The sequence below is a fragment of the Pinus tabuliformis genome, chromosome 8 (genome assembly GCF_031772625.1).
Source record: "Pinus tabuliformis cultivar Carrire ecotype Pingquan chromosome 8, CPIR1, whole genome shotgun sequence".
NCBI classification, from domain to species: Eukaryota; Viridiplantae; Streptophyta; class Pinopsida; order Pinales; family Pinaceae; genus Pinus; species Pinus tabuliformis.
Window position 1 is genome coordinate 1,511,983,510 of NC_142294.1, and position 144,179 is coordinate 1,512,127,688.

The 144,179-nt window shown below is 35.4% G+C and overlaps 1 pseudogene; it reads right to left on the reverse strand.

Annotated features, from left to right (window-relative positions):
• Nucleotides 1–5,042: 5,042 nt before the first annotated feature.
• On the reverse strand, nt 5,043–78,805 carry LOC149241627 (F-box protein PP2-B11-like; annotated as a pseudogene).
• Between the last annotated feature and the right edge of the window lie 65,374 nt (nt 78,806–144,179).

Below are 144,179 nucleotides of genomic sequence, written 5' to 3' on the forward strand. Positions count from 1 at the left end.
TGCCATTGTATTAAAAGCATTTCCATTGTAGATGAAATTCATAATATGGATACTTGAATCTCCAAATTTTTTGGTATTGTGCATTATGACAGTTGGATGACAATGCTCTCAACGACGTCATGAAAAACCTGTTAAGAAATTACAAACAGTAGTGCAAATATGAAGTCGCAAAAGTAGCCTCTAGTAATATCCTCTGATATGACCATGTTCTTACTAATTTACTATAATTGTCATTTTGTTGCATAATTATATGATAACAAACATATTGTTGTGGCAGTATTTTTGGGGTTTACTCTTCGAATATACTTGAAAGATTAGTTTTCTGGTTTTGTCAAATACAGGTTGCCCCCAATACCATATGATGTGCAACAACGTAAAACTATATATATGCGACTCTTTCTTCTTATTTCAGGAGAAGCCATGAATCTATTGTTTATGCCAGAATGCCTCTGTTATTTTCTATTCGTGTGGACTTTCGAGATCTGTAATTCATACCAAAGGATTGAATTTCATCCACACATGGAGGGAGAGGAGACTGATAAATTTGATGTTTTTTAGGCCCACAAAAATTTATGATTCAATTATTTTGAGAACTTAATGTAAGGTTCTCCAAGACAAAGGGTTTAAAGTGAAGTACTTAAAATACCATCTATTTGGAAAAGTATTCGGCAGATTAAACAAAAATGTTAACTGGAAACTCTTACCCCTTACCTTCCCCTCATAGGGTCGCCGAAGCTGGTCGATGGACCTGACCGACTAACGCCAGTCATGGACCTATAGTTTGACTATTTTTTTTATTTTATTTAGTATACCAAGCAGTAGGACGACGAAGAACTAGGGAGACAGGCGTTTAGGTAGATGTGGTTTGATCTACCCAGGTTGGGGTTCACTCAATGTACTATTAACAAATAACAATAATTACCATATATCAAAATACTGTCACCTAGTATAGCAAAATTCCCAACCACTCCACTAGATAGGTTATTTGGTTATCTCATCTACGATTTAATTATCGACCACCCTGACAGGATTATGTACCATATGCAAAAAATTACTGATCTCTAATGGCATGAATTAGTAGCATGCAAAATTTCCAATAATAGACAATCTGCTAAGGGGCTGAAATCCTGGAGAAATTAATGGGGAGGATTTCTATTCTCCTGAATTTAATTATGTTAATTGGTACTCATTGCCAACCGGAAATCCTCAAAACCACTTGTTCGATTGAAAATGAACCCATTCTTATAGATATCTTAGAGACACGGGCCGATTTACAAATATTGCCAGCCATTACGGTACTCAGAAAACTACATTGAAGAGAACAAGAACAATTTCTAACCTCTGTGATGATGGTTGTGAGATGCCACAAGCAAAACAGCTTCTAGAACATTGTTCAAATGCATTTCACTATATGAATATGTTCAAGGAAAATTGAAAAGTTTATGTGGCAGCAAAGATAGTTTTCCCTTATTAGAGACATCGACAGCAAAATGGAATTCTCTAAACATCTTTGGATCTTTTCTGAAACGCTGAGTTTCGTTGCTCCAAGAGCCAATAACATGGTAGATTTTACCGACTAGAATCGCCAAAATCTTCGTTGCTCCAATACCCAATAACATGGTATATTTTACCCACCAGAATCGCCAAAACCGTTATCTCACAAGTAGAACCCATAATTTCTCCAATCTTGCAAGTGAACTACCCCGCTTAAACCCCAAAAATTTCTCCACAAGCTTCTGGAATAACTGTGGTCCTTCCTGAAACACCTTAATATTTTGGAATGAAGAGTGGATGAACAATCTGTCTCCAATGGAATGGAGAGGGTCAAGAGGGGGAAGGGGGGTAAGCAGGGCAGTGGAATGAAGTGACATGGAAGGAGGGTGGTGGAATGGAGTGATATGGAATGAAGAGAGATGGCAACAGCTGTAAACTCAACTGTGACAAGTGTAAGTTGGATAAGTTTGAAAATCTTTGCATAAAATAACTTGCCCGATGCATAAAATCATTTGCTCCACCTTTATTTTGAAAACCTTTGGATAAAATAACTTACGCTCACTAAAATCAAATTGGGCCCATAGACACTTGACAAACTTTGCATAAAATCACTTGCTCCGTCTTTGTTTTGAAAACCTTAGAATAAAATAACTTGCCCTCACTAAAATCACATCGGGGCAAGAGAGGATTACAATAAGAGGGTAAATGCTAAAGTTTGGTTAAAATTTTTTCAGTGAAATTGTGGACAATAAACTTTGGTTAAGGACTAAAAATTTACAGATAGCAAGTCAACATTGTAGCGAACGCTATAGTCCCTGCAGTGTCGTAGGCAAGAACTAATAATGTGATTATTAATGTGGCTAAGAGAGATAATTGTGGTTACAACAACTCCATCTTAATAATACTATCTTTTTAAATTTTCCATATTTAGATAGAAGAGGATAACTCTGGGGAGGGTGGGGAGGGTAGGCAGGGAGTGATATTAGGAAATAATTATGGTATTGCTTAAATGTGAGGGTATAAAGGGTATTTCTAAACAATGGGGATGAGGGAATATTTTTATATATATAGCTGCACAAAAATTGGATATTTATTATATGTTTTATTATAGGTAATTTTTATTTTGACTAGAAATTTTAGTAATATTTTGAAATTTGAAGGACAAGAAGAAAGTCAAATTATTGAATATTTCAAGAAGCTACAATTAAATTAATTTTAGCTATTAAATTATGGTGTAGATATAAATTTCTATAATAAATATGGTGTAATTATTCTCCATATAAAATAGTAAGAAGAATGTTTTGAAGATGTGGATTTTTTTACTGTAAAAAGGAGCAAACATATAAAAAAGTGTAAGTAGGACTATTATAATAAATAATGATAAAATTAATCATGTTTATAGGCATGTATATTTTGGAATAGTAGGGATTTTAAAATTTCAATTTAATTATCAATAATTATTAGGTGGTTTGTTTTTAGTGAGACTTTTTCGAAGCTTTTCCGGTGGGTTTTTCCAATCTAATTTCTCGGCAAGAATTTATTGAAATCACAAGTTTGATGGATAAATCCCGCAAAATCGAAGTGGCCTAGGTGTTTTTCAAGGTGTTGAATCCATATATACAATCAAAAAACCAGTTTAAATAACACAAATCAAGATTTCATATAAGAAAAATTCTGCAAGATTTCGGCACCAGAAAGTCCAAAAAGTCGCACTAAATACAACTCCATTATTAGGTAGATCTTAAATATTTAACCTCCATAGAATATTCTATAATATTCTTAATAAATCAAAGATCTATATTTATTTTAAAATTAATTATGCCACTTTTTTACCATTTTAATTAAATTGATTAATTAAAAAAAATGTCAAATGAATAAGTGTCATGAAATTTGTTATGGTTTCTTCGACCTGTCCTATTCATAACCCATGGTGTTGACTTATGGTACTGTTACAAAGTCCATATACACATTAAGAATCTCCATGATAAAGTGGGGATGAATCTTGATGGTTAAGGATCTTGAATAAAAAGTTTTTAAAATGTATGTACATTTAGGTTGTATATTTTTTTTATAAATAATAATAATAATAAAACTCAATATAAACATATTAAAATCAATATAAATATAAATATAAACATAAACATATAAACATATTTTCCAGACTTGAAAATAAGTATTTTCAAGTTTATAATGGATTATAAGGTTGTGCTCTTTAAGTTGAAATTAATGGATAACCCTGCATAACTAAACTCAATATAAACATATTTTTTACGAGTTAAAATATGTTAACCTTGAAAATAATGCTGTCTTTGCAATTGAATAAAAAATATTTGTTAATAAAATCTAATATTTAAAATATCAATAACTACTAGAAATCTAAATAATGGTAACACCAACAAAACAAACTTTATCCTTTCCTCATCTAGATAATCCTTTATAAAATCATAATCTGTAACAAAAACAACAAATCAAATATATATACTACAACAATAATACAACTATAATAACACACCATAAACTCAATATAAACATATTTTCCATTGATTATAACATATTAAACTTGAATAATTTTTCCTTTATAATTCAATAAAATTTTTTTGTTAATAAAATGTAATATTTAAAATATCACTAACTTTTAAAAATCTAAAAATTGTGAATACCAACCAAAAAAAAACTTTATCCTCTCCTCAATTCATCTAGATAATTCTTTATAAAATCAAAATCTCTAACAAAAACAACAATTCAAAAATATATATAACAACAATAATACCACTATAATAACACAAATTACAGATTATTAAAGAATCATAAAAAATTAAAAAATTAAAAGCCTCTAGACACATTATCCTCTCATATAATAAATATTAAGTTAAAATAAATCCATACTGATTTAGGTTGAATCCTTACCAAATAAATTGTTAACAAGTGTTTCCAATAAAACTCGCACGAATTCAAACAGGTCACCAGCAGCTGCCCATTCTTTGAAAATCTCAGTTTTAAATTTAAGGCTGCAAATTCCATATTAAATAATTAGTATCATTAACTGGTTTTTAATTTATTGGATCGAGTTCTTGCGATTCCATTGAATTTTTCTCGAGTTGTATTTCATTGGGTGGTGTCATGGTTTGATTGAATATCGGCACCACCCCACCCATATTCAAAATTTCAAAAAAAAAAAAAACGGTTTTGCAAATTTCTTGTACTTGACGGACAAATCATTAATTTTCTCACAAAATTCCATCCCTTGGCCAACAAATCATTAATTTTCTCACAAAATTCCATCCCTTGATACTGGCCAAGTACCAAGTATCAAATGAAAAATCAAACTGATGACAAAGATCTGAACAAACCTGATGGTTTTGAGGCCATCGCCCAAAAAAAATTGTCATTAACACTTTAAGATAATGAAGCTAAGTACCAAGTATCAAATGAAAAATCAAATTGATGACAAAGATCTGAACAAACCTGATGGTTTTGATGCCATCGCCAAAAAAAAATTCTCATTAACACTTTAAGATAATGAAACTAAAGAGACTGAAACTCTGTCATTAAACACCAACACTACTATTTACTGGTTCAATCCCGACTCCATCTAAAAATAGCCCAGATTTCTGATTTTTCGACTCCACTTCTCTCATACTAACTTTAAACTGCATGTCAGAAGGACCATCTTCTCCTTCACTTGTTTTCACCATGAATTCGCCTGCCACTACTTCTATCCATTCACCATCATCATAAAAAAATATAATCAACACCACAATCATAATCATAATTATCATCGGAATTTTCTTTCTTCTTCACTTGGATTCTTATGAGCCTTTTTCCTTTTCATGAATACGCAGCTCGATTCCCTTTCCTGTCCATCTGGTCCTGGAACTGAAAACATAATTGGTAGTGCACTCCAGCCATAGGAATGCTTTGCAAATTTAAGCACAAAAACCACTTTGTACTCGGTATCCACAGGCAAAAGCCTGCAGTCGAATCGGCCAGAGACATCGAACCACCAAACCATCATTAACTCTGCAACCACCCTGAATCTGAACCCACAACAAAAGCATGAACAACTTTCATGTTAAACATACAATTTAATTAAATATACAATTTAATTCTAATTCTAATTAGAGCAACTATGAAATATATATCACAAAATACATCTCGCATTCGTTAGAAATTGTAATTATTCTAGCATGTCAAAGTAATTGTGATTATTCTAGCATGCCAGAGTAATAGTTATTTCATTTATATTTCAATGTTATTATTTTTATTTTGAAACATGAATAACTTTCATGTTAAACATACAATTTAATTAAATATACAATTGAATTAGAGCAACTATGAAATATATATCCCAAAATACATTTCACATTCGTTAGAAATTGTAATTATTCTAGCATGTCAGAGTAATAGTTATTTCATTTATATTTCAATGTTATTATTTTTATTTTGAAAGATTGTTTAGTTTTTACACAAAATGTATCTAAAATTTTGTCAAATGCAAAGTGTCAAATTGTTTGCTGATTTTGAATTAGAAATATCACGAGGATTCTGCAACATGCACAGCAGACAGAAAGACTTTAAGCGTTGTAGTGGGATATTGAAATTTTTGTTGTACCTCTTAATGCTTTTGGATAGTAAATGTTTCATGGGACTTTTGGAATTAATTTTGATGCAACTGATTTTGGGAAAATATATTTTTCATGCAAATGTTTGATGTAAGTTAATTCAATAGAAAACATATTAAATGTCAAAGGGGTTTGTAGTTTTGGTTTCATTGTGTTTGTCTTCTATTATTTTTCTTCCAGTGAAAACCAAGATAAAAATCAACTATGAAGTTAATGCTTACAGTTCAAGCAATTCATTTTCTTGGTTTTTCTAATTAATCTCATAATATATACTATTTGTAAATTATATTTTACTATAAAAGTTTTATTTTACAAGTGCACGACGACCTCAGTGATTTCTCACAAATGAGCTTAAGATTGAATGTCTTAGATCCTATGGCTTACTTAACCCTTTGTTGGTAAACGTATTTCCATTGATATCATAGTGATTCTCACAAACGAGCTTAAGATTGAATGTCTTAGATCCTATGGCTTACTTAACCCTTTGTTGGTAAAGGTATTTCCATTGATATCATAACAGATCATGTGGTATGAGACATAGATTTTATAAATTGATGGTAATTATACTTTTCTTTAAAGTTTTAGTTCCATAATGATGCATTAATATATGTTATTTCCACATGAGATTTTAAGATTGTATAAAACTAAGTATAAAAACTACAATCTCACATTCAAAAGTATAAAACTAAGTCTAAAACTAACCATAACTTTAGGGCAAGTACATATCCTCCCTGGAGCATATCAAATATCGCATCCCTACTCTCTGTAGTTTAATTACATCTCCTATACAATACATACAATCATCGCATATTCCCTAAGCCTAGACACAGAAGGGAAAACAAACCTTTTTTTTCAATCGAATAAATTACGCATAAAGCAACTCTGAGGCTTACATAGTTTTGCGTAGGGAATTAAGAAAGCTAAATGATTACATAGATACTTGAGCCGAGTGAAGAGTTTTATTGTCTCCTGAATCCATTAAACGTTGAGGAGTTATGCTTCCAAGTTCAGTTTGACATTCGATAGGATGACCTACCTATTAATTTATATGTGACCTAGACATATGTTGGTGGTTAGATTCTGATGTTTTTCCTTGCTTTGATTTCAGGACTGTGAGGAAGTTGCACTTCCTCCCGTGGACAAAAAAATGGTCGTTTCTTCTTAGATTTCCAGAAGATTTCGAATATGTCCATGCATCCACCGAAACCAAGCTAGGTTACAATTGTTGAGGCGAAGTTGGTTCCAGATGACTTGAATTTGATAGATTGCAAATTTATGAATATTTATGAATATATGTGTATCATCTAAGCCTCAAGGTTATAACCGGTATGAAGGTATTTGACACTGTCCAACAGAGACTGCTAACTTAATTCAAGAAGAACCAACCCTATATGGGTTGTAGTGTAGAACCAAACTTAAATTTACAGTAACAAATAAATACTAACCAACACTAGCAATTGTATGTCAAACTACAAGACTTAAAACTATTGTATACAACCCTAGTCGGTCCACAGAAATCATGTAGTAGTTCATGAATACCTAGTAAAAACCATAGCCATACTAAAACTAAGAAAGTTTCAACCAACAGGGTTCCTCCAATGCATCTTGAAGGAAATCCCTAAAAAACACTAGGTCGAGAAAAGGAAGACTCTCAAATATTGTGCACCTTTCTTAGGAGATAGAAGCCGAGAGAAACCCCTTCAAACTTTTCCAGTAATCCTTCCATCAAATTGTAATTGCATATTGCTTGGCTTCAACGATTCCAACAACCCACGCAATAAGAAATGCATGCATCCACGAAGCACTGCTTTGCTTATAATAGATGGAGTGGTGATGGATAACATGTAAAATAAATATTTAATGACAATTTGAGGCGCTCATCCACGAAACCTTGCCCGTATTCCTCCATGTGTACAATCCTAGATGGAGTGGCAGAGTAATAAAGCATAAAACATAATATTTAGTGACATGGTAATGAATAACAAGTACAATAAATATTTAATGACAATGTGAAACGATCAACCAAGAAACCTTGCTCTTATTCCTCCACATTGCCATATATTACTCCATGTTTTAGCATGCAAAACATGGCAAAATGAACCATAATAGGTACAATAAATATTAGTATTGAAAATAGGTACAATAAAATAACCACCTTGCCACTCAAAGCATAAGGATTTCATAAATTTAATTTCAAGAAATATGTATTACATTTGTTATTTTCTCTCAAAATGATCTGTTTTTTATAAATTTATATATTCCCTTTCATTCAATAAGAACTAACAATCTATTACCAAAATTCTTTATATATTTTAGATTACAAAATCATTTTATATAATAATTTGAACTAATCCCTAGCTTTTTAAATTGTACACAATGAGAAAAGGATATATGTACACCAAATCAAGCCCTAGAGTGATGACCTTATGAAAATGGATCTCAGATATCATATAGAACATATGCATTTAAACAATTGATTAAAATATTATTCGAATCATCACAAATGTTATAATAATAAATCAAAAATAAAAATATAAACAGATATGTGGGTCACTAACATGTTAATGTAAACGATGAACAGATTAAGAACTTTTATTATTATATGAAAATATATGAAATATATGAGGTCTTATATCATTTATGAAATTGATGGACAGGTTAATGAAACTACAGATACCTGTTATTTGGAATTGGACACATGTTATCAATGTTTTGAAATGGATAATCACCTTATTTTGAAATACACCTTTCCACTACTATGACAAATGTATGTGTAAGGTTTTGTAACCCTCCTACTCTTGTTATGGTAGGTGTGTGTAATGTTTTGTAGTCTTCCCATTCTCGTTAATCTTGATAGGTGTCAATTAACAAATAGCATGGTAAACTTTTAATCAACCTTTGTAAAATTTAAATTCAAACAAGGTTAATCATGTGATTTATATATACATGGAAGTTAGTGGTGTGAATTCCATACATTGATATTGTGGAAACAACGAGAATATACTGGCATCTTTAAATTTAAACTCTCCAATGAATTTTTTTAATTAGTAAAATTATTAAAGTTCCCAATTCCAATAGGGGGGACAACCACATTTACCAATGTGGTTGATATACTTCGATAAGTGTACATGAAGCATATATACAACCACATTTTTCAATGTGATTGATATACGCTAATAGGATTATATCAACCACATTAATAATTATTATGTGTATTTTTTTAAACAACAACAACTTATGATTATTAATAACTATATAAATAATAACAACCATATTCTTATATATTTATATATATTATTATATGATTATTATATTAATATTAATATAAAATTATAAGAATACTAATAACAATTATATAGTATTATTATTTTTTTTGTAAACATTGTAGAGCTCTCTATATTTACTCTTTTAAGAAAATTTTACAAACATGTTCCCCTGCTAGTCACCTGCCCGAAGGAAACCAAGTGACCACTAGTCAGCATTATACCCACTCCAAAATTTGAATAAGTTCATCAAAAACCACCTGCTTCTCAAGATCGTATCCTTATTGTCTTTAAATAGCATAACAAAATTACTTATTTTCTGCATCTAAAAACATTCAAAGACAAAACACAGATTTCAAACCAAGAACTAATCCTCATCAGAGGATGCTATCTATATTGAAGCCTTCGCATAAGAACTTCGCACCTTCACCCCAGGGCTTGGAAACTCACGTCCCTGTGACAGTTTCCACTTTATCTCTAATAGAGTCTTCTCAATCCGACCCAATGCAAGATTATTCCTGTAGGTTTGGATCTATATTGTCGCAAGGTTTTTCAGTTTTTCCGCCCATACGGGATCTGGCTCCTTGCTCCTTTCCTACTTGTCCAGAACTTCCCCTTCCATGTGTTCCTGGTGAAGAGTCATGGCTCAAGATACGACGTGTTTCATGATCCAATATTGTTGCAGAGTCTTTTTGAAAAGCGATTGTCTGCTGCTTGTAGTTCCCGGGTCCTATAGTATTCCTTCCCATTCATCCATCGGTATGTCTCTACACCTGAGGTTATTTCTCAAATCTCTCTCCCAACTCCAGATTTGATCTCTAACCTCCTTTAGGTTGCCCTCCATGTATGAGTCTATGATTTTCTTCATTTTCTCTCCATCAGGTATCCTGCCCCTTTTCTTCCCTGCGCTTCTGATGCCTGCTTCTTTTTTAACCGTCCTCTTGTTGTGCCTCGGAGCCATTCTTCTTTTCTTCTGATTCTTAGCTCTCTTTGCCTATAGCTTTTCGTTCTGGTTTGCAGTTGCACCCTGTTCTAGGGCAAGACCTATCACAGAATAAGCACAATTGTCAGTGTTATAAATTATGTTTGCATTTTTATCCAGGGAATTTTTGCCCCCCCTCTTCTTGATCCCACTCCTACATTTTCCCACCCTCTAAAATTCTTCCCTTTGGTTTCCTTCCCTTTTAGGCAATACTATGGCCTCTCTGATACTTTTGGTTTCAGGATACCCTTGTTTACCCCGACTTGTGCTATGCATGCTAAAATCCCTTTCCTGAGTCGTGTGCTTAGTATTTCTCAAGAGTTCACTCCTCACGCTAATAGGGTTACATGCCCCTTTCCCAGTTTTGGTTTTCTTAGTACTATTAGTCAGATTATGGTTGTTTGTAGTTCCGCCCCTCACTATGAGGTGCCACTCATTCCTCCCTCATTTTTTGGTTTTCCCATCCCCTCTGTCATTGTTCAACATGACATGCAAACTTCCTAGATTGTTATTTACCAAGACGTCAATTCTACTGTGGGGGTCCAGTGAATTTGGGCTCTGCGAGCCTCTCCCTCACCTTACCCTTATTTTTATCTTTCTTTCCAGCCTTGGCCCCCAAGGACTCTTTACCGTAAAATTCTTTTTTATCTCTACAATTTCTACCGTAATTTCTATTATCAACCCTAATCTACATAACATTCTTCATCCCTACTCTATATTTCAAGCTGGTTATTTCTTCATAGGGTGGGAGAGGGAGTGGCACATACCCTTTTACCATCCTTCACTTTGATGCCACCTTCGACTCCTACTTAATGTCTGCTCTTTTGATCTCACCACCTTTCTCCTTACTCATCTGCATGCCAAGTGCCTATTTTACCTTTTCCTTAGGCTTTATCCCTTTGTCATTTTCCCTTTGTAATTTTACCACCAACTGTCCTCCCTTCAATCCTTCCTTGGCACACCTCCCTTCCCACCTACCTTGGGATGCTGCCCACCTATCATGTCTGTCGTCGTTCATTTATTACTTTCCTCTCTGAGCTACTCTTGCCATCCAATTTCTGACTCCACTCTGCCACTTGGTGCTAGTTTGATGCCCATCCTCCAACTTGCTGTCCTGCCCTCTCCTCTTCCATTCCTTTCCATCTCTGTCCCCGATCTCTCCGAGCCTGTCCTTCTTTGGCCCCCCTCCGTCATCCTACTCAGCTTCGTCCTTGTGTCTATCCTTTTTTGTTCCATTTCTAACCTATTCTGTCCCGCTTGCATCTGCCCTTGTCCTTCATCACTCCCATCAACTCTGAGCGAATTCTCTATATGATCGCTTTGGCACCTGTCTTTTTCTACTGCCTGAATCAGTTGTCGCATTTCCTCTTTCTGGAAAACCTCTTCCATGCTCACGTCCAATTGTTGCTCTCTGTTCCAGCATCCCCAGTTCACAAGGAGGTCTGCCAAAGCATTTCCTTTTCACTTCACATGGGACGGTGTGGTGTATGCTACCTTCCTCAATTGTTGGCTTATTTCGGTTATTACCCATGCCGTCCACCAACTTTTACTCAGTTTTTTGGCTGGTACTCCTTGCTAGAGTTGTTTAATTGTTTCTATCACTAGCATCGAGTCGCCTTTAATCTGCAGGCTTCGGTATCCTTCCCTGGCTGCTATTTCTAATCCCCTGTTCAAATGCGTGGAATTCTACCTCGTTGTTGGTGGCGATTCCATAGTCCATTACATAGACCCATTTGATCTCCCCTCCATCATCTCTGAATATCCCTCCCATTCCAGCCTCCCCTACGTTGCCTTTTTTCGCGCCATCCAAGTTTAGCTCAGTGAATCCCTGTGGTGGGTTCCTATAGCATTCTTCGGCTCTTGCATTTCCAACCTTGTGTTCCCTTCCTGTCATGTTTGTGTTTTTTACTTTGATTTGTAGGCAGTTCATAATGCAGGTCTCCGTTTCTTCCTTCTTCCAGTCTGCCTTGTTCCAGTTTTCAAGGATTACTATTTCTCTTATGATTTTCATGGTTTGGCTCCATATTTCCTCTTTGCCTTTTTCATCTTCCCTGAATATCACCCGCTTTCTTGCCTTCCATAGGTTCCATAGGAGGAAACCGATGGATAGATTTGAAGCTCGATTCAATATTTTGTTGCAGTACGTCTTGCTGCTCCATTTCTCTATTGTTGTTCTTATGCTACCTGTGTTTTTGTCATGAATCTCAAAGAGCTGATGGTGGTTTTGCCACAAGTTGTTGCTAACGCTACAGGAATTTGCAACGTGCTCCATGGTTTCTTTTTGGTTCTGGCACAGGGCGCAGTGCGAGGGTCCATGCGTCCCCTTTCTTCTCAGTTGGTCCTAGGTTAAGGCATGCCCGTGCAGCAATATGCAGGTAAAAAGCGCCATTTTTGGCCACGTTTTTAACTGCCATATTCTATCCCATTTTTTGTGTCTAGTTTTCTGGTTCTTCCAACCTTTATATGATATCCTTCTGAGATAGTAAACATACCTTTTATGTGTTTACCCCATCTTATTATATCTAGTCCTTCTTTGATTGCAATTTTTCTTGTTTCCATTTCATTTTAGTAATTTATCCATTGTTCTATTTCTGGTGCTTCGTGCCAGTGATTCTTCATTTTCCATTTTCTCCAGTAGTTGTCCTGTTCCGGTAACCAGTAATTTTTGACTGCATCTTCCTCCATTTGGGTGGTGTACTATTGAATGTCTTGGAGTTGAGGTTCCTGATTGAGGGTTCCTCTCTATTGCCACGCCTCCTACCAAAAGTTTACTTTGTCGCCTTCCCTAATTTCCCAGAAACCATGCTCTCTTATCAGGTCGTTGTTTAGACTTGCAAGGTTCCAGATGGATGAACCTTTCTTTTTTGATTGATTTCGAAGTTTGCCTTCAGGTGACCTTGCCATTTCGTATTTCTTTTCCCATAATGATTTCCATAGATCTTCCCCTCCTTGAATCCACCTCCACCATAATTTTTCACCCATGACTTGGTTTAATATGTAAGGGTCTCTTAGACCTAAGCCCCCTTCTGTGACAGATTTGCTTAGCCATGTCCAAGAGAGCAAATCCCACTTTTTTGTTTTGCTTGTTCCTTGCCATAGAAATTTTTTGAAAATTTCCACCATTTTCTGACATATGGTTTTAGGAATCGCTTGACTCGCCATTTGATAAATTGGTATAGCTTGGAGTTTAGACTTCAGGAGGATGAGGTGACTCGATATATTTAGTGTTCTAAACATCCAATTGTCCATTCTTTTTCAAAATTTTCCTATCAAGCCTTTCCAATTCTATATTCTATTTTACTTGTCGTTGAACTGTACTCCTAGGTATTTAGTTGGGAGCTTTCCAATTCTGAACCCCATTGTTCTGGATAAGAATGCTTGAGCCAACATTGGGGTATTAAAGAAGAATATTTCTATTTTTTCCTTATTTACCTCTGTTCTTGATGCGTTTGTGAATTCTTCAAGGATTTCGACTAGTTTCTTTGCTTCCTTCAGATTCGCTTGACTATACATCATTACGTCATCTACAAATTCTTGATGTGTAATGGTTAATTCTTCCCCCCATAATCTAAGATCTTTAATTTCTCCAATTCTTACTCTTGCTTTTATTAATCTACCTAAACCATCCACTGCTATTATAAATAGGAATGATGACAGTGGGTCTCCCTGTCTGAGCCCATGGGATGGCTTGAAGGTTTCTGTTGGTGTTCCATTCAGCAGTATGGACATTCTTGGAGTGGATATCATTGAAATTATCCATTCAATCCATCTGTCATCAAACCCATATGCTTTTAGGATTATTTGGAGGTATTCCTGGCAGAGTTTGTCGTAGGATTTTGCTAAGTCGAGTTTGATCATCATTCCTTTGTTTCTCAACTTCTTCAATGAATGTATCACCTCTTGAGTGACTATGATCCCATCCACTATCTGTCTCCCTTTCACAAACCCTGTTTGTTCTTTTGCTATCAGTTCCGAAAGTATTGGTTGTAATCTTTTTACCATGATGGTGGCTAGAATTTTATAAATTATATTTCAAAGGGCTATTGGTCTAAAGCCATGAGGTTCATCAGCGTTTTCTACCTTTGGTATTAATGCTAGAAAAGTTTCATTCCATGTTGGGTGTATTCTTTTATTACATCTTGATTCTTCCACTGCATTTACAATGTCTTGTTTCATAAAGCTCCATGTTGCTTGGAAGAACTCTGTTGTAAATCCATCTGAGCCTGGGGCTTTATTCCTGGCCATAGTCTTCACTGTATCCTCTACCTCTTTCTCAGTGATTACCCTTAGGAGGGCCATGTTTTGCTCCATGTTTACCTTTTTAGGAATGTATTGACTTATTTTCTTATCTCCTCTTCTCTATTGCTTTGTGTCTCTGTCAATATGGCTTCGAAGTGTTGTATCAATAGTTTTTCTATTTCCTCTTTCTGATTTTACTTTTGCCTTGGGTATTTTTTAGGGAGAAAAATCTATTCTGCTACCTGTGTTGCTGCATGGCTCTGTGGAAGAATTTTGTGTTCCTTTCCCCCTCTTTTAGCCATTGTACTCTTGTCTCCATAGAATTTCCTCCTGTTTTCTTCTCTTCTCCAATTTGGTTAGCACCCCTTCTTCTTCCTGCGCTAGCTCCTCTGGTCTCCCTTCTTCTATTATTTTTTGTTATATCCTTTTCATGTATGTTTGCAGCTTTCCTTAGTCCTTTTGAATGTTACCAAATTATTCTCTGTTCCATTTCCTAATTTTGCCTTTTAACTCCTTTAATCTTAATTGGAGTGTGTGTATCTTGTTCTTTCCTTTTATTTACTCTTCACTACTCTGCCACCAGTTTTCCATTTTTTCTATGAGGGTTGGGTCTCGCAGCCAAAAGGCTTCAAACCTAAATGGTCTATTCTGGTTTTGTTTATTCATGGAAATTTCAAGTTTTTTCGGCCATTGGTCTAATTCGTGGCATGGTAGGATAGTTGCTTCATAGGATATATCTTTCCCAAGAAAGTGTGTCGTTCCTATGAACCTATCCAATCTGAAGGCTATATGCCTGCTACCTCCTCTTCTATTATTACAAGTATATTTTCCATTAATGGTGTTTATATCAATCATTTTTAGGGCTACCTGGGTTTCCCTGAATCTTTCCATGTCTTCATCCTCCCGTTGCAGTCCTCCCTTCTTTTCCTCGGTAGAGGTGATCATATTGAAATCTCCCGCTATCACCCATAGTTTTTTTGTGTGCAATTTTCCTAATCATTGCAGATGTCTTAGGAATGCCTTTCTTTCCACCGATATATGAGGCCCATAAACCGTCGATACTAAGAACTACTCTTTATGTCCTATCATTCTGAATCTCCCTGAGAGGATCCTCTTAATTCCTATCCAATGGTCTACAATAACTTCTGTAGGGTTCCATAAGATTGCAAAACCCCCTGCACTCCCTTTTGCATCAAGTGTCATGCATTCATAAGTGGGCTTGATTTTTTAAGAATCTCCTCCATCCCCCCCCCCCCCAACATTATTTTTGTTTCTTGAAGCAACATGATTTTGGGTTTTTCACCTTTAATCCTTTTTTCCAAGTACCTTTGCTTACCCTTGTTTTTAAGCCCCCTAATATTCCATGATGTAATTATCATTGAGAAGGTGGGGTGGTTTGGTGAAAGACCGCTGAGAGTAGTACTACTCTTCCTGTATTAACTAGCATTTCTCCCATTACTTGTATTGACTCCTGGAGATTCTTTCTTCCTATTTTTTCCCCTCCTCTTCCTTTACTTTGTTGCTCTTGGCTGTTGTCAAGTTGTATTCCTAACTACTCATTCATTCCTATGGTTCCTTGCTCCTGTTTTTATTTATATTTTTGGAATATTTCCTTGTATAATGTTTTATCCTCTTCTAGGATAAACTTCTCATCCATATTCCTCCACTTGTCCAGTAGTTTCCTCAGAATTTATTCTTCTATTATTGGGTCTTCCCCTTTACTGATATCTATTTTAATTACTTAATTTTCCTATTTATCCTTCTTTTATTTTCTTCCCTTTTCCCCTATTTCTCTTTGGGTTTTCTATTTAGTGTTGTTTGTTTCTTGATTTATTCTGCCTTCATGTTCTTTTTCCTCTTGGTAGTCCATGAATCAGGTTTCTTCGTCTTCTTCTTCTACCTGCAAGATTTCAAACGTGTTCACCTCATTTGCTTTAGCTGGTTATTCTTTTCTTCCTTCCTTAGGGGTTTCCTTTGCAGGACTTTTCCTGGCTTTGATCTCTTCAAGTCCTTCATTGTCTTCTGCGTTTTTCCTCTGTTTCTTAGTCTTTCTTTCTTCCTCCTTGGCATTTAAGGGGCATTCCTTGTAAAGGTGCCCATATTCATGGAATTTTATGCATCTAAACGTTATGTGTTCGTAATCCAAAGCCTGTTACCACACCTCTTCATGGTATTCTAGTTCTACTGCTCCTAGTATGGGGTTCACAATGTTCATGTATACGCAGATTCTTGCATAGGAGGTATATATTTCTTTCTTAGTTGATTCCGCTATTTTAACAAAGCTACCTATGGTGTTCCCTATTCCTTCCAGGATCTTTGGGTCCCAAAAATCCATGGGTAGTCCAAACAGTCTGACCCATATGGGTGCTGCTAGGAATTTCTCTTTATCTGGGTTGTAGCATTCCTCCCAATACCTCATAAATAAACCTGCATTACTATGGAAATATGGGCCATTTTCAAATACGTTTTCTTTGTCTTGCAGGTTTGAGAAGATTACCGTAAAGAATCTGTGTGCGCCTAGCTTCAGCTCTATGTGACCACATGGCTGCCATTTCTTCTAGATCCATCTTGTCAGGTCTTTCTCAAATGGCCAGACATCAATAAACTTGCATATTAATGCATGGTCTTTCATGTAACTTTGGTAACCCTTGAGTTTGTTCATAAGGATAACAAATCTCAGTCTTTCTATTGCACATGGCAGGCATTTTCCTTTGCTCCTTGCCCACCATCTTGCTCCAAGGACTGGTTCTGGTGTCCTTTCCTCATCCTCCAGTTTGCTATTACTTGTTCCCTCGCCCGCTGTTACATCTCTGTAGGAGGGGATCTCTCCCCTCCTGGCCTCCTCTCTCCTTTTTGTGCCTCTTGTCCGCTTTTGTTTTCCATGCCTATCTACTTGTTTTTGAGGTTTTCTGCACGGCCTACCTCATGGCCACGAGGTCATTAGGGTTGTAGAGCTCCGAGAATCCCTCATCTGATTTTTTGACTTTATATAATTATATTGTATTATTATTATAATAATATAATATATTTATTATTATATTATAATAATAATAATATTATAATTATAATTATGAAAATAATATTAATCATAATAATAACTAGCTCAAATAAGAAAACTAATATAGTGAAGATTAGAATGAACTCTCATGGGCTCCATAGTGAAATAGGTCGTTGGGCAGTTCCTAAAACACCATGGATGGAAAGGATCTACCATCTCTGTGAGAATAGGAACATCAAGGATGAAAACCACTTCCTCTTAGAGTGCCCTGCGTACAACCACATTAGATCTCAGTTTCATAATCTTTGTTGCAATACTGACCTTCCTAGCCTTTTACGATGTCAAAATTATAGTGAGCTCGGGAGGCTTCTCTCCAAGCTCTTTGAGCATAGGAATAAAATCTTAAATCAAACTAAATAATTTGTTTCTTTAGGTCTGATAGACCAAAGTTTGGTCTCAGTGGACGTTAACCATCATCATCATCATCATCATCAATAATATAATAATATAATAATTATTATATTATTATAATAATAATATAAAATAATAATAATAATAATAATAACAATTTTGTTGAATTATTATTATAATAATATAATATATTTATTATAATAATAATATTAACTCATAATAGTAATATTAATTAATAATAATAATAACGGATAATAATATTATATTATATAATAATATAACAATATAATTCTTTTTTTGTTTCTTGTGTAAGCTTTCTAGTTCCTTTTTCTATTAATATTTCCTGAAAATAAGTATATCTTTAACAAAAATTGCAGGTGGCTTCAACCTACTTGCAAGAAACCAGCTTTGTTGGCCACCTATCTGCATTGAATGATATCCAAAATTTAAAAAGAGTTTTCGTTACCATCTGAGCTACATTGACAACTTTATCTACTATAAACTTCATATTAAAATAGTAAATGCTAACCCTCATATAAACAAAATTCTACTTAAAGACCTACTTCATTCATCTGATGAGTCCATCGGGGCTGGGGCTTTCACGCTAGAGCCCGGGATTTCGCTTCTTTTCATATCCTAAATGCTCTATTCAATCTTATTTACTGTGAGGTTATTTCGGTACAGTTGCATTGGATAGATTGGATCTCCCTTTGCAAATCCTTCATGCTTGGCTCAACTGATCTGGCATCCTCTGGTTCCTCTCTTTCCTTATAAGTTGTCATTGCTCAGGCTAAGATATTCTTCATGACCCAGTACTATTGATTTATTTGGCAGAACAGCGTTTGAAATCCTATGGTATTCCCGGAGTCTTTAACCATTGTTTCTCATTGTTATATCCCCACCCCGATTTCTACCCCAATTACTGCCTTTCATCCCATGGCCTTCGACAAGGTCTAGGCTCGGCTCAGGTTGGAGAATAAGTAGCCTTGCCGCTAGATCAAATAAGGCATATGACCCTCCACACCTAACTATGACTCCTTCCTTCCCAGGCCACAGACTCCACCATAACAGTTTGATAAGTTTGATTCTACCACCATTGTGGAAACGTCAAAGGACATCCTAGTGGGCCACAATACCTCGAGACCTATCTACCCTAAGACCAATACTAGTGTTCCCAAACCCCCTTTCCCCAGTGGCATTCCAGAAGAATTTTCTTTAGGTTAATAGGTTATAACCCCAAGAGCAACAGAAGGTCTCTACTATGTCTGCTTCCTAGGGTATCATTTCCATTAACCAACATTCCTCTTTTAAAATCATATTTTCCAAATAGTTGAGAATGGGAGCGAGAGAACATACTAGTTCTTGCAGACAAAAATTGGTTTCAGCTTGACGTCCTCTAGCCCACCACTTCCACCACCTTCAGCATCACGTCCTGACTTCTCACTCTGCATGCAAATGCCTCCTAGCCTAATTGTCCTACCTTTTAGTTTCCCTAGCTAGCTGCCCCGCCTGTCTTCCGAACAACTCCACGTGCCTTCATTCTCGTTTCACCACCCATTCCCTCATTTTATTTTCTCGAGATGGGGTTCCCCTGACATCTCCATAATTTCCCTTCATAACTCCTCTCTTACTGTTGGCTGCTCCATCCACATTGCCATTTGCCAACTGTCATTTCCTACCCACTACCACACTTGACACTTGGCCTCCTTCTCTCCCCTCGGCCCTCATCTACATTTGCCTCTGCCCTGCACTGCCTACTGCCCCACTAACCTTCACCTGCTCTCATGGCCTGATGACGTCTGCTTCTCCCTTTTCCCTTCGAGCCAACTGGGTGAATGATCCCCCCTTGGCCCCCCACGTCCTATGTCCCTCCTCACCTTCCTTTAATGCATCCTACTTTCACATGTCGATCCTGCCCCGATCGGGGGTCATAATATAATAATATAATTATTATTATAATAATAATATAATAGTTATAATAATAATAATAATAATAATAATAATTGTTATTATTATTATTATTATTATTATATATTATAATTATTAATATATTATAATAATAATAATAACAATTATATTGTATTATTATTATAATAATATCATATTATTATTACCCAAGGGATTATGAACCCCATAGAATAATATTAAACAAAAGGCCTAATATCATAAATCAAAGGTATACAAACCCTAAGATAAATATTAAAATTACTAAAATAAACATGGTTAAATTAATAAAGCCTAAGAATTAATATTTTAAAATCAAGGGAATAATAAACCAAAGGAATTATTAATATTATAAACACAAGTAACTAATAAACCCAACCGTTTAATATTATAAACCCAAGAAATTAGTGAAACCAAGGGATAATTATTAAAAACCTAAGGGATCAAGAAGTGCAAGGGATCGATATTACAAACACAAGAGATTATTAAATTTGACCATGATTGATATTATAAACCCAAGTTAGTAATAAACCCAAAGGATTAATACTAAAACCCCAAGGGATTATGAACCCAAGGAAATAATATTAAACCCAAGGCACTAATACTATAAACCCAACATTGGTAAACACTAATATAAATATTAGAAACACTAAAATAAACATAGTTTATTTTCATGGTGAGACAATCCTTGTCAAAATGCGACATTCAACCATGGTTGATCATGGTTTGCTATGATTTACAATGGTTGGCTATTATTGACAATGGTTGATCATGATTGATATTATAAACATAAGGGAATAATAAACCCAATGGATTTATATTATAAACACAAAGGAATAATAAACCCGAGAAATTAATACTAAAACCCCAAAGGATTATGAACCCAAGGGAATAATATTAAACCCAAGGAACTAATATTATAAACCCAATGTATATAAAACATAAGATAAATATTAGAAAAACTAAAATAAACATGTTTGACCATAGTTTATTTTCATATTGAGACAATCCTTATCACAATTCCATGCTCGACCATGGTTGACTTCATAATAAACCATGGTTGACCGTGGAATAATAAACCCAAGTGGTTCATATTATAAACCCAAAGGAACAATAAACCCAATGGATTAACACTAAAACCCCAAGGGATTATCAACCTAAGGGAATAATATTAAACCCAAGGGGCTAATATTATTAACCCAAGGTATATAAACCCAAAGTGGAGACAATTTGTTTCATAATGTGCGACCAGACCATGATTGACCACAATTGACCATGGTTGGTTATGGTTGACCATGATTGATATTATAAACAAAGTTTATAATAAACCCAACGGAATAATATTAAACCCAAGGGACTAATATTAAAAACCCAACATTGGTAAAACCAAATATAAATATTACAAACACTAAAATAAACATGCTTTATTTTCATGGTGAGACAATCTTTGTCACAATTCGACATTCAACCATGGTTGACCATGGTTGGCTATGATTGATAATGGTTTACCATCATTGATATTATAAATTTAAGGGAATAATAAACACAACGGATTGATATTATAAACCAAAAGTTACAATAAAACCAAGGGATTAATACTAAAACCCCAAGGGATTATGAACCCAAGGGAATAATATTAAACCCAAAGGACTAATATTATAAACCCAAATATAAATACTACAAATGCTAAAATAAACATGTTTTATTTTCATGATGAGACAATCCTTGTCACAATGCAACATTCAAACATCGTTAACCATGGTTGGCTATGATTGACAATAGTTTACCATAATTGATATTATAAATCTAAGGGAATAATAAACCCAAGGGATTGATATTATACACCCAAAGGAATAATAAACCTGAGGGATTATGAACCCAAGGGAATAATATTAAACCCAAGGGACTAATATTATAAACCCAACATTGGTAAACCCAAATATAAATATTAAAAACACTAAAATAAACATGGTTTATGTTCATGGTCGGACAATCCTTGTCAAAATGCGACATTCAACCATGGTTGACCATGGTTGGCTATGATTGACAATGGTTGACCATGATTGATATTATAAACCTAAGGGAATAATAAACCAAGGTATTGATATCAGAAACCCAAAAGAATAATAAACCCAACAGATTACTACTAAAACCCCAAGAGATTATGAACCCAAGGGAATAATATTAAACATAAGGGACTAATATTATAATCCCAACGTATATAAAACCTAAGATAGATATAATAAACACTAAAATAAATGTGATTGACCATCGTTGATTTTCATATTGAGACCATCCTTATCACAATTCCATGTTGGACCATGCTTGACATGATAATAAACCATGGTTAACTCAGGAATAATAAACCCAAGAAATTGATATTATAAACCCAAATAACAATAAACCCAAGGGATTAATACTAAAACCCCAAGGGATTATGAACCTAAGGGAATAATATTAAACGAAAGGGACTAATATTATAAGCTTAGGGTATACAAACCCTAAGATAAATATTAAAAATACTAAAAAAACATGGTTCATTAATAAACCCTAAGAATTAATATTTTAAACTCAAATGATTAATAAACCAAAGCGATTATTAATATTATAAACCCAAGGAAAAATAAACCCAAGGGATCAATACAAAAACCTGAAGGGATTATGAATGTAAGGGAATAATATTGAAGACAAGGGACTAATATTAAACACAAGGTATATAAACCCTAAGTGGAGACAATTTTTTTCATAATGTAAGATCGGACCATGATTGACCATGGTTGGTTATAGTTGAACATGATTGATATTATAAACCCAAGTTAATAATAAACCCAAGGGATTGATATTATGAACCCAAGGGAAACATACACCCAAGGGATTATGAACCCAAGGGAATAATATTAAACAGAAGGGAATAATATTAAACCCAAGGGACTACTATTAAAAACCCAGCATTGGTAAACACAAATATAAGTGTTACTAACACTAAAATAAACATGGTTTATTTTCATGGTGAGACAATCCTTGTCACAATGCGACATTCAAACATGGTTGAACATGGTTTGATATGATTGAAAATGGTTGACCATCATTGATATTACAAACCTAAGGGAATAATACACCTAAGAGATTGATATTATAAACCCAAAGCAGTAATAAACCCAAGGGAATAATACTAAAACCCCAAGGGATTACAAACCCAAGGGAATAATATTTAACCCAAGGGCCTAATATTTTTTACCCAACACTGATAAACCCAAATATAAATACTACAAACACTAAAATAAACATGGTTTATTTTGAACATTAAGCTAGCCGACAAGAGAGAGAGAGAGGAAAACCTCTAAGATTTTTTACGAAGGACGAACCCGGGATCGAACCTGCGGCACTCATGGCCATATACAAATTGCTTCAATCTTCTCCGGCCGCAGACCCTTCGTCTGCCGCCTCCGTTCACCTCTGCGGAACCAGTGAAGGCAAGGTATTGCTCGGGCCAATGGCATCTCAGGCAGATCCGAAGGTGAAGCTCGCGGTGCCCAGCGTAAGGAATACGTGGCATCAGCCATCCCCTCTGCCAGAACATGGGATCGAGAAGGCCGAGCCCAAGAAGGAGACCGAATGGTGTTTGAATCTCAATCAGATACAGAGATCTGAAAGGAATGAATGGCTTAAGCAATGCTTAAATGTAGCCGGTCGAATCGAACTTAGGATGGCTAGGGCTTCAATCATCAGCGCCGCCGACACAGGGCACACCACCGAAGGAGCAGAAATCGCAGGGAGTTCTTGCACGAATCCACGCAACAGAATAGCTGAATCGATTTCATTGTCATGGATCTGGTTTCCCTATGCGACCGATCGGTTCTCGGTGGCAGATCGACTCTCCTCCAGGTCACGAACGAGCCCCCAACATCTGCTCCAGGGGTTTGTACACAGTGAGTCGTTTTCATTTCATACAACAGGGGATGGCATGGTCGACGCAACTCACCATTGCCCAGATCTGCAAACAAACACACAGTACCAAATCGTTTTTGAATTGTTAATTCAGCATAAAGGCCTGAAAGATGCGATCTGGCCGGAAGCAATCGCGGGTAAAGGAGGGGTATCAACTCGCCTCTGAACAGATCGGGAAACCCAACTTGTTTCGGTCATGCTTCAAGATAAAGACCACAGGAGCGAACCACAACGCAGGGATACAGATCTGGCTCAACAAAGAATCCACAGCACCGATCTAACCCATGCAGATGCAGATCTGATTCAGATCTTCATCAAATTGCTTGAAGGAAAACACTACTGCATGCGGCTGAGGAAGGCAACAAGCATCCAGGAGTTAAAAAATGAAATACAGGGCCGCCATGGAATCCCAGAACGATTACAAAACCTCATTTATTCAGGGTACAATCTGCAAGATAACAAAACCCCGCAGCATTATGGCATAGCAAATGATTCAACCATTAATCTAACCCTCCGACTGCGTGGCGGAAGCTCTGGAACCAACTCTAAAAATACAGGTTCCTTTCGGGATGCAATAAAAGGAAAGGAAGAAAAAAGGGGAAGCAAAGCAGCACCAACAACAGAATTGCCAGGACCCTACATCATCGAGCAAAAGCCAGAATCACCAACTCTTCAGGTATCTATACCAGAGGTAAATAACCTATATAATGATTTATCAAATACTGCAGTCATATGTAGATTCAATGGATTCTGGCCAAAATCAAATGCCCTGCATCAATGGATCTACACAACATGGACATCTAACTGCGAAATTTACCTCTGCCCTAAGGGGTTTTTCATAGTTAGTTTTGATACAGAACAGGAAAGAGACAGTATTATTAAACAGGGGCCATGGTTCTGGGGCAGTGCTGCCCTCTTCACAACCCCCTGGTTCTCGGGATTTGATGCTAATACAATGAAAGTCTCAACCATGCCTGTATGGGTGAGGCTTCACGGGCTCCCACTGCATTTCTGGGATCATAAAGTGCTAACCGCCATTGGGAATACTCTAGGGAAATTCCTAAAAATGGATGAAGACAGAGCAGTCAGGGGTATCTTCACTTTCGCCAGAATATGCGTAGAAGTGGATCTGAGTCAAGGGCTACCAGACCACATCACGCTAAATTTCAACAATACCCAATGGATACAACAGCTCGACTACGAAAACACAGCATTCCGGTGCAGGAACTGTTTGCAGACAGGGCATCTCCAAAATGAGTGTCCAGCAGCTCGAAAGGACACTAGGAAAACTAAGAAACAACAAAAAAAACCCAAAGGCTGGCAAAACACAGAGCCATTGGAAGAAGAGGACATCAAGGAGGACCCTCCAGAGAACCACATGGAACCAGAACCACAAATGGGACAGAAGCAAACACAGGAAGCAAAAAACCTTTCTACTCATACGGGGCTGATCATTACAGATCTACATCAAGAGCTGCAAATGGAAGTTAGTGGCATAAAGAGAACCCATAGCTCGGTGGGCTCAGAATCAGACAAAGAACAACAAATGATCACCATGGGAAACCAGCTAGCTACAACTACACCCACAGCTGATTCGGGAGGATGGCACCGGGTAGAGAAGAAGAAGGGAAGAAAAGAATAGGTTTGCTGGAACTTTTTTTATTTTTTCTGTTACTCTGTTGGATCCTGTCCTTATAGGATTATTCACCTGCTATTCAGTGTTATTTTCCTTGTTATGCTGCATGTTATTACAGGATCAACCATCTGCATATGCCTATGGCATCTACAAAATGTAATTTTATCAATTTATGAATAAAATTACGATTTTTTCCTAGGGGAAAAAAAAAACATGGTTTATTTTCATGGTGAGACAATCCTTGTCACAATGCAACATTCAACCATGGTTGGTTATGACTAACAATGGTTGACCATGATTGATACTATAAACCTAAGTGAATAATAAACCCAAGGGATTGATAATATAAAACCAAAGGGATAATAAACCTAAGGGATTAATATTAAAACCCTAAGGGATTATGAACCCAAGGGAATAATATTAAACCCAAAGGAGTAATATTATAAACATAACATTAGTAAACGCAGATATAAATATTACAGAAACTAAAATAAACATGGTTTATTTTCATGGTGAGGCAATCCTATCACAATGTGACATTCAACCGTGGTTGACCATGGTTGGCTATGATTGAAAATGGCTAACCATGTTTGATATTATAAACCTAAGGGAATAATAAACCCAAGGGATTGATATCAGAAACCCAAAGGAATAATAAACCCAAGGGATTAATACTAAAACCCCAAGGGATTATGAACCTGAGGGAATGATATTAAACCCAAGGGACTAATATTATAAACCCAATGTATGTAAACCCTAAGATAAATATTATAAACACTAAGGTAAACATGATCAACCATCGTTGATTTTCATATTGAGACAATCCTTATCACAATTCCATGTTGGACCATGGTTGGCATCATAATAAACCTTGGTTGACTCAGGAATAATAAACCCAAGTGATTGATATTATAAACAAAAAGGAACAATAAACCTAAAGGATTAATACTAAAACCCTAAGGGATTATGAACCTAAGGGAATAATATTAAACAAAAGGGACTAATATTGTAAACCCAAGGTATACAAACCCTAAGATAAATATTAAAAATACTAAAATAAACATGGTTGAATTAATAAACCCTAAGAATTAATACTTTAAACTCAAGGGATTAATAAACCAAATGGATTATTAATATAATACACCCAAGGAACTAGTAAACCCAACCATTTAATATTCAAAACCTAATGAATTAGTGAACCCAAGGGATAAATATTAAAAACCTAAGGGATCATGAAGTGCGAGGGATCGATATTAAAAACACAAGAGATTAATAAAGTTGACCATGATTGATATTATAAACCCAACCTAATAATAAACCCAAGGGATTAATACTAAAACCCCAAGGGATTATGAACCCAAGGGAATAATATTAAACCCAAGAGACTAATATTATAAACCCAACATTGGTAAACCCTAATATAGATATTACAAACACTAAAATAAACATGGTTTATTTTCATGGTGAGACAATCCTTGTCACAATGCGACATTCAACCATGGTTGACCATGGTTGGCTATGATTGACAATGGTTGACCATGATTGATATTGTAAACCTAAGGGAATAATAAACCCAAGGGATTGATATTATAAACCTAAAGGAATAATAAACCCAAGGGATTAACACTAAAACCCCAAGATATTACGAACCCAAGGGACTAATATTATAAACCCAACTTATATAAACCTTAAGAGAAATATTATAAATACTAAAATAAACATGATTGACCATCATTTTTTTCATATTGAGACAATCCTTATCACAATTTCATGTTGGACCATGGTTGACATCATAATAAACCATCATTGACTGAGGAATAATAAACCCAAGTGATTGATATTATAAACCCAAAGGATCAACAATAAACCCAAGGGATTAATACTAAAACCCCAAGGGATTATGAGCATAAGGGAATAATATTAAACCCAAGGGACAAATATTAAACCCAAGGGACTAATATTATAAACTCAAGCTATATAAACCCTAAGTGGAGACAATTTTTGTCATAATGCGACATGAGACCATGATGTCATGCGGAAAGATTCGTTAGTGCGGACACAACCGACCTTCCTAGAAGCCTAAGACTTTCTAATGACAAACAAGACAAATAAGAGCAATCCTTCCCTAAATATGCTTTTACAATATGAGAAATCAAGTGTTTAGATCCTACCTGTAATCCAACGCTGTTGTAGTAGTCCAGCTTCATTGATCCGGATGAGCTCCTCCTTCCCTTCGAAACCTGCATTCACTAACAATTAAACGATTAAATAGCACCTGAATATCACATAAAATAAAACATATTTAACATATAGACCAAGGAGTATATGAAACAACTCATAAATAAAAAATTGTTGAGAAGAATGGACTAATTTGTATTAAAAGGTAGCAAAAGGAACCATTACAACCTGAGCCTTGGTGTTGTGCAAGCTCCTCCCAGGGTCCACAAGAGTTCTCCCTTACTCTGATCAGCTCACCCACCTCCCAATGGAAACAAGCAAAGATGGTAATCTCTCCTCACAAGCTTCTACAAGGAAGTCCTAATTCCAGCAGCATCTACCCTTAGGAATGTTCAACTTTCAACCTCTCCTCCCTTTGGCCCAATGCCTATATTTATAGTGCTCTAGAGGAAGTTATTCAGGTCCACCATCAATGGGATAAGCCCCTCTTTGGATGGGATAGCTCCCCTCTTGATGGGATAAGTTCCTCTTTGGTAGGGATACATGAACCATCTGGAGGCGCTTCATACACGTCAAACAAGCTTCTAGAAGACTCTAGAAATGACCACAAGTAACTTTTTTGGAGTGAAACTTGCACCTTTTGACCTTTACAGGAGTATGCACCTACCCCTTTACATACAGAGCGTACAAGTACGCAGGTATTGTGAACTTGGGTTGCGTACACGCAGGTAAGGCTAAGAGAAACTGCGTACCCAGAGATATATAGATTTTTAATGACTTTCTCTCTTTCTTGAAGTTTGACATGAAGAGCAGAGGCATGAGACTTGCCAAGGAGGACAGTATGACAGTGGATGGAGCCATACTAACTGCAAATAGTCATGGTGACATTTTTTAGTGTAACAGATTGCCCCCTAAAGTGCGAAGCCTGTAGTAGATTAGGGTTTTATATGATCTAGGAAGGGTGAAGTACTTTATCATTTCAAGGAGTATCTTGCGGAGGACCCAGTCAGAACCTGCAAATATTCAACACAAAATACATATATAAGATGATATCATCGCTGAGGTAGGCATTCCCATACTCAGATTGAAAACTTTAACTAACATTCTAACTACTGCTCTGATACAAGAATGATTTTGCAGTACATCACAATCATAGACTTTTGTAGACACAGTATGGATGCAACCATCTGTTTATGATTAGTCTACTATATAATGAATACAAAACTCCTCGCAGCCTGGATGGTGGAAACTAGATCCAGGGTCTTCATCTCTACTTCCTGAATTGGTACGATTCTATCCATGCGAATAAATGAGTTGATGTCGAACATGGTAGAAACCACTTTATTACCAGTCGATGATGTAAACTGTTAACAAGTGTGAGAGAGACCACCAGTAATGTCAATGGTTCTCAAAGTACCCAGTACAATCCATGAAATGTGAATGAATGAGTTGATGTCGAACACATCACGGAATCCTTTGATCGAAAGTCAATGATGTAAACTGTCGTCAAAGGCGAGAAACCTGCCATTGATGCATGCAGACTTCAAGGTACTGATGATTTCTAAGTCATATTTCTAGATAATGTGCTGATGTCGATAGAAAGTGACCCGTTGCAGGCAAGCCCACAACACGAAATCATTATTCAAGTTGAAGAAATGTTGCTGTAAGGACTGACTCAGGGATGGTCAAATGGATGACAAGTATTTTGCATATGAATGGTTTATTTGTAGAGACCTCTTGAACACATAACGACACGACAGATGGCTTGGTGACGATTGACCCAAAGTTAATACACGGAAACGGTTGAAGACTTTCAAAGTGGTTTGATCAACTTTAAGGCAAAGGATTTCCCAACCCAGGTGAATGAAAAGTGTCGTGTTCCAGAGCGGTGATAAGTTTCTTCTATAACAAAGGATGACAAATAGGTTCATTCTTCTCTCTTTTCCCCCACCATTTCTGGCAAGTACCTCTTTATTTTTTACAAGCTTGAGGAGGATAACATATGCTTGATTATAAGCTCATCCTTCGGATGAGTCCAACTTAGTTTAGATTCAGACCCTAAGAAGGAGTGGTCCGTTCCTGTTTGTAATCGAACAGGTCCTTTACTGTGAAATTTTAACGAGTCCAGTATAGGAGAAACTCGGCGTTTTTCAATTTTAGAGAGTCTGAAAAAACTAAAGAAGACTCCAAGGTGAAATTTTTTGTAAATTTGTGTCTCTCAAGCCCGAAAAAGTATAAAATAATACCTGAGAGAACCGCTTGATCTTACGACCAAGGAGTACTTTCATAATTAATGCCTTTGACCTGAACAGTAAAAAGAGATTAGAGGCATGTTGTTTTATTTCCAGTATCGAATTTGAAACGACAAAAATCCAGCAATCTTTTCTTGTTTTTACAGTCAGAAAAGGGCTGTAAGAGGACCGTCTTTTAATTCCGTTTTAACGAGTGTAAAAGAAACGCTCGGCAATCTTTTCATATTTTAGGAGTCAGAATAGGGCTTAAAAGATGACTCTGATGTCTTGGTTCATAAAAAATGATGATTTCACCCTAAAGTCCTTTTGTCCTGCACAAAAACAACACATTACTCATACCTGTTTAAGATGGGCAAAAATACATTGAAAAATATCTTTTCATGGTAAAAAATAAACAAACTTAGCATTCATTCATCCAAAAAACCTATAAAAAGACTTTTTACCATGTCATTTTTACCATTTTACTGTTGAGGTCGAGAAAAGGGCTTTTGACAAGAAACTTCCCGTGGACTTTGCGGAGAATCCGACCGTCAGAATCGAGTGTCGTCTCTTTCAGGTATTTCACAACATCCTCTTCTTCAATTTCATCCGTTTAGAATTTCATTTCAAGTCTTAGTTTGATTTTTTAGAGGGTTTTGGGTTTTAGGGTCCGCTTCTTGGGGGACGCAGGTGCCCCATGGGCGACCTGCGTACCCCGACTTTTTCGTATATGGGAAAAAGGTCGGAGTACACAGCCCACCTTCAGAACAGCTGCGTCCCGCCACTCTGTTTTCTGAACGCGGGGTGCGTACTCCGCGCAAAGCAGATTTTCAAACCCCAAACACAAAAATCAACCATCAAATTTTTATTTTATGAATTCTAATCAATGTTTTTTGGTGTGTAGATTGCCCACCATGCTAGATTGGCGTGAAAGAGAACACGAAGATGTCGATTTGGCCGCAATAGGTCATCAACCTTCCATTGATGCTTTAAAGGCATGCGGTCTCTACAAGTACTGGGCCATACCTGGCATGAGGGCCCAGGTGCCATTCTTAGAGTGGCTGGTTGAAAGGTGGAACATTCAGGATCAATGTTTTTACATCGAAGAACACCAGCTCGAGATAGAGTCCTCCGACATGTACTTTCTCACTGGCTTGCCTAACAGGGGCGAGCAACTCTCTCTATTCGGGACTAGGCCGGGTGGCCAATCCCTTGCTAGTCTCCGGCTAGAGTGGTGCAACAATCAAAACCAGGAGAAGGGGATAGAAATCAAATACATATCCCGACCTGAACTTATGGTAATTGCCTTTATAGTTACCAGACTTTGCGGCACTACCGCTTTGCACATAGCCACTGGTTCCCAAATGCGGATGGCTATAGATTGCTTCCGAGGCACCATTTTCAACTGGTGCGATGCTGTGTTGGCCAATATGAAGGGCCAACTAACCAGGGCAAAGAACGGACAACTGAAGACCTTTGGATATGGGCATTTAGTTGTGAGCTTTGCCCTAGAGAGAGTTCCAATGCTGATCCCCCAGCATCTTACAGTTCCAATTGGGCCTCCTCGGGAGCCTAAGTTGACGAGATGGGTTGCGGTAATGGCCCGGCATCCTGATGAGGGAGCAGCAGTTGTTCGATTTCCTCATGGTTACTTTCACTGGGTGGAGAGCCAGGTCTTTGCGATTCAGGATTTTCCTTATGCCGGAATGGATTTTCGCAATGATCTGGACATGGTTCTTCCACAGGGAGAACAATGGGACGACAGAGGTATTTCATTTTTCACAAGTTTTTAAATTATCTATTTTTTTTGTTTTTTTATATATCGTCTCAAAATTGATAGTGACAAATTTTCAAAATGCAGATGTAGGTCCATGGCATCCGACCAGTCTCCGGGCTTTTGAGAGAAGAGTACCAGCTGTACCAGCACCGGCCCCACAGGATGCGGCCGCAGAGACCTTAGCCGAGCTGGAACAGGATCTAGAGCGTCTGACGGCGGGTATACCAGAGACGACTATAGACGAAATTCCTATCCGACTTCAGTGCTATGTGGTTGCAGTCCCAGGACCTTTCAGGAGGTTCCTGTGTAGGGTAGCGCGGGCAGTGGTCTCGTATAGAGAGCACCACCAGTGATTGGCTAGTCACTTTTGTAGACACATGCGACATTTTTGGTTTTTTGTACTTATCATTTTTGCCGATCATAAGGTTTTTTTCAACCTATGACCGAAGACGATGTATATTTTTTGACACACTCCTATCTATATATATATCGTTATTACCGGCTTATTTTGTTAAACATGTGTGATGAGATGTTTATAAATTTACATTTATGATTGTTACAAATGTCTATTTAACATTCGAGACGCCATTGCATCTGCTAATGTATTTAAAGACCTTGGAATATGCTGATATTCAATGTAATCAAATTCACGTTCCAAGAGACGCACCCTCAAAACCAATCTTAATAACACCGGATTTCTAATGGTGTAGACTCTATTAAGCTGTAATACAACGAGTTCAGAATCTAACCTCACTATCAAACTTCGAATCCCAAATGAAATAGATTCAGATAATAGTTCAATCACTGCACTGTATTCTGCAATGTTGTTCGTTGTTTGACCGAGGCTCACCCCATGCATAGAAACTAACTTGTCAGAGGGCGAATAGACCTTAGCCGAGCTAGAACAGGATCTAGAGCGTCTGACGGCGGGTATACCAGAGACGACTATAGACGAAATTCCTATCCGACTTCAGCGCTATGTGATCGCAGTCCCAGGACCTTTCAGGAGGTTCCTGTGTAGTGTAGCGCGGGCAGTGGTCTCGTATAGAGAGCACCACCAGTCATTGGCTAGTCACTTTTGTAGACACATGCGACATTTTTGGTTTTTTGTACTTATCATTTTTGCCGATCATAAGGTGTTTTTCAACCTATGACCGAAGACGATGTATATTTTTTGACACACTCCTATCTATATATATATCATTATTACCGGCTTATTTTGTTAAACATGTGTGATGAGATGTTTATAAATTTACATTTATGATTGTTACAAATGTCTATTTAACATTCGAGACGCCATTGCATCTACTAATGTATTTAAAGACCTTGGAATATGCTGATATTCAATGTAATCAAATTCACGTTCCAAGAGACGCACCCTCAAAAACAATCTTAATAACACTGGATTTCTAATGGTATAGACTCTATTAAGCTGTAATACAACGAGTTCAGAATCTAACCTCACTATCAAACTTCGAATCCCAAATGAAATAGATTCAGATAATAGTTCAATCACTGCACTGTATTCTGCAATGTTGTTCGTTGTTTTACCGAGGCTCACCCCATGCATAGAAACTAACTTGTCAGAGGGCGAATAGATAACCCAAGCTGCGGAAGAGATATTCCGTGTACTAGGACAAGCACCATCAGCAAATCCAATGTACGTTTGGAGAGGCGTCGACATCTGCAATATCAAGAGTAAAACCAAGATAAGCCAGAATAACGACGAAAAACACACTCTCTAAGCTAAGCACACTGTCTAAACTAAGCAAACATACCAGCTAGAAAGAAAAATTAACCTAACTAAACTAACTGAATCTCGATACCCACCATTTAAGCATAATACCTCTTTAGGTAAAGTCCATTTCTGGGCTTACCCAAAGAGTCCCCATCAAAATCTACCAGCTCATAGGCCCCTTTTGCTAGTTTTCGCTTGACAATGTAGGGCCCATGCCACATGGGAACGAATTTTCCAGCACCTAATTTATCGTTAGCTTGATCATATAATAGCACTAGGTCTCCTTCTGAAAAATTACGAGGGGTCACGTTACGATCATACTGAGCTTTCATCCTTTTTGCGTGAGTCTCGATTGCCAAAGCAGCATCACGTCGAGTCTCATCTATTTTAGCTAAGTATAACAGACGCTTCTCCTCTTCGGAAGTAGCTGGGAGTAATTCGATAGCCATTTGAAGTGATAGGATTTCACATTCAATGGGTAACACTGCTTCCAAACCATAAACTAGTTGGAAAGGAGTGAACCCTGTTGATGTTTTTACTGAGGTTCGATACGCCCAAAGCGCTGAAAATAACATGTTATGCCAATTCGACCGATGAATACCAATGATTCGTCGGATCATGATAACTAGAACTTTGTTGATGGACTCAACCAAACCGTTTGCTTGAGGATAATAAGGAGTAGAACTATCATGGCGTAAACCAAGCTGGCGTGTAAGTTCTGACATCATAATGTTTCGAAAATGGCGCCCATGGTCAGTGATTATTGCTTGTGGGACACCAAACCTAGTAATAATATGATTGAATACGAAAATCATTGTTGTCTTGCCACTTGCCTCGAATGTAGGCATCGCCTCGACCCACTTAGTAAAATAATCAACCGCAAGGATGATATACGCATGCCCCCCGGCCGAGTGAGGGTTACATGTAATAAAGTCGATACCCCATTTAGCAAAAGGACCAACGGAAATTATAGGGTGGAGAGGAGCAGGTGGTGCGCGCATCTTGCGATCAAACACTTGACAGTTGTGGCATTTCCGGACCGCAATGATACAATCTTTAAACATGGACGGCCAGAAATAGCCAGCACGCAACACCTTCTGAGCTGTGGCATACCCAGACATATGACCGCCACATGCTCCAGAATGACAGTCATTCAGAACCCTTTCTGCCTCTTCATGAGTTAAGCATCGACGAAAAACCAAGTCCGCCCCACGACGATAAAGAATAATTCTGTACTGTTGGGACTGGAATCAAATTTTCCGGCGTTCCGACTTTGAAGCTTCGGGCCGAAAGGATTGGGTTTGGAGATAAACGATTATATCCCCATACCACAGATCTAAAGTGCTGATAAGAAACAGAGATTCGTCTGCAATGGGCTCCTCTGCCACAGTTTCTGTGTCAGCACGCGGGAAGTCACACATCAATTCCGCAAAAACTAAGGATTTCTTAGACTTAGATTTTTCGAATTCCAAGTCGAACTCCTGCAGGATAACAATCCATTTGGAGTACTTGCCCCCTAGAAATTGTTTAGTCAAAATATAGATCATAGGGTTGCAATCCAAAATCACCGTAGTTTTACGGAGAAGAATGTAATGACGAAAACGCTGGACAGCCTGAACAGCTGCCAGGGCCAATTTCTCCACATGCGAATATTTTAGCTCAGTGGGGTTTAACGTCCTGCTAAGATAATATATTACATGTTCCATTCCGAATTCGTCTTCCTGAACTAAGACCATTCCAATGGTGGAGTGGGAGGCGGCGAGATAAAAAAAGTAGTCCTAGTTGTAGTTGGGAGGATGCAGCAACGGTGCATGGGTCAACGCGTGCTTAAGTGCATCAAAAGATTTATGAGCTATCTCATCCCAAGAAAATTGAGCATTTTGTTTCAACAACCGGGTGAAACCCTTTGTAACCTCGGCGTAGTTAGGAATGAATCGACGTAAAAAGTTTGCTTTCCCCTGCAAACTTTGGAGTTGGCGCAAACTTGAAGGAGGAGGCAATTTGATGATGGCTTCGACCTTCGAGGGATCGACGTAGATACCGGCTTTTGAAACGACAAATCTTAGCAATCGTCCCACTTCTATGCAGAAGACACATTTGTGTGGGTTCAACCAAATTCGATAATGCCGACACCTCATAAAAATAGCGTGTAAGTGGACAAGGTGATCAGCTCGATGTAAAGAATGAGCAGGCAAATCATCGAGATACGGTTGCACAATGTGTTTGATGTCGTGAAACGCGTAAGACATTGCCCGTTGGAAAGTGGCTCCGGCGTTCTTAAGTCCAAAAGGTAATTTGCAGTAAGAAAATGTCCCCCAGGGACAAATGAAGGCCACTTTTGGTTGATCGGCAGGTAGAATATTGATTTGGTTGTAACCGGAAAAACTGTCCATAAAGGAAAATATTTCACTACCGGCACAATCATCAATTATTTGATCAATATAGGGCATGGGATAGTTGTCTTTTGGACAAGCACGATTTATATCCCTATAGTCGATGCATATTCTTATTGTTCCTTGCTTCTTGTTAACTGGAACAATATTCGATACCCAATCCGTTAAGGGGATCGGATAAATGAAACCCGCTTTCAACAGCTTCTCGACTTCTGCTTTAATCGCAGCCGCTTTCCTAGGGTGTATCTGACGCAGACGTTGCCGAACGGGTTTAGCGTCCGGGTAGGTCTTAATGTCATGAACAACAATGTAGGGATCAATTCCTGGCATTTCCTCATAGGACCAGGCAAACACATCGTGGAATTCTTGAAATAGGACCTTGTACGTTTGAATTTCGTTATCTGTACACGAGGCACCTATATGAATGTTTTCAATAACTCCGGTTTTAACTGAGATGTCAATGGCAATAGTTTGGGAAATGTTTCCCAAATTCATCTCTGAATCAGGATGTTTCATGGGATTCTGAGCGTCCTTGACATATTCAGCTGTAAAAATTGATGAAAAATCATTTTCAAAGTCATCACCCTCAGGTAAAAACGAAGATCTATGATGAAGATCTTCCCATGGTAGATCGTCTACACTTAGGATTTCGCGAAGTTGTTCGTCAGATGACACGACTTCAGGAAACGTTATCCGTTCTGAGGTTGATGTGAAAAGTGATTCCTCATGGACCACATTCATTTGGTCGATTTGGGTTGAACGCGAGTTGGTAAAAGACTGCACGGCTTCATAAGCAATTTCATATGGACTCAAAGGCATGGCATCACCGAATGAGTCTATCTCAGATTCAGATGGGACAATCCAAGGATCATCGTAAATAATAGTGTCTGAAGTAATCATATGAATGGACGCGAATGAAGGGTCTGCATTGATCGAAGGAAAAGGAAAAGTTCCCAGTAAACCAGAATCTTTAACTAATCCTACACCAACATCCTTGTAAGGGATAGTCGTTTTACCGACATGCTGGATACTCTTTGAAGAGGCTGGGTCGGATCAAAAATAAGCCAGCTGGTCTATCGTTACGATCTTACCATTGTGTGGAAACTTTATAACTCTGAAGACCGATGACACGACCGCTGTCATAGCGTAAGACCAACTGCGACCCAAAAGAAGGTTGTAGTCTAGAGGGGCATCAACCACCTCCACATCCAGACTAACAGTTTTTCCTTCAACCCCTATAGGCAAATCCTGTAGAATGCCAAACGGATGGAACCCACGGCCATCAAAGGCCTTAAGAATCGTCGGGGATTGGTTCAGTGAATGAGAACCAAGCGATCTCCAACACTGAATCGACATAATACACGTAGAAGCTCCTTCATCAATTACAGTCTGATGAATAGGCCTGTTTTTGACTATCACTGGAATCTGGAAAGCCATCTGATGAGGGAGACGCGGTGTACTATTTTCTAGATCAAAGATTATCAGGTTTGGGTCCTGAATATCAACAGCTCCTATAGCCGACAAGAGTAATTTTCGTTGTGTTGGGCATGATTGCAGCACTTCCAAAGCCGACATTGCTGAGGGTGAAACAGCTAAATCCTCAACAATGTTATAATTCTGAGCTGCTCTCGCATGTGGATTGAAAGCAGACTTTCGAAGTATACCCTTGGCGGGCGGTTTGATTATCAAGTCCGGGTTAGGTTTCTCGATCTGTAGTGGATCGGAACCGAGAGCTGAGGTTGATGGATTAGAATGAGAAGATTTTGCTTCTTTGCCATCAACAGGATTCTTACTACCATAATCTTGCGATCGAGTCGCAATCCGTACATGAGAGATCATCAATATGGGTTCTTCACTGGCACTCGAGGAAGAACCTATCATTTTACTCTCCTGCTTCGGAAATGGATATTTCAAAACAGCAGGAGTTGGGGAACCTTTAACGATTTTCACAACCTCTGCCCGATGAGGGCAATCTCTTGTGAAATGATCTTCTTCACAAATTAAACAAGGATAGCGAGGTTTGCGCTTTTCGTCGTTAGATTCCAACTTCTCTTTTTTCTCCTTTGGAGCCTTGTCTGCTTTATCCTTCTTCTTGCCTTTCTTCTTACCACCGTTTTTTGATTTAGCCGTAGATGACTCTACAGCGTGAATGTCGGCGGTAATTTCAAGAGAAGATTCTCCTGTCGGGGAGTCAGGTAAGGTTATTATTGGAGAAGAATTCTATGAGGATTTCTTCTTACTTTTAGTATTCACCGTACCAATCATGCCATCAGCAGCATGAGACCCCGAAGGAGCAACAGCGATTTGATTCGACTTAGGAAGATCCGGGATCTTCTCGTGCAACGTACCCGACTGAGTGTAAACTAAGTCAAGGTACTAGGCTTGAGCAATGACTTGCTCCTCAGTAACTACTCCGGCCTTAGCTACATCTTCAGTAATCTTCGGTAATAATGATTTTACAAACCATTCAACTAAGATTTGGTCCGGGATAAAAACTTTCACTAAACGTCGTCAACGTCTCCATTCATGAATATGATCGGAAATATAAGTGGAGGTCGACTGTTTTAATGAAGTTAATAGCTCCGTGCCGTTATCGTATCTGACCAGCAACTGAAAATGAGTTAGGAACGAGGTAGCTAACTGGCTAAAATTGTAAAAAGAGGCCCGTGGTAACTCAATGTACCACTTGGTCGCGAGACCAATGAGCGTACGCTGGAAAAGACGTAAGCGGATCGAATCATACGATATAGAATTTGAAGCACACCAGAGGTGGTAAGTCATCACATGGTTAGGATCTCTAAAACTCTGGGTCACAATACCAGTTCCAGGAGGAGGATATACAGGATAACTAGGAATAGGAATCGCGTTCGGGATATTATATCCTCCCGGAAAACCAGGATTAACCGGACCGTACTGGGGTTGTTGAGGTTGTTGATAAGTGTACCCAGGATACGGTTGATACTGGTAAACCGGTTGTTGGACAGCAGGACCGAATTGGTACTGTCCCTGGTACTGTTGATAGGTAAATTGAGGTTGACTTGTTACAACAGTACTTAAACCAGGCTGCCCTACAAGCATCTAGACCGTGGTTTGAATCGTAGATCCGGACAACGGTAAAGATGTCTGAGGAGTGGTTGCAGAGACAGTAGAAACCGGAGCTGTCGATACTCCAGAAGTAAGTGCGGTAGATGTTACGGTAGTTGCAGCAGTCGTTTGAGATGGAGTACTAGGTGCAATTGGCGGCTGAGTAACTACCGAAGTTACAGAAGTTTGAATATTTGACTGGACAGGTTGCGGTTGCTGGGGTGAACCAGAAACTATGGGTTGTCGAGTTTGAGGTAACAACTGTATACTTGGCTGCAACACCTGTTGACCTTGTGATGGATCCCACACTATCATTCCGGGGTATTGACCCGTAACAGGATGAGAATACTGAGATCCATAACCGGATTGAGGATAGGATTGGTGACTGAAAGGCACAGTTCCCATACTTTGAACATATGACTGACCTTGAGGTGGTTGATAACCTTGACTCGAGTATTGACCTTGAGGTTGATAACCTTGGGGTAAATACTGATACTGGCGTTGACCTTGACCTTGAGGTTGATACCCTTGAGGTAAATATTGATACTGAGGTTGACCCTGAGGTACATATTGAGGCTGGGGTTGACCTTGAGGCATGTATTGTACTATGGGTACATACTAGCCTTGAGGTTGCCCCCCAGACACGATTTTCGTACCTTAAGGTTGCCCCCCAGGCGGTAATTGGCCACCTTGAGGTTGAGAAACGGGAACTGAACCTGACATCATGTAAATGTCCCCTACACCCAACGGTTTATTACCAGTGTTTCCAACTAATAACCCATGATCAATGGGTTGAGGAGATGCCCCCGCAAAGGTACCAGAAAGTGACTGATACCCGGTGGGAACAGAAGGACCGCCGTGTAAGAAAGATTCAGGAGATTGAGTGAACACGGATGACTGACCAGACATATTTACAGGAGTATAAATACCTCCAGGTGGGAAAGGAGTACGAGGTGGAGAAAAACCTACCCCTGAGTTGTCTAAATAATTGGTTAACGAAAGCTACCAAGTAGTACTTCTAGTAGGACTGTAAAAGATAGATTCACGCTCCCTTAGATCAATAGTAGGTTGATCTTCAAGGATAGATACGCCTAATTCTTCCTCTGGAGCAAGTTCTTCAATAGCTATCAAACCAGTAGGAAGATTTTCGTTGATGACTCTTTCTACCCTAGGTGAATCTGGTACACTAGAAGTTGGAGTAACAGGTTCAGATACTTCAGGTTCTTCGCCTATATCACTAGTAGATGAAAAACTACCAGTAAGCTCGGAAACTGCAACTGCTTCAGGATTATAACCTGTCTCTAGACTTTGGTAATCTTGATGGACTACCAACGAAGACTCTCCTTCTTCAGGTGAACCTACTCTACTGCCACTAGGAGGAGTTACAAGGACCTTTAAACCTTCGTAATGACTCGGGACGTCTTGAGGAGGTTCACCCCGAAGTCTACGGGATTTCCTCAACAATTCGGCCACAAAAACAACCTCAGGAGACTTGCCCCGAAGTCGACGGGACTGTCTCGGTAATTCCGCCACAGTTAAAAACTTTTAACTACTGCACACACAAACAAAGTAAAATCTCAAAGCAAACCACCTAAAGTCTCTAAAGAACCAAACAAATTTGAATCACACGCCTAAAAAATCTAGGGCGTCAAAACAAGCACAAACAGTAACCTTCCAGACCGAAAACGCTAGTTGGAGATGAAACCCAACATCGCCGGATTCAGTACAGAAGTGGCGGGTGGAACAGTTACCCTGGCAACCTGCTTAATGAATAGACCGACACAAGTTCCTCCACTTTAACCGTCTCGAGTGAAGTGAACCCCCCGGAAAATCCAAGTGAGTCTAGCCGACGTCTGCTCCAGGTACAGTGGGATCTTCCCTCCACCGTCACCTCGGTAGAATCCTAAAGATAATGGTCACTAATGTTACCAACTGCAACAAATGCACCTGGGGGAACAGTCTACACTCTGACAGCACGCAAGGGCAGAGTATCAAGCTCAATCCCCCTGTCGGCTCCTTGACAATAATCCAAGGTTTACCGACAAGTGACCCCTGTCTCCTCGACAATGGTTAATCCGAGGTTTACCGTTTGTAATACGTGCGTGTCTAGCGTCGTTCCCAACGAGGGAGGATTGATCCCCTCACTGGTTCGGACACGAGCTCGTGCTTCTCCTTTAAGAGGAGCTTTCCCAGAGTACAAATGAAACAATTGGATTTATTCTATCACAACATAAGCTACTTGTTTGGTTTTGTTGTCTTGGAGAGTTAATTACTCTCCCACTCCAAGACACTAGCCTGATCTAAATTGGTGTTTCAGAGCCCTAGTAAATAAAAGTTACTAAGTTGATTTTACTTTAAGCGTTAATTTTATGGTTTTTATTAAAGACAAAAGGTAGTGGAGATGAAACTGGTGGTGTGTAGACTCGACTCGCAACCACTACAAAGATGCACCTAAGATGAATTACACTACTTTTCTTTTTCAATGAATCTCCTAACTAAGAGAGTTGGAAAATGCAAATTTTATGGAAAACAACTTTCTTAGTAAAGACAATCAAAGAAACAATTCTCTTTATCTTTTCAAAACATACAACTCATGACCACTAATTACTCTACGGAATTTCCTTTCTCTCCCAAAAGTCTACAAATGCTACCAAAGCAAACTTTTTCCAAAAGAATTTTTGTGTTTTTTCTATATTAATAAAGCATGTAAAAACTATTTATCAAACCAAATTTAACAAATCTAATACAATCAAATCAAATTCACTCAAAAGCAAATTAAAAGGAAAATTACCTAAAAGCAAAAAATAATGAGGACAAAAGCCTACAAGGATGATTCCCGGATGTTTTACTCAGTCAAAATGCAACTAAGGATCAATTCATGCAGAATCATAAACTAACCAAAAAACAAAATCGAAATCTTTTTGTTCTTTTTTCTCAAGAATGAAATTCAAGGTTTTAACAAACAAACTTTTCGAGATTCGCAAAGAGAAGACACAAAGGTAGGTCTCTCACAAGAGTGACTTCTAAGACAGGCCCGACTCCTAAGAGGACTGACCAAAACCAAGGAGATCCAAAGTTTGACAACCTCTAATGCCAAAGTCACTACAGGACCTGTTAAAAATCAAACCCTAAGGCAAAATCCCTATGAATTCCACCAAAACCCTCGACACTAACGGGACAAGTTCAGGTGAAGATCTCTGACAGTAAACTAATGGATCTAGGCAGTAAAACCAAAGTAAAAACAAAATCTAAAGAGAAAAAAGATGAAAAATGAATTTTTCTCAAATTTGACAGGGGTACGCAGGTGATCTGTTGGCACAGGCGCGGGGACGCCCTGTGCACAAAGACGCAGTGCGTACAAGTACCCACTGTGTCAAACTCAGAGACTGCGTACTGCTGGCAAAGCTAAGAAAAATAAAAATCTAAATTGACTCTAAGCTAACCCACCCAAATACACAGCTAGACAGCCAAAAATCAGAAAACAAGCGATTTTTCTCACACCAAAATATCAAATCAAAAAGAACTCAAACACATTCATGGATTCCCCACTGGAGTCGCCATTTTGTCACGTGGAAAGAGTCGTTAGTGCGGACACAACCGACCTTCCTAGAAACCTAAGACTTTGTAATGACAAACAAGACAAATAAGAGCAATCCTTCCCTAAATATGCTTTTACAATATGAGAAATCAAGTGTTTAGATCCTACCTGTAATCCAACGCTGTTGTAGTAGTCCAGCTTCGTTGATCCAGATGAGCTCCTCCTTCCCTTCGAAACCTGCATTCACTAACAATTAAACGATTAAATAGCACCTGAATATCACATAAAATAAAACATATTTAACATATAGACCAAGGAGTATATGAAACAACTCATAAATAACAAATTATTGAGAAGAATGGACTAATTTGTATTAAAAGGTAACAAAAGGAACCATTACAACCTGAGCCTTGGTGTTGTGCAAGCTCCTCCCAGGGTCCACAAGAGTTCTCCCTTACTCTGATCAGCTCACCCACCTCCCAATGGAAACAAGCAAAGATGGTAATCTCTCCTCACAAGCTTCTACAAGGAAGTCCTAATTCCAGCAGCATCTACCCTTAGGAATGTTCAGCTTTCAACCTCTCCTCCCTTTGGCCCAACGCCTGTATTTATAGTGCTCTAGAGGAAGTTATTTAGGTCCACCATCAATGGGATAAGCCCCTCTTTGGATGGGATAGCTCCCCTCTTGATGGGATAAGTTCCTCTTTGGTAGGGATATATGAACCATCTGGAGGCGCTTCATACACGTCAAACAAGCTTCTAGATGACTCTAGAAATGACCACAAGTAACTTTTTTGGAGTGAAACTTGCGCCTTTTGACCTTTACAGGAGTACGCACCTACCCCTTTACATACAAAGCGTACAAGTACGCAGGTATTGTGAACTTGGGTTGCGTACACGCAGGTAAGGCTAAGAGAAACTGCGTACCTAGAGATATATAGATTTTTAATGACTTTCTCTCTTTCTTGAAGTTTGACATGAAGAACAGAGGCATGAGACTTGCCAAGGAGGACAGTATGACAGTGGATGGAGCCATACTAACTGAAAATAGTCATGGTGACATTTTTTAGTGTAACACATGATTGACCATAGTTGACCATGGTTGGTTATGGTTGACCATGTTTGACCATGATTGATAGTATAAACCCAAGTAATAATAAACCCAAGGGATTGATATTATGAACCCAAAGGCTAGATATTAAAAACCTAAGGGATCAAGAAGCGCAAAGGATCAATATTACAAACACAAGAGATTAATAAAGCCTAGAAAGTAATATTCTGAAAACAAAGGTTCGATAAAATTGCATGATTATTAATATTATAAACCAAAGTGATCAATAATCCTTACAGATTTCTAGTATTATAAACTCAAAGAATAAATAAACTAAAGGGGTAAAATTTATAAACCTGATGGATTAAACCCTTAATATTGGGGTTTAATAAACCGAAGGGATTATTATTATTATAAATCCAAGGGATTATTAATATTATAAATACGAGGGATGAATAAACCCAATGCATTATTAATATTATAAACCTAATGTTATGGTTGACCATGGTTGACCATGATTGATAGTATAAATTGATGCAGGAGCATGAGGCTTGAGGACAAAAGGCTTCAAATTTACCAAAAATACAAAAAAGTTTACAAGCAAAGGAGTGGGATCCTTTAGCTATCAATTTACAAAGTTTTATAGATAGGATTTGAGCTAAAAATTAGGGATTGGAGTGATTTTGTAATTAATTCAAGTAGTTTAGACTTAGTTGATATTCTTGAGGAAAATATGAAGCAGATTAAGTATTTTCTAAGATTAGAAAAATTCAATATATTAATCGAAGATCTGATTGTTAGAATGAAATGGCATTTATGTGAGTTCTGAAGTAGTTTAAAAGGATTTTGATTGATTTGGCTTGATTAAGCCGTATAAGATTAAGTTACAGAAATTGTATCTCTATGTATTTGTGTATAATTGGTCAATCCTGGAGGTGATGTATTCCTTCGAAATATCTCTGAGTTCTGTTGATTTACAGTTTGGCTTTTGAATAAGAGTATGCAAAATCTGTATTGTATCGCACAATCTTGCGCTTTCCATGTTTTGAAATAATTTGGTTTTATTCTAAAAACATTGGGGAATATGGTTTGAGACAAGTTAAATGTAGCGAAGGTGTTAAGTTTGGCAGAACAAAGAAAAGAAAACCTGACAAAATTGTGTTAACCCAAAGGAGTCTAGAATCGTCTGATCTACAGATCAAATAGATCTAATGGACATCACGCATCAATAAGCTCGTGCGCTAGTCAAGGAAGAAAAATGGTTTTATTTGTGTAGCTGTTTATCAGGTGGAGAAAAAGTGGTAAGTTGTATTTTGAAATTCTAAGCGATTCCATTTATTGATCGACACGTAGCACTCAGGTAGAGAGAGAAAACCACTTTATCAAGTGGGTAAACATCATGCAAGATCTCCATCTTATATCACTCTTAATCATCGGATCAAGTGAGTTTTGATCAACGGTGGAGGATTGCTGATTATTTTTGTTGATCGGGTGAACCAACAACTGTCGAATTGAAGGTAAGATCAATGACGAAGAGTTAGTGTGATAATGTTGTGGGAAAAAGTGGACATGATAAGGAATTATCCAAAAATTTAAATTACTTTGGATTCCGTGGCAATTGAAAGGTTGTCATATTGCAGCTAAATTTAGCAGAATAGCCAAGTTTAGAGTTAGATGACTCATACTCCAAAGGAAATCCAAGAAGAAGTTCCACCTGAACTTGTAGAAATCATTTCTAGATTTGAACGATTATCCATTACACCTACACCCAGAGCATCATTTATGGTATTAGAGCAGCCTACTGACACTGAACAAAATCTCAAGGATAAGAAAAACAAATCCAACATGTCTTTCAGAGTTGCAAGAAGAGGTGGTGGTCAAAGAAGAGGAAGACCCATTGGAAATTTTTGAAGTGTTGGAAGCTATGCAATAGATGCAAGCTAGATTGGAAGTAATGGAAATGGGAAGAGATGTAGATGATGGAGATGTCAGTGAATCTAAAGCTGAAGTTGTAGAAGAAGAAAAAACTACAGTTGTAACTTTTGAAATGAGATTATTTAAGTAAGTATTGAGATCCACATCCAAGCCTAGACTTGAAGTTTCAATCTACACAGGGAGCTTAAGCCCTGAGGAATTGATAGACTAGATAAATGATATGGAGAAATTCTTCAATTATGGAGAAATAGAAGAAGGAAAGAAGGTGAAGTTTGTTGTCACAAAACCGAAAGGACATGCAACACTTTGGTGGGATGGAGTGCAGGCAGAAAAAAGAAGACTTGGCAAACAACCAATTAATAATTGGAACAAGATGGTGGAAAAACTGAAAAGTAAGCTTTTGCCAAGTGATTATCAACAAACATTATTTAAAAAAATGCAGAATCTTAGACAAAGGTCTATGATAGTAAAGAATACATAGAGGAATTCTACAAAGTGAGCATAAGAGCAGGACAAATCCAAGATACAGATGAGAAGGTTGCAAGATATGTGAATGGTCTCATAATGGAGATCCAAGATAAGATAAGTGTACTGTCTCCTAAAATAGTAGAAGAGGCTTATTAGATGGTATTGAAGGCTGAAGAAAAACTCATGAGGAAGCAGTCTGCTAGAGATAGGGGTACTTTCCAAGGAAGGGGAAATCAAGGTGGTAGAGGAAGATCTACAACACCTAGAGATGGAGCTAGCAGTAGTTCAAGTCAGCATGCATCCACAGGAGGTGATGCAAGTGGTAGAGGGAGTTCTTCCAAAGGAAGGGAAGGCAGAGGTAGAGGAAGAGAAATCAAATGTTATAGATGTAACAAGCTGGGACAAAAACCTTATGAGTGCCTAGAAAATATAGGAATGAATCAGAGGAATGCAATTGTTGCCAAAACTAAAGAGGAATCAACAAAGATAATAGAAGAAGAGAATGTACTAGAGAAAGGGGAGTCTTTGGTAGTCAACAAAATTTTGTTAAAACCAGATAAGGAAATTGTTGAACCAGCACAGAGAAAAACCTTTTTCAGGACTGTGTGTAAGGTTTAAGGGAAGTGTTGTCAGATGATAATAGACAGTGGTAGTATAGATAATTTGGTCTCCACAGAAGTGGTGGAGAAGTTGAAGTTGAAAACAAAGAAACATATAACACCTTACAAGGTGTCATGGCTTCAAAAGGGATATCAGTTGGCAGTGAATGAGAAATGTGAAGTGGAGTTGCAGTTGGGTAAATATGAAGACAAAATCCTATGTGATGTGATGCCTATGGATGTGTGTCATATATTTTTTAGTAGACCTTGGTAGTATGACAAAGGAGATATGCATGATGGAAAGAAGAACACATACAAATTTAGCAAAGATTGTGTCAATCATACATTGTTGCCAATAGAAGAAGAGGATACATCAAAGAAACCTAATCCAAAGACCCTTTTGCTGAGTGGAAAGGAGTACTTACAGCATATGGAAGAACATGAGGTAAGTTTTGCATTGGTTTGCAAACCCAAGGTAATAATTACTTCCACAAAAGTTTCTGATTTACCAATTGAAATTCAAGAGATGCTGGACAGTTATTGTGATATCATTGTAGATGATTTTCCTCGTGAGTTACCACCCATTAGAAAAAATAGTCATCACATAGATTTGATTCCAAGAGCAAATCTGCCTAATAAAGTAGCTTACAAGATGACTCCCATAGAGAATGAAGAGATTGGGAAACAGGTTCAGGAACTGTTAGACAAGGGACTGATTAGAGAGAGTTTGAGTCCTTGTGCAGTACCAATAGTGTTGAGCCCAAAGAAAGATGGAGGTTGGAGAACATGCACTGATTCAAGAGAAATCAATAAGATAACAATCAGGTATAAATTTTGTTTACCTAGAATTGAAGATTTGATGGATTGTTTGAGTGGAGCTAGATATTTTACAAACAGATTTAAAAAGTGGTCATCATCAAATCAGAATTAGAGAGGGAGATGAGTGGAAAACTGCTTTTAAGACAAATGAAGGATTGTATGAATGGATGGTAATGCCTTTTGGATTTTCGAATGCCCCTAGTACATTTATGAGGCTCATGAATGAAGTTTTGAGAGAATTTATTGGAAAATTCGTAATAATATATCTGGATGATACATTAGTTTACGGCAGATCAAAAGAGGAACATGTGAGACATCTAAATTATGTCTTACATAGGCTACAACAAGAGAAGTTACTGTTAAATTTAAAGAAATGTTAATTCATGAAGGAGTTGGTATATTTTGGCTTTGTTGTTTCTGTTGAGGGGTTAAAGATGGATCCAGAGAAGATCAAGGCTATCATGGAGTGGCCTTCACCAAAAGGTGTCTTTGAGGTAATAATTTTTCACGGTCTTGCTAGTTTTTACAGGAAATTCATAACGAATTTTAGTAAGATCAATGCTTCAATTATTGACACAATAAATAAGGGTAGAAAACCATTTAAATGGACTGTTGAAGCAGAAAATAACTTCAGTTGTTGAAGAGAAATATTACTAAGAAGCCTATTTTGATTTTGCCTAATTTTAATAAACCTTTTCAAGTGAAGTGTTATGCCAGTGGACAAGCCATTGGAGCTATTTTGAGTTAGGAGGATAGGCCTATATCTTATTTTAGTGAAAATCTGAATGAGTCAAAGAAGAAATATTCTTCTTATGATAAGGAGTTTTATGCAGTGGTGTAGTCTTTGAAGAAGTGGAGACATTACTTGATGTCCAAGGAGTTCATACTGTATTTAGATAACCATGCATTATAGTATATTATGCAACTTCCAAAGCTTAACCAAAGGCATGCAAAATGGGTAGAATACCTTCAAAGTTTTAATTTTGTGTTAAAATATATAACTTGTCAATCAAACAAAGTAGTAGATGCCTTAAGTAGAAAAAACATTTTAGTTCAAGAAAGTCAAATTCAAGTGTTGGTTTTTGATTTTCTTAAAGAGTTATATGAGAAAGATCTAGATTTTAAAGAGGCATTTAAAGCTTGTAGAAATCCTGTTATGTTAGACAGAAGCAAGTGGCTGGATTATTTCCTGCAATAGGGATTGTTGTTTAAAAGAAATCAGTTGTGCATACCAAATTTTTCTATGAGAGAAAATTTTATCAAGGAGAAACATAGTGGTGGACTGGGAGGACATTTTGGTGTAGACAAGACTTATGAGCAGTTGAACTGGTTATATTTTTTACCAAAGATGAGAGCTGGAGTGGAAAAGTATGTAAAAAATTGTAAATTCTATCAGTATGCAAAGGGAAGGAGCCAAAACACAGGTTTGTATGTTCCATTACCTATTCCAGATAGGCCTTGGGATATGGTAAGTATGGACTTTGTTTTGGGTTTACCGAAAACTCAAAGGGGACATGATTCAATTTATGTAGTAATTGACAGATTTTCAAAAATGGCACATTTTATTCCATGTTATAAAACCAGTGATGCTACTCACATTGCTAATATGTTTTTTAACAAGATTGTAAGATTACATGGGTTACCTAAGAGAACTGTTTCAGACAGAGACACCAGATTTCTTGGACATATCTAGACGACATTGTGAAAGAAGCTTGGAACTAAACTGAGTTTAAGTTCTGCTTATCATCCTCAGACTGATGGACAGACTGAAGTTGTAAACAGAAGATTGGGTAATATTCTAAGAAGTCTTGCAGGTGAACATCCAAACAGCTGGATCAAGTCTTGGCATAGGCAGAATATGCTTATAATGATTCTCCTAATAGGAGTACAGGGCAGATTCCATTTTTTATAATTTATGGGATGCACCCAAGAGGAGTGTTTGAATTGAGATACTTGGGAAAAGCTAAAATGAGAAGTGCCAAAGGAGAATATTTTTCTACAGAAGCTCAAGCAATACATGAACAGGTAAAACAACAATTACAAGACATCAACATAAAATACAAGAGCAAAGCAGATTTGAAGAAGAGAGAAGTTAATCTTGAAGTTGGAGATTTGGTTTTAGCACATGTGAGGAAGGAAAGGTTTCTGAAAAGGGAGTATAACAAGCTAAAGTTTAAGAAAATTGGACCATCCAAAGTCTTGAGGAAATTTTCTACAAATTCATAGAAATTGAATTACCCCCTGATATTGGGATATCTCCAATTTTCAATATTGCTAATTTGTATAGGTATGAAAGTGGAAATGTAGATGACACAACAGAGGATGAAAACAAGCAAGAAGTTGATTGGGTAAAACAGTTACCTCTAACAAATGAATTGCTGCCAGAGAGGATTTTGGACAAGAAATTCTTGAAAAAGACAAGAGGACGGGAGTATTTTCAGTATTTGGTCAAATGGAAGGATCAACCAATTGCTGAAGCTACTTGGATGACAGTTGCCATGCTACAGAAGTTGGGTAGTTTTGTAGAAGAGCTCATGGATAGGAGCCCATGAAGAATTTTGTCCTCAGGAGTTTGATGCAAAAGCATGAGGCTTGAAGACAAAAGGCTTCAAATTTATTCCAAAAATACAAAAAAAGTTTACAAGAAAAGGAGTGGGATCCTTTAGCTGTTAATTTACAAAGTTTTCTAGATAGGATTTGAGCTAAAAATTAGGGATTGGAGTGATTTTATAATTAATTCAAGCAGTTTATACTTAGTTGAGATTCTCGAGGAGGAATATCAAGCAGATTAGGTATTTTCTAGGATTAGGCAGATTCGATCTATTAATCGAAGATCTAATTGTTAGAATGAAATGGTATTTATGTGGGTTCTGAAGTATTGTGAAAGGATTTTGACTGATTTGGCTTGATTAGGCCATATAAGATTAAGTTATAGAAATTGTATCTCTGTGTATTTGTGTATAATTGGTCAATCTCGGAGGTCGTGTATTCCTTCGAAACATCTCTAAGTTATATTGATTTGTAGTTTTCATTTTGAATTAGAGTATGCAAAATTTGTATTGTATCACACAATCTTGTGTTTTCCATGTTTTGAAATAATTTTGTTATGTTCTAAAAACATCGGAGAATATGGTTTGAGACAAGTTAAATGTGAAAAAGGTGTTAAGTTTGGCATAACAGAGAAAAGAAAACCTGACAAAATCTTGTTAACCCAAAGCAGTCTAGAACCATCCGATCTATAGATCAAATAGATCTAACGAACATCGCGCATCAATAAGCTCCTACATTAGTCAAGGAAGAAAAGTGGTTTTACCCGTGTAGCTGTTTATTTGGAGGAGAAAACGTGGTAAGTTGTCTTTTGAAATTCTAAGCGATTCCTTTTATTGGCTGACACTAGCACTCGGGTAGAGAGAGAAAACCACTTTATCGGGTGGGCAAACATCACGCAAGATCTCCATCCGATATCACTATTAACCATCGGATCAAGTGAGTTTTGATCAACAGTGGAGGATCGCCGATTAGTTTTGTTGATCGGGTGAACCAACAACTGTTGGACTGAAAGGTAAGATCAAAAGTGGAGAGTTAGTGGGATAATGTTGTGGGAAAAAGTAGACGCGATAAGGAATTAACCAAAAGTTTGAATTCCTTTTGATTCTGTTGCAACTGAAAGGTTGTCATATTGCAGCTCAATTAAGTATTTCTACTAATTTAGTAGAATAGCCAAGTTTAGAGGTATATGATTGATATTCCAAAGGAAATACAAGAAGAAGTTCCACCTGAACTTGCAGAAATCATTTCTAGATTTGAATGATTATCCATTACACCTGCACCCAGAGCACCATAAATCCAAGTTAATAATAAACCCTAGGGATTGATATTATGAACCCATGGAATTAGTGAACCCAAAGGATAAATATTAAAAACCTAAGGGATCAAGAAGCACAAGGGATCGATATTACAAACATAAGAGATTGATAAAGCCTAGAAATTAATATTCTAAAAACAAAAGTTTGATAAACTTGCATGATTATTAATATTATAAACCCAAGCAATCAATAATCCTTAGAGATTGTTAGAATTATAAACTCAAAGAATAAATAAACTATAGGGATAAACATTATAAACCTAACGAATTAAACCCTTAATATTGGGGTTTAATAAACCAAAGGGATTATTAATATTATAAATCCAAGGGATTATTAATATTATAAATCCAAGGGATTATTAATATTATAAATACAAGATATGAAAGGCGGTGCATTAATAATATTATAAAAATAAATTATTAATTAACCTAAGGAATAAATAAACCCAACAAACTAATATTAAAAACCTAAAAGAATAATAAACCCTAGAAATTAATATTTTTAAGCCAAGATATTAATAAAACCAAGGGATAAAATGATAAACGAAAGGAATTATTAATATTATAAACTCAAGGAACAAATAAACCCAATTGTTTAATATTATAAACCCAAGAGAAAAAGATTATAAACCTAAGGGATCCAAAAATGCAATGGATTAATATTAATAATGGAAAGGATTGATATTTTAATCCCAATGGATTAATATTATAAACCCAAGTTGTTTAAGCCCCAATATAAATATTATAAATAGAAAAAAAACAATGTGGCATTGGATCATGGGCGACCATCATTCACCATGGTTGATTATGGTTTTCATGTGAAGGCACTCTTTGTTAAAATGCAACATTTGGCAAGGCTCGCGATGATTGGTTTTGAAAATGAGAGAATATATCTCATATTAAATATTTTAAACCCGCTAAGCCCTAAATCCATGGCATCAATATTGTAAATGTAAACAATGCTACAATACAAAACAATAATAATAAACATAAACCACAATCAATAGAATAACCACATTGTAAACCATTAAGACATCAATAAAAAAAAAAATATGAATACTTTAATAATAATACACTATAAATCATCAACACATTAATAATAACACATTTATATCACTACATTATAAATAATAAATAAATTTTAAAGCATAAATACATTAATATCAATACATGAATATACTAATAGTATAAATCTCAAGAATATTGATATAAATAGCAAGAACATGAAGGCCCAACAATAATATTATAAACCTCAATAATATTTTAATTTATGAAAGACATGAACAAAGTGAAGGGACCCATACAAAAGACAAAAACAATTACAAATGGAAGAGAAAAAAAAAATAGTAACACCACCATTGGAGGTAAGGAACATAAATGCAAAAAACACATCTAAATTACACACATTGGATTTAAAGAACAACATGATAGGACATTTTAAGACTAGAGATATACAATTTTCTACATAACAACAACAACAAGCAAAAAATTTCAATTTCACCAACATTGCAACCACAGAAAGAACATTGAAATTAACATATATTTTTTGTTTTCTTTACATCAAATAATTCTACTACAAAATTAAACTTGAAACACTCCATCAAAATTAATCTATGGAATAGCCTCTTCCAAAACACAACCAGAATGATGACAAAAGCAGCACCAATTCAAATTAATAAGATAGTGATCATGATACGTAATGCTTTCCAACCAATTCCTTCTTGTTCTCCTCCCAAACTCCCCATGGTGCACATGTAACAATTATTTTACATTTTTTCATTTCATCTAGCACATGAAGATGCTCATAAATGAAAGCAGGATGGAACCCATGTTTTCTATCAAACTTGTTCCGAAGATACGAAAGAAAACTTATTGCTCCAGCAATATTGCACATTGTTCTACCATAATAGATGACATCATTATTGTCCATATCTTCATTTGAAAGACAGAACAACAAAAGAAAAATTAATACACACACACACAAACAAATAAATATACACATCTATAGATATATATACATAAAACATAGCACCCCATTTTTATTTATGTAGAAAAACTTAATCTTATAAACCTCATGCTATAAAATAATCTAATGTTGCATGAACCAAATGATATAACAAATTGTACAAATATAAACCTCATTTCACAATACAATGGATAAAACTGTGGAAATAGAATAATACCGTGGAAAATATTCAAAAAATTGAATATTGTCCATGGTGATGACCAGTATTCAAAACCTCCATTTTTCATTTTATGATGCAATATGGATCCACAATATTAATTGAATGCAAATATGACAATATTATAGTCCATATATGCATTTGAAACACAAAACAATAAAAGAAAAATTAGTACGCACATGCAAAAACAAATAAGCACACACACACACACACACACACACACACACATATATATATACACATAAAACATAACATCCCATTTTTATTTATGTTAAAAAACTTAATCTTATAAATCTCATGCTATAAAATAATCTAATGTTACATGAACCAAATGATATAAAAAATTCTACAAATATAACCCCATTTCACAATACAATGGATAAAACTTTGGAAATACAATAAAACCATGGCCAATATTCAAAAAATGAATATTGGCCATCATGATGGCCAATATTCAAATCTCCTTTTTGCATTTCATAATGTAATATGAATCCACTTAAAAAAAAAAAAAAGTAAATAGAACAACATGAAAAATGATGTAAACATCTTTCTAAAATATTACTACAAATATGAGGAATGTATAAATCCCATAAATATATGAAAATGATTATTATATTAAAAGTAATAAAGGGACAATAAAATCAATTCAAAAAAATGTTCTATAAAAAGGTCACGATGTTATTAGTTGTATGTCATAGCGATATGAACTTCAATCACTCCTCTTCTTTCTTCCTAATTGTAACATACGCACTATCTTTCATCTTCGCATAACTCTGAAAAGAGAAAAGTGGTGCAATGTGTAAACCATCTATTGATTGCACTCTTGTTATGGTTGTGAAGGTTATGCCTTTCTACTCTTTATTCCCAATATCAACTGATGTCCGTTCTAAAGTCTAATGTTGTGACTTGTGGATTGTAAGCGCCCATACCATATTCAAAGGATTTTTTTTTTAATTTTCTCTTGTCACTGGTGTGATAGGCACATTGTTTAGATTTCTTGCATCAAATGGAACACCAACATACTTACCAAAAACAACAGTTGTGAACTTTGAAATATGAGGTGGCTTAGAGGTAGGCGTATCAAATATATCCTTAACATGACCAAGAGCACCATTCACCAAGCCAGCTTCAACCCATGAATTACATGTCAACATAACATGTTGACCATGACACAAGAAAACTTCACAGTCCAATTGATCATCATCAACACCAATGATTTCTAAAAGCCTTAAATGGTCAGCAATACATCATGCAATTGGAGAATTTAATGATTTTAACATATTCCTGTTATGGAAGGATACCAAATTATTTGTCGGAAACATGTGAATTGTTGCATTAAATAAATCCATTTCTGTAGGATGCAACCTCATATCATCCTATGACATAAGAAACTCCCAATATTCAAGAATAAGTTCTGCATTTCTTATGTTATTGAGGACTCTACGAAAACAAGATTGTTTCTCATTATTCCCTTCCTAGTGAAATATTGTGTGAAGAGTGACAACAATGTTGGATTTGTTCCACAAGAATTTCCCTATTGTATTACCTGCATACAACGACTTATTTCTCACAAGAGGCAGTTGGCTAAGGTCACCCACAAGGATGATGGATCTGCCACCAAAAGGACAATTCTTTTTCTCTAGAAATGCTTCTCGTAATCGAGCATCTATTTGCATAAACAACCTTGATCCTAGAAATCTCATTTCATCAATCATTATATATCTAATATGTTAAATTTCTTCTTGGAATATTGCTAGTGACTTCCCTTATAGTGGTTGCATATCTTTAGTTGGAATTTTTAGAGTTGAGTGTATTGTTTTTGCATGTATATTAAAAGCAATTATTCTTATTGGAGCAAGAAGAAGAAAAGGGCTTCTTCTAGTACTTGACAAATTAGAAAGAGCTTCAAAAATACAATGGATAACGAAATACATCCCAGTGCCTGCGGTGACCTGAACAATCATAATAAGAGCTTCATGAATCTCATATTAAGCAAAGTGCCTTAAAAAAATTTCAAAAGCAAGTCGTTTTTTTTTGTTTCTTTTTTGGACAATGAATCTGGAGATGAAAATGTTCTATTTGAAAGGTCAACAATATCACCAATTTATTTTACATTCCTTATAAAATTAATAGCTTCTTCTGCAACATCATCAGAAATAGTTGTACTTTGCTAGTCAAATGATATATCAAAGTCCCTTCGACCAAGGGTGTGAAGATCATAAACATTCACATCATTTGGTGGAACCAAGTGACAGAAAATCTTTCATTCTTGAAAATCATCTTCAAGATTCATTTCCTGGTTAGAAAAATCAGCATCTTCTTCATCTTCAATATTTTTGACAATTGATGGATTTTGATCAACATGACATGCTTGATATTGGAAATTCCTCCAATTTTAAATAATAATTTTAGCTGAAAGGCCAATTTCTGCAAGAATGTCATGAAATGGTTTTTAAAAGAGAAATTTTATCCTGCAAAAGGTTTCAAATTCATCTAAAGCCTCACTAGGAATAGAATTAAACCATGGCCAAACCCGTACAATAGCATGAGCATCTCTAGGCTTCGATGGATCTCGTTTATGTTTGTTATCAAATGTCAAAGATCTTGTTGTTTCTATTAAAGATAGATGTTCAAGGAAAGAAGGTCTCTTCAGATAATGTTGAATAAAAGTATTATCAGATGAAAATTGTGAGCCATCTCTTGAGATTTTCCTAAAAACCATTCTTCCATCATTTAAGGAAACAAATTTCTAACTACAAACAATAAGAGATAGCTTAAGCAACATATGGCATGTTTCTTGTGCTCCAAATTCACAGTCAAAAATTGTTTCTGCAAAAAACCTTCTGTATGCACATAAACCATGATCCTCAGAGCCAATAGAATTTCAAACTCTAGTTAACATATGATGATAAATTACAGACCTTTTTTCTGCTTTTGATGCATACTTTGTAATAGATTTCAAGACAACATAGCGAGAAAGCATTGGTTGGAAATCAACATTTGTACGCCACATTGTTATAAGGTTAATTTTATGTACATTGAGCCTATCATCATTTCTTGCTGGCTATTTTTTCTTCCTTGATCATCTATGAACAATATTGATTCATCACACAGATCCCATGGAGCATTTTACTGACATGTCAGAATAGTGCCCTTTTTGCGCAAACAAGAATCTACAGTACACTTTGTGTGCCTTTGGACACGATTTAATAATTCTTCATAATCATTATGAGAATTGTAAGAGAAAATTTGATCACTATTCAATAGGAAAGGGTAATCATTGAGGATTTGTGTAACCATTATGTTACGACGATGTATGTCACGTGGATTCCATGCAGTTACATACTTGTCAAAGAATCTCTTTGCAAGTTGTACATCAAAACCATTTGACCAATCAAGTCTTTCCATATCAGTAGCACCTTCTAACCATATGAAACCATGGATATGTGTTGAACCTCTATGCTGCCATTCATATCCCAAGAAAATGAAGGTATAGTTACTACAAACAATATAAATAGAATCATAATAAAAAAATTACAAACCATAGAAAATAAATTTAACAACACAAACATGTACCAGAAGTCTTTAGATTTAAGATATTTTTTGGATAACTTACTCTCAAAAAGTATTGAATATATGGCGCATAAATGTGGAAACAATGTGAGGGTAATGGATAACATTCTCTATTTTCATAAGATGCTCATTTAAAGAACAAGAATGTGAATGTATGGACATGAGATTATGCAACTCTTGCCACTTTGTGTCAGTTTCACTAAAAGTAAAAAATAAAGATGGACATCCCAACTAAGTAATCATGTTAGTTAATTCAACTTGAAACTTAGTCCAGTATGCCCTTGTACCTCTCAGAGAAGAACCAAACCACATAATATGCACAGCCAACTTATTATCTGGTAAGTCATAAATCTGGTGACGCAACTCTTCAATTGTTGCAGGTGAGTTATCATGTAAATGTTTCTTTGCAAAAACTGCAGCAGTTTCTTTGCTCTGATGTTGAATTATCATATTCAAAATGTAATATCGAAAGCAAGGATGGCTTCCAAATCTCTGAGCATAGTACCTAAGAAGATTCAGTGCATACTCATGAATTTCAACACTACAAATATGTGGTTGCAACCAATCAGCATCACCAATGGGGAACAATGCTGGGAATGCCATATCTAATAACCCCTATACATTATATTCATTCACTAGAGAGGTTCTAATACTCGGCCAATCCATGTCTTAAACATGTGAAGAGCCAACATTATCAAGAAATGGTCTAATTTCATCGACTTCTCTTCGTTCATTTGGTAGGCGAGCAACAAAAGAAGAAGGATGAGAGGGAAAATGCTCAACAGGAAACCCTTCATTATTAGTTGCATTGATCTCAGATTATTCAATATCACATTCAAAAAATTTAAGACTAGAGAAAACATATGTTGATCTTTCTGGAAGAGCATTCACTGAATCATAGTAATTACAACATCTTATAATATTGATCATGTTGTATTTTGAAAACCAATGCATCCATCACTCATGATCTTTTGACATAACATTTATAATATTTAGACTAAGCGACATGTCTCCTCACAATTAGAAAGTCAATATCTTCAACATATCAGGGAAGAATTTGAACAATTTTAGAAATATCTTGAGGGAAGCTAATTTTATGACCACGATACTTATATTTCCCATCTTAGGCATGTGTCACTTTTAAAATAGGATTCACATGTGCTGTTAGCATTTCTTCAACTTGAGTAAGAACTCTTAAAATATGAGGTTTCTCACCAAGATCGATGTTAGTATATCGACAAAAATAATGGGCACCTCTTTCACTCTTACATAGTCTGCAAACAGGTCCTTCAGAATCTCTCAAAACCTAGATTCTAGATATGATTCTTGGCAAATGTAGCACGTTTGGAAAATTAACAAGCTATCTATCTCTACTTGAAATCTTTTATGCACCGCAATCTTGTTTTCATCAAAATGAATATGATCTCTATCGACCAACCATGTTGCGAACCATTTGGAAGAGTAAAATTTATTCTCAAATGTACTTCATCTCCAAGAACAGGGAAAATTTTAAGAACCCCCCCTAAATTTATAAATATAATAAATGGGCGAATCTCCTTGGTATATAGGAAAAATGGAAGGCGATTTTATCAATAATATAATATGTATATATAATTTTTTGGCGAATCTCTCACCAGGCATGGCGAATATTTTACTCAATTATAAAATCTTGTAAGATCTTGGCGAGTCTTTCACTAAATAATAAAACTTTGTAAAGTCCTAGTGAATCTTAGCATAGGCTACATGCTGGTTTAATTCCCCCATTTAAATAGGCTACATTCCATGTGAATACCATGGGTCAATACCATGTGCCATTTTGGTGAATACCATGGGTCAATACCATGTGCCATTTTTATTTTTATTAATTCTAATATTAGGGTTAATAATGGTTTTTTGCATGGTATTAATAACAATCTAGTCCATGGTATTTGTCCCATAGTATTTTGGCCATAGGTTTCACCTAAATATAACCCATTTTTTGAGTGTTAGTAAATATAAGGTGACTTATGGAGTAGATATAAAAAAATGTTTTATTTGTTTACCATACCTCTCGTTTATTTATATTTTTATTAATTTACCATACCTCTTTTACAAATATGGTATTTGGCCCATAGGATTCACTTAAATAAAACCTCTTTCTTGAGCCTTCATAAATATAACGAGGGTTATGGACTAAATATAAAAAGAGGTTTTATTTATTTACGATACGTCTAGTTTATTTATATTTTTATTTATTTACCATACCTTCTGAGTAAGTATAAAAAGACATTTTATTTATTTACCATACCTCCACTTTACTTATATTTTTATTTGTTTACACCCTTACATGTATATAAGGTGATTTATGGAGTAAATATAAAAAATGTTTTATTTATTTACCATACCTCTCATTTATTTATATTTTTATTAATTTACCATACTTCTTTTATAAATATGGTATTTGGCCCATAGGACTCACATAAGTAAAACCTATTCTTGAAAATGGGCGAATGGAAGGTTGTAAGTCCTAATTTCAAGGGCTAAATTTACCTTTTTTATCCTCTCCCTTAAAATAAGGTGGGCTATTTGAGGTGATTTGTAAAAATGTACTATGATACAAAATATTCGCCCACTAAAAATTTAAAACCCCTTAATTTCGCCAAAGGGCGAACATTCGCCCCTAAAATTATCCTTGTCCAAGAACATGAGATTCCCTTCCCAAATTTGAAGCATGTGGAATGGATCTATGGCAGGGCCTTTCCAAATTTATGGTCTACATTTCACAAACATGAGAGGATGTAAATGTCCTTTTTTCATAAAATATTTTAAAATTTAATTTCGAGCTAATTATAAATGAAAAAAATGAAAAAAGAATCAAATTCATTCAAAATTTACATTTGTTTCTTGATGTGGATGAGGGTTATGAGATGGTTGCTCTTCGCTTCTAACATTAGTGGATGGAACATTTGGGGAGTTAGTTTCTATGCCTCTATTCAAATGAGTTGTTTCCTATTTCAACAGAATAAAATACATTATAAAACTAAATTTCCAATAAATAAAGATTCAAAAATGGAAAACAAATCAAATACATTGAACATGTACATTAGTTTTATAATTTTATGTTTAGGATTCCAATTCCCCAACCTAATCAGATGAAATCGTGCTTTTTCCATAAAAGGTTATAAAATACAATGTCCAACCAACTGTAAATGAAAAATGAGAAAAATATCAAATGCACTCAACATTTACATTTGTTTGGCGATGTGGATGAACGTTATGAGATGGTTCCTCTTCACTTCTAACATCAGTAGATGGAACATCTATGAAGTTAATTTGCATGCCTCTATTGAAATGAGTTGTATCATGTTCGAAGAAAAAAAAATATGTCATAAAATTCAATGTCCAACCAGCTAGAAATTCAAAAAATGAAAGGAAAATAGAAAAACATTGAAAATTTACATTAGTTTGGCAATTTAATTGTCGAGGAGAATGCACATGAAGGTTATGACATGCTTCATCTTCACTTCTCATATTAGTAGATGGAACACTTTAGGAATTAATTTATAGACCTCTATTAAAACGAGTTGTATCCTATTCCAAGAGAAGAAAATAACTTATAAGTTTAGTAAAAAAAAGTTTGTAAATAGAGGAATGTAACAAAACAACCACTATCGCAACAAAAATCAAAATATCAGTGTGTTACCTCCATTGTTCCATGTGAAATACTATCAGGGGTGATTGATTCTCTTGGTGGGACAACATTACTTTGAGAAGTGGCATTGGAAGATCAAATGTTTCAAGAAACTCACTCCAAATTATCAAACAAATGGCCAATTAAACTATCATCTAAATCATCACACACAATATCATCATTACCTCCACCATGGATGTTTTGTAAACTTTGGCCTTGGTCGAAACATGCAATTGGAGACACGGAATGGTTAGGGTGGATATTTTCATCCACATTATTGATATGATGTTCTTCTCGATTGCATGATGATTCCCCAATATTATGAACATTTTCAGGAGAGCATTGAACAACAAAATTATGCTGACGAGGAGCATATTCTGATAATGAACTATCATCAGGAAATGTTCTTTCCATTATATTATCCATAGTATGATACTTATGAGTAATTATAAAATTATTTTCAAGAGTGGCTTCACTCGTTCTTCTATGATATGTATCTCTCGTATGCTCATTTATGGCATCCTTATTTTTTTGATACCCTAAATGACGACTTTCATTAGACCTGTCACATGATGCTGGTGACAAATTTCATTTTCTTGTATGCTTGCTTGTGCCTTCAGATGACATGTCTACAATTAATAATAAAATATTCATTATGGACTATAAACATGGAAAATAGCAAATATCTAATATAAACAAACACAAAAGAATGAAAAAGGCACAAGTTTTTTTTTGAAATTGTAAAAAAACATAAATAGTGTATATGTTATTTTTTACAACCATATAAACTTATCAAAATGTATAGGATTTTTTCTAAATGGCTAAAAACAAAAATAATTTTTTCCAAATGGCTTAAACAAAAAATTCTAAATTTTCATGTATCGTATTAGAATCAAAACAAAACCCATACTATTGGGACACAATACTGTAAGAATTATATGACTTTGAAGTATGTCTAAAAATTTGGAACTATATACTATCAAAATATAAATGCAAATATTAAAATTTACATAAAGGTATAACATTGTTTGAGAATCAATGACAAAAACCAATACAAATAACATGTATAAAATAACTCATAGCAATTATAATTATACAAACAAAGAAAAATGCATAGCATCGAGACACATTTACATGTAATTAAGAAAATTTTAGGGGAAACAATATGAAATATTTTGCATCATATAGATCAATACAAGCATAATTTTAAAGTATTACCATAAAGACCCAAAGTATGTTTAGAGCCAAAAATGGAAATATTTTTCACAACCATAGAGAGTATATAAAACGAAAATATTTATAGGAACTCCTAAGAATACTAATATCATAAGAATCTATATCCATATCCAATGGTGGAATCTCATCAACAGAATGTATATGGGGAGCAATTGAAAAAACATTTCCATACTCAATCAAATCATTGTAATCCTCGAATGTTGGGTACCAAAACCCAAAAATCTATTCATTAGTTGGATTATCAATATCTGTTGGAAAACAGATGTGAGTCATCATGTCATATAAGAGGAAAGGAACTTCACTTCAATTGCACATAAGAACCACACCATGCACTGTTCAAAATGGAAGATAACCAAGAAATTTTCTATTTATATATGTGTAAATTTCTTCCAACAACTTCCATCTGGAACCCCAATTAGCCTCAAAGTAGTCAATTCTTCGTTCAATGCATGGCTGACCAAATTGGAAATGATCTAATTCTTCAATTGACCATACAGAAATGGAGCCATCATACAGCGTATGTCAGTGATTGGAAGTGGATTGGAACAAATGAAAAACCCCATTCATTTTTTATTACATCAAACCAGTAGATTATATACCCATACCGAGGATAATCTTCATACTCCTTGTCCAGATAGAGCCAAAAAAATTCACTTTTATAAAACACTCCATTCTTAGGGGGTGGAGTGCCACCAAATGGAAAATCAACCCTTTTCCATACCCTATCAAGACTACTGCAAACGTAAAATTTAGACTGCATCCTGTCATACATATGTTTTAGAACAACCAAGTCATATTTTTTGTTGCTTACATTTTCCAATAATGAAAATAATCCCCAGTCTCCAATTCGTATTAGCCCTTTGTTTTAAAGGCATTTGTAAATGCATTCGTTACAAAATAGTTGTGTGTATGGGAGAATTTTGTTGGTAAGGATAAAACCACCATTGGTCCAACAGTAGTCTCTACTCTGTACCTTGAATCTATCAATCGCAAATGAAAATGAGATATGTGCCCATTCTAATTAAGGTACTCCGCAGAAAAATAATTTCCTTCACTATTGAGGAAATGAACCATAAATCCAAATTCATTCATGGAGACATGCTTGCAACGTAATAAGAAAGAAGGGTTTTTAAAAACATTCTTCCATCTCTTACAAATAGTGCTAAACTTTATCACAACCGATAAAGGGAACCAGAGGAAGACAATTTCAATAATTTCTAATGGAAGAAAACTCCAACTAGCTGGATCCATGATCAAACAATGAAATCACCTAACATAATAATAATAAAAAATAAAAAATAAAATTGATATCAACAAAATAATTTAATGTTGAATAAAATTAAAAGTAACATACATACATAATTTACCATCTACACATACAGAAAAACTTCACATATGCACATTTTATAAAATCAAATGAAAGATCATAACATTATTACAACACCGAACAAAATTCCAATTCTTTTAAACCTAATCTCTATAATTTAAGATTATTAATGTTAGTAAACCAATAATTATGTTTATATTAAGGTATATGTTTAATATTGATGTTATAATGTTTCTACTAATATATTTATAATATCAATATAAATTTTTCATTTTCAATACAAATGTTAACATTAAACCAATTTTTTTAATATTAAAAAACCTAAACTTCAAAACCTAATGTTATAAATTAACACAATGCTACATGAACCAAATGATATAAAATTACTAAATATTTTAATCCTAACATCACTGAACCTAAATAAACCTAAAGTTATTAAGTGTAATGTTTAATAAAAATATTTACATAAAAAAATATTCACATTAATGTATAGATGCAAAATATATTTTTACATAGATTTCTATGTTTAACATTAATATATATATTTGTTAATAATAATAAAAATATTAATAATGTGTAAATTTTAATAATATTAATATTAATTAACATTAAAAGAGATATTGATGTTTAATATTAATATAAAATAGATATTAATATATTGATGTTTAATATATTCTAGATATTTTATATTGAATACAATAAATTGAATTAATAAGAAATTAACATAATTTATTATTAATATAGATTTTACATGGATTCTCAATTTATTCATTTAAATCCAAATGAATAGAATTTTAATATATAAATATTAAATGTTTTATTATCAACACAATTTTGACATCCATTCTTAATATTTGTATTTAAATCTAAATGAACTAAATTCTAAATGCTTTTCTATGTCTTTTTTGTTCTAATTTTTGGATTACATAAAATAAATCTATAGCATACATTTAACATAAATCTATAAAATAGATTTTATTATGTAAAATATATAAAAAAATATTTAACATAAATCTATAAAATAGATTTTATTATTTAAAATCTATAAAAAAAAATTACATAAATCTAGTACATATAATAGATGACACTTCTATTAAATTTTGGTGTAGTGAACGCTTTAGTTAACAATAGGGTTTCATTATATGCATATTTACTCCCATCTAACCCCAAATTTGGTACCATAAACAAAATACTTCAAATTTGTACTTTAATTTGGAATCTACCCTATATATACCTATCTATCTATATATATATATATCTATATATATATATATATATATATATATATATATATATATATATATAATTTTGGTAACCACTTTATATGAAATGACATATGACATTAAAAAATAATATATTTTAATTTAGCATAGACTTTATATAAAGATAAAGTACATATAAAATAATTGAGAAGAAATATATATGTATATCTATCCAATTAGTCACCACTTCATGTGTCATAAAATAATTGAAAATAAAGAAATATATGTGTATCTATCTCATTCTTCACCCCTTCATATCATTTAGAGAAAGTACTTACAAAATAATTGAGAATAAAGAAATATATATGTATATCTATCTAATTAGTCACCACTTCATATGTCATAAAATAATTGAAAATAAATAAATATAAGTGTATATATCTCATTCTTCACCCCTTCGCACCAAATGATATATGGCATGTAAAAATAATATACTTTAATTTGGCATATACTTTGTATAGGGATAAAATAATTGAATATATATATATATATATATATATATATATATATATATATATATATATATATATATATATATATATATATATTTATATATATATATATATATATAATTTATGACATATGACAATTTATAATGAAAAAGTATTGGTGGAGTCATAAATAAAATATTTTAATGACCATATTAAATAATATAGCTTTATGTAAGTTTATATTAAAAAAAACAAAACAATTTTTTTTTTTTTTTTTTTATATTTTCATTTTCTATTATAAAAAATACATGCAATTTATTCCCTTCTTAACCTTTAGGATATATTAAAAAAAAATGTTTAATATGGAATTTATCTATAGAGAATTTTTTTATTCCATTAATAGCTTACATTTGTTTTGTTCTTTTCTTAATATGAAGTTGATATGTAACATTTTAAATATTAATAACAATTTTTTTTATAAAAATAAAATATTGTATAAGGGGATATTCTTATTATATAAGATATATAAGAGAGAATTCTTATTATATAAATATTTTTTTAGTAACATTTGTAGTTTAGAGATGCACTATAAGACCATAGATTTGAAAATAATAAAATAATGTTGATATTAAAAGCAAAAAAAAATATTGTTATCCTTAATAGAAATATTCATTTTAGATTTAATAAACATGTAATATTTAAAATAAAAATATGTTAATAAGAAGGGTTTTAATAGGTCCACAGTTTAATTGGTAATCCTTATTATATAAACAATTAGATTAGATTATATTTGAAGTAATCCTTATTATATAAACAATTAGATTCAAATTTCAAATTCCCAATGAATCGAACCATTGAAATTGGTTCTTAATGTAAAGTGTCAAATTATTGGCTGATTTTGAATGGGAAATATCATGAGAATTAATTTTTGGTGTACCTCTGAATGCTTTTGGATAGTAAATGTTTCATGGGACTTTTGGAATTAATTTTTATGCACTTGATTTTGGGAAAATATATTTTTCATGGAAATGTTTGATGTAAGTCAATTCGATAGAAAATATACTAAATGTCAATGGGTATTTGTAGTTCTGGTTTTATAGTGTTTGTCTTCTATCATTAAATGTCAATGGGGATTTGTACTTATGGTTTCATAGTGTTTTTCTTCTATCATTTTTCTTCCAGCGAAAACCAGGAGAATAATTAACTATGAAGTTAATTGTAATTGCATATTATTTGGTTTCAATAATAAAATCAACTATGAAGTTAATTTCAATTGCATATTGCTTGGCTTCAATAATTCCACCAACCCATACACTAAGAGATGCATTCATCTACGAAAAAAAAAATCAACGATGAAGTTAATTGTAATTGCATATTGCTTGGCTTCAATAATTCCACCAACCCATGCACTAAGAAATGCATGCATCCACGAAGCACTGCATTGCTTATAATAGATGGAGTGGTGATGAATAACAAATCAACTATGAAGTTAATTGTAATTGCATATTGCTTGGCTTCAATAATTCCACCAACCTACGCACTAAGAAATGAATGCATCCACGGAGCACTACTTTGGTTATAATAGGAGTGGTGATGAATAACAGGTACAATAAATATTTAATGACAATTTGAAAAGCCACAATTTGAAACATTCAGCCAAGAAACCTTGTTCTTATTCCTCTACGTTACAATCCTAGATTGAGTGGTGGAGTAATAAAACATAGTATTTAACGACATGGTGATGAATAACAGGTACAATAAATATGTAATGACAATTAAAAACCTTGCTCTTATTCCTCCACATGGTGATGAATAACAGGTACAATAAATATTTAATGACAATTTAAAACCTTACTCTTATTCCTCCACGTTCCCATACATTACTCCACGTTTTAGTATGCAAAACCAACAAATAAAACACATAACCACCTAACCACTAAAAGAGTGTAAAGATTTCATAAATTTAATTTCAAAAAATATATATTACATCATTATTTTCTCTCAAAACCATTTGTTTTTTATAAATTTATATATTTCCTTTCTTCAATAAACACTAGTAATCTATTACCAATTTTTTTTTATATATATTTAAGGTTACAAAATCATTTTATATAATTATTTGAACTATTCCCTAGCTTTTTAAACTTTACACAATGAGCAAAGGATATATGTACGCCACATCAAGCCCTCGAGTCCCGACCTTATAAAAAAAGGCTTCGAGATATCATAGAGAACATATGGATAAACAATTGATTAAATATTAGCTAAATCATCACAGTTGTTATAGTAATAAGTTTAAAATAAAATAAAAAATATATATATACCGGTTACGTTAATGTAAATGATGTAAAAGATGAACGTATTAAAAATTTTAATTATTATATAAAAATATATGAAATATATAAAGTTTTATATCATATATGAAATTGATGGACATGTTAATAAAATTGATGGATATTTATTATTTGGAATCAATGTTTTGCATGTTAATGTAAATGATGATGTAAAAGATAAATGGATTAAGAACTTTAATTATTATATGAAAATATATGAAATATATAAGATCTTATATCATATATGAAATTGATGGACATGTTAATGAAACAAACTTTTGTTATTTGGAATCAATGTTTTGAAAAATATTTCCACTACTATAACAAGTGTATGTGTAAAGTTTTGTAATCCTCCTATTTCTATTATGGTAAGCGTGTGTAACATTTTGTAGTTGTTATTTGGAATCAATGTTTTGAAATGGATAATCATCTTATTCTGAAATACATCTTTCCATTACTATGAAAAGTGTATGTGTAAGGTTTTGTAATCCTCCTATTCTTGTTATGGTACGTTTTGTAGTCTTCCCTGATAGGTGTCAATTAACAAATGGCATAGTAGATTTTTAATCAAAATTAGTAAAAATTAATTTTTTTTAATCGAACTTCTAAAAATGAAATTTAAACAAGGTTTAATCATGTGATTTAGATATACGGAAGTTAGTGGTGTGAATTTCATCCATTGATATTGTGGCAACTAACGAGACTTTAAACTTGCCTATCATTTTTTTTAATTAGTAAAATGATTAAAGTGCCTAATTCCAATAGAGTTAAGAGATTCACTTAACTGAGTCAAGTGGAAGTTTAGTTTATCAATAGAGGAACTAGAGCTCATGTGTTTTATGGGTTAACTTTGTATTTTGCAATTCTACTTTTCCAACAAATTAATATAAAACCCCACCGTTTAAATTTCTATTATCAACCTATTTGAAATACACAAACTTATCCACTCAATAAGATTGATACTAAACCTGGAGTCGCCTCCGCAAACCCAATTCCAATAGCGTTGGTCGTTGCCCCATTTGATGGATAATTCCGTGGCAGATAACATGTAACCGATCTTCGCTGTGGATTGTTCCAACCAATGAATGAATGGATGGATGGCAGGCATTTTTTCAGCCAAAATTGGCAACCAAAATCAATATTTAGGAATGAATGATAATGGAGACAATAGGGATATTATGTGTATATATACCTGGGTGCCCCTGTTTATCCGAATAGAATTGCAGAGACGAAAATATAGTTCTTTCCTAGAAGCAAATGCGACGGCAGTACGGCCCTGGGTAGGATCTGGTAGCTTTGTTGAGGAATGAATTTGTGCCAAAGGGAGTCGCTATCGGCTAGCTTTGTTGAGGAATGAATTTGTGCCAAAGGGAGTCGCTATCGGCTGCAGATATGAAGAGTCTGGAGACGGCTGAGAATCTGCATACGTGGCGTGGAGTAGAGCATGGCGGATATACAGCTCTCTGGCAACTCCGGTAGATCGATGTCATTTGAATTCTCCATGCTCGCCTCTGTTGAGCTCTCATCAGCAGAAGCATTCGTCATGCAGAAACTACTGAATGACAAACTGCAAATAGGGAATGAACGTAGAATTGTGTGGTCACAAACATATAACATATGGTTTCTCTGGGATCACGCAGGATGCGTGATGGGCTGATGATGCGTAAGGATTAGTGGCAAGCAGGGTTGGAATTTAAAACCGAGGTGGTCAGTCAAATTTGACGGTTTCCACACTTTCGTTACCCGTTCTCACAATTTTAAAAAACAACGTTAAGCGGTTGCCTTGTGGCGGGTGATGTGTAACGGATAAACATCTATGAATTCTCTGGGTAGTGGATTGGAAAAAACAGTGTTATTCGAGGAAAATGTATAATTTTATAGGGCAAACTATTAGGCAACATGCATGCTTTGTTTTATGTGCTGAAATCTAAAACCAAACCCAAATTTCAGACGTTTGCCAGCGCTCCAAGGTTATTCGCTAGTTGTGCGGTAATTGGGTCAATGTTAAAATAATTTGACATGCCGTTAAAATTGACTTGTTACAGTTGACTTGAGCAAATGACCATCCAGAACGGTTACCAACTGAAGGGTGCATCATATAAAATTCTTTATTATTGGGCACACAATGTCACTATCAATCCTTTTAAATTAGTGGTGATTTAGGATGTTTTCATATAATAAAAAGATTCCAAAGAAATTTAATTAAATATTTCTTTTTTTGGTTTTTTATCTTTGTTTTGTTTGTTTAGATTTTATGGGATGTAACCAATTTTTGTTTTTTAAGATTATAGGGGATGTAAATCATCTTTATAATACTCCTAAATTTTTTATAATAATATATATATTAAAAATAATAAATTATATAATTATTTAAAATTATTTTTTAAATATAAGTTTTTTGGATTAATCATATTGTTAGGATTTGGTTTATTTTTTGAACCAACTAATATGGTTCATCCTCAGGACAATAGGACAAGGTTATGAGGATAAACCACATTAGTTGGTTCGAAATGTCGACCAAATCCTAACAATGTGATTAATCAGAAAGAGTTATATCTATATTATGGATCACAAAAGTCTTAGATCTAACAATATTTTTTAATTCAAATTATATGGTAAATTTTACATATTTAAATTTTAAAACATCAATTATACATGGTAGGTTTATTCTATAGCTTAGTATGATGTGTAAGTATGTATGTCCGTCATCATCAAGGTTGAAATTTTTCTCATATCTACGAAAATAGTTTCTTTTTTAAAGCTTAAAAAAAGGTAACTATACAAAACATTTAAATGATTTATGCTCATAAAAAAAATTGCAAGTGAAGAAATTGCATCCCTCTCTACTCATGATAGAACGGTATTTAAGATGGATCTAGTTATAATAAAAAATAAATATAAAAACTTAATATATTAAAAGAGTTAAGGTTATTAATTGAAATAAATTGTATAATGGAAAATGAATTAAGCATACATATTGATATTAATATATACTAATTCCACAGTGTAAATTTATATTTTTAATAAATATAGTTAATATATATTATAAATATAAATTTATACTTTAAATTCCTCCCTGTTAGAACAAAGCATACATAACACACTTCGGATTTATACTCAGAAACTTAGAAAACAATAGAAAAGAATAATTTCAAAGATAGACAAATGGAGAAACAATAAGATTACTCAATTAGAAATAGCGGAATAGATAAAACAATCTCTGGAAAACAGAATTCACTTTGCATTACATAACAGGCTTGGGCCTTGGCTTACTTTCCTTGGCCAGAGAAATTACAAATTTATAGAGGCAGAAGAAGGATCTAGAATCTTGTATGTGATTCAGATGGAGATCTGGAATGATCTAGAAACTAATGGTGGTGTAGAAAGATCTAGAATCCTGGAGATCTAGAAAGATCTGATCTAGAAGGATCTAGAATCTTGCGTGAATTTGGCTTCACACTTAACATTCTCCCACTTGAATCCAAATAAGAGTCATCAAGTCACACCGAGTCCTACCATGCCTCTACATAACTCATGTTTATTTCATGGTAGAATCTTAGTGAGCATATCAGCAGGGTTCCTATCTGTATGGATCTTTTCCAAGGATAACTGTTCTTCCTCCAACACATGCCAGATCCAATGGTACCTTAAGTCAATGTGCTTGGTTTTTGAATGAAATGTTTTTTTGCCCAGTGAATGGCACTCTGACTATCACAATATAACACATGCTTGTCCTACTTTATTCCTATCTCTCCTAGGAATCGCTGCATCCACAACATCTCTTTACAAGCTTCTATTGCAGCTATGTACTCTGGTTCTGTTGTAGAGAGGGCTACTATTCTTTGTAGCCTTGACACCCAAGATACTGTTGCACCTGCAAAATTATACAAATAACCTGTAGTGGAATTTCTGGTATCCATATCTCCAGCCATATTCGCATCTGTAAATCCTTCAAGCACAGTCTCATCATGACCAAAACATAAACAATAATGAATAGTACCCTTGAGATACCTCAAAATCCATTTTACTGCTTACCAATGTTGTTTTCCTAGATTGGCAAGGAAGCTACTCACTACTCCCACTGAGTTTGCAATGTCTATTCATGTGCATACCATGGGATACATCAAACTACCAACTACTGAAGCATAAGGAATCTTGCTCATCTCTTCTTTCTCCTTGCCATCACTAGGACATAATTCAGTACTCAACTTGAAGTGGGCTGCAAGGGGTGTACCAACTAGCTTAGCATCCTTCATATTAAACCTGTCAAGCACCTTCTTGATATATTTTTCTTGTGACATCCACAACCTTTTGTTCTTCTTGTCACGCATAATCTGCATGCCCAATATTTGTTGTGTTGGTCCCAAATCCTTCATTGCAAATTTGCTACCAAAATCTTTCTTCAATCTATTGATCTTATTCTTATCATGCCCAACAATCAACATGTCATCCACATATAACAATAATATGATATACTTTCCTTGATCATACCTCTTGATATAGACACAATGCTCAGCTTCCAACCTCTAAAAATAATGTTCCAACATAAATGAATTAAATTTCTTGTACCATTGTCAAGGTGCCTGTTTCAACCCATAAAGACTCTTCTTCAACCTAGAAACAAGGCCTTCTTTTTCTTTTTCTATGAAGCCTTCTGGTTGCTCCATATAAATTTCTTCCTCCAATTCACCATGAAGGAATGCAGTTTTTACATCTAACTGTTCACATTATAAGTTTAAAGTAGCAACTAGACCAAGAATGACTCTAATGGATGACATTTTAACAATAGGTGAGAAAATTTCAATGAAGTCAATACCTTCTTTTTGGGCAAAACCTTTCACCACCAGCCTTGCTTTATACCTCTCCTTCTTTTCATCACCTTCATGCTTAATACTGTAAACCCATTTGTTTTGTAGAGCCTTTCTACCTTTTGGGAGGTTTACCAACTCTAAAGTTTTATTTTCCAGCAAAGAGTTCATTTCTTCTTCCATTGCTTTCTTCCATTCTTCACTGTGCTCAACTTTATAAGCTTCTTGAAAACAATTAGGTTCACCTTCATCAGTCAAAAAAATATAGTTTGAAGGAGGATACCTTTGTGAAGCTTTTTGGGGCCTAGAAGATCTGCGAACCAACTGTGGTGGTGCATTATCAGGTTGAATCTCCTGTAAAGGTTCCTGCAAGATTCTTTGTTGTTCATCATTTTCCACTTGTTGTTCTTCATGCTCATGAATTTGCTGTTCATTTTCTTGTATTGGTGGTATGTTTTCCTGCTGCTCTTCAAACCTATCAATAACCTTCTTGACCTCCAACTCACCTACATTCCTCTTGAATATTTCTGACTCATTAAACATAACATCCTTGCTTCTAATAATTTTATGTTTGACTGGATCCCATAGAAGATAACCAAAATATTCATCCACATATCCCAAAAAAATGCATTTCATAGATTTATCATCTAGCTTAGTTCTATTTTCTTTGGGAATATGTACGAATGCTTCACATCCAAAGATTTTCAAGTGAGCATAATTCAAATTCTTACCAGTCCAAACTTCTTCGGGGATACCGCCATCCAAGGTTGTAGTTGGAGATCTATTTATGAGGTAGCAAGCGGTCCTGACTACTTCCGCCCAAAAATTCTTCTCCAAATCGGAATTGGACAACATACTTCACGCCTTTTCCATAATGGTGTGATTCATCATTTATGCGACACCATTCTGTTGAGGAGTACTAGGCACAATCTTCTCATGCTTTATGCCAAACCTGTTACAATATTCCTTAAATTCATTTGAGAAATATTCTCCACCATTATCTGTTCTTAAACACTTCAGCAATTTGTCAGTCTCTCTTTCAACAACAACATGGAATTTTTGAAATATTCCAAACAACTTCACTTTTATTTTTCATAGGATATGCCTAAACCTTCCTGGATGCATCATCTATAATTGTTACAAAATATGATGCTCCTCCTAATGATTTGATGTTAACAGGTCCAAACACATCTGAGTGTACCAATTCTAACACATTTTTCTTTCTGTCATGGCCACCTCTAAGGAATGAAACCCTTCTTTGTCTACCATATATACAATGCTCACAAAGATCAAGATTGTAGGATTTCAAACCTGGCAATAAATTTTTACCAACAAGGATTTTTAAGCCCTTCTCGCTCATGTGACCCAAACACTTATGCCACAAATCTGCTGAATTTCCTTCTTTTATGACAACAGCCAAACCTGATTTTCCTACTAGTGTCTTCAATGTGTATAATGTTCCCGTCTTAGGTCCTTTGGCTATGACCAATGCACCTTTGCTAATTTTCTAGCCTCATTTTCCAAAGCTTGTCAAATAGCCTTCATCATCCAGTCGTCCCATAGAGATTAAACTCATGCGGATTTTTGATACATGTCTGACCTATTTCAAAAATATATCTTGTCCATCTTTCATCTTGATCTGGACATCTCCCACTCCAACAATACTGCAAAAATGATTATTCCCCAAATGCACTCTACCATAATCACCAGGATTATATGAAACAAAACTATCTTTGCATGGGGTTACATGGTGAGATGCCCTAGAGTCAAGGATCCAATCAAAGATACTGCTAGATGTATATACACATGCATCCTCTATTAAAACAGTAAACAACACATCACCATTTGTGACTACAGCAGTAGTCTCACCTTCATTTGTGCTGGATGACTTGTGATTTGTACTGGGTGGTCTTTGATCCTTTTGTCCTTTCTTCCAGAATCAACATTTTTTCTTCATGTGCCCGGGTTTGCCACAATGAAAGCAGATGATTATACCTCTCCTTGATTTTGATCGGCCTCTCGATCTTGATCGCCCTTGCCAGCCTCGATCCATTCTCCTACCATGATCAGCTAAAGCTAGAGCCTCTCCTCCCTAGTTTTTTGCAATTGACTTGCGTTGTAGCTCCTCATTCATTAAACTACTGCTGAAATCATCAAGCTTCAAGGTCCCTGTAGTTGCTAAAGTGCTCATAGCTACAATTAAATTTTCCCAGCTGTCTAGCATAGAACACATTAACAAAATAGCTCTATTTTCATCATCTAAAATGATTTTAACAGAGGCAAGATGATTAGTAATAATATTAAATGCATTCAAGTGCTCAGCAACTAAAGCACCCTCCTTCATTTTGAGATTATAAATCTTCTTAATCAAGAACACTTTGTTTGATGCTATGTTCTTCTCATATAGATCATGGAGCCTCTTCCATAATCCTTCTGACGTCTTTCTCTAGACACATTGAAATAAACATTCTTTGCTAAATATTGGCGGATTGTTGCAATCGCCTTTCTATCTAGCTTATTCCACTCTTCATTTGTCATCGATGAGGGTTTCTTTGTTGTTCCCTCAATCGGAAAATACTGATCCTTTAAAATCAGTATATCCTCCATCTATGATTTCCATAGGGTAAAATTAGCCCTACTCAACTACTCCATATATGTAACTGTTGTCTCCATTTTCAATCAAACTCAAGCCCCAAAACACAGAAACTCACTTAAAAATAAAATGTTAATTATTACTCTTTATAATTTAGTAATAATGACCTTCCTCCTTTTAAAATACCCTTTTCAAAATTCCTGCTCCTTTTAAAATATACTTTTCAAAATTCCAACATATAATTATATATTTTGATAATAAATATAAAAAACATATATAATGTTTTAACCTTTTCAGATTTCACAAATACATATGTTGGTTTGAGAAAAAAACTTGACGTATATGTCCAAGCTTGATGTAAAAAAAACTTACAAACACCGCGCTTCAACTCTAATCTCCACGGATCTCCACATTTCAAACTCCAGCAACACGTTTCAACATAGATCCACGACCTTGTTTCTCTTGTAGCAATTGTCTTTTAGTTCCAGCATTCCTCAGCCATTTCTTGGACAGATCCCTTTCCTGGACTCTCTTATTTGCAGGGATTTCTGACTTTCTAGACAGATCCTTCAACAGCTCCAGAAGTAACGGCCAACGTTTTAACGAACGCTGCCAGAGCAAGGTGATGGCACTACGCGGCTTGCATAGTGGATATTCGACCCTAGCTCTGATACCAGTTGTTAGAACAAAGCATACATAACACACAACAGATTTATACTCAGAGACTTAGACAACAATAGCAAAGAATAATTTCAAAGACAGACAAATGGAGAAATAATAAGATTACTCAATCAGAAATAGCAGAATAGATAAAACAATCTCTGGAGAATAGAAATCACTTTGCATTACATAACAGGCTTGGGCCTTGGCTTACTTTCCTTGGCCAGAGAAATTACAAATTTATAGAGGTAGAAAGATCTAGAATCATGTATGTGATTCAAATGGAGATCGGGAATGATCTAGAAATTAATGGCGGTGTAGAAAGATCTAGAATCCTGGAGATCTAGAAAGATCTGATCTAGAAGGACCTAGAATCCTGTGTGAATTTGGCTTCACACTTAACACTCCCTCGCTTCTATTTTATTACCCCTAGAGACCTTTACAACTCAATATTGGATGGAGATGCTGTCCTATAATGTTATATTAGAAAAATATATTGCAAGAGCGGAACTCTACAATGAACATTCAAGGGAGATGTCCCATAATTTCACATTAATGTGTGTGTATTAATTAATTAATGAAAAATAAAGAATAATATTGAATGTGTTTGGCTCAATTAAACTTATTAACGTAAGTCTAAACAACATTCAATAAAATAAAAGGAGTATAGGATTCTTTATCTAAGTATCTTTGTCTTAAAATTCAATTAAAGTATGCTTTCTCTAAGCTATGTTTATTTTTCAAAATTTCTTAATCTATATAATATGTAACCTATAGTAATGAAATATTATTATGTCTATAAATTCTATGTTCTTTCACACTGTGACAACAAACTCACCCGGTTATAAAACTTACTAACACTTCCTCATTCTGCTTTTCTTTGATTACTAACGGTGCATTTCAAAAACAATATTATTTTAAGTTTTGTTAGTAATGTAAAAAATATACGATTATTTTCAAAATGTGAAATTGATTAAACACATGTCAAATCTTATTATTTATTGTTGCATGAAATTGGAATACTTACAAAACTAAAACATTACATGAAAAAATTAAGTTAGTGTGAAGATCTACCAAGAGTCTTGATAGATCAAATCACTCATTAAATCACTTGAAACACAAATATATTTTTAAATATAAAACTTAAATAAAAATTTACACCTCATTAAATTTAATCCCTCACACCTCTTAATAAATCTAGCATTTAAATAAATATATATTAATTATAAATCAATAATCCTATAAAATTTATAAATACAATAAATAACATCCATATATCAAAAGATTTTAAAAATAAAAATTACAAATAAAAAGAATATAACAACCCAAGTTTGATGCACTTAAAAACAAATGATATATTGCAATCTTCGAAAATTTACATTACCTTGAAGTCAAGTTACTACACTCGTTACTCACATGATAAAAGGACCATGATAAAATAATGTATGACCTAATATTAAAAACCTAATTTTATTAGCCTAATTTTATTAGCCTAATTTTATTAGCCTAATTTTATCCTACAACCACTGTCTTTAGGGTCAAAAGTATTTGGTTTGAGTTATTCCAAATTTTTGAATGTCCTTAGGTTAATGTAAATATAACCACGGTAAAAATAGTTTTTCCAATTAGTTATCATGAATTTAATCTACAATTTTGAAGTCTAATGAGTGAAATATACATAAATATCAAAGTGGAGTCTAAGGATTTAATCTACATCCTTAATAATATAATCTTAAAGTCTAAATAGTAAAATATACATAAATATCAATGTGGAGTCTATGGATTTGCATCTGTCGCTTTGAGTTTAAGCGTAATTAACTGAAAATTAAAATAATGTATATATCGTTCTTAGGTAATAAATAGATTTTTTTTGGGTTAAAAATGTAATTTTTTTTTAATGAAAATGATTAAATATCTCATTTTATTCGCAGGGTAAAAACATAAATGTTAATAATATCATAATTAATATTATTAAAAATTAAAATTTTAAATAAATTTATAATCAAAATATAAATAAAAAAATATATTTTATATATATTATTTTCCTAACCTTTCATGAGACTTATCAAAGTGGACTTTAAGGATTTAATCTACATCCTTAATAATCATATAATCTTAAAGTTTAAATAGTAAAATATACATAAATATTAATGTGGAGTGTATGGATTTGCATTTGCAAAGTACATAGGTGGTGTACCCACCTTTTAGAATGTAAGCTAAATAGAAGTAAGACACCAACAAGGAATGATGATCCCTACAAGGCATGATGTTCCTGGGTTTGTCGCCATCTCAGGAATGAAATTGACCATACTTGTATGCGGCTCACTCCGTGCAGGCAATATTGGGCTTGAAGCAACACTGAGCCGTAAGCCATTGGGTGCAAATAATAGTATGTCACATCTTTAAAAAGGGCCTCAACACCCCTATGCCTTGTCCTGGAATCACTAAGGCACTAAGTCGATGTGGGGCTATCATTAATGAGGGTCTCTACCCTAGCTCATCGTGAATACAGTGGGCTAGGTGCCCGGGTTAGCTAAACAGGGCTTTCTCCCCATGAATAGAAAAGGATCGCTACAGATCGATTATACGCCCCGCATGACCTGGCATAACTAGATTGGCAAAGAAAGGTTCCAAGTTCACTTACAACAGATTTCATAAACCTCCTAATTCTTTCGTGAACCTTACCGAGAACTGAGAAAGTCCTTTAAGCTATGGTGCTAATAATGGAATGACCTAAAATGGACAAGTTGAATGTAGATATGGATGGATATGTGGGTCTCATATATGGAGAACCTTATATGTCTCATCTCAACCAAACAAACATGAAGATGAGTGTAAGGCCTCTGGACTAGACTATAAGGTCTTTCTTTCTTCCCCCTTCTTGCCTTAGCCTTAAGCCAGAGTTCAAGCAGTATGAACTAGCTCTAAGGTACTAGCTTCAGCCCGTAGAGTAAGAACTATTAGCTGTAGAGAAAGTAACTACTAGTTAACTCCTATCTTCTTATCTCATCTTATTATCTACTCACCTTGCTTTCTTATCATACATCCTCTTATCTCCTTCACTCCCATATTCTTATTTCCTTATGAAATGCTTAGCACTATATCAACATGATGAAGGACGGATTAAGCCGTGTGAGGTATAGACCAATAGAGGGAAAAAGAGAATGTGTGGCTTGCCGGGTTATAACTACATATACCTATCGATATCGTTACACCTTTGATACAAATAAGTTGTACCTTCTCATCTGATCACTAAAACTGGCCAGCAGTGTAATCGGCAAGTAGATAAGATACTTTTTCTCTATCAGTGCACCTCATCACACTGCTACATTCTCCGTTCGTTGTTGTCGTATCTGTATCCGTATCTATAGTTGTTGGTGTTTCATTGTATCTGTATCCGTATCTGCAGCCATATCTGTTTGTCATTGTAGTTGTCGTATTTGTTGCCGTAGTTGCCGTATCCGTAGTTGCCCTTGCCAACACCCTTGCTAGATAGTAGGCTCTGCCACTGCCCATGCCCCTGCCCCGTGCCCATATGCATTACCCTTTTCTAAAGGGTAGTGAGAATGGTTGGGACAATAAACATCCATCTCGTTTGTACTTTGGATACCCTTATAATGGAACCATCGGACATTGTTGAAGTGATTAATCCCCGGAGAATACAGGGCATTAAGAACAAAGAAATTGTTAGAGGTTCCATTCCTAGTAGTAAGATCCTTGGTATTTGGAAAAGAATCTTTGCAAGAAGGATGGCTAGAGATTCATTGGAAATACACTAACCCCTGTTAATTCATAATATTGGGTCATAATCTTTTTTTTTTCAATTCCACGGATTACTCCCCATATTGCCTACTGTAAAGAAAGGAGGAGTCGTATGAGGTGGGAATCTCATGTACGGTTTTGAAGCGGAGATCATTTCAATGGAATGAATGACTGTAATGAATGTCAGCTCAATCGGAAGGGGAATATGTGGAAGCTTTACAAAATTATTATGAAGCTATGCAACTGGAAACTGATCCTTATGATTGAAGTTATATACTATATAATATAGGTCTTGTGCATACAAGTAATGGCTAACATACGAAGGGTTTGGAATATTATTTCCAAGCATTAGAACGGAACCCATCCTTACCACAAGCTCTTAATAATACGGCCTTGATCTGTCATTACGTGCGACTATCTGTACCATAGAATAACTTAGTTAATAACTACTATGAGTAAGGATAAAAGAAAAGGCTTTCTACATATGCACCGTCCCAAGAAATGGTATTTTATCAGCTGTAGCAAAAAAAACTCTCATAGGAGCCCGAATATGAATAGATAGAGCCTAAATATTCCATGGATAATAAATTCAATTGATGATGGAAGCACCATAAAGATCAATTATTGAAAGAAGGTTCGGGCTGATACGATCAAATATGCTCAGTGACAAGAATCAAGAATCAACTTATGTAATAGAGTTGATCTACTAAGCTATTGAGCAGTGGTGTAGCATCAGATCCTAAAGATGTGAAGTACTCCAGCCAGAGAGTACTCTCCAAAAATTCTATACGGAACTGAGATAGTTACCTTGCAAAAAGACTTTGATTTGGACAATCAATCTGAAGTATAGAAAGAGATATACTTCATCTTTTTGAGGGTAGGAGAAAAGATAGAACCTGATCATTGAATTGATTGGAAGTTAAATCAGAAACTCATGTCATTGACTTTTTTTGGTCCTTTGGTTAATATGAACTCCCAATGAATCATCTCCAATACTTATAAAAGTGGACTCTAAGGATTTAATCTACATCCTTAATAATCATATAATCTTAAAGTTTAAATAGTAAAATATACATAAATATCAATGGGGAGTCTACGGATTTGCATTTGCCACTTTGAATAAGTGTAATTAATTAAAATTTAAAATAATGTATATATTATCTGTAAGTAATAAATAAATAAAATTGTCGTTAAAATCATGTTAAAGGTGTAACTTTTTCTTAATAAAAATGATTAAATATCTCATTTTAATATGAGGAGAAAAACATCAATTTTTAATAATATAATAATTAATATTATTAAAAATTAAATTTTAAAATAAATTTATAATCAAATATTATAAAAATATTTTATTTATATTATTTTTTAATGTAGGATTTAACCCCGTACAGAAATTACCTGCATACGAATTCTAAAACACAGAAAATAAACAATGTGAGAGTATAACACATAAAACACATATACATAGAAATTTTCCCCTGTATCCTAAAACCGGGACTACCAGCGTGATTTTCATTATGTTCTTTTCAATGTTACAATACATATTTATACATGTAGAAGCATCCAATAACATGGACCAAAAACCATCGCGTCCAAAACCATGTGCAAAAATCATGCACAAAGCCATAGGTAGGTTCGTCCAACCTAATATAGGGTCCAAAAACAAAATTTCCCAGGGCACTACCCCGGACCCCATAGAGTGGGGTTACCTGCAACCCTCAAACCCCTTGTGACCCCCCCGCTACGCAATCAATGGAATGAAGTGGGAGCTCCGCCCCCCTCTAACCCCCCGATTAACTACGTGGGCTAGTCGTGGAAAGAATATAACACAACTCAACATTCTCCCACTTGTTGTTTTCTTTCCACAAGGGGCCACAAGAAAGCTTAGTCATTTATCCAGCCCTGCAACGCCCATTGTTTCTCTACACCAAGAGAACTTCTCAAAGCTCACAGATTTTTTCAATGCATCTACAGTATTCTTCAAAGTGTCCACCTTTACCGGCAATGCCTTTTTGTCTTCTATCATATCCCTCACAAAGTGATACTAAACATCAATGTGCTTTTCCTTTGAATGATATGCAGGGTTCTTTGCCAAGAAAAGTGCACTTTGGTTGTCACAGTCTATCCTTATAGCTCCCTGTACTAAGCCCATACTTGAACACAATCTCTGCAACGAAATTGCTTCCTTGCTTGCATGAGTGGCTACCATGTATTCTGCCTCTGTAGTTGATAGTGCCACTACATATTGTTTCTTACTCATCCAACTGACTACACCTCCAAATAGGTTAAACACATACCCACTTGTAGATCTTCTCTAATCTAGATCCCCAGCCCAGTCTGCATCAACAAAGCCACGAATATCTAACACTCTGTCCAATCCTGGTCTTCCTTGGTAGCACAAACCATAATCACTAGTGCCATGATATACCTGAAAAATTGCTTCACTAATGTCGAGTGCGCCTTCCTTGGTTTTGACATAAACTTGCTCAATACTCCCACTGCATGTGCAATGTCTAGTCTAGTATAGACCATTGCATACATCAGGCTACCAACTGCACGTGCATATAGAACATGGGACATGTCCTCTTCCTCTTCTTGTGTCTTGGGACACTATTCAACAGATAACTTCACACCTACAGGAATAGGAACCTTCATTGATTTACTATCTTTCATATTAAACCTCTGCAGTATTGTCTCGACATACTTCCTTTGGTTTAACCAGAGCTTCCTATTTTCCCGGTCTCTTTTAATTTCTATGCCCAAAATATAGTTGCAGCACCAAAATCTTTCATGTCGAATTTGGAGGACAATTGGGTCTTCAAATCCTGGATAATTTCTTTGTCATTTCCAACCAGCAACATATCATCCACATACAAGACTATTTAAATAACACAGTCACCAATTAATTTAAAATACACACAGTGATATGCTTTGCTTCTGGTGAAGCCAAGTCCCCGTATAAATGTATCAAATTTCTAATACCACATCCTCGGTAACTGTTTTAACCCATATAGAGACTTTGTTAACTTGCATACTAGTTCTGTCTTACCCTTCATCGCAAAGCCTTTAGGTTACTTCATGTAGATTTCCTCTTCGAGATCCCCATGAAGAAATGTCATCTTCACATCCATTTGTTCTACCTCAAAATCAAAAGTAACAGCAACAGATAAAAGTAATCTAATAGAAGTTACCTGGCAACAAGAGAAAAAATATCACCAAAATCAATTCTCTCCACCTGGGAATAACCTTTTGCTACCAACCGAGCTTTGTATTTCTCCACCTTTCCTTCTATATTTGTCTTCTTCTTCAACAACCATTCGCTGCTAATGGGTTTCCTTCCAACCGGAAACTCCACCAAATCCCAAGCCTCATTTTTGTGCAAGATGCCATTTCATCAACCATGGCCTCTTTCTAGAGTTTTCCATACTCTGAATATATTTCTTCCTTCACAGTTATGGGATCATCACCAGTAATAAATAAAGAAAAATTTGAATAGAAAGCAGATTGACTATACCTTTTTGGCTACCTTCTTTCTCAAATTGATCTTCTCACACCCGCAGTTTTTGGCTCTTCATCTTTTGATTCCTCCCCTACCGTAGAGTCTTATTCTTCCTCCTTAAGCTCAAACTCTGTCTTCTCAAGTTCCTTTGGTTGGACTTCATGTTTAATAACATCTTTTAGCTCTCTGAACACCACATCTCGGTTGTACACAACCTTCCTTGTTATTCGCTTCCAAAGCTTATAACCCTTTAAACCATTATTATACCCAATAAAGATGCACTTTTCATATTTACTATCCAACTTGGTTCGTTTCTCCTTTGGAACATGTACATATGCATCACATCCAAATACCCTCAGATGTGAAAGAGAGGGCTTCTTACCAGTCCATACCTCTTGTGGAGTCTTATCCTCCAACGCTGATGAAAGTGATTTGTTTACTAGGTAACATGCTGTCTCCACCGCCTCTGCCAAAAATTCCTGTCCTAACCTGGCACCACTGAGCATGATTCTTGCCTTTTCCATCAATGTCTTGTTCATTCTTTCCACAACTCCATTTTGCTTAGGTGTGTATGGAGTAGTCTTCTGCCATGCTATACCACACTTCTTACAGAATTCTTCAAATTCCTTGCTGCAAAACTCTCCACCGTTATCTATCCTCAACGCCTTTATCTTCTTTTCTCTCTATTTTTCCACCAGAGCCTTAAGTTATGTAAGCATGTCAAAGACTTCATATTTCTTCTTAAGGAAATATATCCATGTATTCCTTGAGAAGTCATCTATAAATGATACATAGTACATAGACTTACCTAGTGATGGAGCCTTCACAGGTCCAAACACATCACTCTGCACAAGTTTTAAATCTGTTTTGCCCTTTTACCACTAGAGGGGAAACTCACCCCATTCTACTTCCCATATACACAATTTTCACAAAAATCAAAATCCAGAGAGCTATTACTCATACGTTCTACCATACCTTTACCATGAAGTATTCGAAGGCCCTTCTCTCCAATATGTCCAAGCCTTTGATGCCACAGCATGGTCTTCTCTCCAAAGACCACTAGGTTTTTTGCTCTACTTTCAGGAACCACAGAGCTGTTGTACCCATCAACAATAGTGCTACCTTGCAGCTTGTATAGAGTTCCAATCTGAACTCCCCGCATCAATACCAGTGCTCCCCGAACCATCTTGCAGGTATCCTTCTTGAACACTGTTTTTACACCTGCATCATCTAGCTTGCTTACAGAAATCAGATTTTTGGCCAATGCGGGAATATGCGGAACACCTGGAAGTGTTCTAATAGAGTGGGGTTACCTGCACCCCTCAAACCCCCTGTGACCCCCCCGCTACGCATCGATGCAACGAAGGGGGGGCTTTGCCCCCCCTCTAACTCCTCGATTAACTACGTGGGATAATCATGGAAATATTATAGCACAACCCAACATTTAACATTTCATGAGACTTCGATAACTTAATATGTTTTTAATGATAATAAATTTAAAATTATGCAAACAAAATTTAAAGTTAAATACAATTTTTGTTCACTAGGGCCTCAAATCATATAATTATTTACAAATAAAAGTAAAATGATGCATCATGATCATAAAGAGTATAAGTTCTTTTGTTATAGTGACCTTTTTTTACTCTATTAAATGAAATGAAATATAAATGAATATTAGTAATTATATTTAACAATTGGCTCGGTTCAATGTATTTGTTTATTTTAAAATTATACTTTTGTATTAATCACATCATAATTATTTGTTGGTGAATGCTTTGAACTCTCTAATGAGGTTCATCATTAGGACTTTATTAGAGGGTTCCAAATATTCACCAACAAATAATTATGATGTGATTAATCTGAAAGTATAATTTTAAAGATCACTATGATCAAAAATCAAGAATTTATTTACATCAAACAAAAAAAGAAACAAATTAAATATACAGACATTATTCAAACCAATATGTTGTCAAAATCGTCTTAATACACATGCATTATCATTATATAAGCTTCTAAAATAAAAATGCATAACATCATTTAACGGTGTTACCAAGGCTCAAAAACAACTTAAGTGTTCACTACATTAAAAATATGACTTAACCCATAATTAGATCTTAAATAAAAATAACTAAAATTAAAGTGTTCTTTAATGTTTTCTCACTATTATAATGCACATATACATCATTATCCAAAATAAATCATTTTTTTTAAATAACATATCATATACTTCTTAATACGCAAGAGGAAATTACCTTTCTCGCGCTAACCATATGATATACCTTTTAATACCCAGGAGGACTTAACCTTTATTAGGCTAACCATACATATAACATACACTATACCCAGGATGAGAATAACCTTTCTCATGTGAACCATCCATTAATATTTTAAAGGAAAACAATAACCCCATTATTATATTTAGTATAAAATGAATCAACACTATTTTCAAATTCATCTAGGATCTAGCATAGAGGATGTTCCTTTCCCTTTCGCTCCCCATGGTTAAAATGTTTCCTTCACCATCCATTTTTCATTCAATCATAAAACACACTCCATTCAATATTTTTTCATCCAAAACATCTCCACATGTGCAATATTAGAAGAAACTCAAACATTTTGATCAATTAGTTCACATATGGGATTACTTGATTAAAAACAATGGAATGGAGAAAATATATGTGAAGGGAGGAAAGGTAACTTAGCATAGTATCCAGAGAATATATAGCAAATTGTGCATTTAGAATTCAAATTTTAAACCATTTAACATTAGCATGAGAAGATATGTGCACATGCACACATAACACATAAGCTTAAGAAATACACATTTCTAAGGTATTTAAAACCTTTCAATTCTAGGTGGAATGGGTACATAAATATGAGTTCTAAGTTTAATGGAAAAAACATTTACTTTTGCATAAAATTTCTTTTTATATCAAGATAGGGAATTTTTTTTTAAGTTCATGTGAATATTGAAAAATCAAATAGTATGAGTATCTAATCATGTACAACATGCAATAGGATTTTAAAACTCTAGTTGAAATAAAACAAGGGATTATAATTATTTTTACAAGCCTCTTTTCCTCCAACTTCTTTTATAAATGATGCAAATTCTAAAATCTAGAAAGAAGTAGGATGAAACGTATACAAGAATTAAAACATTATATCACATGGCTAAAGAGTGAGGTTCAAGATTATCTATACAATAAACACCATGAGAAAATTTATTAGGGAACAAACAAACTCCCAATTATATCCAAGCCTTAGGTTTCCATGGAAATAGGAAACAAATCAACATGATAGGAATACATATCAATAAAAACATACACAAGGTGGGTTTAGGTGGCCAATTCTTCCTTCAATTAATGTTTCCAAATTCCACTATCGATATGTGATTTAGAATGGATCATTATATTATTTGTCATCTATCTTAATGATTTTAGAGCAAGAAAAATTAGATGAATCAACTTGTAAGGTCATATTAACGATCACTCCTAGTTTGAAGAATTGGGGTTTGAAAGGTTCGATAGTTGCTTTAACACATTAACAAAAAATTGGTAAAAAATTTCCCAATTTAGTGTCTGACCCTAAGACACTAATCTACACAGAAATATTTTGAATTGTGCAAGAATCATGTTTATTGAGTTCGTATGAAAAAATTATGCCCCCCACAAGTTGAACTATCACGTTAACTAGCAAGGTATGGTAGGATGTTGTGTCAATCCTTGTTACTCATGCATATGGGGATAGCCACATATGGACTTTAAAGGAGACTCTAGAAGGTCTTAAATTGTAACTCTAGTTGAGGGTTGAGTGATGTAAATCTTAACCCTAGTTTATTATTGGGACATGTTAAATATTGAGCTGCTAGGAGGAGTAGGGGCTCCATTTCTATGATACTTTATTTTATTCCACAGTTGAGTAGAGAAAATAGGAGTGGGATGTTAGAAAGAAAAACATAGAGGGTTTAATTTTTGTAGTAGTCATACAAGTCATAGGTATTAGGTAACTCCATAGAGAGCAAGTCTTCCTTTTGTAATTGTGTTTTTCCATACCAAACAAAAGAGAGCAAAGTGTCCTCACCTTTTAGCTAGGTTTCTCCCATGAGGTTTTCCCAGGGAAAAACTATTGTTTATGTGGATGTACATGTATTTATTTCTATTTTTTATTTCTCACATTTCAGCTATTTCATTTAAATAAGGAGAAAATCATCTACTAAATAATCTAAAATCTAAAGGGAATTAACTTACATAGGATATACTATAGTGATTTTATTAGATTCATTGTGATGAATTGATCTTGTTAATATCCATAGAAGGGAGTATGCATAAGGCTAGAGCACATAAACATTCGTCAACAAATACTCATGACAAATATCTTTTTTTCACACATAAGTGGAGCCATTACAAAATATAGGTAAGAAATCATGTAAGCTAGAAATGGGTATGAGTGTTTCACGAAATTAAAGAATGTTCAAGTCTATGAGTACAGTAGTAGGCACAATATATCCTCCAATGGATTTTGAATATAACTCACATTCTAATTAGGCAGGTAGATTTTACATACATGACACATTTTCAAAATTTATGAAGAGATTCAAGGTGATCAAGAGCTCTCAAGTGTGGGACTATGTGTGCAAGTGTATAGTTTCTGCTACCATAAAATCTAGCACCTTAGTGAAAATACTCAATAAGCACTCTAGTTTAAGGTAAACAAGAGGAAAAGTTCCCACTATCACCTTAGCAATTGTTCCCTTGATGTTTTGTGGGTGGATAACATACCCACAAGGGAGGCTTCACTAGTGGATCTTAGAGATTAAATAACCCAAGTACTCCCATGCCAAATACCCTCTAAAAGTTTTACTAAATAAAATTCCTAAGGATAATGTTCAATGAAGTAGGGATCTTGGTGAGATGAGATGAAATTCCATGGTAATGAGTTCACAAGACCATATGGATAAATCTAGAGTCCTTAATTTGTCTCGAAGAGGCTCAAATAGGTTCCCAAAACATGCTACATTTAAATTACCAACCACTGTTATAAATTTGGGTTCTAAAGAAACACAATTAAAAACATGCAAAATTTATGAAAAAAATAACAAAATAGCTTAAAATTGGTGATTATAAGAAAGAAATAAATAAAGGTTCTTTAATGATTTTGCAACAATTTTTTAATGGATGAAAACACATAAATAAATTATAAAACCCTAGAAATCATCAATAAAAAGTGGTTGAAAACTGCATAAAAATGATATTTTTTACTTTTCCAATTTAATGTAGGCGAAGCCTAACCCTAGGGCTATGAAGCCCATCACATTTTATGATATAAAATGCATATATTTTCATATTCTAACCTAATTTATCCTATAAAACATTAAACAAAAATTAGGGTTTTACTTTTTATTGGATTGACACATTAATAGATTAATGCATTTCTAAATCCTAGGCTAATGGAGTGAAATGTGAGGTATATGGTAGAGGACTGATGGAAGAAGAGTTATGAGAGGGAAAAATATACAATTAGGTTTCTCTCCATCAAAACCCTAGTGACTTTCTTTATTTGGAGATAAAAGGGAAAGTAATCTATAACAAAGTCCCTTTATGGAAACTTGGTGATAATTTTTCAAAAGGAGATGTTAGAACCATAAAAGTTTCAATACATATACAGTAATTAAAAAATGGAATATGGTACTCACAATAAACTTGCATAAAATCACAATCAACCCACTTTATTATCCAAGAGAAAATTCCTTCTAATCATAGTACACTTCCCAAGACAATTTTCTCAATCAATGCTCCATTACATACAAGAGAAAAGAGACACTAGTGTGTACTCTCTAATTAGTGAGTGAGTTTGTTGAAATGATCCTTTGCTAAATAGGCTTCCCTCTATTTATACTAGTGTAGAGGTAATTTAATTGGTTAAATTCCTTAACATAAATTATCAACTCAGGGATCTATGGACTTGTGAGGCACACGTGCACCATATATGCTAGAGATCGGTTTCCAATTTCGAAAGAGAAATCTTAATCTATTAAATGAAAAATGACAATTGACATAAAAATAAATCTATTCTAGAAAGCAATAAATCACACCACATACTTCCGGAAGTAAAAATCATTTGCGAGAATTGAAAGCACACATTTGCATAAATGAAATAACTAATCTAATAACTTTTGCAGAAATTGAAATCGTTAATCTAAAGCGCACTTTGTAAAAATTTAAAACGCACTTGCATGAATTTAAATGCTATGCTAGAACAAACTTATCTTATTACATCCTCACGTTGCATCTCCTTCCATGAATCCAAACTTCTCCAATATTACAAGTTTCACATTACAAAATCTTCCTCTTCCTTCCCTAGGAAAGGAGAATGTTCTCTTATTTATACAAAAATTAAATAACTACCTCATTAATGGTGATCCACCATTCTCTCCTTAAATCCATAAAAGTCTCAACTAATTAGACACATATCCATGATTTTTCTCCATGAGATATGTTTGACTCCTATTCCAACTCTCTTTCAAATCTTGAAGAGAATTCGAAATTGAGACTTGGCGGCCACATAAGAGTGTCTTGGAAGCTTCCAAATCACCTACACATGTCACCAAACTCATTCCACCTTTAGGTATAAGTAAATACATGTTATTTTCCTAACTTTTAATCATAAATTCACTTTAAATACTTGAAACTAATAACTTTGGAAAATACAAATATGAACCCATATGGTAATGAAAATGGAGGCTAATGTAATGACAAGGTGATGAAATGAGGCAATAAAGTGGGAATGAAGGTGAAAGTGCATGAATGAAGACATTTTGGAGGCTCAACAACGAGGGAAACCAAATTGATTTAGCTTTAAAATTGACTAAAATGTATAAATATAATAAAATTTGTGCTTACAATTTAAGTAGATCACAATATCACCTCCAAAATAGTTATCTCAATGATAAAACATAAAAAAAAAAAAAAAAAAAAAAAAAAAGATTCCTTTTAATGCAGACATGTGAGTGAAACACCTCCTCTAAAATTGCATATCTCCATAAAAATATACCACAAATGGGTGAAAAATTGCTCCTTGTTGTGTAGAAATTTTGATACTTTTAACCACCTTATTCCAAACTCATTTATCCCCAGTTTTGAACCAAAATTCTTCCCTTTTATCAATTTTGTGAGGATAATGGCATGAAAAAGTTAAAATAAAGGTAACTATCTTTCATAAAATAAATTCTATTTTTAATTTATAAATAGTTATTATAATCATTTATTCATGTACTAATTTTCAAAAGATCAATCTACAGGAATTCCCGTAATTACGAGAAATTAGCAAAAATAGAATTCTTGTCATTCTTCCAAACTCTATGGGGTTCCACATTAGCCAATATAATTTTGACACTTTTAATGCATTCAAAATGTTCATCTAATAGATAAATACCTATATAGCCTCCTTGTATCTAGTTTAAATCCTCAAGTCAATGACTGGTCAACACAAGGTGTCTACTCAGCAACTCCTACAACTAGTTCAGACATTCTTGTAATCAGTTAGAAAAATTAGCAGATTTGTCTCAAATAGATGGAATTCAAATATCAGGGAATGAGGATTGGGATTTGAATTCAAATAATATTAAGGAATATCGTATCCTTACTATCCATTTGAGATATTCTATTCACCTAACTAAGTTGAACTAAATCTCATTCTTAATCAAATTTGGTTCTGTCATTTTTATTGATAATTTATGTATAAATAAATCATCATGAAGAGAGGAAGGAGTTGGTCAAACATTATTTTTCATGCTTATTATGGGCAAGTATTTTTATTTGTATTAAGGATTAAAGTTGTTGTAATACAAATACTTCTTTTGTGACATAGTGTAGCATTTCTCTAATGCTTCTGAGTAGTTTTCACAACATATTCTAGGAGGGCCCCCTTGTATGTGTTTTCTATTTGATTTTTATTGATTTATAAATGATTAATCATGTTTAAATTGCCTCCATTAGTCATTTTCATCAATTAACACACAATCTATAAATTCATGAAATTTTCCTATAGTGATCATTTAATTACACAGAATTCCCTGTAATTTTCCTATAGTGATCTTGTAATTACATAGAATTCTCTATAATTTCCCTATAGTGGTCCTATAATCATAGGGAATTTCCTGTAACTAATACTTTTCTTTCCTGTAATAATACAACTTTGATGTCATAATGTGGGTAAAAGGCGAGATTTATCAAAACATTATTGCTGTTGTGTTTTAAAGATATTTATTGGAATTAATTAGAGTCAATAGTGCTTAATTTAATGATTGAAATCATGATTAGAAGGATTTGAGTTTTGAATTTAAGATTGATTGCCATTAAATTGGTGTGAATTTTCTTATAAACTTAGAACACTGATTTCATTTAGAGTTTTTTTCATTACATTCTCAAACCAATTTTGACCAAATAACTATGATTTCAGAAAGACAATTTAGTGTGAAAGTGTAATGTATTTGTTTGAATTTCCAATATTATTCCAACAAGGTCAGTAATTGAATTTATAATTATGAAAATAATTTTAAGTTTGAAGCAACTATGAGATTTACTTGTAATTGGTTCGTGTTCTATTTATGTAAAGAAAAACATCTAGGTAGCTAGTTTGCACATATTGTGTTTCACCTCATAGCTTACCTACCCTAGGTTGATAAATAAATGTTGATAAATATAGCCCACTATATTACTTTACACCCCTCATTCAATATCCCATATCCATCATCAATAAGTTGTTCAATCATTAAGTACAACCCTTCTCATCCTTACTTCATCCTCAACCAAGTCCATGTCATCACTCAGGCCATGTGAAGGGGCTGGCATAAGCCTGGGGCATGAGATCATGATTTGGTAAAGTGTACCATCCCATACATAGGAGTCCCATGTCATCATTGTCATCAAATAAATCTCAGAAAGAGGGAAACTTCCATAAAGAATGTACTATGTCGTCCTAGGGGCATCCCATTGTCTCTAGGGTACATTAGCTCATTGGGTAACATCCTAGTTGAAATGTATAACATTTTAAGATTTATAGGGAAAATAGAAGGTCATCAGTGATAGATATATCCCAAAGTCAATGTCCTTAAAAGGTAGTCAACATCATAACTCTTTGCCTAGAATGGTCACATCAAATGGGGGTAGACATCACCTCTAAATTGTTGGAGAAGCCTCATACAATCCTTCAAGGGATAGTAGTTGTACCTAGGACTAAGCATGTGAAAAATATCCTCAAAATCAAATAAGAGCATCATCATAGGTAAAATAAGCATAATGAGTACCATAGTGGGCCATATATAATGCAAAAGGTACCACATTAGTTCACATAAAAATAATCTTCAAATGTCTTCATATATTATGATTTGTAAAGAATTTACCAAGATTAGATATGTGGAGGTTATCAAAAGGGCCTATTAGATGCATCCAACCCTAAGAGAAGCAAAAATTCCTGGTCCAAGCCGTTAATCAGCAAGTGAAAGTGGTCAATAATATGGTAAGGGTTTACTTCAAGGAAGATTCCATAGTCTTTATATTGTCTATAAAATACCATCATCATTGACCATTTTCATGTGAATAGGGAGTAATTATGGGACCTAAGTTACCCCTTTCCTCCCCTTATTTTTACCACCCCTCTTATGCATTTTTTTCTCCATTATTATTATTATTATTATTATTATTATTTATAGCTTAGGTTACAAGCTTTTTTTTATGTGTCATTGATCCCTAAAGGATGAAGAAATTTATTTTTTATCATGGTGTTGATAGTGTTGGATACCGCCAAATTGCAAGAGGTTCTCCTCAATGAAATCCTCAATTAGACTTCACATCGTTTGGTGTAGGAGCCCTTCCGGAAATAAGGCCTAACTGCCATATGTTCTTAGAGATTTTCCTTGGCTACAATGGTCAGCACAAGAGAGTAATACACATGTAATTTTAGATTAACAAGTGAGTATGCCTTGTAGAATGTTCAACTACAGAGTGCATTAAGGTTTTTCAGCTAAAAGGGAGAGAAAAAAAGTGAATCTTTAAAAGAGGAGTGTTGAAGTCTAAAATTGTTTCCTTTTTTACTATCCTTTTATCATCTCCTTTCACCTTTTTGTCACCATTTTATAGGTTTCTCAACATTCTCAAGGTCAAATTCAAATTATAAAAAGGTATTTATCATACAGGTTTAAAATCTATGTTTCTTTATGAATTATAAAGAAAGAATTCTTACAATAATAGAATCATAAACATTCTGCAGCTAATGTTGAATTTCACAACAATATTCATGGTTAAATAGGTTGTAGTGCTTTAGTAAAAGGATGAAGAGTATCTGGAGATGAAAAATGTTCACCACATGGATGACCACCTATCGACATGACTTGGCAGGCTACGAAGATTAAGAGATCTAAGAGTCAAACTCAAAGTCAAAATCTGAGAATGACGGTGTAGCAGACAAGTAAAGACAACAGGAGAATAGAATGATGTCAGGTGAGCATGTAGAAGACTTATTCAACCACGAGATACAATCTGAGAAGAATCCCTCATGATTTTTTTTTTCAATAGAAAATCATGAGGAGATAAAGTCTTAGTTTAATTCCATTTCCTAGATGGCAAAGTAGTTTCATTTCGTATCGGCATAAAACTCTTGAAGTTGTTTGATGAAAACTTGTATAAAAATCCATAAGGCGAGACCCAAAACTCAGTTTGATTATTAAAGTTTATTGTGGTTTATCATGATACTCTATTTCAAATAAATACAAGCTTATATTTTTAAATGTGTGACTAAGAAATCCTTTGTTCGATAGTTGACTTATGCTCATGAAAGGGCCCCCTTTCTAGTTGTAAGAAAATTTAGATTTATTTATGTTTTAATTTTCTTATAGTGCAATAATATTTTATAGTTTCTTATCTCTTAATATAGTTTGATTATAGTTCTAATCTGATCATTTGTTGTTCGAGTTCCAGAGCACTCATAAACAAAAATCACCAAAAACATTTCATTTGCATTTGCATTTCCTTGCAAATTTCACTACTCAGTGAATTATGTATATGATAAAAGAGGTGTCTTTTAGAATTATTCACACAGATCAGTAATCACTTGGACTTGGAAGTTCTCCATTGATTTTTATTTCTATCAGTTTCTTTCTACAGTTAGTTTTTAGTTTATTTCCTTTCTGTAATTAGTTTTTCTTATGCAATTTGACTTACGTAATTAGTGTAGAATATCCTTTATGCAAGATAGTGTTATAGTGTTTTCAATTCTCCAAATAGAATTAGAATTGTTTTCTTGCAAATTAGTATTAACATTTCCTTTTCTACAAGTAGAGATAAATTTTCAATTTTGCAATTTTCAATTCTACAAGCAATAGATTTCAATTCAATTAAGTAATTGTTTTTAATGTAACTTTAAATAATAAGAACTTGTGTATGTTTACTTTAAAAATCTCATTCAACATTTTATCATATTTATAATAATCTAATCCATAGATAGGACTCCTAGCATATATATTGCACATTCATCTCATAAGGACACGAACCTTGGTTGACAATTAATGAAGTAATTTAAGAACAATTAAGGTACCCAACATTTTGGCGTCCTTTTTGGGGAGATGTATATAGGATTCTATTCTTGGTTTTCATATCATTTTAGGTGCATTCAATTTTTTAGATGCATAATTAAAGCATGGTGAAAATCATTTATGCGTAGAGAAATGGATTCTAGGGGTAGATTTATAAGTAGAGGTATAAGTTCAATTCCAACATCACCACTCACCCCCGCTAGACCTTGTAGTGCCACACCATCCACCCATACTTGCATTCCATCATTGGTAGGTAGACAGACTTCTTGAGGTGCATAGATATGAAATCCAACGAAAATATTCATTAAATTCCTCTACTGAAGTTTTAGTTGAAGAACCTACATCGCTAACGAAAGGAGTAATTTTCCTCTCTTCAACAAGAGAGCAACTTCTAGGACAAGAACTAGAGGTTCCTAGGGAAGAAGAAGAAGAAGAAACTCACTTTAATATACCATTAGTAGAGGAAACATAAGAATAACTAGATAATCTTATCATAGAACCTTATATTAGCTCTAAATAATCTACAATGGAAGGGGAAGGGGAAGGAGAAGTACATAATGTAAATTGTGAACTTAGGATTGGAGGTGGAAGAGGCAGAGGAGGAAACAGAGGAGGAGGTGGAGGTGGAGGTGGTAGAGGCATTATGGTAGATCCAGATTATTATGGATTTCCCATATTTGATGAAGATACCATAACGACAATGAAGAACATCTCACCCTCCATCCTTCCTAATTTCCATGGTTTGAGAAATGAGGACCCTAAAACATTTCTTTTTGGGTTTGAAGTTTTATGTAGAACTTCTAACTACTTACTTGATCCTCAAAAATTGAAATTATTCCCAGCAACTCTTATATGGAGCACTTAAATGGTTCGTGGGATTAGGAACACATATTATTAGAACATGGGAATAAATGAAAAATGTGTTCTTAGACAAATATAATGATTAGTGCATGGCCCATAACCTTAATAATGAAGTCTTTAAGATGTATAACTTAGATGATGAAACACTAAAATATCTTTTGTTAAAATCCATTAGAGATTAATGGATTGACCTTCTTAACTTAATGGGAAAGGGAGATGTTTCACAACTTTCATTTGGATAAAAATTTTATTTGTGTAAACATATTTAAAGGGGTAAGGCTATAACTAGAAAAAATACAAGAGATCATGTGATGTCTAGAATTAACAAATATACAATTGGAACAATGAGTATAGCTAAAATAGGAATTTTTCTTGATAATTTCAAAACAGATATCCTAGGGAGTCTTAATGAACAACTAGATATTCTCAAGATACAAAACAAGCAAAAATTTGAGAATGTTGCATTATCCATTTTTTGTCCCAAGTGTAGGAAGAAACATGCCTTAAGGTAATGTCCCCTTAATAGTTTAGAAATTTGTGTCATATGTGCTGAAAATCATAATATGAAGGAACCCCCTTCGATACCTGGTCTTAAAGTTGATTCTCAAGATGAATTCAGAACAAGCCAGGCCAATTCTTTTTGTTTTATTGATAAAATATCATGGAAAAATCAGCAATCAAATATAACTCAAGGTTTCAATACTCAATCACATACACAACCATGGAATAATTGGACTGCACACATGCCATGGAAACCTTGGCCCCCACAATCTCAAAATCCACCTTGGGCATGTTGAAAAATGTAACTAGGTTTGATCTTCATAAATTTATTTGAGTCATTACGTAATGTACTTGTTAAAAGAATGAAAAAGAAAAATTTATTATTATCACAATGGCTTATTAAATCATGGGTTTCATGCTTGGCTTATCTTTTAATAGTCAAAGTCCCCATTGAGGACTCCTAGGATTTATATTGAGTCATTAGAGTCATTGTACATTTTATGAGACCCTTCGTGGGCTTTTGAATCTTGAAAAATATTTATTATTGAGACAAATTAGGTATTTGACACCTCCACACCAAGTCGGCCTCAAGGAGATCAAGTTCGACTCAAACAGGGAAATTTGACCTCACCTCAAGCCTATATATACAAGGAGATAGAATTCATTGGAGCACTCTCTAACTCACTCCCAAGTTCGATATCCAGAAGAAAAAGATGGAAAAGTCCAAAGAAGGAAAGGAGGCTAAAACAAGTGTGAAGTTGGGGAAGGAGGAAGGAAAATATAAAATCAAAGTTTTGGGCTATCTCTCTCTCTTTCTCATTTGGATTCCTCTAGGATATCAAAGGTTTACTTCTCTAGTCGAAGTTGTTGTTGCTGTTGTTATTGTTGGCATTTGCTGGGTCGAAGTGTTGTTGCTTCAACGTCAAAATTCTGGGTCGAAGTTGCTGGAATAGGAGGATCACTCGGTAATTGGAGGAGGTATGTTTCTAGGTTGAAGAGTCTCAAGAAAAACTATTTAATAAATATATTTTGACTGGTTTTTCCCCTATATAGGGTTTTTTCCCTGGTAAAGTGCCTACATCTTGTGTCTTGTATTTTTGTGATATTCATACACACATAATTTCGTAATTGCTTTATGAAAGATAATATAAAAAATAAGTAAAAGAAGACAACATAATTCACAAGTAATTATCATGAAAAAAAATCTAACCCTAATTTTACTAGCATTGATTTCTCAACATGGTTTCAAAGCTAAGTTCAAAGAAGAGTGAAGATCACTTCATTGGCTTGAAGGAATTGATTACTCCCTCTATGATAAGGATGGGATTCAATATTGTAGGAAGTTGGATCAAGAGGATATTCTACTACTTATTCAACAAAGTCAAAAGTGAAGGGTTCTGAGCTACACTTACGTGTTCACTTAATGATGATAATTCATGGATCATTGATAGTGGAGCATCAAGGCATATGACAAAGGAAAGTAAACAACTTCAAACTCTATCAAAGGAAACATTTTTCATGCAGTGGAATTGGGAGACAACAAAAGTTATGATGTTAGAGTCATGGGATCAACATATTTGAAGCTGGAGAATGGAGATAAACTACATCTCAACAACATGATATATGTTCCAGGTTTGAAAAATAATTTTATTTAAATTTATTGCATAGAATGTTAAGGAGATAGAGTTTATTTTGTTGATGGAAAGGTCTTGGTTTGGGGAAAAGATTCAATTATTGATAAAGCTAGGGTTATTGGAGTTCGTGAAGAAAGATTATATCGAGTCATTACACCACCTCCTCAAGCCCTAGTTCATATGGAAATTAATCCCATTGAGCTACGCATAGAAGATATGGTCATCTTCACTACAAGGTTATTCCCACTCTTAATCAATTAGTTCATGGAATATCCTATATTAAAGAAGATCATGAAGGAGTTTGCAAGGGATTCTCTTTGGGTAAACATACAAGAAAACCATTTTCAAATAGTGAAACAAGGTCTAAAGAAATATTAGACCTCATTCATTATGATGTATGTGGTCCTATATCCGACAAATCACTTGTATGTCATCTTTACTATGTAGCATTCATTTATGATCACTCTAGAAATACATGGCTCTACCTTCTCAAGAAAAAGGATGAAGTATTTGAGAAATTCAAGGAGTTTAGATCTAAAGTGGAAACCCTAACCAAAATAAAAATAAAGACTTTGGCATCCGACAATGGTGGGGAATACACTTCTAAATAATTAATTTTATATTGTAAAGAAGTAGGAAGTAAGAGGGAGCTTATTGTTCCCTACAATCCCAAACAAAATGGAGTGGCCGAAAGAAATAATAGGACAATTGAAGAATGTATACGAATGATTCTCCTTGATTAAGACTTACCAAAATTTCTATGAGGAGAAGCAGCAATGACAACATTATATATTCAAAATAGAAGTCCTCATATAATTCTTTAGAATATGACACCTAAGGAAGCATTCACCGGGAAGAAACCAAGTGTGGACCATCTCCAAATTTTTCGGAGTCCTCCCTATATCCATATTCCAAAGGACAAACGAAAGAAGTTATATTCTACAAGCATCAAAGGGATCTTCGTTGGCTATAGTCTCTCCTCAAAGGAATATAGAATCTACATCAAGGAAAGAAGGCATATTGAAGTAAGAAAGGATGTTATATTTGATGAAAATCGAGCATAAAAAAAATCCAAGGACATTCCTATTGATTTTGATTACGAATATATACCTATATTCGAAGAAGAAGAAGTACAACATGACAACCCACCTACAATTCAAGAAGAAGAAGAAGGACCAAGTGAGCCTATTCAACCTGTGATCACATTGAACACAAGGAAGAGACCAAATTGGTTAAAAGCTACTCTTGAATATGTTGAAGGACATGGAGCTATGAAAGGAACCTTTAGAGAAAGTAAAAGGCTGAAAACATATTATACATATGCTACATATATGACAAAAATGATTGGAATTGAACCATCTACATTTGAAGAAGTTTCTCATCAAGAAGTATGGAAGAAGAAAATGCAAGAAGAAAATCAATCCATCATGAAGAATGGAGTTTCGGAAATCATTCCTAGACCTAGTGACAAATTGGTTGTCACCTCCAAATGGATCTACAAGATCAAGTACGATGTTGATGGAAGTATAGAAAAATACAAAGCTAGATTTGTTGCAATGGGTTTCTCTCAAAAGGAAGGCATAGATTATGAATAAACCTTTGCACCCACTGCAAGGTATACTATGATTAGATATTTGAATTCATTGGCTGCTACAATGGGACGTAATATCCATCAAATGGATGTGAAGACAACATTTCTGAATGGGACCATCTATGAGGAAGTATACATTGAGCAACCCAAAGACTTTGAATTAAATATCAAGGATACTCATGTTTGTAGACTTAAGAAGTCCCTATATGGTTTGAAACAAGTTCCTAGGGAGTGGCATGCAATAATGGATGCATACCTTCTAAGAATTAGGTTCATGAAGATGTATGTTGATCCAAATCTCTACACCAAGGTTGTGGATAATGAGCCAGACATTATTCTACTATATGTAGATTATCTATTCATTACAAGTGTGGAGCGAAGGATACAAGAATGCAAGGAGATGTTGGAAACCGAATTTGAGATGAAGGATCTAGGACTGATGCACTATTACATAGGTGTGGGTGTATGGAAAATCATGGGGAGATATACTTGGGACAAGGAAAGTATATCATCAAGTTTTTGTGGAAATTTGGGATGATGGATTTCAAGCCCATGACTACTCCTATGATCACCAATATCAAGAATTTGAGGAGCTCTAACTCAAGTCTCTTAGATCCTACCTCCTATCGTGAGTTGGTGGGTTCTCTGATGTATCTAGTAAATATTATGCCAGCTTTATGCTTTGATTTCAACATTATTAGTCAATTTTAGTTGGAGCCTCATCATAATTGTTGGATAGTTACCAAGCATATAATGAGATATCTTCATGCCACTATACATCACTTCCTAAAGTATGATAGTAAGGAAGTCAAGATGATTGGTTTGACAGATTCTAATTGGGGTGGTAGTGAGACTGATGGAAGAGGCACTACAAGTGGATGCTTTAGTTTGGGATATTCCATGATCTCATGGATTAGTAGAAAGCAATATCTCATTGATTTTAGTAGTGCTGAAGCAAAGTATGTGCTTGCATGTGATGTAGGAAAAGTTGTTGTATGGTTGAGGAAGCTTCTAATACATTTGTTCAAGAAGCCTCTAGATCCTACTATGATAAACTGTGATAATCAAAGTTGCAGCAATATGTATGTAGATCCCATGTTTCATGATAGGATGAAGCATATCAACAATATGTTCCACTACATTAGGAACTTGGGATCATGAAGCTATAGTATGTCCCAATAGATGATCAAGTAGTTGATATACTGACAAATTCTCTTCCTAACAAGAAGTTTGAATATCTTATAAGCATTATTGGTTTAGTTGATATTGTTGATCTTATTTACGATGATAAAATTTATAAGAGATTTGTTGAGGCTTTGTGTGTGAGACAGTTTTCTTGGGAGGAATCTAGCCAACACTATGTGTTGATGTATGGATCCCAAAGTAGGGAGGGTGGCTTTGGTCATGGAGCTCTAATATCAGATATGCACCTGGATCCCTGGGTTGATGGTTAGAAATTAATCCTGATGGTACCTAGAGAGGTTGAAATCTTTAATCCATCTTAGTCCCACCCAGATAGATTTCCCTAGTCAATAATCTAGTCCATGGCATCGTGAATGCCTAAACTGTTGGATGACCTTGGATATATTTCCTTCATCAAGAATTAGTCTATGGCATTGTGGTGCCTAAAATATTCATATTTCATATGGTTTAAGATCTTCCTTGTACTTGTATATGTTATTATGAATGCCTCCCTAGTTAAGAGGGAGTGTTGAAAAATGTAACTAGGTTCGGTCTTCATAAATGTATTTGAGTCATAATGTAATGTATTTGTTAAAAGAATGAAAAAGAAATTTTTTATTACTATCACAATGACTCATTAAAGAATGGGTTTCATGCTTGGGTCATCTTTTAATAGTCAAAGTCCCCATTGAGGACTCCTAGGATTTATATTGAGTCATTAAATTCATTGTACATTTTATGAGACCCTTCTTGGGCTTTTGAATCTTGTAAAAAGATTTATTATTGATTCAAATTATGTTTTTTTCACCTCCACACCAATTTTGCCTCAAGGAGATCGATTCAACCTCAAACAGTGAAATTCAACCTCACCTCAAGCGTATATATACAAGGACATCGAATTCATTTGGAGCACTCTCTCACTCACTCACAAGTTTGATATCTAGAAGAAATAGCTAGAAAAGTGTTAAGAAGGAAAGGATGCTAAAAGAAGTGTGAATTTGGGGAAAGAGGAAGGACAAGAGAAAATCGAAGTTTTGGGCTGTCTCTCTCTCTTGTTTGGATTCCTCTAGGAAATCAACTGTTTCCTTGTCTAGTCGAAGTTGTTATTGTTGTTGCTTCCATTTGTTGGGTTGAAGTGTTGCTGCTTCAAGGTTGAAATTATGGGTTAAAGTTACTAGAAGAGGAGGCTAACTTGGTGGTTGGGGAAGGTTTTTGTCTAGGTTGAATAGTCTCAAGAAAAAATATTGAAGGAAGATATTTTGACTAGGTTTCCCCTATATATGGTTTTTGCCCTGGTAGAGTGCCTACATCTTGTGTCTTGTGTTTTTGTGATCTTCATACATACATAATTTGGTAATTTATTTATGAAAGGTAATATAACAAATAAGTAAAAAAATACAACATAATTCACAAGCCCTAATTTTACTAGCATTGATTTCTCAATATGGCATAAGGTTGGAAAAATCCTTATGGAAAATATCCTCAATTTCAACAACCTTATTCTTCTTTTCCACCACAATATTATCCTCCTCAATCAACCCAATCTCCTAAATTTCAAAATCTAAATAAACAAATTTCATTACCATTTCCTCAAAATCTCAATCAACTACCTGCTCAACCACTTCCAAATCCGAATAATAAAAATCAACAAGTTGTTTATAATATTGAAGGACAAAATTTTCAAGCTTGTATGATTACCCCATTATGTCTAAATGATGTTCACCTTAGATCTGGTAGGGTTTTAGATTAGAAGTCACCAACAATCGCCATCCAAAAATACAAAGAGGATGAAGTTCATGAAAAAGATGAAAATCGTGATCAAGAAAATATTCCTCTAAAGGAAGATGTTCCTATAGAATCAAAGGATGATAAAATAAAGCAAGCTCCTACAAATCATCTAGTAGAACAACCTTCTATTTATTTGCAAAATCCACCTTTTCCTGAAAGTATCAAAATTGATAAAAGAATAGAAAGGAATTTAATTGTTTTACTAGACTATGATATGCTAGATGAACTTAAGAATATTTGCATCAAAATTACTTTACTCTAAGATATAAAGGAAAACCAATATTTGTAAAAACTATTAGGGAGCTATGCATCAAAAAACTAGGAAGAAAGATAAAACATGTTAAGAATATCTAATTGGTAGGGAAAATTATTGATATCATGATGCGGAAACATATTGTTCAAAATTATTTAGATCCTGGTAATCCCATTGTGAAAATTCATACCATTGGTGTTGGAATTCCAAACACTTTAATTAATCTAGGAGCAGCCATCAATATCATGAGTAAACAAACAATGGAGCAACTTAAGCTTCTTAATCCTCAATATAATCCTACAGTATTACAATTAGCAAATATTTGTTATCAAACGAGATGGAGTATTAGAAGATGTGTTTGTTTCTCTAGATTCTTGGGAATATCCAATAGATTTCATGATTTTAACTCCCAAGAATAATTTAGGAATTCATCCATTGATCCTTGGTAGACCTTGGTTAGATATAGTTGATGCATTCATAAGTTGTATATCTAGTGATATTTATATCTCTGATGGAAGTTACACTAAAAAATCTACATTGTATCCTCTTGCAAAGACAATAAATTAAATAGAAAATGAAATTTGGATAGATGATTATAATGAAGACTTTGATGATATGCAACCAGTTTATAATCTTTCACAATTAGATGAAGAAGATCAATTTTGATAAATTTAATGAATAATAATAATGATTCTTCTTCATACAGTGAGAAAGATCAAAGTTTTCAAGAATAATGAAATATTGAATATTTATCATCTCACCAAATGGCTTTACATTCCATGGAGAAGTTTGGCAATTCTCAAGTAGAATTTTTTCCAGATAAAACATTAAATATTAAAAATAATTTGGACGAATTTCAAAATAAAAAAATTGATACATATGCTACAAAAACACTCCTCTGCTTATGCATGGGAGTACAGTGATATGAAGGGGATTGATCCTAAAAATTGTATGCATCATATTTATATTCAAGAAAATTCCAAACCAGTTAAACAACCTCAGAGAAGGATGAACCCTAATTTGAGAGAAATTGTTATGGAGGAATGACAAAAATTACATAATGTGAATTTCATCTATCCTATATTAGATAGTCAATGGGTGTCACCTTTAGTGATTGTTCCTAAGAAAAATGGAAAATAGAGATTGTGTATTGACTATAGGTAATTAAACAAAGCTACTTTTAAAGATCATTTTCTGCTACCTTTTATAGATCAAGTACTAGATACCTTGGCATGAAAGAAGTATTTTTCATTTTTAGATGGCTTTAGTGGATATAGCCAAATCCAACTAGAACCAAAAGATCAAGAAAAAACTACTCTTACATGTCCATGGGGAACATATACCTATAGGGTACTTCCCCTTGGATTATGTAATGCAACTGCCGCATTATAGAGACTAGTCGTAGGTATCTTTTCTGATCTAATTCATGATTGTGTGGAAGTATACACAGTTCGTTTCACTGTATATGTTGATACTTTTGAAGAAGCTATTGAAATTTGAAAATTTGGAAAATGTTCTTATTATATGTAAAGAGGAAAACCTTTCATTAAACCATGAGAAATGGCTTATGATGTTCAATAAAGGGATTGTTTTAGGCCACCATATTTCAAGTGATGGAATTAAAGTGGATACGTCTAAAGTAGAAATAATTTATAAAATTTCAATTATTATTTGTCAAATAGATGTCAGAAGTTTTCTTGGATTTATTGGATATTATAGAAGATTCATAGAAAATTTCACAAAAATAGCCTCTCCACTTTTCAAACTCCTTACAAAAGATTGTGAATTTGTTTGGAATTTTGATTGTCATAAAGCATTTGAGATATTGAAACAAAATACAACTGAACCACCAATTTTAAGGGGACCTAATTGGGTTCTTCCTTTCCATATTTCTACTGATGCTTCAGATATAGCTCTAGGAGCTATGTTGGGACAAAAATATTTAACTCCTTATGCTATCTATTATACAAGAAAACATTTGACCCCGGCAGAGTTAAATTACATTGTAACAAAAAAGGAGTTTATTATGCATGCTATTAATAAGTTTCATCATTATATCACTGGTTATGAAACTTTCATTCATATAGATCGTTATGCCATTAGATGTCTAATGAAAAAACCAATTACTAATGGTAGAATTAAAAGATGGTTGTTATTGTTACAAGAATTCAACATTGTTATTCTTGATAGACTAGGAAAAGAAAATACAGCTGCTAATTTTCTTTCTAGAATGAGGAATAATAATGAGGATGTTCCTGTAAAAGATAACTTTCCTGATGAATATCTTTTTGAATTATCTATTAAAACACCTTGGTTTGCAGATATTGTTAATTATTTGGCTACAAGAAAGTTACCTCCATGACAATCATCCATAGAGAAGCAAAAAGTAATCAAAACCAGTGCACCTTATTCTTGGATAGATGGAGAATTGTACAAAACTGGACCTAATATGATTATCCATAGATGTGTTTGAGAATATTAAGTGCCTGAAATATTAAAAGCTTGCCATGATGAGCCATGTGGAGGACATTTTTCTGACAAAAGAACTTCTTACAAAATCCTTCTTTTGGGATATTATTGGACATCCATTTTCAAGGATGCCAAAGAATATGTCAAAAGATGTGATAGTTGTCAAAGAATGGGGAAGTCCATTCCATTAGATGAAATGCCTCTATAAGCACAAGAAATTGTAGAATCTTTTGAGAAATGGGCTCTAGATTTTCTTGGACCAATAAATCCTCCATCTAAACAAAAAAGGTACATACTTATTTGCATGGGTTATGTTACAAAATGGGTAGAAGCTAAACTTCTTTTATTTGCAACTGAAAATGTTTTAGTTAAATTTCTTTTTGACAATTTGTTTACTCGTTTTGATGTTCCAATAGAAATTGTAACAGATCAAGGTACTCAATTTAGATCCAAGTTGGTGCAAAAGATCATGGAGAAATATAATATCAAGCATAGGAAGTATACTCCATATCATGCACAAACCAATGGAAAAGTGGAATCCACCAACAAAGTACTTGAAGCAATTCTTACCAAGACTGTGCATTTGCATAGGAAGGATTGAGAAGAAAAACTTTCAAAAGAATTATGGGCATACCGAACTACATGGAGGAACACAACTCAACATACTCCTTATGGGCTTCTCTATGGAAAGAAAGTTTTTCTTCCAATTGAGTTCCAAGTGGAGACCTACAGAATAGTAGCTAAATTGGGCCTTGATCTATTAGAGGCTAGGAAATGGAGATTATCACAATTGAATGAGCTAGATGAGATCCGAAAAGATGTTATTCAAAGAACCAACATAGTTCAATAGTAAATATCAAAGTGGCATGAAAAAATCATCAAAGCTAAAAATTTCAAGCAAGGTGACTGGGCTCTTCTTTTTTATTCCAAATTCAAATATTTTCAAGGGAAATTTCAAACTCATTGGCTTGGTCCTTATGATATTGATATTATTTTTTATAATGGAGCAGTCAAAATCAAAACTATTGATGATGAACAAATTACTTTCCTTGTTAATGGTCATAGATTAAGGTTGTATCATAAACCACTAACAAAGGAAGAATTTGTCAAATATTTGCAAGAGAATTCTGAATTCAAGTTGGTCAAGAAAGGAGATTCTTCTCCTCACTCTCCAACTTCATTGTAATTTTTCCAATATATATATATATATATATAAAATAAAAAATAACAATAATAATAATAAAAGTATAAACATGAAAACCAACTACGTTGGCATTTTTATATAGAAAATCTAACTAAAAAACAAGATCTCTTTATGGTTTAGATTTTCATAATTCCCTCTTTCTTGTCCCTATTAATTTCTACCCTTCGTTTTCTAATAAATTATAGGTGGCAAGCAATATTTCTAATGATCAATATTTTCACTAACCATCAAAAGCAACAGCAAGAATGAAGAAGTCTTCTCCTGATGAAACAAGATAAATTCAAGAAATTATAAGGAGCAAACTTAATTTATGTAATTCTGCAATCAATCTTCAAATTTGCAGCCAGATTTGAATTCTACATCAATTCACATAAAAAGAATATCAAGGAATTCACAAAAGTAAAGGTATGTAGAAAGTTGAAATTGTTTTTCATATAAGAACTTAGGTTTTAATTCATGGATGATTTTATTAAAGAAAATGTTGAAGACCTTATAAAAATACTATTACACTCATTGTCATGACCATTATACCCTACTCCATCATCATTACTCTATTGGTTACATCAGTCCGATCGAGATCAAATACATCCCACTGATCCTCTAAAACAGATCTAGGAATTGTGGGAAGGTACAATCCAATCATAACACAACTTCTTCTAACAAGCACCTTATTTTGTTATCATTTAACTCCATTTCATACTAATTCTACTACCTTTTGAAACCATTATCATTAACACTTCACTCATTCCCTTTCTTAAACTTCCATCATCCCTGTTGTAAGGAAACAATCAAGGATTGAAATTTCTTCTCACCATGGGAACGATTGTTCACTTGGAACCAAACAGAATCAAGTCTCTTTAGGCATACTCGAGGATTAGAGAACAATTACAACGAGTAGGATGGATTCAGTTCTTTGAAATTTTTGACGGGCATGAGATAGAGGTTACCAAATCTTTTGCTCGAGATTTTGATGGGGTCGAAGCAAAAATTGGAGACATCAAGCTTATCCTAATAGAGTCCATTATGGAAGAAGCTACAGGATTACCTGAAAATGGAGAAAGTTGGTTCAAAAGTAGAAAAATTAAGGAGAATGACTTGGTACATTTCTTCAGAGAACCAAGTATGGATATATCCATCTTTAAAAGTGGAATTCCAGTCACTGCATTAAAAGGGAAATGGAGAAATTTATTATTGGTTATTCAAAATTTTGTAACTTGTGAAGGTAGTTTTGGAACTGTGTTTTTCTACCATGCCTAACTCTTAATGCACTTTATTAATGGAAATGAAATCATTTTTCCTTACTTCTAGCTCCAAAGTCTTAGAGAAATGGAATCTAGTATACAGAGAGAGTCCAGGTCCATTAATAATTCCCTCTATTATCATGGACTCATAGAAAAACTCTCTTAAGAAACATTTTCTTCTCTCTTAAGATAGTTTCATTATAGTTATGATCTAATCATTTTTTGTTCCAGTTCCAGAGCGATCATAAACAAAATTCACCAAAAATATTTAATTTGCATCTGCATTTCCTTTTATATTTCACTACTCAGTTAATTTTGTAGATGATAAAAGAGAAGCATTTTATAATTAATCACGCACATTAGTAATCATTTAGAGTTGCAAGTTCTCCATTGATTTTTATTTCTATCAGTTTCTTTCTGCAATTAGTTTTTAGCTTGTTTCCTTTCTATAATTAGTTTTTATTATGAAGTTTTCCTACTGTATTTAGTGCAGAATCTCCTTTCTGCAAGAGAGTGTTATAGTGTTTTCAATTCTTTGAATAGCATTAGAATTTTTTTCTTGAAAATTACTATTAGCATTTCCTTTTCTACAAGTAGAGATAAATTTTGAATTCTGCAAGCAATAGATTTCAATTCAGTTAAGTAATTGTTTTTAATGTAAGTTTGAAGAGAAATAAATTGTGCATGTTTACTTTCTAAATCTCATTAAATTTTGTTCATATTTATAATAATTCAATCCATAGATAGGACTCCTAGCATAGATAGTGCACATTCATCTCATAAGTACACGAACCTTGGTTAACAATTTATAAAGTAGTTTAAGAACAATTAAGTTACCCAACAAGGAGTAATAGTATTGATTAAGTAAAGACACACGAGAATATACGTATGAATGAATTGTTGCAAAACTAGTGAAATAGTTCAAATACAAGCAACAATTTTTAAAACACATACAAATCGCCTTCAACAAGATAAGTAGCAAAGCCAACAAAATAGTTCAATTTCCTTAGTACATATGAAAACAACATACATCACAAACATGCAAATAATAGTCTTGCAATATTTATGACATACGCATGAAAGTGTGTTGGCTCAACAAGCTTCAAAATTAAGCAAAAGTTCCAAGATACATCAGTACAATGAAATCCATTGGTTCCAATAGTGGAGCTTTAGAGAAACCACTTGCTCCTCGAGAATAACTATATTCCTCTCTAATTCCTAGTAGGAGGAGCCAAGGTGAAAAGTCCTTTGCTTGAGATATGAGGGTATATATATAATTAATAATTTGTGACCTTTCACCTCCCTTGTGACTCTTGGACTACCCTCATGACTATTTGACTTCTCTATGACCTTTTGACTCATTCATGCCTTTTCACATTCTATAGATAATCCTTGGAATTCCAATTTACATTATATTTCTCAAAAATTGAAATTACATAATCAACAAATGATGTGGAAAATGATGACTAGTGACAAGAAATGACATGAAATGAATGACATGTATTGCATGATGATATGGAAGTGTCAAGCCTCTCTTTGTTGCTATTATTTTTGTTTCCTCTTGAAAGATGGGACATGTTCTTCTTCTTCCTCCTCCATAAGGCTTGAAGATAGGGATTCTTCAATGTGATCCTAGTCTATAGCTACTGTCACAACTCGGTGTCCCTTTTTCTACCTTGATTGATCAACTTTTCTTTGCAGCTATTAAGTTGTCTTCTAGCAAGGTCTCCTTCTTCATCTCCTTCATCGCCATCCTATCATAACACGATATAATACCCGCAATTGAAATCCACTCATCACAAGATGACATTAGTTTGATAAACTCCTAGTCTAACATACATCATTACAACCACTCACGGAGCTAGAACTGGATGATAGGCTAGGAGATAGACTCATGGATTGCACAGTTGCGTAGCTCAAGAGGTCAAGGGCTAGGACTAAGCCTTGAGATTGTACAGTTTGCATTTTAGGTAGGCCAGGGAAAGAGGACTGCACATTTGAGGGTCTCAAGGAGTCAGACTCAAGGCTAGAGCCTTGAGGTTTCCCATTGCATAGTTCCTAAGGGACAGAAGCCAAAGGCTTGAGCAATTGCAGGTCAATATTCAGGCTTGCTTCTTAAGATTGAGCAATGCACATAAGGGAGTGGTTGAAGGTAGGGGTTATGCAGCTATGGAGCTCAAGGGTCAAGGTTAAGTAATTAGACTACATAGTGTGTAGTTCTTGAAGGAAAAATATGCACATTGCGTAGCTTATAGAGGAAATTTTTGATCTTCAGGATTGAGACTGCACAATGCACAATTCAGGAAGGCTGAGTAAGGTCAAGTTGCTCAGGAAGGCACTTTTCCTAATTTGGCTAAGTGTGGGATCAGTAAGGCCAAAGTGAACAAGAACATAAATTCATCGTGATCACACACTTAGAATAGTTGATGACATAACATTAACTACTTAGAACAAATGAGCAACATACTTTCCTCAATGCAATGACATTGTGGCAACTTTCCCAAAGTGCGACACTAAAATTACACTTTGCGATGATGGCGATGACACTTGTGCGATAGTGCTTGAAACTTTGGGAATGGGTGTGATACAAGTCTACATGATAGGAATGACTCATTAGCACCAAGGTTACCACTTGAAACAAACCAAAACTCCATATGTTTGATGTGTGATGCTTTTCGTGCTAAAATAAAATGCTTTGAGTTTTTTCTAAAAGGGACAAGAACACTTAAAGAAAAAAAATGTGATGACTCTTAATACTTGCGATGACGACATGAAAAGTAAAAGTAGGCTCCAAAATTTGGATGCAGGTCAAAGTTTTGGAGGGTAATGTTGCAACGACAACATTTTGTGACACACTCAATGAATTCCAACTTCTTTTCCTTGGTCAAATCTTTTGTGTAGGTTATATTTCCTCCGGGAGTATTGATTCATTATGCAAGTTAATTTGGCTTCTCCACCTACACCATGTATAAACATAGTCTTCTTAACCCTTTATCGATTGAACACAATCATAAATCCATCCATATCGTAATGTTTCAATTCAGAAGAAGGGTAATGTTATCCATGAGATTAAGATATTCAAAGTATAGGTTTTCATCTCTAGTGTAAGTCCACTTCTAGGAGGCCTAGACAATACCTCAATATAGTCACTTCAGGAACGTAAGCATTTCCTTTCTACCAACGAACTTGGATAGTACCCCAATGAATTTAATTGCTTCATCTTCGTGTGTAGGAAACCTTTCTCTTCTTTCACCCTTTATTTATTTATTTTATATAGGATTGTGCATTAGCACTTATTTATTTAATGGGGTGGAAGAGGGATCCTGACTTATTGAGAGAACAAGAGGTTGTTCCTTCATAGAAGCATATATAAAACCTATTATATTTGTTTTCTCGTTTATATTTTCCCCTTTTCCTTCTGTACTTGATCAGATCAACATGGAAAACGCCAAAAAATAAAGAACCGAGTGTAGCCATGAGGTTTCTAGAATAGATATGGATATCATGGTTCAACACAAAGATTTCCTTATGCAAGGATCATATTTTCCGTTAGAACATCATTGAACAAAAGGTGTAACCAAGATGAAGAAGAAGGACTAAAGGTTAGCCAAATGTTGTAGTGTCACAAGACTCTTTTCAATTCTACCACATACATTGGAACCAAAAACACACTTACACATGATGCTTATTCACATGAACGAAAGAAAATAGAACCAAAAAGACTGAACATGAAGAAAAAAAATAACAACAAATTATGTACATAGGATAGGGCACAACCCTAGACTCTCATTGAAAATATTGTTTCAAATCTTGGCCATTTACAAGAAGAGAGCCAGTCTTCCTATCATGGGATCAGAGATGATAAGTGTGATGGCCAAACTTCTTAAGAACAACAGACAACCTGATCTACAGAGACTGGAACTTAGTGTGTTTCCATTCTCTTTGTGCAATTTGTCCCATGTCAATAGCAAGTCACCCACACTAAATTCCTTTTTCCCCATAGACTTCTTTTCAAACCATTTCTTGAGACAATTATGCTGAAGAGAAAATTTTTCCTTGGCTTTCCTCCCTTCTTCCTACAACTTAAGGAGTGTATCTATCCTACTATAAACCAAGAGACAATGCTTACCCTAATATTCTTGTGAAAGTTGAATGTCAGGAAGGTAAATGTTTGAAGGTAGGATGGCTTATTTTCCATAGACCAAGAAGTAAGGAGAAATATTTAGAGAAGGTTTAGCCGTGACATGGTCAACCCATAGGTCGTTCATCAAAGCAGTGTGTCAGTTCTTTTTTCAGACTAAACATACCTTTTAATTATACAGATAAGGTTCTTATTGTTCAACTCAACAAGACCGTTTCCCTGTGGGTAGTAGTTAGTTGAATGTTTCAATACAATTCCACTTTCTAATGCAAAATCATAAAGTTTTAGCGATGAGAAATATGTTGCATTGTGAAAAAAAAAAAGTGAAGTACGAACATCAAACCTAGTAATAATATTCTACATGGGGAAGATGATGAGCTCTTGATCATTCACTTGCTTGAGTGAAACCACTTCTATCCACCACTTGAAGTAATCTATAGTAGTAATAATATAGTGGTGTTGCTTCTATGAGCACAAAAAGATATCACTCATAACATCTAAGCACCATTGTTGGAATGGTTCTTCTACAGTGATGGGTTGCAATGGGGCAACAAACTTCTTTTCTCAGCCAGCGCATTTCTAACAAACTAGACACTTGCGGGCATAAGCATGAACACCTTTGAGAAGTGAGGGCCAATAGAAACTGACCCACATAATTTTTTGCATCATAGTGTCACCTGTGAAATGTCCTTCAGTTGGTCTACCATGGAGGTCACGTACTACCCTTTCTGAATTTGGTGCTTCCAAGCATCTAAGAAGGACTCATTTATGGTGCTTTCTAAAAAGAACTTTGTGTGCCAACTGGTAATATAGAACTTTCAATCTAGTTTCCCTCTTTTATCTTGATGATAAATGAGAGAGAAAGGTATTGTGCTCAATATATTATCACTCATCAGCATAGCAAGAGGTTGGTGTGTAAGTGGGGTAGGCTTGTTCAATATTATTGTTGGTTCCCTATAATACTAGTGATTACCCCATTACTATTGTAGTTATACCCCTTATTTATATTGTTGTGCCCCTATTACCCCCATATTGTTATTTATGTGCCCCATAGAATCCCTCTATTGTTATTTTTGTGGCTTTATATTATTATTGTTAGGTCGGCTGGATTATATTGTGACTCCTTAGACTCCTATATATAGAAAGGAGGTTTTGTCATTTGTATCATCCAAGAATTGTTCATTTATGTAATGTAAAGGAGGTTTCACCCTCGAATAGGTTGAATTCTAAGGCGTTGATCTATCTCTTCTTGAGTTGGTTTCATAACATTTGGTATCAGAGCTTTGGGTTCTAGGGTTTCACTGCTCCAAACAGGTCATCGTGGCACTTTCACTATAACTTTTTTCTGTGACGTTTCAGAAGTCACAAAAAAAACCCATTTGAGAAGAAATCGTGCTGAACCTTGGGTGCGAATTTCAGAACGTTTTGCGTGATATTCGCAGAGATATGATCTAAGGAAGTTCGTCTTTTTGCAGACTCCTGAATTACATTCAAAACAGGTGACCTGGGGAAAATCGTCATAACTTTCTCTATGGGGATCGGATTGAAATTTCATAAGAAGGTAGAGAAAGAGGACGGATTGTAGTTTCTTGCGTGTGTGTTTTAGATTCAAAGGTTGAAACAGTAACTCGTGGCACGTCGTACAAGTGTGCTCTACTGAACTAGTCTAAAAGCAAGTCACTGTGGGAGATTTCACATAACTCTTCCTTGGAGAATCCAATTTGGCTAGACTTGTGGCATTGGAAACAGGACACAGAAAGCTACTACAGGTAGCAATTTTAGAACTAGATGATCCGAAATTACAGAGATACATCAGATTCAATATCAGGCTTCTATAAAGTGAAAAAAAGGTGTGTAGTTTTTTTTTTAATTTTTGTGTAAGCTTGGTTTAACGGAATTCAAAGGGCATAGTAAAGCATTATTATCAGTAACTGATGCCCCGAGGAAAGAAAATGCAAACACCTAGTAAGGAACCTGAAAGCTCTAGCATGACTCATGAAGAAGAGGAAGAAATGCTACATGATATATCAAAATTACAAGAACAAGTGCAACAAATGTCACGCTCACAAAAGCTAACAGAAGCTAAGATAAGTGGCGTGGAATCTAAGATAAAGGGCATGGAAGCTAAGATGGATGATTCGGAGATAGATTTGAAGAGAGACATGGCAGATTTGAAGATAGATTTGAAGACAGACATGGAAGAATTGAAGAAGTTGCTACAAGAAAGGGTCACTAATGGTGAAAAGGTAGTAAAGGAAACTCATGATGAGAACAAAAGAAATGTTAATCATGATTCCATAGACGCTAATGTTGGATCAAAGAATCACCATATTCCAAAAATCGATATGAGGAAGTTTGATGGCAAGGATCCCGCCACATGGATATTACAGATGGAGCAATTCTTCGATCTCAATAATGTGCAAAACGCACAAAAGGTACGTATGGCAACTGTATATTTGGAACCAAATCAGTTTGTATGGTATCAATGGCTTTGCTCTCGTAAACAATTTATCACTTGGGCAATTTTTACGGAAGAATTGATAGCACATTATGAAGATACAAAAAGCAACACTTTTTTTAGCCAATTGATAAGTCTCAAACAAAAGGGTTCAGTAATGGAGCACATTGAGGAGTTCCAAAAATTGAACATAAGGGTAAAAGATATTCCAGAGGAGCATAGGATTGATGTGTTCATAGGGTCTTTAAAGGATAATATCCAACATGATGTTCGCCTTTGGGAACCTGATTCATTAGAGAAGGCATTCAGGTTAGCAAGAAAAATGGAAAGCAAAATTATGGCAACCAGGAAGCATACCACTCACAACTATAAAGACGGAAGTGTTGTTGCCCCTAGTCTTCCACAACCTATAAGGTTGACACCACAACAATTGGAAGAAAAAAGAGCAAAAGGGCTTTGTTACAGTTGTGATAGCAAATACACTAAAGGTCATAAGTGTGCTGAGAAGAAATTATTCTACATAGATTGTGAAGAGGAAGAAGAAAAGGAGCAAGAAAGGTCAAAAGAAGAAGATATACTCCAGGAACAAAGCCTAGATGAAGAAAAATAAATCCGACCATATCTTGTAATGCATTGGCGAGAATTACCACTCCTCAAACCATCAAGATAGAAGGACAAATCAAGAAGAAAAAGGTAATAGTGTTGATTGATTCAGGAAGCACCCACAATTTTATTCATTGTAGGGTAGCAAAAGAATTGAATTGCTTCCTATATCCAGCACCAGAGTGTCAAGTGATGATTGCAAATGGAGGAACAATAAATTTCTCTGGAAAGTGCCATAATATCAAGCTATCCATGGGAGAATATGTATTGACTAGCCCAATGCTTTCCATTCCAATGGGAGGTGCTGATGTTGTACTAGGAGTCCAATGGCTACAATCCTTGGGTACAATAGCTTTTAATTTTCAAGAACTTTTCATGAAATTTTCTGTGGAAGGAAAGGAAGTTGAATTAAGGGGTATTGCAGGGAAACCAGGAAAGATAATCAGCTCTAATGGCATGACAAAGCTTCTAAAAAAGGAGCAAAGAGGTGTAATTGCACAATTATGTTCGCTAGATGTTTCCACATTGGAATCATCTATTTCTCCAGATCTCCAAAAAGTCCTGGACAATCATTCCAAGGTATTTGAGACTCCAAAAGGTCTCCCACCTATGCGTGATCATGATCATGCTATTCATCTGATTCCAGGAAGTGTTCCTCCAAACATCAGGCCGTACAGATATCCCTATGTCCAAAAAAGTGAAATTGAACGTATGGTTGCAGAAATGCTAGAGGCTGGTATAATTCAACCGAGTCAAAGTTCTTTCTCAGCTCCAGTAGTATTGGTGCACAAGAAGGATGGATCATGGCGCATGTGTCCGGATTATAGGGAGCTCAACAAGCTCACTATTAAAGATAAGTTCCCCATTCCTGTTATTGATGAATTACTGGATGAATTGCATGGATCAATTTACTTCACCAAGTTGGATCTTCGTTCGGGATATCATCAAATCAGAATGAAGATTGAAGACATTCCGAAAACGGCATTTAGAACTCATGAGGGTCATTATGAATTTTTGGTCATGCCTTTTGGCCTTACCAATGCACCTTCAACATTTCAAGGTTTGATGAATTCAATTTTCAAACCATTCCTTAGAAAATTTGTGTTAGTATTTTTTGATGATATACTAATCTACAGCAAGTCTTGGAAGGATCATGTTGAACATGTTGACAGGGTGCTACAACTATTGGAGGAGAAACAATTATATGCAAAAAGATCCAAATGTTTCTTTGGAGTCCAGGAGGTGGAATATTTGGGTCATATTGTATCTCATGAAGGAGTTAAGGTAGACCCTAGCAAAATTAAAGCCATTAAGGAATGGAAAATCCCCACATCCATAAAGCATCTGCGAGGATTTCTTGGGTTGACAGGGTATTATCGCAAGTTTGTTAAGAATTATGGGAGAATAGCAGCACCTCTAACAACATTATTGAAGAAAGATTCATTTTCATGGACTCCGGAAGCAACAAAGGCCTTTGAACATCTTAAAGAGGCAATGTGCCAAGCACCGGTCTTAGCTACACCGGACTTCACAAAAACCTTTATTGTGGAATGTGATGCTTCAGGAAATGGAATTGGTGCTGTTCTAATGCAAGATGAAAGACCCATTGCTTTTGAAAGTCGTCCAATCAAGGGAAAGTTTTTAAGCAAAGCTATTTATGAGAAGGAAATGTTGGCAATACTCCATGCACTTAAGAAATGGCGACCCTACCTAATGGGAAGACACTTCAAGGTAAAAACGGATCATGATAGCCTTAAATACTTTTTAGAACAAAGATTATCCTCTGAAGAGCAACAAAAGTGGGTCACAAAGATGTTGGGTTATGACTTTGAAATCATCTACAAAAAAGGGAAGCAAAATGTGGTGGCAGATGCACTCTCAAGAAAGGATGAGGATGTGGAAGCATTGTTGTGTGCCATTTCTATTATCCAACCAGATTGGATAAACGAAGCAAGGGAGGAATGGAAGAATGACGAAGAAGTGTGGGCACTTATTCGAAAGCTACAACAAGATTCCAGTACTTCTGATACATTTAGCTGGCAAAATGATTCGTTATGGTACAAAGATCGCTTATACCTCTGTAAGAATTCCCAGCTAAAACAAAAGATTCTTATGGAATTGCACACTTCTCCCTTAGGAGGGCACTCAGGATTTTTAAAAACTTACCACAGGGTTAAGAAGGAATTTTTTTGGGATGGCCTTAAATCAGATATTCAAAAGTTTGTGGCGGAATGTTTGGTTTGCCAGCAAAATAAAGTTGAAACAATTAAGACACCAGGTCTATTACAACCTTTATCCATTCCAAGCCAACGTTGGGAGGAGGTTTCAATGGATTTTATCACAGGTTTACCCAAGTCTGAGGGAAAGAGTGTCATCATGGTGGTAGTTGACAGACTTACCAAGTATGCACACTTTTGTGCATTATCACATCCATTTAAAGCCAGTACAGTTTCTACTGCATTTATGGAAACAGTTCAAAAGCTACATGGAAACCCAAAGATTATTGTAAGTGACAGAGATCCCATTTTCACTGGAAATTTTTGGACAGAATTATTTTCTTGTCTTGGTACTCAGTTAGCTCATAGCTCATCTTATCATCCTCAATCTGATGGGCAAACTGAGATAGTAAACAAATGTTTGGAAGGATATCTTCGTTGCTTTGTATCTGATAAACAGACACAATGGGTCAAATGGTTGCCTCTGGCTGAATGGTGGTATAACACTTCCTTCCATACAGCAACAAAAATGACCCCATTTATGGCACTTTATGGGTATCAACCACCATCCATCACATCATATTTAAGAGAAAATTCTAAGGTTCAGGCAGTGGAACATCACATCGAACATCAACAACAAGTCCTCCAACTCTTAAAGGATAACCTCGTGTTGGCACAAAATAGAATGAAACAACAGGCAGATCAACATCGCAGTGAAAGAAGTTTTGATGTAGGTGATTGGGTATTCCTACGGCTACAACCATATAAGCAAATGTCCCTAAAGCAAGCTAAGAAGGATAATAAATTATCACCAAAGTATTATGGTCCGTACAAGGTGTTGCAAAAGATTGGTACTATGGCATACAAATTGGAGCTTCCTGCAGCTTCTCGATTGCACCCAGTTTTCCATGTTTCATGTTTAAAGAAGGTTATAGGTGACAAGCTCCCAATTCAAACAATATTGCCAGAACTTGACGAGGAAGGAAAAATTATATTGGAACCGGAAGCAGTCACAGAAACAAGAACTCGACAGCTACGAAATCGATCAATTTCAGAGTATCTTATCAAGTGGAAGAACTTATCCGCTGAAGATTCCACATGGGAGGATGAGAATTTTATGCAGAAGTATCCAGAACTACTCAAGCGTTGAGGACAACACTTTTTTGAAGGAGAGGGGCATGTTGGGTCCCTATAATACTAGTGATTACCCCATTACTATTGTAGTTATACCCCTTATTTATATTGTTGTGCCCCTATTACCCCCATATTGTTATTTTTGTGCCCCATAGAATCCCTCTATTGTTATTTTTGTGGCTTTATATTATTATTGTTAGGTCGGCTGGATTATATTGTGACTCCTTAGACTCCTATATATAGAAAGGAGGTTTTGTCATTTGTATCATCCAAGAATTGTTCATTTATGTAATGTAAAGGAGGTTGCCCCCTCGAAGAGGCTGAATTCTAAGGCGTTGATCTATCTTTTCTATCTTTTCTTGTGCTGGTTTCATAACAATTATACATTTCAATATCTTGATCCCATCTAGAAGATTCATCTTCTTGTGCATTTGTCACTTCTACTGCTAGCTAGCATAGGCCAAAGCCCTTGATAGTGTGAACTGGTTTTAGCTCAAGATCATACTCTTGTAAGTTAGCCATCCAGTTTTCTCTTCTTTCACCAAGCTTTTGTTGAACAAACAATCATTTGACTTTTGGGTGTGGCACAAAGATAAGACAATGACTCTTAAGAAAATAAGGTTGAATGTTTTTTACCACCTTGTAGACTGTGTACGCCTGTTTATCGATGGAAGGGTAATTAATTTTAAGCCCTTACAAGCTGACAGTCATGAATGATATGGGTTGCTCATTATTATTATCATCCTTATGTGTAAGAATGAAAGTAAGAGAAGTGTTGGAAGTAAAAGTATATAACAGGAAATCCTTGTTGAAGTTTTATTGTACAGCGTCGATGCTTCTGTGATTTCTTGCTTTATACAGGCGAATGAAATATTTTCTCTTATATCCCACTTGTATATCACATCCTTATTTATCATCTCCTACAGTGGTTTTACTATCTAAGCATAGTCAGAGATGAATTTGTGGAGGAAATTGATTTTCCCTAAGAAGGACTACATGGATTTCTTGTTTACGGGAAAGGGAATATGAGCAATAATTCTTACCCTTTCAGGGTCCACCTTAATCCCACTCTTTGAAATTATATGGCCCAAGAGATTTCCCTTGGACACTATGAGAATGGTTTTATTAGGATTAAGAGATATCCTGTATTTATGACATTGCACAAAAAATTTCCTTCAAATGGCGTAAGTGGTTAGATATTCTTTTCAAAAACACTGCTACATCATCAAGATAGACCACTACACTCTATCTAATAAAACCCTGAAATGTGATATCCATTGTGCGTTGAAAGGTTGCATCTACATTAATAAGCCCAAACGGAATTATCTTAAAGGAAAACATACCTGACTTGGTTCGAAATGTTGTTTTCTTTCTATCAAGTTCTGGCACCAAAACCTGCATGGGTTGTAACCTGAAAATCCATCCATCAAGGAAAACATTTTAGACCCTAATAATGTCTATAGAATTTGTTCCATCGATGACATTGGATAATTGGCCTTGTCCAAGGTGTGATTCATATTGCGAAAATCCATGCACGGGCATATTTCTGCAAACTTCTTTCTCACCAGGGCCAAATTTGAGACCCACATCAAATGTCACACTTTTGAAAATGATCTGAGCATCCATCATCTTCCTCAACTATTTATGAATCAGAGGCTCAAGCATCGAATGAACCTTACGCAGCCTTTGCTAGAAAGGCTTGGCCCCTTCCTTGATTGGAATTACGTGTTGGATTATTCACGTGTCATAAGTTTCGAGACCATTGTATTTCCATGCGAAAACATATCGGTACTTCTTGATATGGAGGATGAAAGCTTTTCGCTCTTGAGGTGTGAGACAAGTATCGATATTGACAAACTTAGGATCTTCCTTTGTACCAAGATTTATCTATTCATGCGACAATGTCAAGCTATGACTCTTCATGTTTATTGGCCCCTTTAAATGATTTTACAAGTCATATAGCTTTTCCAGTGGAACCACACCATTAGGCATGGGGTTTCCTTTGCTTGCTCAAGCTACATCCTACGATGTTTTATTGTGCTAGTCTTCATCGATGGATGTGTCTTTGAACACATCAGTGTTTGCCATAAAATACATTATTTGTTGGTCATCATTGAAAACACAAAAATTAGTGATATTATCAGGAATAGATGGCCTATAAATAATTTCAATATAAAATCCATCCCTTAGTAGTGACAACCTAGCAACATAATTTGCTAATGTATTGGGAACAACGTTATGAATTCTAGGAAAAGAAACAATATTGAAAGCTTGGAATTATGAAATCAAATTCCATACCTCTTGTTGATAACTTTTGAGATTAGGTGACACACAGTGTATAGTATTCTGTACCTATCATATGACGATTTCATAGTCACCTATTTCTTTGAGAACCTCAACTTTGAGGTCAACGGTTTTCTTCAAACCTAAGATGAGTTCTTTGTATTCTACAACATTATTGGTGCACTAAAATTCCAAGCGGTGAGAGATCAAATGTTTTCTCCATTGTGGTTCTAATAAAATGCAACCAACTCCAAAGCCCTCCTGCATTTTTGAACTGTCAAAATATAAAATCGAAGTATTATAAATGTTAGAGCTATTTCCTACACTAGTGCTATGTACATATACTGTATAGAGGTCATTATCACCAATTGAATTTCTAGGAAGGAGTTCCAACTATGTATCTGGTGGTACTGGTGAAGGTTGTGCTAGATAACATATGTGATCTACTTCAAGAAAACAATTTTCAAACATAACTTTCGCAAAGCCCATTAGTTCATTATTTTCCTCAAGTTGTGTCATGTTACGCTTTATGTAGGGATAGCTTCCAACTCGAATCTGATTATTTATTCCCTTGTATGGAAGCCATAAATGAGACCAATCTATTGCAAAGTATCCTTGGAGTTTGTTGGACCAATATCTACTTAGCAGTAATCCATAGGCTTCTGGAATGTCCACAACTATGATATTTATACACTGGTGAACTCTATGGTCATATGAAAAATGAATAAGAACATTTCTTAGTTCACTAATGGTCTAGACAAGTGTTATTTCTAGTTGTATGATCCCTACATCAATTTTATCCCATCTTTCATTCATTTTCTTAGCAATTAAAAATGGCATAATGGATGCACTAGAATCAACCAAATAGTTGTGACCATTATAATTAAAAATTTCATAAGTTAACATAAATGGAGGGCAGAGACTATTATAACTTAAATTTATAGCATTTATAATAGATTTGGTGATATCATGAGAATTATCGGACATTACTTGAGAAGCATAAACTTCTTTACCTATCAGGGTGTGTGATGAGAGTACCTGAAGTATCAGTTCACGTTGGCCTGTTGTTGGCTTAAGGGGGTTAGAACCAGGTTTAGAGTTAGCTGCACTAACCAACAAAACCCTACACTACTAGCCCTTTCGTCAACAACCTACGTAGTGTAGGCTATAGTCTCACCCAAGGCAATATTGGTGGATGCTAGAACCAGGTTTCTGCATCTAGAGGACTATGTGATGTGTCTCTATTACTTCTAAGGCTTTATTCCAACCTTTTTGAACCCTAACCACTGAAATGTGGAAATTATTGTAACTTACAGATAACAAATCTAAAATCATCATTGATTGCTCTAAACATTCATAACATCATGTAATTAACCAGATCTATCACTTTTGCATCTATAAATTCATTAAATAGAGTGAATAGACAGTAAAAGTGGAAGTAAAGAATAACACATAGATACACAATTAATGCTCCAAAATAGCCTTTATTATGCTCATATTTTCAATTACAGACTCTTTCTACCCTGCGCACAGACTTGTAGGGGCCCATGCATTCAGCTGCAGACTTACCAAGGTCTTAGCGCACACAGTTGCAAGAGCCTTTCCCTTCACCTAAGTATAGAAAAAATACTTCTCTTACTTAGATCATTCACTCCTTGATTTACTTAATGCTTATGACTCTCTCTATGACTCCTTTTTATAGCATCTTCTATTACAATACCATGGTCCGCGAACCATGGGCGGATCACAAAACAACTTATCTCCTAAAAAACTAAGGGTATTTGAACTTCCTAAAGCCCCTTTGACTCCTATTGACCTTCGTGCTCTGCTCCTCAAAATGTGGAGACTTTATAATAATAACAAAGTTGTTTACAAAATTGACCCCAGGGGACCCTGTCCAAATGGGCCCCCAACACAAAGTCGTGACTCGTCCTCAAGTCACTCTACTGGTGTTGCCTCGATCTTTGCCTGCAAAACACTGAATTTGATCTTCAATATTTGAATATATGTTGTCCCCTGTGTAGCATCCTGGTGAACTTCCTCAACCAACTTCTCAGTAGTCAAACCTTCAACAGCAAGGACCATAGTTTTCTGTGTCTATTGCATGGCCTTCAGCTTTCTTTGCACCAACTATGTCAACTAACTTTCTTCATCTGCCCAGGGCTATGTCCTAGAATATATGATGGATTTCTTCCGATGTAGCTCATCAATCTCACTTTGAATGAGCTTTCCTTCCTATAATCTAGTAAACCTTTGCACTGGTGCTAAGGTCCACGTTGTTGATCTGATCTCGTCGAACTGCCTATGCTTTTCTTGGATATTTGTTTTGATTTTCTACAAAGTTGGATCCTCTTGCAGTGACATCCACAGTTCCATAGCTTGTTCAAACAACTGGGTGTAGTCCTTAACTGCAGCTTCTCGTGTATCCATCTCTTCTTTAATAAAAGCCTCACACTTCTCTCTAACTTTCGAAGGAGTGGTTGGCTGCAGCTTAAGTTAGAGCTTAGATATCTGCAACTGCAGCTCAAAATAAGCTTTTCCAATCTCCTCTTTAGATTCCTTTACTACGGTAGCTAGCTTCTGAACCTTTTCTGTGGAGGTCACTTCTGCTGGAATCTGGAGCTCGGGAAGCGCACTACAGGCCTGTGCTATTGCTGCTTCTAGCTGCTACTATGTGCAATAAGTTCTTCGCGTTCTTTAAGAACCTATGCCTTTTCATCAAACATAATTTGGTTTTTGGTTTTTACTTCACTAAAGACCAGTAGTGCACATTGTTCCTGAACTCTAAGCTCATCTGATACCCCTTGATACAGCTTGTGTAGTGTCTGAATAGGGAGTGTCGCAAGGTTCAGACTCATTTCCTTCAGATGTAATAGGCGCACCCCTACCCTCTGATGTCTCAACGTGTAGTGACCCCTCTAGTAACTGTATTGTGTGGAGGTCCATGGCGAGCTCTGCTGCTAATGCTGGCCCGCTCACTTTTTTCAGTCTCGCTAGCTTCAGGCTTGCCTATCCAACACTCACTTGAATGATGTCTGTTTGGACCTGCAATTCCCTCAGGACATGCTGCACCTTATCCAATGTTTGGTGGTACTATTTTTTAATGTGGATCCAAATATGCTCCGTTGCATTATGGACCACATCACCAATCTCGTCTAGGTCCTCCTCAGTGAGGACCAAAGGTGTTGTTCTCGCAGACTTGTCAAATTTATACTTCTTGTGTGGTCCCGTAGAGCTCCGCTTTTGCCTCTTTTTGAAAATTAAGGGGGACTCCAAGCCTGCGCCCCCTTCCTCTTCAGCCTTTGTTTCTCCCTCGACATTGATTTGCTCTGAGTTAGACTCGCCAAGGTCAATAGTGGCCTGCGATGTGCTGGCAGTTTTCTCCTTTGGCACTTCTGTCTCTATGGAAGAGAAATTCTCTTTTGTTGCTTCTTTCTACTTTGTAGAAGCTTCCTTCTGCTGAGCGGCCTTTTCCTTTGCCACAATTGTTTCCTTTGCTGAAGCATTTTTTTCTTCCTTCTTCATCTCTATTTGTTGTTGTTGTCGCAGCTGTGGTTTTCTCTGCTTCACCTTCGATAGCCTTCTCCCTGCACCCACATCAGATGGGGTGAGCTAGTCTCTCGACCATTTACTGACAACCCCCATAATGTCATCTTTGGAGACTAGGTATGGAAACTTATACCATGTGTGTGTGGCATATTTCTTCATGCGAAATGTAGATTATGAAAATCTTCCTTGAAGTCAGCAACATTGGCATACTACGCGCGCAAACTTGGTGATAAATGTAGCCACTGGTTAATAAAAATTCTCAATTCCGATTCAAACAAGACCCAAAATATTTTAGTCTCCATGACACACTCAGGGTCATTGTCCACCCAAAGCAATGCAAACTTCATAGCCTCGGGTAGATCTAGATCATGCTGTGGGAACTGACTTTCCTCTGGTGTCCTCCATGCCACTAGTGCAATAAAAAAAAGCAGCCACACGTAGTGGAACTCCTTGCCATCATCCTAGGCCTCTTTGCAATCCTCCAAAAACTCATGACATAAGTATTGAGCCCAATTTTATTAGCCTCCTTTGGCACATTGCATAGCCAAAGAGACTACCAGTGCTGACACTTCTTCAGCGTGACACTTCCTCATGATTTTCTTAGCCAAGATTTGTGCAATGAACTACACCACGCCATCTGAGATGGAACTAATTACGTAATCGAATGACTTCTTCATCAACCTGAAGTCACTCTTCATCTGATCTGCCAACTTCTTCTCCTTTGACTTTCCTACGAAAGCCTCCGCAAGGTCTATTCCTTAATACAACAAGAAGATTATCCGTGAATTAGCATATGTATCATTGGGATGGGCCCTCCTAACCAAAGGCACCCATCATGAACCAGCTTCAATTAGTGACGCACACAAATAGTATTAATGGCATTGTGGCTGAAATGAAAAACCCATAACATGTTTAATAGCCCTGCACACCCAACTCTGGCCACCCATTTCATTAGCTCAAGTAGTTTGACATCTGATTCTTCATAATATACCTTCTTTAAGTACTTTCTCAGTTCTAGTTGTGGGAAGTTCATGTGATACCCCATGTCCCAACCTTCCATATTCAAATACAGAATTCAGGCTAGCAGATTGCCCTCAAAAAGGTACATTTTCTAGCAACAATGGTGTAGAGACCATGAAATTCATTAAATTTGGGTCTTTAGGAATCTTGGTTGTAGATTTCCTCGGCATTATATAAGGCAGTAGCTGAGCTATTGGCTCAGATTCCTCTACATCAATATCTGCAATCCCCATGGTGAGTTTTTTGTTGTCTAATTCTAGGGGTTATGTCGGCTACCTCGTTCTATCCATCTTCCCTTTTTCATTTGATCTCCATTGGATTTTTGTATGGTGATTGCCACACCAGCGCTTGCTGGGGCTTCTTTTGCTTCTTCTCTCCAATCGTGGAAGTATATGGTTTAGCTCTTGTCGACCTGGGTATTGTAGTAGGAACAGGTTAGGCTGACTCAAGCTCAAGTTAGGTTGTAGTCATTCTCTCGAGGAATCTTCCATGCTTCCAATCAGTTAAATTCACAAATCCAAGCTGTGAAATCTTCTCTTTAATTATTTCCCACTCTTCTGTAGGCATACAACAATTGTTGTGGCACAAGCTAAAGCGCAAAATCTTAAGGAAAATTCTCACAAAGCAAAGTGTTCTAATGTGGGGCGAGATGCTATATTTATAGCCCAATTTGAATTCAAATCCATCTGTTCCCTCCAAATCCCTGTCATTAATGCACTTTTGGCAGAAGATTTGCAAAGATATGTGTCTTAAATGCTCTCCCTCCTCCCCTCGCTCCTTTTAATGGAAAAATAGCCATCCAATAAACTACAATGCTTCCAATAGTCACTTTTTGGCTAGGCTACACAGGACGCACCAGTCTAGTGTAGCTCCTTCATCGCAGCTCTCCTCTGCACCTTCCCTCTACTCGTCGCATGGCCCATTCACTTCGCCAACCTATCCTCTTGTAAGTGTAGTTTATATTCATGCACTCCCTTGCAACGGACTAGAGTACTAAGACTATACCACATTCATATAGTCATTGTGTAGGGGTGGGATCACCCCTGTTCAACTTTAATATGCTCCCATTGAACTTTCCTGGAAGCAGTTCCCCGTTCAACTTCACAAGCTAAACTGCACCTCTATCTGTAATCTCCTTGACAATATATGGCCCCATCCAATGCATTTGTAACTTTCCTAGAAACTTCATGAACTTACTGTCATACAACAATACCAAATCTCCACTCTTAAAGGTGCGCTGTTTAATATGGTGATCATGCCATGCCTTTTTGCGATCCTTTTTCACCTGGTGATGAAAACCAACCAAGAATTGATCTTCCTCCAACTCAACTATTTATGTGAAGTGTTCTTCTATGGTATCCCGATCGGCCATGTCTATAATTGCAGTAATCCACAAACTTGCCATGATGTACCCCATCGAAATCACATATTCTTGTCCATAAACCAATCTAAATGGTGTCTGTCCAGTCAAGGTTTTATAGGAAGTTCTATATGCCCATAGAACTGCTGGTATGCACACATCCCAATCATTCTACTTTGCATTAAAAATATTCGTTAAGGCATTCTCTAGGATTTTGTTAAAGGCTTCCATTGTTCCATTTTCTTAAGGGTCATACAGCATACTCTTCTAGTGATACATTTGGAACTCTTAAAGCAAGGAAGCAATTTTTTTGTTTAAGAAATGAAAACCCCTATCGCTAATCAAAATTTTAGGGCAGCCAAACCTAGACAAAATGTATTAAAAAATGAACTTCGCAGCTATGACCATGGTACAATCCTTCACGGGTTGTGCATCAGCCCACCTAGTCAAGTATTTGATCGTTGTAATGATGTATCTTGCTCTAGTCTTATTTCCTAGTGGTTGAATTGGTCCCATGAAATATATTGCCCACTTATCAAATTCTTGTAATGACACCTATGGGTTCAAGGGAAATTCATCCCTTCGTGATGGCCTCCCCATTCTCTGACAAACATCGAATGCCCTGCAATACTCCTTGGAATCCTTATGCACAATTGGCCAGCATAGTCCTGCTCATAGAATCTTCTAGGAAGTTTCTCTTTCCGCATAATGTCCTCCTACAACTCCTCCATTCGCTTTAGCGAGTATAGTTGGTCGTTCATACTCCGGGACATACCTACACAGACACTTCATCTAATCCCATTTTATATAAGTGTCCTACGATGATAGAAAAATATGTAGCCCTGACCACTAACTCTTTATTTTGTTACGTTGTAAACCCTTGAGGGGTTTTACCTGTCGACAAGAACTAAATTATGTCTACAAAGTGTTCATCTACGGTGTGCACAACAAAGTGTTGCGCATGGAAATCCTTCCTCCAGATTTATAGGTTCGTCACCATTCTCAATTCGTGATAGGTGATTTGGTCCAACATTCAGTCGCCCTGGCTTTACAACTACTTCAAATTTGTATTCTTGAAAGAGAAGCAGCTATCTACAAATCCCCCCCCCCCCCCCCAACACACGCTTGTTGACCAAGTACTTTAAAGAAGAATGGTCTATGTACATTTTGAAGTGCGCACCTAGAAAATAGTGCCTGAATTTTTGGAGTGCATACACCATATCCAACCCTTCGTGCTCTGTGGTTGAATAATTATTTTCTTCCTTAGATAATTTCCTAATCGTGAATGTTATCAGATGGTCAGTATCCCCTGTGCCTGGCTGGGTTAGCACAACTCCTAATGTTATGCAGGATGCATCTACAAGTACATGGAATTCCTTCTTCCAGTTAAGGAACACTAGAATTGGCGTTGTGACCATTTTTTCCTTCAAGACATCCAAACTCTTCTGGAAATCATCATCCCATCAAAACGTCGCATCCTTCCTCAGTAATCTCTCATGGGCCTAGTGATCTGGGCATATGCTTTGATGAATTTCCTATAATATCTTTTATGGCTCAATATCATGCATAGCTGTTTGACATTTCTTGGAGGCTCCAAATTGATAATTACCGCAATTTTGGCATGGTCTACTATCAACCCCTACTTACAAACAACATGGCCCAAGAGTAACCCATATGGTACGCAGAATATGCACTTATTTAGATTAAGGGATATATGATATTTTTGACAAGTATCCAACATGAGGTGAAGATTGGAAACATGCTTGTTTACTAGCCCAAACACTATCCAGTCAACAAAGTAAACCTCCAAAAACTTATAAATAAATTCTTTGAAAGATGTGACTACCACCATAGAGAATATTGCAAGGACATTCTTAAGTCCAAAGGGCATAATTGTATATTGAAAACAACCCCATTCAGTAGTGAAGGTAGTCTTACTCCGATCCTTCGATGTAATGTTGATTTGATGATACCCTGAGAACCCATTAGTAAACAAATAGGTTTCCTGGCCTCAAACATTATCGAACACTTCGTCTGTGAATGGTGTAGGAAATGGGTCATGGACACAAGCATCATTCAACTTTCTTAAATCTATGCAGATTTGAATTTTTCCCTTTGTCTTCTTTTCTTGAACCACCATAGGACTAACCCCATCTAATTCCTCAACAGGGTCAATAATCCTGGCTGCAAGCATCTTATCCAATTCTTCATGCACTTTCTCCTTGTACTTAAGATTCAACTGGTATGGGTGTTGCTTCACTGGCTTCAGAGTGATATTCATGAAACCCATATCACCTACTATCCCCTTCAGACCAGAGAACTTGGTGGGAAACAAGTCCTGATACTTCCGCAATAACTCCGTAACCTTGTCAACTATGTCCTTGTCCCAATAATCACTTATGTTTGCAAACTTCGGCTACGCTTCCGACCCAATATTCACCTGCTTAGTCTTCAATGGCTTTGAGATATCAAGGACTTCCGCCTTAGGTCTCGTGACTTCATGTTGTCCCACTAACTCAGGAATATTGATGTTCCTAGGATATTCCTCACCTTCTTCTGTGGTCACATTATAGCATTCCAGAGCATGGCATAGCTCCGTGCTCTGGTCTAGTTTTACCCATGCGATAGGATCTTCAGGTCATTCTGAAGATTGCATCTTTGATCTCCTATAACACTTCGTTAATAAACTCAAATCCATCTTCAAAACTGAAAGTTAACTGAAAAATTTCCTTCAGAACATCGCACTCTGTGGTTCCATGTCATAGCTTTTTCTCTAGACACCAATTCATTGGAATCTTATCCAAAGTGTGGCAAAATATATGAACCCATTCTGGCTATGGTTCTTCTTCCCATGCTTTCATCCATCGAGTCAGATGCTTGCACATATCGTCCTTTCTTGTGTATTTCTTTGTAAATCAGGTATTGGCATATCCAAACTGCAACTTCATCATCTGTCGATATTCCTTCCAATATGCAAAGTTGTTCTTATGTTACCCCACCATCTTGAAGGTGTAGCCCTCAGTGCGAGATCTAATGTATGGAACCAATGTTCCTCTGGCACATCCCTTGCAAATTTATCCAAAAATAAATTGACATCATCTAAACTATCATAATATGCTAAGTTTCATACCTATTTGGATATGAAGCAAAGTGACTTAGTATGCCTGTTACATCACAACAACGATACCTCATGCAATATGTTCTGCTAGTGCTCCAGCTCCTCATCTAAATTTGAAATGCAGGAGTTTTCCTTCTCCCAAGTAATCTGCCCATCCATCGTAGGGTTGATCCAATCCTCATCCTATGCAGTAAGCTTATAGATTTTCTCAATATCGTCCTCCACATAATAATTTGGGACTGACTCAATATATCGTGCACCCTCAACTGGATACAATGAAACAATAACCCTTAGTTCCTTCTTTTCAGATGTTATTTTGTGCTTCTTTCACTTCATTATTGTGTTCATATTAAAGGCCCAATCAATCCCAAGTAGTGCCAAGTATGGATTATTATCATCCACTATTTCAATTATTTCAAAATCATCTATGGTGTGCTCCCCTTCAATATCCATGGTCCACTCCTTGTAGGTGCCCCATAGGAATAATCTTTTGCTGATTCACCATTCTCAGCTAGATCTAAGACCATTGTATTGTTGGTTTTACCATTATTTTCCAAGTTTTCTTTGGAAAAACATTTGAATCAGACCCCAAATCAAGGATCACTTGATCCATTTCAAAATCTTCAATCTGGGCAATGAATCTCATTTTGCGACAAGTCCTTTTCCTACCTTTGTCCACCTTATGCACTACACACTATTTAGGTAGAGCCTTACCTTTTCCAGCACCATTATCTATCAACTCTTGTAGTCCCTCTACTTATTTTTGGTCCCTTAGGAGCTTCATGCAGGTTTGTAAAAAATATGTCAACAATGAGGGATTTGTTTCTTGCACAATACTGACTCCTTCAGGATTATCCATTCATGTACTTTGAGCCTTTGATGTAGAAGCTCCTGCATCTATGAAGCTCCTCTTTGCCTCCATGAATGTTTCCTTCACTTTATTCACATCAAATACAACCTCATTGTCAGCAACCTTATGTACCCATACATTCTCCTCTGATTTTTTCCCTTTATCTTTCCCGGTAGCTATACCACTCCACGTAACAATATTAACTTTGGGTCCATCTTCACGCAATTCTGATCTCATCATCTAGATGTTTTGAGTAGGTTAGTAAGTCTAGGTCTTATTTTCATGCATATTTTCTATGAGTATGGGACAAAATTCTATGACATGATCAAAGTGTCGATACTATTGACATGAGGATTACATTGGATTCTGAAAATCGCGTGCAAAGTGACCTGGATCTCCACAATTGTAACAAATGATCCGGCCTCAACCTCTTCCAGCTCCTCCTCCTCATCCTCTTCCTCATCCCTAGAATCCTCTACACGCTGCAGTTGTTCCTTGATCCTGTTGATGGTGTGCCTCCATCTGTAGTCTATATGTTGGTGTTCTATCCATCATCAATTCATAACTTCAACAATTGCGCTCATCATGGCCAACATATTTGAGAAAGTTACGAAACAATTGCTGGGGAGTCTACACAAAATTTTGTAACAAATGGAAATTGTCCGTCGTATGTTTTCTTGCAATTTGACAAATAGTGCACCATGTTACTACACATGTATTTGTCCCAGTGGTATTTTCTAGCTTCAGGGGGACAGGACCTCCCCCAACTAGATAATTTTGATACACCGAGAAATGATCCTTGTCACGACCATGGCCTTTACATTTCAAACACCATACTTATACGCAGACCTCATTCTAGACTTCTTTTCCCTTCTTGAGGCTCTGCAATTCCATATGCAAGCTAGCCAACTGTGATTGAATTTGTTTCACTCCTAGATTCATATCTAGAATAGATGAGGCCTCCAATTTCATAGCAATCTCCAATGACTCAGCCTGCAATCCAATCTTTTGTTGTGATGGTGGCAATCTCAAATGGGCTAATAGCAAAACAGTATACCAATCTTTGTGGTGTTCATCCATGATCTGCATGTTAGTTTGTTGGAGCAGACATTTCAACCTTTGATCAAAATCCCACGTAAACTTATTTACATTCTTCTTAATTTCCTTAACCTCAGTTACAGACTGGGCTTGTGACTTACACTTTTTAAATTAATTATTTAGCGCATCCTTCATAACTTTCAGCGTCCCAACTAGATGAGTTGAACAATACTTAATATACCAGCTCAACACCCTATCTTGTAATTTTGTGACCAACTGCACTTTCTTCATGTCATCATCCATTATCTATTATGACTTCCCCATAGCATCTGCCACAAACCAAAATTGTTCAAGGTCTTCTGTCCCCAGACCCTTGAATATGCCATCTTCATAGCATTCACCATATTGAATAGTGGAGGTGGAGGTGGAGGCAGAGGTGTAGGTGTAGGTGTGTGAGGTGGAGGTGATGGCGAAGGTTGACTGGATGGTTGTGGTATTCCTGAGATACCCTCATTTACCTTTACGATGTACCTTGAGGTGTTTTCAGACTATTAATTTCTTTATCACTATCATATGCTCCCAATAAAGGACTGTACTCTACACCTAAATCTAGATTTCTTCTTAATGGATTTCCACTTCACATAGCTCCCCTCAAGTCTTGGCTAAAAATCAATTCAATGGCATAACCCTTTTCTCACACAAGAAAAATTTAATCCAGGTGTTAAGGGACTTCATATACTTACCTCTTGGTCCTTTTAAAAACTGGTGTTCATCTTTGCTATACCTAACAAGTGTATCGATCACAAACTCAATAACGAATCCACCCAAAATACTATTGATCGAATAATTGACAGCCCTCACGATCTTGTTTTCTAACCCTTCTAGATGCCTCACTAGCTCTGGAGTCCAAATAATAGGGTCCTCCAACATCCACGTACCTTGACCATCTGCCAAGTTAGACAACCATTTGTATAACTCACACAAAAAAGAGCTGAAGAAAATTTTGTGTTCTACTGTATACAACTATTTATTCAACCACTCTTCCTTCTACAAGTGCGGATTCCTTTTTTCCTGGGCTACAAATTCATGCAAATTCTGATCTATCCACTTCTTGATCTCTTTCTTAGTGGTATCCACTTATTTCTCATCACATAATCCTCAGATAGATCCTGGTCTCGGCAATGGAACCATTTTTTGGCTTAAGGGGGCTTGGACCAAGGTTCAGAGTTAGTTGTGCTAACAAACAAAACCCTACACTATCGGCCCTTTCGGAAACAACCTACGTAGCACAGGCTGCAATCTCACTCGAGGAAATATTGGGGGATGCTAGAATGAGGGTTATGCATCCAAAGGACTATGTGATGTGTCTCTGTTACTTCTAGAGCTTTATTCCGACCTTCGTGAACCCTAACCCTTGAAAACCGTAAATTACAGTAACTTATAAGTAATATATCTAAACTCTTCGCTAATTTATCTAAACATTCATAACATCATGTAGTTAACCAAATCTATCACTTTTGTGCATCTATAAATTCAGTAAATAGAGCAAATATATAGTAAATTTGGAAGTAAATAATAACACACAGATACACAAGTAATGCTCCAAAATAGCCTTTATTATGCTTAGATATTCAATTACAGACTCTTTCTACCCTGCACACATAGTTGGAGGGGCCTGCACACTCAACTGCGGACTTACCAAGGTCTTTGTGCACACAACTATAAGAGCCTTCCCCTTCGCCTAAATACAGAAAACAAACTTCTCTTACTTAGATCATTCACTCCTTGACTTACTGCTTATGACACTCTCTATGACTCATTTTTATAACATCTTCTATTACAATACCATGGTCCGCAAACCATGGGAGGATCACGAAACAATTTATCTCCTAACAAACTAAGGAGATTTGACCTTCCTAAATCCCCTTTGACTCCTATCGACCTTCATGCTTCACTCCTCAAAATGCAGAGACTTTACAATAATTGACCCCAGGGGACCCTGTCCCAACACCTGTTATCTTTTCAAGCTCAAAAAATGAAATGTTAGCACAAGCTCTCTTCATATATTCAACAATATTGTAACCAATGTTCTCCATCGTAATGCATTGTGATGATGGATTTAGTGGTGTAACTTTAACCACCGCAGCAAGAGTGATGAACTTGTTCGTGTTTCTATTGGAAGTGTTCTTGGAAGTGTTCTTGGAAGGAGCAACTCTAGATTTGTTCTGTGAATTATGAGCTGGGTTGGATGGTGGAAAAATTATGTGAAATAATTGTTTCTTAATTTCCTACTTAGATCAGGTCCCTTTCTCCTCAAATTGTAATGATCAGTTGATTTCTTGGGAGAAGCTTCACTTGTTGATGATTGATCAGCACTTTGTTTATCAACAAGGTATATGATAATGAACATATTCACTAAATGTCCAGCACCCAAAATATCTTCGGTTGCAGTAGGTTCACTTGTTTCTTCATTCTGCTCACACTATTCTTTCATCAATAGAGTATCAAAAGGATTAGCCATCATAGTGTTCATATTGTGGTTCCACTATGGGCATGTTTTTTCTTAATGATTTTCTTGATGAAATGTGCATAAATTATCCATGTTCAAGCTTTCAATATTGAACATTGTGTTAGAATGTTGAGTAGACTTGTCCCATTGTGAATTTTTGTTCCTTTTAAAGAATAGTGGCATGGAATACTTGATGTTGGTAGTGTATTCCTTGCTTGATTATCTCTTCAGTTCTAATACTTCATTCGTAAGCAGTTTCAGAGACTTGGTCAAGCCTTCCATATCAAAAGAGTCTTTGTCTTTAGTTCTATTGGAAGATGATTGGTTTTTGTTACTAGCTTCTTTGGAGTCTTTGGGATCGTCATAATCTATGATGACTCCATTAGATCGAAAATCCTTTTCAACTATGATATATTCTGCAAAGTTAAAATCCAATGTTAACTTTGAAGCTCTTTTAATGAAAACATAAATGTTAGTCGACAAGGTGGATGTGTAATAATCCTTTGTGATGTCATCATGAGGTTGCACATCAGTGGGGAACTTGTTCAACAATCACATGAATCTCTTATTAAAATTTTTAATTATTTATTTATCCCCTACTTTCAAAATGCCAAATTCTTTCAATAACATGGCAGGATTATTATTGTCAACAAATTTTTCAAGATATAGCTTCTTAAACTCCCTCTAGTTTCAGATTGAATTGGTTGGAAGACTATGATACCATGCAGATGATATACCTTCTAAAGTGTATGGAGAGAGTATGTAAGAAACATTGTCGAAACGTACCTAAAGCATCTGTAAATTCATGTAGAACTCATCTATATGGTCTTAAGATTTGATCTTCTTATCCAGATTGAACTTTGACAATAGCTTTTCCATATGTTGAGTCATCTTGTGAATATTGTCTAGAAGAGTGAGTGGCTCTTGGGTTATCCAATCCAAATATGTGTCAACCATGTATTCATCTTTTTCCTCCTCCTCTTCTTATAAATCTGAATAATTTACCACCTTGTCGTTCGAATATGAATTGTATTCAGAGTGCTCCTCATCAGAAAACTGAAAATATTCTCCTTCATTGTCTAGATTCTTCTCAACAGGTGCAAGTTCCCCTCAATTTTCTGTAGGTTCAACCAACTCTTCAAAGGTTTCAATGACCAAATATTCCACCAATGAAACCAGTATGCAACTATAATTTACTTCTTTATTTACAGGATTATGATGTAGAATCAAAACGGAAAGGAGTAGATCAAGAGCTCTTGCAAACTAATAAGTGATGGATTGTATAGTCTAGACTTGGTCATAGGTAACCTCAAAGGTGTGTCATGGGCTAGACTGAACAATTTCTGTATTTTAAGAAGTATGAGTGGGAGTGTAAATCAAAATGTTTTTCCCTTGTGTGAAAGTATGTTTGTCAGGATATGGTGTTTTTTTAGCCATATAAAGGTGGATTCCCTCCTTCTAGTGCCAAAATGTTGACATTGTTGGATACCACCAACATGCCAAGGGGTCTCCCCAATGAAAAGTACCAATTAGACTTTGCACCATTTAGTGTAGGATACCTTATGGAAATAAGGCCCAAATTCCATATGTTCTTAGAGATTTTCCTGGTTACAATGGTTAACACAAGAGATTAATGCATGGGTACTTTCAAATGAACAAGTAAGTATGCCTTGTGGAATGTTCAACTACGGAGTGTATCAAGGTTTTTCTACTGAAAGGGAGAGAAAATAGTGAACCTTTAAAAGAGGAGTAATAGTATTGATCTACTAAAGACACACGGGAATAAACATATGAATGAATCGTTGGAAAACTAGTATAATAGTTCACATAGAAGTAATTATTTTTAAAACACATACAACAAACCTTCAACAAGATAAGTATCAAATCCATTGAAATAGTTTGATTCCCTTAGTACATATGAAAACAACATACATCACAAACATTCAAAGAATAGTCTTATAATATTTATGACATACGCATGAAAGTGTATTGGCTCAACAAGCTTCAAAACGAAGCAAATTTTTCAAGATACATCAGTACAGTGAACACCACTAGCTCTAATAGTGGAGAATTAGAGCAACCAATCGCTCTTCCAAAAGAAATATCTTCCTCTATAATGCCTGGTAGGAGGAGCCAAGGTGAAAAGGTCTTTGCATGAGCTATGAGGGTGTATATTAACAAATGGGGTGACCTTTCGTCTCCCTTGTGACTCTTGGACTACCCTCATGACTGTTTGACTTATCTATGACCTTTTAACTCCTTCATGGCTTTTCCCATTCTATAGATGATTCTTGGAATTCCACTTTACATTATATTTCCAAAATATTGAAATTACATAATCCGCAAATGATGTGGCAAATGATGACTCATGACAAGAAATGACATGACATTTATGACATGGACTGCATGATGATATGACAGTGTCAAGCCACTATTTTTTGTTGCTACCTTAGTGTCCTCTTAAGATATGGAACATGTTCTTCTTCTTCCTCCTCCATAAGGCTTCAGGCTAGGGGGTAATCATGTGATCTTGGTCTCCATTTATTATCATAACCTAGTGTCCCTTTTTCTTCTTTGATTGATCAACTTGTCTTTGCAGGTACAAAGGTGTCTTCTAGTAGGGTCTCCTTCTTCACATTTCATCATCATCCTATCATAACATCATATAATACTTGCAACTAAAATCCACTCATGAAAATACGACATCGTTCTGATAAACCCCTAACCTAACAAGCTTCATGACAACCATTGATGGAGCTGGAACCAGGTGATAAGCTCGGAGGCAGGCTCAAGGATTGCATAGTTTCACAACTTAGGAGGTTAGGGGCCAAGACTAAGCCTTCACACTGCACAGTGCATAGTACAAGCATGCCACGATAAGACTATGGTACAGTTGAGGGCTTCAAGGTGTCAAGAAGAAGGCTTGAGGGTTGAGGTTTCCCACTGCACATTTCTGGAGAGACATAGGCCAAGGGCTTGCGTAGTTGCACAGTTCAAGAGGTCAAGGTTGAGGCTTTTTCCTTGAAACTAGAAAATGCATAGAAGAGAGTGGCTAAAAGAAGGGGTTGCGCAATTTTGGAGCTCAAGGGTCAAGGTTGAGCACTAAGACTATGTAGTGCACAGTTATAATATGAATACTATACACATTATGTAGTTCCAAGAGGCAAGGTCTGAGCTTGAGGGCTAAGACTGCACAGTGCATAGTTTAGGAAGGTTCAGTAAGGTCGAGTTGCTCGAGAACACACTTTTCTGGATTTGGCTAAGTGTGGTATCAATAAGGCAAAAGTGAACAAGGAAAATACTTGATCATGATCACACACTTATAAAAATTGATGACATGACATTGACTACTCAGAACACATGAACAACATAATTTCCTCAATACGACGAGATTGTGACAGCTTTACCCAAGTGTGACACTAAAGGTACGTTTTGCAGTGACAGTGATGGAAATTATGTGACAGTGATTGAAACTTTTGGAATGAGTGTGATACATGTCTACATCATGAGAATGGCTCATTATCACCAAGGTTACCCCTTGAAAAAAGCCAAAACTACATATGTGTGATGTGCTATGCTTGCCATGCTAAAAGACGACACTTTGAGTTTCTTTTGAATGGGACAAGAACACTTTGAGAGAAAAAAATTGATGACTCTTAATACTTGCAGTAAAAAAATGCAAAGCCAAAGTAGGCTCCGAAATTTGGATGTAGGATAAAATTTTGGAAGGTCTTGTAGTAGTGACAATACATGGCTTGGATATTCAAAATTCCTTTCATTTTGATAGTTCATGAATTATCCAAGAAATGGGTGATGGCTAATGAGGGGGATAGAGCTTAGAATAAGATTTTGTCCATGTACTTTATTATATCCTAGCTAATATTTTTCATTCTACGATTATGGCTCATGCTCTTTCTTTTATTTTTTCTACATCGACCTCTTAGGAAAAGTTTGCAAGCCCCTACCCAAGGATGAGGAAAACATGAAACTAACATTGGTGATAAATAACAATCAAATAGAATCATGGATATAAGGTAACATGGAAAGTGTTAAGTATGTAATATCATGGACATGCAACATCAATCAATGCTTCCTATTTGTGCCCCTCTAGGACAGTGGAAAGAAATTCCTCAAGGAAGGTCTCACTGGACTGGTAACAAAGGATAACCACCAAGGTTGAGCATGGAAACAAGAATACAAAGAAATGAGGTTTATCATCCAATTCAAACTATGATCCATACTAGAATGCCCTTAAACATTAAATAAAATAATATTTTTATTATAAAAATGGTTAATTTACCTTATAATAGATGACCCACCTTCATCCAAGTAGTAGGCTAGATGAAATAATCCTGACGATGAACCACACTAGTTGGTTCAAAATGCGTCGACAAATGGTATTCCATGTGATTTTCGCCGAAGAATCTTTCTCTAACTTGATATGGATCACAGAAGCCTGAACTCTATTATGAAATAATCCATTGACCAGAGCATGGATGGAAGGCCTTTGAGGCTATATATCCATGGATCATCATAGGGTTTCTAGTTGGTAGGATAAATAAATGGGATCATTTTTTTCTCTTAAGGGTTACCCACTTGGGTGGGTAAGAATGGCCTAAAATTTGATCTAATTATATGTTCCCATGGCCTCATGCACAACCTTCTCTCTCTCTCTATCTCTCTCTACACACACACATATCCATATATGTATGTACAAATATGCACACACACATGGGAATGAAGCCATGGTAACATATCACTAGAGAAAATTTTCAATATAGTACTATCACCACTACACAACCATTAAAACAAGTCTTGGCTTGATATTTACAAAGAACCTCTAGATAATGAACTAGGTGTGGTAGTAAATATACCCATAATAACATGTACAAGGATATGCAAGAGATCAAAGGCACAAAACCGAAATAACTCTTCTACAAGACCTAATTAACTATCAAATATTGCAGGATATTGACACTCATGTGGATGTTTCCTCTAGGGATATGGGTTTCAAGTTGCAAGGGAAATAAATGTAAGGGATAGAAACTAAAGGGAATGTGTAAGCAGCATGCTATAAAATAGAACTGTAAAGCCAACACTACCCTCAAAAGAGAAAAATAATGAAATTCAATATGAAAACTAAATGGTAGGATCCCCATTTAGGAAGGCCAAAAAAATTATTAGAATACATTAGGCTTCAACATAAAGTCATGGTGGGACTAAATGAGGCTCCCATGCTTAGGAAGAATCTTAAAATAGGCACAAGATAGTGAGAAAGACACTAAACTAGGGAACCCATGAAAAGGTGGTCTCTACCACTAAGTTATGGCATTGTAAAACAATATGAAAGGCTCATGCCGCAATTCTATAGAGTCAACCCTATGGTAGAGATGGAAACAAACTTGTTAATGAAAAGTGCAAGGTGAAAAAACCCTATCCTCTTTGCTAGTTGTTGAAAGCATTACCTACCATAATATATTACATGTGGATGACAGTGATGGAAAAATGTTTCAAAACATGTTCTTTTTCACACCTAAAGAAACTCAATTTCCACTTCACAACAACTTGTAAAGGATTAGTATATTATGAAAAAATAACAAAGAAGGTTTTTAAACTATGTAAAAAGTGGGCAAAAACAAGTTAATAGAGTGGAAAAACTTGGTTTTACTACATCACTTGTATTCTCACCCAAAATTGAGAATTTAGGGGAGAAAAGCCCTAAAATTGCAATGAAATATTAAAATCCCTCTAGAATAGATAATTTGTTACTCGTTTCATTCTTTGTTTACATTTTTATTTTTGTCAGATATTGGACTTGAAAACCAACTCTTGTATCATGGGATGTGCATATTCATTTCCCTCTCACCCAGGGCATCTATATAAGGCCCTATATGCACTTTTACTTAAGAAGATTAATGTACATATCCACCTATTATCAAGGAAATGTGTATATGTGCAAGAAAACTTTGAAAATATGATTCTAACCCCTAAATTTTTGCTTTGAAAAGAAAGATAGTGATCCTATAGAGGGAGAGAGAGCATGAGTTGTTGATTTACAAGTAGCATGCAATAATAAAGACAAATTTTGCAAGCATCCACTGGGTGTTAGAGTACAAAGCATGATATATACATGTTAGATGATAAACCTCACAAGCTAGAGGTTTAAGACATTTACTTCATTACAAGTTTCTTGAGAGAGCCATAAAATTAAAGAGACAAGGTCGAGTTGGAAATACCATAGATGAGTACATTAACAAAGTTTGCACCACAAGAACTCCAAAAGTGGGTTCCTAGATTTTAACCATAAATATTTAGAGCCTAAATTTAGTAGTGTTTTTGTAGCAATGGGTACCAAAATACACCTTCTTAGTAGTTTTTTGTTCCCTGCAAAAAAATACAAGAAATTTTCTTTTTGTCAGTGGACAATCATGAAGAAACAAAGCATTGAAAATTATGAAAACAATGATATAAAAACATAAACCAAAACAAAGAGATAAACACATAAATAATGGTTAACGAAGCAAACAAGTCAACAAAATTATGGAAAATGGATCCCTTTATTGACTATTGGTGGTAGAAGATGAATACTAAACACTTGAAGATAATTATTTGAGCTATGGTGCTCAAAAATCCTCAACAAGGAGGTTTCTTTCCTCACTCTTTTTGTGGTCTTCTCCTCTCTATCAAAGAAGTACCAAATATCTCTCAATGGAGAAATCCTCTCCACACTAGAGTGATAGATTTCTAAGAAGAAACTTTGCCAACACAATAGTTATCTACTTCTTCTTCTTCAACAATGAAATGAAGGATTTCTTGATAGCAATTTTTCTAGCATAACATTGTTTTGTCTTTGGTCCTCCCATGGCTTGTTTATATAAAAAAATTTGAATCTATCTTCCCTCTCTTGGTTCATGAATGAAAATGACTTATGATTAGGAAAAGAGGATTCGTTCGAGGGTTGTATATCTTCAAGTAGAATCGAATTCGGGTGTCCTTGACTAAAACTAGTAAGGGAATCATCTTCATGTATCACATAGGGTTGATATTTTCTACTATGGTGGTGGTTCGTAAGATTATGTAATGTCTAAGATTTTATACAAAGTGGATGAGGGTAAGGTTGTATTTTCAAGTAGCTCATACTTCAACACAGGAGAGGAGAGGTTCTTTCTGACATAATAGATTATGTTCTCTCTATTATCAGGTCCTTCTTGGACCAACTCCCCATTGATGGCTACTTTAGATGTTGAGAGGTATAGTCCTTTTTATGGTTAGAAGGGATAATCAAAGGTGCCTAAGATAATGTGTCTTTTATGTCTTCAAATGAGTCTTATTCCTCTTGATCCTAGTGGAAATGATTATCCTGACGAAGCAGGCACAAGAAGTCATGCGCACAAGTGGTGTAGTCAAGAATAAAGTGGCTTATGGAGTTGGCCTTACCTTGCAAGCTTTGGAGCTACTTTAAAGCTTTTACAGGTGAAATTTTCTTGATGGCCTGGACTTTGAGAGGGTTGACTCTAATACCTTGCTGGGAAACAATGAATCCTAGTAGTCGTCATGTGTTAATGCAGAAGACACACTTGAGAGGGTTCAAGTGTAGGTTATATTGTCGACATCTTTGAAACACCAGGCGAAGGTTCTCCAAATGGTCATCACACTTTTTGTATCGTACAGTAAGTTCATCCAAATAGGTGAGACTGAGATGAGTAAGATCATGGAAGATATAATTCATGGCTCACTAGAATTTGGCACCAACATTGTTAAAGCCAAAGGGCATCACTCGATATGAAAATGTGCCCCATGGGGTTGTGAAGGTTGTTTTATACTGATCAGTGTGGCAAATATGAATCTGATTATACCCATAGAAGTCATCCATGAAGGATAGGGCCTCATGATTTGCACAAGCGTCGATAACTTGGTTGATAAATGGTATAGGGTAATGGTCCTTGGGACATGCTCGATTCAGATCTTCAAAATCAATACAAACTTGAATGGTGCCCTATCTTTTCATGATGGGTACAAAGTTAGAAACCCAAGAGGTGTAAGCAATATGATAGATGAAATCATATTTGTTGAGTTTATAAATTTCCTTCTTGATTGCTTCTACCTTAGAGGGATGTAGTTGATGTTGTTTCTACCTAACAAGGTGGGCCTCAGACCAGGTGTCATTGTGATGTTCCATAATGGTGGAGCTAATGCCTGGCATTTCAAAGTAAGCCCATCCAAATATATCCCTATGGAAGGTGACCTATCTTCAACTATGTCAGTTTTGTTTGAAATATTGACCTTAATGGAAGGTGAAATATTTTACATGTTCCCTTCCTCGAATGAATCTAGTATCGGGATGGGACTCTTAAACCAACCTACATATCCTAGAGTCAACAAATATTTTGATTCTATGGCACAAATATCAAAGCTAGCTGCATTAGTAGGTACAAATTCTTTTTTAGGTAGAAAGTATGGGAGATGGTGCATGGCATCCCATGTATATTTGGTTTCTATAATAACCTATAGAATATCTTTGTCTGAGTGAAAAATATTATCTAGTGTTGAATAGGGTTGCACGAGGCCATGAGGGTGGAGTTCAGGACTAGATGTCTTGGTCGACAAGCAAGAACATGATTCGGTGGTTGATGTCATGGAATCTAGCATAGTTAATAATGTGCATATGGGATTGGTCTGCACCGTCGGTGATGGTACCACTGGTGTGGTGGTTTTAGCAATATCAACACCAAAAAATGATGATTAGACAACATGAATCATGGTTCCTATGGACAAGGAAATTAATCATATGTGATGTTGTATGTCATATGCATTAGTTGGCGGTAGAATTTCCATAATGGTGGCTTTATAATAAGTGGTAGGATGTTCTTTCAACTTGGGTGGTGTCCGAGGGGAAAATTTTTCTTCCTTGTGATGAGGTTGATATTGAATCCTAAGCTTTCTAAATGTTTGCAACATATGACATGTCTCAGAACTATGAGAGTTACTGGTAAAAATATTGCACATGGAACTAGTGCTAACATTATAAATGGTGTGGGTGTCAATATCATCCATAGTGTGAGACTATGACACCTAGTTTGTGTCATGAGGTGGGGAAATCCTGGGTGTCGGCAGTCTCTGGATCTTAGTATTAGCATGAGGTGTGTTCCTAATGTGAGGTTGTCTCAATGCTACTCTTTTTGCTCAAAAACATGGAAGGTACTGATAGTTCTACGTATGGTGTGCTTGAGAGTAGATGTGACACTGATAGCTCAAATATCTAGCATGGCTAGGTCGCGAAGTATGGACCATAAAGTGAAATATAACTTTAATCTTTCTCGATTCCCAGCATTGATTTACCAAGTGGTTAGTTCTACCACATAGGGAAAATGTGTGGGGTGATTTTGACAAAGTGGCCTAAGGTCATTTTTTATTTCTTCTAGATTCAGACAGATGGTGGTTGGGGTTAACACATTTATGGGTTCCTAAATTTGTCTCATGCGAGGTTTTATCATCAAATACACATAAGATGGACCTAAATTCATCATCCCCCACTAGTGTGATGTTATCCAGGGATTGGGTATCTAGTTCGACTAGATCAGAGTTCTTGGTGATGAATTGATGCATGAAATCCAAAAGTTCACGAAATCAGGAAAGGTGTGGGCAACACTGGGTATGATGGTTTCCTGCACAAATGTGGCAACTATGATGCCTGCATCTGGGTCTATTGCTCAGGTTGATGTGTAGGTTAGGGTAATACCTCTTAAATTCTCGTAACTCAGGACATTGGTTTATGAAATGGTCTGGTTTGTCATATAAAGCACACATGGAGGTATGTTGGGGTGTCACTGATTTTGGTTGCCTCCATGCATGATAGGAGGTTGAGGGACTAGAAGAGGGATATGAGCATGAATCTTCTTCCCTCGTGACATAAAAAATGGTTTTAGACCCATCATCTGCCATTGGGGTGGCTGGTAGTGATGGGGTCATAGTATTGGCTTGGGTGAGTGCACCTAATGCATCTCGATATCGAGGGATTTCGGGGAAATGATGAGTGTAATTCCCATATTCCATGCATATGGCACATGCATGATTGGTGCGCAAGGTGTGGTATTTTCTCCCATATGAGGAGAAGGATTCATTAGCGCTTTTGGGGCAAGTAAAATAGATTTTAACTCGTCTAACTCGGGGAACATATTGGTAGGGTTCCCAACTACTTCACACAAATCATAGGGTGGAGGTACCCTAGAGAAGGAAGTGTTTGAAGCTTCAACCTTATTTCCTTTTTGGTTATCCCTTTTTCTAGCACCAACTGGTGTTGATGCAGGTGTTGCTTATTGTGGGGTGTTATCCTGAGGGGGGGCTATAAGAATGAAATTTTTCAAGGTGATGCCTAAGTTTTCCAACATGACTTAAGGGGATATATACTAGACTGGTATCATCAAATCCATATTAGGAAATGAGAGTGTTGCGATGACTTGGTGTGAGACAAAACCAGGTGGAGGGAATAACAAGGGTGTTTGGGTGATAGCATATGATAAGAATGAAGGATCAGGAACAACATTATTGTTGGTATCTGGAAATGGTTCTTGATATTGATGGGTGTTTAATAGAATCATCATGCACACTGGGGCTCTTATGGCCGTAGGGGTGTCCTCTATCATTGGTGGGTCTCTTGGGAATGTCTTGAGGAGCGTTGATGACTTAAATTGTCTGGGGCTGAACTCATTGTAAGTTGTGACCAATTCAGGAGAAGATCTGATGAAAGGTAGGTTAATGTATTCTTATCATACTATGTGAGTTGTTTAATTGTAATAATTTTCCCGTCATGGAGGAACATCATTACCCTAAATATAGAAGATGTTATTGCTGACATTTCATACATAGAACTTTACACAAGAAGGAAATTATAATCCAATTGTGTGTGAAATACTTTGATGTCTATGTCAATCATGGTATTACCAACTAGTTGTACTAGAATGCCTTGGTATAGGGCTACAAGAACATAAGGGAACTCGTCATATGCTCTAAGAGTGACGTCAAATGGTTTGAGTTTGGGA